The 144179-nt window shown below is 41.8% G+C and overlaps 3 protein-coding genes and 2 pseudogenes across 5 annotated transcripts; 3 read left to right on the forward strand and 2 right to left on the reverse strand.

The window, feature by feature from the left end:
- The first annotated feature begins 27109 nt into the window (after window positions 1-27109).
- Window positions 27110-38482, forward strand: LOC101529022 (immunoglobulin-binding protein 1-like). Of its 2 annotated transcripts, XR_009244943.1 has the most exons (2): window positions 27110-28459; window positions 38365-38482. XR_009244943.1 is itself a non-coding variant. In XM_012925575.2 (1 exon), the coding sequence occupies exon 1, from the start codon at window positions 27292-27294 to the stop codon at window positions 28336-28338; it is 1047 nt and encodes a 348-aa protein (XP_012781029.2). In that variant the 5' UTR covers window positions 27110-27291; the 3' UTR covers window positions 28339-28938. The 2 variants fall into 2 exon arrangements, 1 of the variants encoding a protein (XP_012781029.2); XM_012925575.2 differs by lacking the exon at window positions 38365-38482 and having other exon boundaries at window positions 27110-28938.
- FBXL4 (F-box and leucine rich repeat protein 4) lies at window positions 38359-90959 on the forward strand. 2 transcript variants are annotated; one of them, XM_004580363.3, is made up of 8 exons: window positions 38359-38482; window positions 39109-39693; window positions 47696-48041; window positions 54340-54584; window positions 65710-65923; window positions 80413-80484; window positions 85565-85877; window positions 90627-90959. In XM_004580363.3, the coding sequence occupies exons 2-8, from the start codon at window positions 39182-39184 to the stop codon at window positions 90788-90790; spliced, it is 1866 nt and encodes a 621-aa protein (XP_004580420.2). In that variant the 5' UTR covers window positions 38359-38482; window positions 39109-39181; the 3' UTR covers window positions 90791-90959. The 2 variants fall into 2 exon arrangements, with proteins under 2 accessions (XP_004580420.2, XP_058516578.1); XM_058660595.1 differs by having other exon boundaries at window positions 38368-38482; window positions 39094-39693.
- Window positions 90960-97921: 6962 nt separating this feature from the next.
- LOC101528621 (large ribosomal subunit protein eL34-like) lies at window positions 97922-103894 on the forward strand (annotated as a pseudogene).
- A 5073-nt stretch (window positions 103895-108967) lies between these two features.
- On the reverse strand, window positions 108968-112322 carry LOC101528856 (cleavage and polyadenylation specificity factor subunit 7-like; annotated as a pseudogene).
- Window positions 112323-139438: 27116 nt separating this feature from the next.
- Window positions 139439-141075, reverse strand: POU3F2 (POU class 3 homeobox 2). Its single transcript, XM_058671477.1, has one exon. The coding sequence runs from the start codon at window positions 140899-140901 to the stop codon at window positions 139573-139575; it is 1329 nt and encodes a 442-aa protein (XP_058527460.1). The 5' UTR covers window positions 140902-141075; the 3' UTR covers window positions 139439-139572.
- Window positions 141076-144179: the final 3104 nt, after the last annotated feature.

Here is a 144179-nt window from a genome sequence, read left to right on the forward strand (position 1 = left end):
TACATATATACTCATACACACATATGTACATCATTATTTCCAAAATGGATGGCTGATTATGAGTTTGCCATCAGTCTTTAGCAATGCCCCATTTTAACAAGGTTTGGCTCCAGTACAAGATTGCCTTTATATGCTAGTCTTCACCAAGCGGTATAGGATACAGTGGTACTTGAAGATGGAGACAGGGCTCTTGTAAGTTTTTGAAGAGGGTGGGGGACACACAAGTTTGGGAGACTCTCCTTACAAAGTGTCTGTGTTACCATACACTAAGATCAGATCTAAATGGATAACAGATCTAAACCTACATCCAGAAACCTTCAAACTTTTGGAAGAAAATGTTGGAAACACACTGCAACACTTAGGGGTAGGCCCTCACTTCCTAAAAAAGACTCCAAATGCAGTAGAAATCAAGACCAAAATAAACAATTGGGACCTCATCAAACTAAGAAGCTTCTGTACAGCTAGAGAAACAATCAACAAAGTAAAAAGGCAACCCACAGAATGGGAGAAGATCTTCGCACACGACATAGGTGATAGAGGGCTAATATCCAGAAGATACAAAGAGCTACAAAACAACCAAAATGTCAAAACAAACAACCCACTCAAGAAATGGGCACGGGAAATGGGCAAACACTTCACAAAGGAACAAACCCAAATGGCAAATAAACATATGAAAAAATGCTGAAGTTCCCTGGCAATAAGGGAAATCCAAATTAAAACATCAATGAGGTACCACCTAACGCCAGTAAGACTGGCCCACGTGAATAAAAGCACCAACAACACTTGTTGGCGAGGTTGTGGGGAAAAGGGAACCCTACTCCACTGCTGGTGGGGCTGCAGGCTGGTACAGCCTCTATGGAAATCAGTATGGAGAACATTCAAACAACTCAAAATCAACATACCGTATGATCCAGCAATAGCACTCCTAGGAATATATCCAGAACAATTGTTTTATGAGAAACCAACATGCACTCCTATGTTCATAGCAGCACAATCAGTAATTGCAAAAACATGGAAGCACCCAAAATGCCCATCAACAGAGGATTGGATAAGAAAGCTATGGTTCATCTACTCCATGGAATACTATTCAGCTATTAAAAAAACCCAAAATGCAGTTCTTTGTAGCCAAATGGGCCAAACTGGAAACCATAATGCTAAGGGAAATGAGCCAATCCCAAAAGGTTAAATACCACATGTTTGCCTTAATTTAAGATGATATGATGTTATGTATAACATGTCATGTTAGGTATGTTATATGTTGTGTATAAACTAAAATGGAAATGTCAGTGAGGTGGTCACAGAAGGTGGCTAGGAACTCGCATTTACTTTTAACATATTGGTTACTCATTCCTATGTCAATTAATTCCATAATGATGTAAATTTTTGCTGATGGTATGTTGGAGCTTTCAATTGACTGGGATGATACTCTGCTGGCTCTGTCTTCAGACCAGAGAGGGTATACCTAAGAAGCTGTTGAACTTGACTGGACAATAAGATGCTGGACTCTATGTTTGGTATACGCTTGCAATGGGGCAATCTCAACTGACCTTGAACTGTGGTTATGCAACAAGGTGGAGGAATCCACGATGGTGGGAGGGTTTTGGGAGGGGTGGGGAGAACCCAAGTACCTATGAAACTGTCACATAATACAATGTAATTAATGAATTAAAAATAATAAATAATTTTTAAAAAAGTGTCTGTGTTCCTGCCAGGCCTTTTGCAACAGGATGCATATGCACTCCTGCTGTGTTCTATAGGTTTTATGTAAGATGAACTTAACTGTACACAAATATTCAGCTTGACAGTGGATACCTAGTGTTGTTCCGGCTGTCCTGCCTAGTTCATGGCTCTTCTTATTTTGAATGAGACCATTGATTTTGTTCCTCGTATTCCACACTGTTCAGGTTCACAGTGGTCTGTGTTACATATTCACCTCTTTACACCAAAGCTGCTAATGTCAACTCCCAAAGCATGGGCAGCCTTTCCGTCAGCAATTACATCTTCATCAGATTTGTTCTCCCTGAGGACATGCTCAGCAAGATGCTGGCTGTAGCTGTCTCCCCCAGGACCAGGGCTCAGCACCTGTGCAATGCTCTCTGCTCCCCAGCTTGTTTCCGTTAGCTCTGTCTTTTCTTTCTCTGCTGTAGGATCATACCATGAGCAGTACTTAACATCTTAATCTTCATTTTTGAAAAAAAAATGGGTAGAATTAGATTGAAATATGCTTCTCCAGTGTATGGAATATATAGTTTATGATACTGTGCTATATGCCAGGTTTTTGTTATTTAACTTTTTTACACTAATTTCAAAAGCAGGTAATAGGGCCCGGTGCAGTAGCCTAGTGGTTAAAGTCCTCACCTTGCATGTGTCAGAATCCCATATAGACATCTGTTCATGTTCCTGCTACTCCACTTCCCATCCAGCTCCCCTCCTGTGGCCTGGGAAAGCAGTAGAGGATGGCTCAAGGCCTTGGGGCCCTGACCAGCGTGGAAGACCCGAAGGAGGCCCCTGGCTTCGGATCAGCTAAGCTCTGGCTATTGTACACACTTGGGGAGTGAACCAGAGGACAGAAGATCTTTTTCTCTGTCTCTCCTTCTCTCTGTAATCTCACTTTCCAATAAAAATAAGTAAATCTCTTTAAAATGCAGGTAATAGTTTTTGCTGAACACATAGTATATATTTATGTATTTTCAGTTCAAGTTTGTAAAAAAATTTTTTTTGCATTGTAACATAGTACTATAGTTTTCCTACTCTGATGTATTAATGAATTTGTTAATTGAATTATCCATAAATTTCTTAAATTAATTAATTGGGTCAATCTTCAACACTTAAAATATTTAAAGTAACTGAGCTTGCCTTCTATTTAGCTAGGAGTTCTGGGCTGGTTGTTTTCACAATGCTTCTTGGTTTGACGTTTTTTAGACGGATGCTGACTTCATAAAGGGAACTGAGACAGTCTCTCTAATTGTGCTCTGCATCAGATTATATGGCACAGAAACAATTTGTTCCTTGAAAGTTTGAAATAATTCATCTGCAAAGCCATCTGGGTCCTAAACATTTTTGAACAGTAGTTTATGACAAATTTATATTTTTCTGTGAAAATTGGTTTATTTAGGTTTTCTTCTACAAGGGCTAATTTTGGAACTTTTTATTTTCCAAGACTACTGTTCATTTTTGGGGGGGGGTTTTATTAATAGAGTTGCACAAAATATTTTCTTGGAGTTCTTTAAATATACTTACTGTTCCCATTTTAGTTCTTGTGTTGTGTATCAGGCGCTTCTGACAGCATAATTGGTTCTTGTATGATAGAAGTCAAGTCATGCTCAGGTAATCTTTTTCTTTCCTCTAGATACAAGATTATAAATTAAAATTATTTTCCTTTTTATTCCATCAAAATATTAATCACAGAAGTAAATGTAAGGAAAACAGAAAATATGCCTGTACACAGTAATTATAAATACAAAGAAATATGTGCAGAATACAATATAAATTACAAATACTCTTTTTGATGGATTTTTCTATATCGAATTCTACTAGTTAAATTTTCTCAAAAGGAATTCAGAAAGTTTAAAGGTTCTTTTCATTGAAAAATTTCTTGAAAAAGAGCCACTTTTCAATTATCCAGTGTATGTCTTCTATATTGATAAGTTCTATTGTCCAAAGTAATTGAAGCATAAATTCTAGGGTGTGGCGTTATTTTCAAAACAATTCCATGTGGTTGAACATATAATGCAAGGGCTGGAGGTGAATCTGCAATCAGGCAAAGAATAGAGCATAAGGTATCATGTATTCTCTATCAACTATAGAACTTTGGCCCAGATGGCATAAATGTTGGGAAGGTATTGAAGACTCCTTACCATTTTATTATTTTAAAATGATGATGATTTTGGGAATTTTTGTGTGTCTGTGTGTGTATTTACTCATCTGAAAGGCACATAGACAGAAAACTATCTTTCACTTGTCAGTTCACTTTCCAAATGATCACAACAACATGAGCTAGGCCAGGCCAAAGCCAAGAACTCAAAACTCAACATCTGAGTCTCACATGTGGGTGTCTACTTGGGCCATCACCTGTTGCCTCCTAGAGTTCCTATTGGATGTTGGTAGAAAGCTGGACCTGGAGGCAGGATTGGGATTCAAAAACCAACCCCTATTGAAATTTCAACAATTCATGTGGTGTGATCATATTTTGCTTTGTAGATACAATTCTGGAAGCAACGTAAGGCATGAAGGTAGAGATACTGTTGTATCTGGAGATCATCAACACTTCTGAAAAAAGAATATTGTAAAAATGTGAGTAGTGCTGTGTAGTTTCCAAAGTTAGGTCAGGGAAACACAATAGCCTACTTTTGTCTCTCTCCTTTAGGATGCTTGTGCTTTGAACTCTGCCACTATGTTGGAATGAGACCAAACTAGCTTTTTTTGAGGGGACGGTGGGGAGGAATTGAGAACTCCAACTAATAGCCAGTGTCCAGCTGCAAGACATGCAAGTGAATGAGCCTTCAGAAGATCATAGCCATCGGTTTACAAGTTTTCTAGGTGAGGCTTCAGACAGTTTAGGGCAGAGGCAAAATGACCCACCCTACACTGTGCTCTGTCTGAACTCTTGATCCCGAATGTGTAAGTTTAGTAAATGGTTTTACTCTGCTAAGGTTTGGAGTGATTTGTTATGTAACCGTGCAACATGACATTGGTATTGAGTTAATGGATCAGTAAGCAATATGTGTAGGGAGCATCTTCCCAGAATTTTGAGTTAGAAATGGCTAGTGAAGCCTTTCCCATTTAGGATAATTTGCTCAGTGTTTCTCACTCCCTTTCATATTTGGGCTTTGACTACAGCATGAAGAGATATCCGGGCTGAGACTTGCAGTCCCAGCTGACAAACCCCACTCTGGTGGCTTTTTATTCTTCCCCAGTCATCTTCTATATGTCCTAGAATTACTGGAAGATAATTTATGCCTTTAGGACACCTGTAAGCATTGTATGAACATGTGTGATGGCAGTGAATGAAATCCTTAATTGTCTTGGATAACTTGAAAAAGTAAAATTACAGTGTATGCCCTCCCTAGAAATGTTTAGAATTTCTTCAGCTATCAGTCTATACTCACAATAAGAATTTTCAAAGTATTGATGGGAGCAAGGTAGAGTTAGCACAAAAAGCTCTGAGTAGAAATGGGACAAGAAATATTAAGCTCTTCTCTAACATCTCTCTTTCATCACAACTCTGGCCCTTTTCTTCCTCTGTATATTTTTATGCACATTGTTGCTTTGCCCCCCAAATCCATGAAATTGTACTCTTGTTAGCTCAATTCAATGTACCAACTCCTGTAAGTACCTAGTTCTCGTGGTTGTCTTGTCCAACTTACTAATCCTACAGAATTTTATTCATATTTTAAACTCACTTCTTATAATTATTTATACATCATATGGATTATGTCTATATTTCCTATATAAAAAGTTTTAGAAATTTTAAACTCATGACAGACCTCAATTTGAGTCTAGGAGAGTATGTATTACGACTATATGCATATTTTCCATATAATAGGTATTTCACTTTCTTCAACATTTCTATAAGCAATTGTTCCTAATGTATGAATTTAACTTCATATATAAATTCAGAAAAAGTTCCAAGGGGCCTACCTTGGAGAACTAGGAATTTTAGTGTTGGTAAGTTATGATACATAGTTTGCATTTAATCTAGAGAGTCAGCAGACATTTACATTATTTATTTAGTTATGATTAAGAATGAGTAGACCATTACAATTGCTAAGTGTGAAAATTTGAACATCAAAAATGATAGAAAATATGATAAGAAAGAGCTAGAAATACATTTAAATATTTTAACATAACTTATGCCTTAGCTTTAAAAATGTATTAACATTTTGATCTTTCAAAGTATTTGCTTGTCTCTGGATAGGTATAATTTTCAGAGTGAGGGAAACTATGTAATATAATTGTTCAAATGAAGTACACATGAATGAGTAATATCTTTCTAACAATATGATATACATCATCCATTCAAGGATATTAATATCAATCCTGTTATTATGTGAGATTTTTTTCCAGCTACAGTGTTCTAATTAACATAAGCACCTATTTCCATATGAACAGGAATCTGTGCTGATTTTATACTAATTCCTAAGATGAATAATTGAGATGCTGGATGCAATACCTCCAAAAGCTGAATCTTGTTTGGTACTTGAAGTAACAAGTTCTGAGCCATGAGTTAATCAAGAAAACTATACATAGGTCCTCATTAACATTTGAAGAATCAGCCCACCATAACAAAATCACCACACAAGCACTTTTAATGGTGTAAAATTCAACACAGTTAATTCAGTCTGAAAATAACAGTATGTTAATAATTCCTTGTGTTGATACAGACCAGGACCTTTCCAATAGGGAGCAGACAAGCTTATTTATTTATTTCTTTATCACCTATTTTATTGTAATAGTTAACATTTAAGAATAGATGTCATTATCCATATTTGATAATCTATTAGAAACGGTGAAGGTCATAGTCTCAGAGAACTAAACCCTCTCTAAATGATTTGGCTGTAGTTAGCACTCCCCTGAATCCAGGAGTTTGCAGACAAAATGTATATCTGCTTGGACACTTCCATATTCTTGTAAGATGCTAAATGATATTGTCACCAAACTCTGCTTTCCCCTAAGTGTGATAAGTAAGGAACAAGGAATGATGGAAAGCAATGAAAGAGGACTCTGCTGATTTTAAGTCTACAATTCAGGAAAAAGAGATTGATGGAAAGATCAGCTCTGGTTTAACTATATTGTGAACTGTGATTTGGTCATAAATATTCTGTAGTAAGGTTCAGGAGTTGCTGGAACACGGTGGCCCATAACTGCCAGCTCAGTCATAAAGCACTCAGTGGTGATACGGGTCCATCTGGAAATGTCTAGAGGCAGGTATGCCATGGCTGCGGTTCTGGGAAGTCCCAGGTGCTGATTGACAGCAAAACAAGGATGTCAAAAGTTTGAAGGTAAAGTGAAATGGACAGGTTGGCCTACTCCCTTGGGACTTAATTAAAGTCACTCAATCTTCCTAAGACGTAAGTTAGTGCCAGATTGCTATTTGTATATAGGTCAAGGGTGCAAGGTAAAGAAGAGAAATGCATGGACCAGGAATTAAGGGTGATATTAGATCTAGATAGGAAACTAAGTGACCATCTTCCAGTGTTCATCTGACCTAGGGCCCTGGAAATGATCATTAGAAAGACTAGACTCGCTTCAGGATTTCTTCCCTTTGTATCACTATTTTGTCCCACTGACGTAAACAGCTTTTGAAAAATATAAAACAGTTAAATGTATCTCCCAAATCCTGTTTTTATTAATTTTTATTAATTTTCCCACTCAAATTTCCAGACATATAGTGTGATTTTTTTTAAAAGAGATAGCTTAAGCAAGTAAAGTACTGCAAGGTCATATCAACAATAGGTCGAAGAGTAAGATACCCTCCAAATATGTAAACCACCACCCTCACAGAGAACGTGAACCGACTGATACAACATGCTTCCAGAAGATGAAAATATATGGCTGAGAAAACTTCACCCATAAATCAGCAATTACTGGTGGTTAGTCAATACCACAAGTTTGATAAAGTGCCAGAACCCACTAATGGTATGAGAACATTAAGTCTTTGGTCACAAAGTCACAGCAAGTCCTTGTTCATGATTACTTTGGACCTGTCTGGACGTGGAGCTGTTGTTGTGAATAACAAATCTGGTGTCTTTTTTATGCCCTCATTTCCATGGCAATGTGCTGCACTCACACTTGCTGACAACAAAGGCAGGTCAGGAAGGAACAGCAGCTGGCTTAAGACTCTGACATACAGAAAGTTAAACTGGTCCAAGTCTCCCACTCATGGCACAGATCGAAAGTCTCTCTAGGTCTAGTCTTGGAAACTAGATTGCACGGTTACTCATGAGATAAAACAGCAGTGCTTTTCTGAGACTAAAAGGTGCCTATTATGCCATCATTTCATACATTTTTACTTTGCATTGCATTTACAGCAAAATAAAAAGTGAATATGCGTTACCTCTCCCCTTTTCCAAGAAAATCTAAAACTGAAAGACTTTTTAAAATGTTTGATGAGAGTCTATCCATTTGCCTTACTTAATCCTCCAGTTAAAGTTCAGGCATTGATTTGTAATTAATACAGGCTCATGTTGAGTCTTCATAGTTTAAAATGTTGTATTTTGCAAGTAAAACGATTTAAAGCTTTCTACTCATGGTGAAGTTCTGTATCCAGGCCACTTGAAGGCTTGTTATAAATTTAAAACAGTCAGACCTATAATCCTAACCTGCATCTTAACATGATTCCTCAACCAAAATTCATAAGCACATGAAAGCCTGAGAATTTTTTTTTTACAGAAAATGGCATTTGTCAGGCATTTCATATAAAATATGTTTGCTTAGGTCCTATTTAAAGAACCGGAAAAACTGGAATAAAATATATTACCGAATACAAAGTATGTGAAATCTTTCAGTGTAACTGAACATAAATTCTTATTGGTGAGAGAATAAAACAGTGATATTTTCATTGCCAAAATATTGTCCCTCTAATCATCAAAGTGTGACCTTCAGAGGAGTTAGTTCAAAAATCTGCTCCTGCATTTCAAATACTTGGGGCCATTCCCCAAAGAGATACTTATGAGCAATTGTATTAAGGTTGCCGTTTAACTGTACTCAAGGCTTTGGGGGGAAAAAATCATTATTAGGAAAATAGGACATACAAAATGAAATTAGCTCAAGACTCCCATCCTATAACATGGTCCAACACTACATGAATAGCAATCTATTTAGTAAATAATAAATAAAGTACTTGGTCCCGTAACAGATCGAGCTCACTGCCCATTGTGAAATCTTGTCTGGCTCATCTCCAGGCTGCTTGTGTTGTCCTGGCAGCGCAGGCATTCTCAGGGGCACAGGGCCCAGAGAAGCCAGGAGGCAGTCACTGCCAGCAGCCATCCTGGGCTCTCACCCCTTCCCTTAGTGGCTACTTGGTGAATTATTTGATTTGGAGGGAAAGACACCCTTCCCCCTCCCCACTGTCCTCTAATCAAATCTCTCACAATTAAAAGCTTAAATGATAACCAATAAAAATAGCAAGAGAGTAGCGTTTAATAGGGATCTTTACACTGTTATGCCCATTAAAGAGGCAAAGTCAGTTTCTCCTCAAAATTCTGGAAACCTTCTACCAATTAACAACCAGAAGATGAAGAAAGAAGCAGCTTATTTTTAAAAACAGCAATGACATACAGGAATTTTTCCTCACACATTGAAGAATCTAGCTGAGAAATGCCAAACAATGACAACATCATAAAAAATGGTATTTAAAAGATGTGCTTTTAGGATGCTCTTAGATTGCCTTTGCTCTGATTTACTAACTTCAGGAGACAGCCTGAATGAGGAGAATGGATTGTCAAAGAGTGTTGGGTTTGGGGAAAATTTATAGTAAAGTTTTGTCAATTAATTTAAAGTTTTTATTTTAGATTATACTACATTATTCTTTAGTCCTTTGTATCTGTTTTATATTTGCTTATATTACATACCGTATATGTGGAAATATTTATGACTCAAGAGCAACAACAAAATTCAGTTCTTTGCATTTCAATGGTAATAGATAACTTACTAAATGGTTATCTTCAAGGTTTTGTTTAAAGTGACAGATTGTGTTAAGCCGAGGAAGGGCTGTTAACACTTGTGCAAGGGCACAGATGAATGGATGATGACATCCTTGTTGGATAATGCCATCCCCTCAAACCTTACACTGAGGTGGACCTGTGAGTAACTGTGAGGACCTGAGATCTTAAAATACATGATGCATTCCTACTGAGACTCTTGGTAAAGCCACTTATCCCTTTTGCATTTACTCATGTGGACAGAAAAATTTTTGTCTTTCTACTGATTAATACAAGGACCAACCTGATGCAAGTATAGAAAATCTCTTACAAAATCATGTACATTTTTAAAAGGAAAAAGTAGCAAGGAGCGGGACTGTGGCCTTATTTAGGTGTGACTGAAGTTCTGATCCTGAGCTTCATTTTCCTGGTTGTGGGTTCCAGCCCTTGCAGAGCCTGAGGTGTGAAGTTACCTGAGGAAAAACTATTTTGTGCCATCTCCAGGTGGCATTCTCTGATATTATTCCTGACTACTGGCAATATTGACTGATACGCAGTTTTAAAGTAGGTCATCCAAGCAATAGGAAATAGAACACTACAAGTCAAAACAACACACACACGCTGAGACGCATTTTTATTTCAAAATAGCATTTCAAGATATCCTGTTGGCTTGTGTAAATTCATTTTAAAGTTGTATAAAATTATTTTACCCCATTTTTCTGACTTACATTCAGATTCTCTTATTAATGACAGGAGAAATTTTTCACTGGAAACTGCAATTTAGGAAACCTTCATTCAAGTCTTGGTTTTTGCAAGCAGCATGTCATAAATCTTTGGGTAAGTTGACCAGTCTTTCTAAGCTTTTGTCTCCTATAGTGACAAGTGAAAGAATTCAACTAGAATTAACTTGAAGGTCCTATTCTGACATTTTTTGCAGGAAAGGCTCAATTACCAATCTTTAACATATTTTAATACATCTTAATAATATTCATACATTTGCATACTACTTTACAGCTCACAAGATGTCTTCACATTTATAATTTCTTTTCAATTTCTCCAGTTCCATGAGTGAGACACATTTCATAAAAGTGAGTATAACCTCAGAGAAGTTGTAATTTCTCCAAGATCATAGAGCTACTAACATGGCAAAGGTAGACAGACAAGCCTTCCTACTTTCAAGTTCATGTCTTCTGTTCTCTGCATTCAGCTACTTCAAGGTAATAGTGGTTTGGGAGTATGATTAGGTAAGTTTCATTAAATTGAAAAGTCATGTATATCGTTAAAATACCTGATGGATTAAAAGTTGGGAAATTAGGTTTCATTGATTGCTCTGACACTGTGACTTGGAAAACTCTCTGAGCCTCAATTTCCTCATCTTTAGGAAAAGAATTTTGGACTTGTGCATTTGAAGCTTCCTTCTACTTTCAATTTCTGACTTTCTTTTTAATTACTGTGATTATTTCTAAATTAATATTGTGATAGGTTAACAGAAGAAATGTTTATGGATTGTAAGAGGTTAAAAAAGTTGACTAGTAGTCAACTTCTTTGGAAATTGACATATGCAAAACCACTAATATTACCAACTGAACTCCACTTTCCACAAAACCAGTTAAAATTATAGTGGTAAATTGTAGGAGGAAATTATTAGGGCTGAGTTATGTAGAAAATGCGTGGAGTGGCATTGACAACCTGCTTGGGAACCCAGGATAGAAAAAAGCAAATGGAGCTCTTTGTGAAGGAAGTTCTATCTGCAGTGTTTTGAATGATATCTCTACCTCACTGATACAGTGCCTCACTGTCATGCCTACTCATAATTCTAGAAGTTTATAATTGATAGACATCTCATGTCAGATAAAGAAAAATCCCTTCAAAATAGTGGAGCATAATGGTATTTCGAGAGATCAGAACAAAGAAGTTTTGAACCTGCTGCATTTTTTGCCAGCCTCCCCATTTGAGTGGAACACTGTTAACTTTTGAAGCTAACATAGATTGGATCATAACGAAGCTTGTTGAGCTGGTGACTTTATACACAATTAGGCCTTGTTGGGACTTTATTTGTAATAGTACTGTTACAGCGTGGGATGCTATTCAGCTCCAAACAACATTCCATTTAATAACCAGGCATTCGTTCATCCACTAAATGGGGGCCATCACTAACTGATAAGCATTGCCCTTTTCTTTGGTCTCAATTGGCTCTCTGGTCCAGCAAACAAAGCTTGGCAGCTGCTAAGCCCTTGAGAGGAGAGGGTTGGAGGATGGGTAGGCTGAGCCATCATGTGCCAAATTCTGTTAATCATAGAGGGAACTTTCCCTGAGGCGTTCCTTTCTTCAATGATGGATTTATATTCTTTTCAAGCAGTACTGTCAGTGCCACAAAAAAACCCCAAAACAAACAAATTAAACAAAATCAGCAATAGTATCAAATGCTTTATCTTCCAGTGAGGATAAGAAAACGTATGGAGGAGAATGCAAAAGTTAGGCACTAGGTTGGCTTTATGGCACAGTGCGTTAAGCCACGGCTTGTGATGCTGGTAGCTTATGTTGCAGCACCTGTTGGAATCCTGCCCATGCTGCCACTGATCTAGCTCCCTGAGAGTAGACCTGAATAAAGAAAGCAGCAGAAGATGGCTTAATTTTTGTTTGGGGTCTCCATATCTATATGGGAGACACAGATGGAGTTCCTGGCTCTCAGGGCTTTGGCCTAGTGCCACCTTGGCTGGTAATGGCCATTTTGTGAATAAACCAGTGAAAGAAAGATATCTTTCTGTCTCTCTCCACTTTTCCCTTCCATTCTTACTCTAGCTGTTGCTCTGTCTGTAATTCTTTCAAATAAGTAAAATGAATCTTAAAAAAAAATGTTATCCACTGTAATGATATTAGCAAAAAAGTGAATACCAGCATTGTTTGTAGTAATCAAAAATAAAAACAGTGGGCCCCATGTGGTAGTGTAGTGGTTTAAGTCCCTGCTTTGCACTCACCAGAATTCCATATGGGTGCTGGTTCATGTCCCAGCTGCTCTACTTAATATTTAGGTCCCTGCTTGTGACCTAGCAAAGCACTCAAAGATGGTTCAAAGCCTTAGGTCCCTGCACCCCTGTGGGAGACCCGGAAGAGGCTCCTGGCTCCTGGCTTTGGATCGGCTCTGTTCTGGCTGTTGCAGCCACTTGGGGAGTGAATTAGTGGACAGATAATCTTCCTCTCTGTATATTTGATTTTCCAATAAAAAATAAATTTTTAAAAACAAAAAGCCAGTTCAATATTCGTTTAGAATGAATGCATGCCACTGTGCTGTTTCAATTTAAACCACAGCCTGAATCACCAGCACCCCATAGGAGTACAGGTTTGAGTCCTCGCTGTTTCACTTCTGATCCAGCCTCCTGATAATATCTTGGGAAAAGCAGCAAAAGATGGACCAAGTCTTTGGCCCTTTGCCACCCAGTTTGGGGGACCTGGAAAATGCCCTTGGCTCTTTGCTTTGATCTGGCACAAACTCTGTTGCTGTCATCTGAGGAGTGAGACAGAGCATGGAAGATTTCTCTTTCTCTTTCTCTGTAACTCTGCATTTTAAATAAATAAATAAATAAGTCTTTTTAAAAACGATTAGAAAGATAAACCATAGTATAGTTATACAAGTAAAACTTACGTACTGAATTTCAATATTTTTTGCAGCAAAATAAAGTTATTTTCAAATCCATTTTCCAAGATTTTTTGAGCACTGTCATTTATTTACAAGTCTCTGTTTAATTTTCATCAAACTCTACACTCAAATTTTGTGTCCTTTTCTGAGTATATTTATTTACTTCAGTGAAAAGCTAATAATTCTAGAAATGATGTTGGGGTAGGAGTTTGACTGAGTGGCAAAGAGGCTGTTGGGGTATGGGTATGCCAACATAGGTCATGGTGCCTGAGTTCAACTGCAGGTCGTGCTCCTTATTGTAACCACTGCACACCCTGGAGGTCAGTGGGGGACGGGTCATGTGTTTGGGTTCCTGCCACTCACGGGGAAGTCTAGAAGTTCTGGGTTCCTTGCTGCAGCCTGCCTCAGCCCTGGTTGTTCTGTGTATTTGGGGTGTTTCAATCTTTATGTCTCTGTATCTTCCAAATGGATAATAATAAACACACAGAGATCACATGAGGGAGGAACTGCTGTAGTTCAGACTCCTGTTTGCGCACCTTGCATGCACCTGCTCAATGAAATCTCACCCATAGCCCCCAAAGGGTCAACTTTACTTGCTTAGGCATAAAAGTATTGCTTAAATCTACTTCATTTTGGAATAGATTCAGATTTATAGAATTTTAGATTTTTAGAAATGTTGCAATGACAGCATTCAGCCTCCCCATATTGTTAACATCTTAAATTTCAATAGTACATTTGTTACAACCAAGACATTAGTATTGGTTCATTAACTACCAACTAAAATATTCCAATTTCACTGTTTTTTCCACTCCTGTCCCCTTTCTGTTCCATAATCTCATTCACAATGCCATGTTGTGCTTAGTTATCTTGACTCCAGGCTCCCTCTGTTCTACCAACAGTTTGCCTCCCTTTCTTTCTTTCCTTCCTTTGACAGTTTTCAGCGGATGTGTTCAGTTTTCTTGGGCTTTCTTAAGATTAGCCTGAGGCTATGGGACTGAGGAAGAACACTGCAGAGATGGGAGTGTTCCTACTATCACCTCATATTAAGGTGCATGCTATGGACTTTCACTGATAGTGTCCCCTTCATCCAGCCAAGTAAAGTTGCTCCAAAATAATGTTATTCTTCTCTGCTCTCCAATTTCTATTCTTTAGAAACAAGTCAAGAAGCAGTAATCAGACTCATGATTGGGAGGGAGCAAGCGTGTAGCCAAAGCTTCAATTTCTTTAATAAATGTCCACTTTGTATTAAATGTATACAACAAACCATATGTTGGTTTAGCTCATTTTTAGAACTTATATATAAATATCCATAGTGTTTTGCTTCTTCAGTAATCTAACAGCAAATAATATGTTGTTCAACATCTCACTATTAAATGTTTTCCCACCTTCATGGAAATCTCCCAACAAGATACACAGATTACATATCAGAGAAATGTTGATACCACATTTATTTTAAAAATAAATCAAAATATGGCGCGCTGAGGAGGCCCAGATCCGCGTCTCAGAGTCCCGGGACAACCCTCCCACTCCTAAAAGAGGGCCATCAAACCAGGATTCCGGCAATCTGGAAACCGCGCGGGAGCTCCTCCCCAACTCCAGCCGCATGGCGTGCTGAGGAGGCCCAGATCTGCTTCTCAGAGCCCTGGGACAACCTCCCCCCCAATCCCAAAAGAGGGCCATCAAACCAGGATTCCTGCAAATCAGGAAGCCGCCCGCGAGCCGCTCACCCCATGTACGTACATACGTGGTGGTAAGCCTGGCTGTGCTAGGCAGGACCTGTGGCGGGGCACCCGAGCACCCCGGTGTGATGGGCAGAGCCAGGAAGAGCTGCAATACTCATCGGTTCCAATGGACGTCAGGGCTCAGAATAGAACCAACCCAGGGGTTACAACCACCAGCTGATCGGAATGATAGACTGTGGCGGGTACTGTGCTTACTAGTAGTGCATATAGGAGCCTGGACTGGGAACACCTCAAAGTTTCTTTGGGGATTCCCCTGAACAAAATGGAGGAATCAAAACATTAACCAAGAAAAGATAGAAGATGGAGTAGATCAATCAACCACCTCAGCTATATGCTTGCAGTGAAAAACTGGACAAGGGGAAACTCTAAGATGGACTATGTCAATCAGTGGACTCCGCACCAGTCTCATCATACCTGGATTGTTGCTGATGATATGTTGGAGCTTCTAATTGATCGAGGTGACTCTTTGCTGGCTCTGCCCTCAAACCTGAGAGGGCCTCCCTAAGAGGCGGTTGAACTTGACTGGACAAGTGGGATGCTGGACTCTGTATGGTGTGAGCTTCTAATTAGGGAATCCCAACGGAACTTGAGCTGTGGTTATGCATCAGGGTGAAGGAACTCACCATGGGGGAGGGGTTTGGGGTGAAGGGGGGAGAATCCCAGTACCTATGAAATTGTGTCATGTAATACACTGTAATTAATGAATAAATGAATAGAAAAAAAAATCAAAATAACTAAGGAAGACCATAGGCCATCCCGTTCCCAATACAGGGAAGGTGGGGACAGACGAGGTTGGTAAACCTGGCAAATTATTTCACTTCCTCTGTGAATCAGTTACTAGCTGTTCTGCCTACGCCCACCGAGCCCACTGACTGAACTGAAACCTCAGCTCCACTACACTTACAGAAGCCTGGCTACAGCACGGCAGGCACCATAATGGCAGAAGTAGTCAAACCACGGCCCACTGAACCCTTGACGGGTCACCCCCAGGCCAGGGAGCCGGCCGAAGCTCCTCCCGCGGCACTGGCAGCGGGCGTCCCTCACAGGGGGCGTCCCTCGCAGGGGGCGTCCCTCGCAGGGGGCGGCCCTCGCAGGGGGCGGGCCTGGCAGGGGGCGGCGGCCCTCGTAGAGGGCGGCGAGCCTGGCAGGGGGCGGCGGGCCTGGCAAGGGGCGGCGGCCCTCGTAGGGGGCGGCGGGCCTCGCAGCGTGCGGCCCTCACACGTGGCGGCCCTGGCAGGGGAAGGCCCGCACTGCCCAGACGCCTCGGGCCACAGCGGCGCCCGGAGCCGAGTGGGGCGCAGGCCCGGCCTCCCCTGGGCGCCGCCTCCCCGAGCCCCGCCTCCGCCCCGCCCCTCCTCGCCGCCGCCGCCGCTTCCTTCCGGGTCGCGCTGGGCCCCGCTCGCCGCTGTGGTGCCGCAGCTCCAGAGTCGGCGAGTCGCCCCCCGCGCCCGCGCCTCTCCCGGACCCTTCAGGGTACGGCCCTTCCTTTACTTCCCCCTCCTGCGGGTCTCCGTCTCCCTCCTTCGGCGCTGGGGCGGGGCCGGTGACGGCACGCCGGTCTTAGGGGAGCTTGGGCGCGGGGCTCAGGCCCTGACCGTCCCCCACCCGGTTCCCGGCTGACCGACCGTGCTTGGCAGAGCTTGCTGGGGACCCCGAATCTGCCTTAGGCGCCCTGGGGGCCGCTTCCCCGCTCTAGCGTAACTACCGGATGCGCGGGCGGGCGTGCTGCCCAGGGTTGTTTACTTTGCGGGGTCTGCGGCAGGCAGCGGCCTGGCCGCCGCCCATGGGCCACCTGCCTTCCTGGGCCTGCTGCCCTGGTAGCCCTGCGACCTCTAAGGGGTTGCTTCTCTGTGTGTATAGAAGCGCCTTTAGAAGGTATGGCGACCATCCGTTTGGTCTCCTTGTCAGGTCAGCGTGTTTGCAGTGGGGGTGGTTTGGAATTTCTTTGGTTTCCCAAATGCTCTTTGCCACAAAGCCTCTGGAGGTACTCAGTAACTGAAATCGGCAAATACTTGGGAAGCTGTGATGATGGAAACCTGTGTCGCATGGTTGTGTTGATGGAATGGCGCGTCTGACTGCCAGAGGACTCACTGCTACCCACTACAGCGATCTCTGCGTGTTCTGGTCTGTTTGAAGACACAAGTGGTCTTCCTGTGCTCACTTGGCCTTCTTAAACAAAGGATGTAGCTGCATTTTTTTTCCTCTCCACCTCACCTCAGGCTTCTCTTGTCCTGATGGCACATCGTGAACGTGCAGGCCGTATCATAGGCTTCATACCATCCACGGTCCTGGGTGGAAAGGAGCAGTGTTGCTACCCTTCCAGCAGTCGTGCACATCACTTTGTAGTGGGCACTGGCCAAGTGTTTACCAGATTCTTTCCATAATTGCTTTCTAAGCGCTACTTAAAGGCTGATTGTCGAGCATGCGTTTCATACACTTCCCGCTGTTGTGCACTTGAAAATCACAGCCCAGACAAGGGCGGTTGATTCCTTTTCCTCAAGCAGTGGTGCAGTCATGTTGTTACAGTAGGCTGCGTTTTATGTTTGTTAGCCTGTGATCCCATTGTCACTTGTTGAATTCTCTTTTCCTAAGTACTGTATACTCGTACTTCACAGGCATTAGGTCATGTACAGTCTTGAGAATCCTTTCTGAACTGCTATGCAGTGATCTCTGGCTTCCTTGTAATGTTGCCATGCTGCTCTTACTACTGTATTTTCATAATGTGTTCTAGTGCGTAACGGTTCCATCAATGGCTAACATAGTGTAGAAATCACTAAGTGTTTTTGGAATGAGCATGTTCAGTACAGCTGAGTTGATTCCCCCTCCTCCCATCCTTGAAGTTTCCTTCCTATTGCTAGTAATATTGGACTTAGTCTTGCCATGGTTAGTTGAGTCCTTGACGACTGTTAAATTGATTCCTTCTGTTCCTTATTCGGCACTTACCAAGTGGAATTCCTGTTGAGTTATATACAGAGAAGCAGCCCGATTTAAAATCTTTTTACTGCTTTTTGTCTTAGTGTAGTTGATTTCCACATCATTTGTGAATCAGAACATTCTGTACCTGATTTCAGCAGTCGTAAGAGACAGATGACTATAAAGGTGATCCCTCAGCTCTGTATTTTACGAATATCCCCAATATACCTTTCAGGTATTGCTATAATGAACATTTTAAAGCTCTACTAGGTCATGAAATCAATCTATACTTTAAAAAAAAATAAAAGACAACAAATAGCCAAAGGAGAAAAGTAAAGTGTTGTGTGCCCACCCACTCAGTATTCCTGTTCCACGAAAATCATCACTGCTTAATGATTTGTTTTCTCTCCTTCCAGATGATAAAGCATGTGAGTCTGCCCAGGATACCATTTGTCATTTTCTGTTGGTGCTACTTAGTACTCATTGATGAACATTGCTCTGTGCATGTAATATTAACTTTTCTTTTTTTAAGTATTTTTTTTCCTGGTATTTAATTTCAGAAATGACCCAGAATTTAACCAACTCTCACATTTATTTGGTACAAATAAAACTGAAGAAATCATCTTTGTATATGCCATGTTCTACTCCCTTTTCCCTGCACTTATCCATGGATTCACTTTCTTGAGTTACTTGGCAGCAACCTTGGGCTACTGATATTAAATAGAAAAGTTCGTAAGTAAACAATTGCTAAGTTTGAAGTTATACGGAATTCTAAGGACTGCCATGAAATCTCATTCTGTCCCTACAGAGGATGTGAATCCTCGCATTATCCAGTGTAACCAGCCTGGTGTTTGAATGTTATCTGCCCTCTGGTCGCCTAATGGCCTGCTTGGTTATCAGGCCCTGTTACAGGGTTGCACGGCTTGCATTCCTGTAACTGTTATTTTACTTAATAATGGTCCAAAGTGCAAGGATGCAAATTCTGACAACTCACATTTGCTGAAGGAAACTATGAAGTGCTTTCTTTTAAAAAGGTGATAGTTTATTATTGTTCTGTACAGAGAAAGCATGTGTATGTATAAATACATATATGTACATACATATTTGTGATTTTGTACTATCCAGAGTTCAGCTATCCAGTGGGGTCTTGGAGTGTATCTTCCATGTATAAAGCAGAATACTGTAAGAATGTGTATTTGCATATTTATTTCCTTAGTGTGAATACTATAGATGTGGAATTACTGGACTAAAATTTGTATTTATAAATGTATTTGTAGACAGATACATATATATATATATATATTTAAGTGAGGGCAACTTCTGATACATTCTTCAAAAAAGGTTGATTGTAACGGTTTATTTAATTGATAAGGATGTTGCTTTTGCCGTATTATATGATTGCTAAAATTTTCAAGGGTCTGAGATTATATTCTGCTTGCTGTTAACAGCTGCGTGGATTTTGCCAGAATATAGGAGACTCCTGGTCAGAGGCAGAATGTAGCAATAACTGTAGCTCGAGTACCCTCTTCTTGTATTCTCAGAGGCTCGGTTTTACAGTGAGGTGTGACAGGCACCACGAGATGCTAGGATATGCAGAAGGCTGTTGCTGGGGAGAAATCCTGGGCTTAAGCAACTTAAATCTTTGTAGTAGACCTCAAGCAAGTCGCCTTCATTTGCTTTAGAGGCAGATATTACGTTTATTTTTCTGTGTAGTAAGTGAAACTTCCTTTTCCTTCAAAGGGGGATCTGCTTTTGTCATTGCTATTTGCTATATGCTCAACACTAAAAAGATACTTTATAATGAAGACCATCAGTGCTTCTTCTTAAAGAGATGTGGAAATATGGTGTGTTTGTGGGTACTGTCTCAATTCAGTCACTGCTAATATGAAATGGTCACTTTTTAATTTTATTTTAGTTGAAAGTCAGAATTACAAAGAGAAAGGGAAAGATGCAAATCTCCCATCCACTGGTTCACTCTGCAAATGGCTGAATGTTCAGAACTTGGCCAGTCAGAAGCCTGGGGCAGTAACCAGGAGCCAGGAGCTTCTTCCAGGTGTCTCATGTAGGTAACAGGAGTCCAAGGCCCTGGGCCATCCTCTGCTGATTTCCCAGGCACATTATCAGGGATCTGGAAGGGAAGTGAAGCAGCCAGGACAAGAATCAACACCCACATGAGATGCTGACACTGCACAGAGAGGATTAGCTTGCTGTGCCGCTGTGCAGAACCTGTTACTGTCATTTTCATATTTAGTCATTTTATGGGTAAAAAATTCTGTGTTTCTACTTTAATACCACGTTTCTTTGCACACTGATGGAATTAATTGTATGTGTTTTGTGGTTATTTTTGTTATTTAAATTATCATATCCCTTGCTTATCTCCCTGTTATTTTCTTGATTTTTTAAAAGATTGATTTATTTGAAAGGGTGACAGAGAGAGAGAGAGAGAGAGAGAAAGAGAGAAAGAGGTGGAGAGAGCTTGCATCCACTGGTTCCCTGCCCTAATGGCCACAGTGACTGGAGCTGGGCCTGTCAGGGCCCAGGAATTCCCTCTGGCTTTCAACATGGGTGCAGCGATGGAAACATTTGAGCCATCTGCCATTGCTTTCTCAGGCCTTCAGCAGGGAGCTGGATCTGAAATGGAACAGGCAAGACCAGTAACAGCCGACCATGTGAGATGCAGTGTGGCAGCAGCGGCTCCCCTTCTGTATTTCTTACAGCTCTTTACTTGTCTTGGCTACTAATGACCTAGTTAGTCATTTACTGGAAGTTTATTATAGGCGGTATCTTTTGGTTTTTTGAAGAACTTTTGTTATAGAGGAATATTAAATATTTATGTTGCCATTTAATTATTCTTTTCCCTTATGGGCTTTTATTTTCCATGCCAAAATTATTAAAACACAGGATGTAAGCCAGAGTCGGGCAACAAGCTTTTGCATTTCCATTTGTATGCCTCCCTTTTGGTATATGTGTTGACATGTTACTGTGTACTTCATAAAGTATACAAACATTACATGTTAATCACAAATTACAAATAATGATTATTAAAAGAAGAAGTATAGGGGCTGATGTGGTAGCATAGCAAGCTAATCCATATTCAGATAACTTCCAGTCCAGCGCTCTGCTGATGGCCTGGAAAAGCAGCCGAGAATGTCTCAAGTTCTTGGGCTCCTTCACCCACGTGGGAGACCAGAAGAAGCTTCTGGCTTTGGACTGGTCCAGCTCACGCTGTGGCAGCCATTTGGGCAGTGAACCAGCAGAAGGAAGACTCTCTCCTCTTTGTAAATCTGTCTTTCTAATAAAAATAAATCAATCCAAAAAAAGAAATTAAGTAGAAGAATTATACAAAAATCTTTTAAAAATTCATCAAATAGTGTACATAAATTGGGGTACATCATTGGAATGCAAGTTATCCCAAAAGTTAGTTCAACAATATTAGATCATTTTAGTTAACTGTTCTCTGGCTATGAGGGTTAGTTGTGACAGACCTATGATATTGTACTGGTGTCTTTGTTAGGATAACTAAATCCATTCCGGTAGGCTCTGTGTTTCTGTATGTTCCACATGTCTTGATTAAATCAGCCACAGATCAGATGTATTCTGAAAAAAATTGCATCTGTGTTGAGCATTCACAGACTTTTTTTCTTGTAATTATTCCCTAAATAATACAATGCAATGTTTACAAAATATTTTGCATCATATTAAGTAGCATAAGTAGTCTACAGAAGATTTAAAGTAAACAAGAGGATGTGAATTATATGCAAATACTACTTCCAGATTGTGTAAGAGACTTGAACATGTTTGGATTTGGGTATCTACATGGGGTCCTGAAACTTGCACACATAACCAAGGGACAACTATTTATTTTTATCAAGTATAATGGTCCCTGTTTAAATCTATGGCTAGTGTTTGACTAAAGTAAATTCATGTGATTTAGTATAAATTTAATAGAGAACCAGATATCTTACATTTATGTGTGTGTATATATATATGTGTGTGTGTGTGTGTGTATTTTTTTCATTCTGCATTACTTAAGGCTTATGGTTTTTCTAACTTCACAATTAAATTCATAATTGAGAGGTTGTAACTGGAGAATAATTTACTGGGAAAGAGGTACATAAAGTCTTTGTATACTGTACCCAGTAGTCCTTTTACATTAAAAAAAAAAGTTAGTTTCTAAGTTTTGTAGTATAGTTGAAAGGTGCTAAGGTTTGAATGTGTTTTGAGTGTATCCCCTAAGGTTCAGTGCTGGAGGCTTGGTCCACAGTGCAGCAGCACTGGCGGGTGTTTGCTTTGTGTAAGGTTGGACATCCTGCCTTTGTGAGAAGCAAATGCTGAGTTTATGGAATGCATTAGATCTCGTGTGCATCCTGTTTCATGAAGTGAGCATTCTTGCACCTGCTTCACCATGTCATGCTGTCCAGCATGGGGCCTCACCAGAACTGAGGCACATGCTGATTCCATACTCTGGGACCAATCAAGTTGTGAATTCAGTAATACTTTATAAAATATTTAGCCCCAGCTAATTTGTTAGAGCAATGCAAAACAGTAAGACTGAATGCCGGAGACCAGCTCCAGCCGAGAGTTCAGAGCTCAAGAAGGGTGCGTGAGATAGGTGTAGAAAGAAGAAGAGAGAAAGAAAGGAGAGACGGACCACTAGGATTCTTTGGTCATTGTGGACATTGTGAGAAAGCTGTCCGCTTTATTTATACAGAAGCAGTACAAGGTTTTCTTTTAGGGGCATTTTGTCATAGCCTCAGGGGGGCACAATTTACAGCTTCCTGAGAGATGATTGAGGAAGGATTCCACATTCCTTGCTTATCTTGGTTTGCCAGTCTTCATCCGCTCTCCTCAGGTCTGGGCTCTAACCTTGGCGCCACCTGTGACAACCAGGCCCCTACCTTGAATTATGTATGGGTTAGTAAGTCCGGGGTCTTGGTCTATGGGGATTACGGGCCATTGGCACTAAAGGCCATTAGGTCAGCAAGCTCACACAGTTTGTTAACTGAACAGGTAAAGCAAGAGTTATAACGGCGGAAAGAATTGTAATTAGCAATGAGCCAAGTTTACTCCATTTAAGTTTCAATTCTACAATGGACAAGTGAGTGTTTCCAAAGATAATTCTACAAATTGTTTCACCTTAAGACAGGGCATTATCCATTCCAACACTGCAGCCAAGAATTTCTCAGTAGGCAACACATCTTATTCAGTAATACACTCTTGCTACAATTCTTATTCTACAACTTATCCATCACTTAATGGGAGAAATACATCAAAAGAGAAAAAACAAAGATCTAAGACAAAAGGTTCCAAACATTAAGTTCCTCTACAACTGCAGGTTCTACAACCTCATAAGTGATCAAACACTAATCAAAAGTATATCTTTGTGATGTTAGTGAAATCAGCCTATATTTCCTTTGGTTAGAAATTATGAAAGCAGCTAAAGCAACTACAGTTTCTATGTTCTAAAGAGTTGCAAGGACAGGCTAACCCTTAAGGTCACGGTAACTATTTTTTTTTTTTTTTGCCTTAGCAGGATAGCCTTTAGGGTCCCAGTAACAGGATAGCTTTTAGGGTCCAAGTAGATATATTTTTTGTCATGGCAGTTTTAACCCATACTCCCATCATTTCCATTAGTTTGTAAAATTCTTATCAAGCCATTTCCCAGAAAGCATGCTAAATGTCCGGGCCAGATTTTATGGCAATGGGTAGGTACACAATAAGGTGTCTGGAAACAGCATGGGCTTGATTGTACTCCTGTGTGCAGTTAAAGGCCCACTCACCAGGACATTATCAGTAACATTAACTCTTAAGCTCATGTTGGTTGTAAAAGCCATCTCACAGGGGCAGACAATGCCTCAATACAAAATTCTTAGTGGGGTGGTTGAGTGCCCATGCGAAAGGGAGAGAAAACTGCGTCAGGGTGGTCAGAGATGAATTCGCTAGGCCCTGCCAAGTAGCTGGAAGCTCCCTGGGCCCTGCCAGTCAGGGAGCTGTTCTCTTCACACCTTTGTGTTATTCACACCTCCTGCACGGACCCCGGCAACTGAACGAAGTTTTTATGATCCAGAAAAAAGGATGCTGGCTTGTTCTTCCATAGCATGTCTAGTATCAGACTAATATTAACCTTTTCCCTCTTGACTCTTACATTATTGTTTCTCTTGATCTGTCTCTATTAGCTCTTAGGTTGTCTTTCTCGATCTCAAAGAATAGATTAACAATAAGCTATAGAGTGATATATAAATACATATATTCAGTGTGTACTGATCAAGGCAGAGTACTTTTCCCCTTCATTGATATTAATTTTTCCTTAGAGGCTTAGAACTTTCTTCTTTGGTTGTGAGCTGTAGTCTCCCCTTGATGCTGTGGAACACTAGGAACTTACTGCTTGTGTTAAGTCGGATGTGGTACTCACTGTCCAAACTTCAGTTACCCCATCAGTCTCTAGCAGTCACCATTCTGGGTCATCTTTCCATAGAATAGCTTCCATAGTTGAGCAAGAATGTGTGATATTTTACATGATCTTTTGCAGTTCCATCCATTTTGATGAAAATGACAGAATTTGATTCATTTCATGGCTGATTGATATTCCATCATGTATTGTGTTACATTTTCCTTATCCATTCATCTGATAATAAATGCCTTAGTTGATTTCATATCTTGGCTGTTATGAACAGGACTGAAGTAAAAATGGTGGAGCAGTTGTCTGTTTGATGAGCTGAATTAATGCCTTTTGTGTATATTCCCAGTAATAGAAATTCTAGATCATATGGTAGGTATATTTCAAGTGTTTAAGGAAGCTTTTGAACTATTTTCATAGCAGCTGAACTAGTTTATGTTCCCACCAACAATATATAGAGTCCCCCTTTCTTAATATCTTTTGTCAGCGTTTTTTTGCTTTCTTTATAGTAGGCAATGTAACAGGATAAGGTGATATCTCATACTTGTTTTCATTTACATTTAATGTGTTTGTTGGCTATCTTTTATTCTTAGTTTGAGAATGATCTGTTCAGGCCCTTTGCCCATTTCCTAACCAAAATGGTTGGTGTTATTTTGTTGCATTTTTTGAGACACAAATGTATTCTTAATTTTATTATTTGCTGGATAAAAACTTGCAACTCTTTTCCCTTCTCTGTTGGGTGGTATCACTCTGGTGGTAGTTTCTTTGGGTTGTGGAAAAGCTTTTGATTGATAGAATACAATTTTCCCAGTTTTGTTTGGATTGTGCTTTCGGGGTCTTTTCCAGAAATAGTGATGGCACACACCAATGTCTTGAAATGTTTGTCTTGTGGCAGTTTCATAGTGTTAGGTTTACCTGTAGATCTTTGATCCATCTTTAGGTGATTTTTCTGTATAGTGAGAGGGATTTGATTTCATTCTTCTACCTATGTCTATCAAGTTTGCCAGCTTTTTTTAGTTAAAAAGTTATCTGTACTCTGCTGTATATTCTTGGCACCTTTGTAAAAAATCAGTTGGTTGTATATAAGTGAATTAATTTCTGATCTCTCTAATCTGTTTGTTGCTTTTTGTATAGATTTTTGTGCCAGAAACACTTTAGCAACTCTGTATAAATTTTAGAATAATTTTTTCTAATTCTATGGAGAATATCTGATATTTTGATTAAATTACATTGAAACTGTGTTGCTTTAGGAAGTATGTATATTTTAACAATATTCATTCTTCCAATCCATGGACAAGCAGTGTCTTCCCATTTTTATGTGTGTCTTTGATGATTTCTTTCATAAGTGTTTCATAATTTTCATTGTAAATCCTTCCCTTTGCTGGCTAAATTTATTCCTAAATATTTGAATTTTTGTAGCTGTTTTGAGTGGGATTTCTTGATTCCTCTTTCAGCAAGATCATTTTTGGTGTATAAAAAATGCTACATTTTTGTGTGTTGATCCTTACATCTTGCAACTTTGCTGAACTGGTTTATCAGTTTTGACAGCTTTTTTGAAGTGTGCACATGTTTTTCCATGAACAAAATCATATCATTTGGATACAGGCGTATTTTCACATCCTTTGTTCCAATTTTGATGCCCTTATTTTTTTTCTTCCCTAATCGCTCTTGCTAATACTTCCATATATATTGAATGAAAGTTGTGAAAATGGAATCTGTTTCTTATTACACAGCTGATATGACTCCATGTCATTTGATATGATTACCTGTGGATTTGTCATATGTAAACTTTATAATTTGTGATATATTTGCTGTATATCTAATTTGCGAGATTTTATGAAGAATATTGAATCTTGTAAAATGCTTTTTTTTAATCTGTTGAGATGAGTATAAGCTTTTTGTTCTTCATTGTGTTCATGTTAGTTCTTACTGATTTGCAGTTGTTGAAATACTGCATTCCTGAGACAAATCCTACTTGGTTGTCATGTATGATCTTTTTGCTGTAGTATTGGACTCTTTTTGCTGGCATTTTGTTGAAAATTTTTGCATTTGTGTTCATCGAGAATATTTGTAGTTTTCTTTTTGTAATGTGTATTTCTTTTTCTTTGGTAACAGTAATACTATCCTCATAGAAAGGTTGGCAGAGTTTCCTTCCTTCCAATACTTAGAAATACTTTGAAAATACTGAAGTGTTGCACAGTTCAGTTGTGAAGTCACTGAGTCCTTAAGTCCTGTGTTTTTTTTAATTGGGAAACTTTTCATTACTGCTTTAAATGGTTAATACTGGTCTATTTAGACTTTTCTATATCTAATTGCTTTGAACTTGGAAAGTTTTATATATGTAGGAATTTATTTCTTGGAGGTTTTCAGTTTGTTTGAATAGTTTATAGCAGTTTCTTACAGTTCTTTGTATTTCTCTGACTTCGATTATAATGTCTTCTTTTCCATTTCTAATTTTCTTTGAGCTTTTCTTTGGCTCAAGGTTTGTATATTTTGTTTATCTTTAAAAATAAACTGCTTTTTATTTTGTTGTTTTTTCTATTGTTTTGGTTTTAGTTTTATTTCCACACCTTATTATTTTCTTTTCTTTGATGCTAATTTGGTGTTTTTTTTAAGTCCTTGAGGTACATCATTAAATTGTTCACCTCAAACATTTTTTATGTTTTAGACACACTCAATTATTTTCCATATGCATCTATCTTAATGCCACTTTTGTTGTATCCAACTTATTTTGATAACGTTTTCATTTTCAGTTGTTTCAGGAACTTTTTGCTTTTTTATTTTAGTGATCCATTCGGCATTCAGGTGATGTTCAGTTTAATGTATTTGCCAATTTTCCTTTGTTCTTTTTGTTGATTTCTAGTTTTACTCATTTGCAGCTTGAGAAAAAAAATATGATTTAAGGTTTTTTAGATTTACAGAGAATTTATTTGTGGCCTAGTGTGTGATTCATCTTACAAAATGTTCCATCTCAAGGTCCCACCTTCCCCCAAGATGGCAGCATCAGAAGAGTTTCTGCCGCCGCGGCTACCTGAACTGTTTGAAACCAGCAGGCAGCTCCTGGACCAAGTAGAAGCAGCAACCGAACCCACCGGTTCCCAGACGGTCCAGGACAAAGTGTTCAAGGGATTAGATCTCCTTGGGAAAGCTGCTGAAATGTTAACACAGCTTGACTTATTTAGCCAAAATGAAGATTTGGAAGAGATTGCTTCCACCGATCTGAAGTACTTGATGGTGCCAGCGTTTCAAGGAGCCCTCACCATGAAACAAGTGAACCCCAGCAAGCGTCTAGATCATTTGCAACGGGCCCAGGAGCATTTTATAAACTACCTAACTCAATGCCAGTCCTATCATGTGGCAGAGTTTCAGCTGCCCGAAATCAGGAACAACTCAGGTGAAAATAACACTGCTAATTCCTCCATGGCCTGTTCTAACCTTGTTGCTATGGCATCTGAAAGACAGGCTAAAATAGAGAGATACAGGCAGAAGAAGGAGGTGGAAAATAGGTTGTCGGCACTGAAATCTGCTGTGGAAAGTGGTCAAGCAGATGATGATTGTGTTCGTGAATATTACCTCCTACACATTCGGAGGTGGATTGGTATCAGCTTAGAAGAGATGGAGAGCATTGACCAGGAGATGAGAATCCTGAGGAAAAAAGACTCTTCAGAAGAGGCATCAACATCTAACTCATCTCTTCAGGAAAGGCCTCCACTGAAACCCTTTATTCTCACTCGGAATGCAACGCAAGCCAAGGTGTTTGGAGCTGGTTACCCAAGTTTGGCAACCATGACTGTGAATGACTGGTACGAACAGCATCAGAAATATGGAGTATTACCAGATCAAGGAATAGCCAAGACCCCAGCTGACTTCCAAAGAGCAACTCAAGAAGATGACAAAGAGCAAGACGTGGAGGAGGAGGATGAGAACACACTTCACAGAGCAAGGCAGTGGGATGACTGGAAGGACACTCATCCCAGAGGGTATGGCAACCGACAGAACATGGGATAGGCCTCTCCAAATTGGATGGGACTGCACTACACACACACCTTTCCACCAGGGTAAAACCACACCATCCTTCCCCTCCCTGGGCTCCTGCTTCAGCCATATGTGTACAACAAAAGCAAAGATGGTAAATCTTGCTTTGCATTTAATAAAGTGTTGAATGATGATTAAGTGTGTAGTTGTACCCTAGATGATAAGCCAAAAATCTTGTTTTTAGCATTATAATCTTCATCATGCTGTTTTAAATTTCTTAGTGGAAGGAAAAGAGCATTGAGGAATGGCTGTGTATAATCACTGTCTGTGTGATTTCTCTGAAAAACAGCAACAGTGCAACTCCATTGTACTGTTAAAAAAATGTTCCATGCATATTTTGTAAATGTCTGTGAGATCTGCTTGCTATACAATATGACTTAACTCTGATGTATCTTTGTTGGTTTTCTATCTGAATAATATAGTTTGATGACTGTGGAATATTGAACACCAACTATCCTTGTATTGGAATCTGTGTCTCCCCTTAGGTCTAATGATACTTACTTTGTAAATTTATATGGTCTTATGTTGGTTACATATATATTCATGTTTATTAAATCTTTTTGCCAAAAATTATACTCTTAATGTGCATATTCTTCTTTATCTGCTTTTAGAGTTTAAAGTCTGTTTATATATTTATTTGAGTATAGGTACCCTAACCTTTTTTTTTTTTTTGGTGTGTGGAAGGGTTCCATTTGTATATCTCTTTTTCCAACCCTTCATTTTCAGTCTCTGTTCATCTTTCTTATGAGTGAGTTTCTTATAGCATATAGTTGTCTTTTTTTTTTTTTTCTTTGACCAGGTAGGGATGGGAAAGGATCCTTTTTTGAAATATATTCAACTGTTTTTTAGAATATGTATTTTCAAAATGTATGTTGACTGGGGAATGTAATCAGTTTATATCCAAGGTTGATATTGATAGATAAGAACTACTGTCATTTGGCTGATTGCTTACTGATCATTTTATGTTATCTATTTCTTTCATGCCTCTCTTTATTATTGAACTTTTTGTCTTGTTATCTTTTTTGTTGTGATAGGATTAGATTCTCTTTTGTATATCTGATCTACTATTGGAACTTTTTACTGTCTTCTGTGTTTGTCATGATTATAATCATCCATTTTCTACTAATGGATGACTTCCTTCGGGATTTTTTTCCAGAACTGGTCTGGGTGAATTCTCTTGTTTTTTTTGTTTGGGAAATACTTTAATTCTCTTTCACCTCTAAAGGTTATCTTTGATGTATATAATATTCTTGCTGTTTTTCTTTTTTTTTTTTTTTTTAAAGATTTATTATTATTGGAAAGCCGGATATACAGAGAGGAGGAGAGACAGAGAGGAAGATCTTCCATCCGATGACTCACTCCCCAAGTGAGCCGCAACGGGCCAGTGCGCGCCAATCCGAAGCCAGGAACCAGGAACCTCTTCCGGGTCTCCCACACGAGTGCAGGGTCCCAAAGCTTTGGGCTGTCCTCAACTGCTTTCCCAGGTCACAAGCAGGGAGCTGGATGGGAAGTGGAGCTGCTAGGATTAGAACCGGCGCCCATATGGGATCCCGGGGCGTTTGAGGCGAGGACTTTAGCCGCTAGGCCCTTCTTGCTGTTTTTCAAGACCTTGAGTACTCAAGTATATTTTCTCCCTGTCTTCTGGCATATAAGCTTTTTTTTTTTTTTCTGATAAGTCTGTTGTTATTCTCATTGGATTTCCTTTATATGAAATTTGATATTTTTCTTACTGTCTTAGGGGTTCCTCTTCTTCCTTTACTTTTTGCAGCTTGACAATGATGCACCTTAGAGAAAGTTTTTTTGGTTGATTCTGGTTGAGTTCTTTGCGCTTTGTATCTCAATATCTATTTCCATATCCTGTATCTGAATAACTTTGGTAAGTTCAACTGTCATTTAATTTAATAGGTATTTAATGAGTTTTCAATTTCCTTCTCTTTCAATGATCACTGTAATAAGAATATTTGTTTAATCTTGTAGGATTTTCTCATTCTCTTAAATTTTTTTTGTTTTTTGTTTGATAAGGTTCTTTCAAAAGTCTCATGCTGCAGATCAGAAATTCTTTTGTTTGTCAATATTGTTGAAGCTCTGGATAGTATTTTTATTTCATTACATGACATTTTCTGCTGATAGCTTTTTCTTTTTTAATGAGTTCTCTTTAATTTTTCACTCACATTATAACTATTACCCCAGTTTCTTGAATTGTTTATCTGTGTTCTTTTAATCAAATTCAGTCTTCTTAGGATCACTATTTTGAACTCTTTTTTCAGGAATTTATATATTTCCACAAATGAGAATTTATTTCTGGAGAACTAATGCACTCACGTTGGATTTCATTCTTCCTGCTTCTTCTTGATGCCTGTTACTTTACCTTGGCATGTAGGTTTCTGGTATAACAGTTCTGTCCTCTTTATATATTTTCTTGGAAAAGGCCTTTTTATTCTGGTGGAAAATAGGATGTCATTTGGGTAGCTTTTTGTCTTTGGTATTAGGTAATTCTAGAAGTGTAACTCTCATTGATTTCTAAAGTTGTAGTCAATGTTAGGCAGGACCTACCAGTGCCACAGTTGTCTAATCTGTAACAATTTGTGGAATCAAAATTGTCTGTGAAGTAGAGATATCACAGCAGAGTTTGTGATGGTAGTTTTGCACTGGCAGGTATGGTTCTATGGAACTAGAATGTAGACAGGAAGTTCCTTAAGTCTCACAGAGTTCGTTTCAGTGGCTCTGAAAAATAGAGTAGTAATAGAGTCCCAGAGCCTGTACAAGTGAAGATTATGCTGGGGATTTTGCACTTGCAATTGTGAACCTTAAGTAGTGCAATGGAATTAGAGACTTCTTCAGATCCTGCAGGCAAGTGTTGGGGAACTTTCAGAACCTACGGTTGCCATCCTGGAGCTGCAGGATGCAGCAGAAACCTTAGGTTTCTGATTTCCTGGGCAAGTTATGCTGGAGGTGATGCACTGGCAGGCACAAATCTTTAACAATGGAATATGGATAGACTCCTTTGGTTCCACCAATAAGGGCAAGTTATTCCAGGCATTATAGCATAAACAGCCACAGTTCCAGCGCTGCGGCATACTCAGTTCATAGGGCATTCAAGGTGTTGGGGCTTGTGCTCTGGCCACTCAGCACCCTGCTAAAAGCTGCGGAAGTGACTTATTGAGGCCTGATCATCTGGGTTTGTACCTACACGGGTGGGACTGCTAGAGATACTCAGTCCAAAGAAGCAGAGCGGGGCTTCCCTGAGTTGTGCAAAAAAAGAGTGAGTGTGGCTCACAGCTCAAAAAGATCCTGCAGCCGCAGAATGCGGAGGGTCCCACTTTTTGTCCTTTGAAACACCATGCACTGACTTTGGGGGCTCTGGTAGCCAAAATGCTGCTGTTTTCTCCGAAGACAGAATGGAGTTCAGTAGTGACTGCACAGCTCCTGCTTGTGTCTGGGCCTCTGGAGACAGAGGAGACAAAGGTTTTGCTCAGACAGTTGGTTTCCTAGACTGGATGTGGAGCCAGTGATGGCTGAAGAATAGTCCTGTAGTTAGTGTCCTGTCCTGTAGTGCTGCAGGGGGCTGTGGAACATTGTGCTTATGGTTGCCTAGCAAGATAGAGTGGCCCCTGGCCAGGGAGCCAGGACAGAGCTGGCTTTCTACACAGCTCTCTATTGGCTGTCAGTCACTGTGCTGGGTAGTTTCCTGGAAACACAGTCCTCTCTTGTTCTGGTTCTTCTCTGTGGTGGATGTTGGTTAAGGGTCTCCCTACTCAGCCATCTTGAATCTCCATTTATCCCCCCCTTTTTTTTGGTAAGAACTTTTTATCCATAGTTTCCTCAGGCCTCCATAATCAGCCTAAGGTTTTAGCATAGATTTGGAGTGTTAAAAAGGGGCATTATAGTTGAAAAATAGCTTTCTTTTACCTCTCCAATCATCTCTTTCATGAATCTTTGTTTAATTTCAATCAGAGTTTCTTTGTGGCCACAGTCAAATTTCTTTTATGTATTCAGGCGCTGCTTTTATACTAACACAAGTTACCACTTTTTTATATTCTCTTTGAAAAGTAAAATTTCAATATGTATAATACTCCTTCTTGGATAGCTTCAAAGAAGTTCATACTTTTGATTCTTACCTATTGTGTTTCACTTTTTAGTATCCATTTCCTCTTCTTTTTCTCTATATTAAGATATGGAATTTATTGCTTCATTTTGTTGTTTACATAATACTTATATTGAAGAACTACTGGTCTCATTTCTGTTCATTTTTCAACTTATTTTAATTCTCTCACACTATGTATTCTGCTGTTGTCCATGAAGCAAACATGTTTACTGAGCATGTATTGGCATGTGATAGACTCTATGGGTATAATTATAAAAAGACATATTCTTTGACCTTGAGGAATTCTTAGTCTGTTGGGGCAAAGAAATATCTCAATAGAAAAGAAAGCACAAATCATACATAACATCTAAAAGCAAAGACAACATTTGTGTGTAAAGTGAGAACTGAACCTTGAACATAAGAAGGTGCCACATGGAGGAAGAGAGGGTGTTCCCAAATCACCAAACTACAGTGGAAGACTTGAGCGGCTAAGATGTGAAAACACAAGTGCTAGGGAGGGCATGATGGATACTGTGGTGGATCTACAGCTAGGTGCTGGCTGTGTGGTAACGAAAGGATGGAGGAAAAAGTACAGAGGTAGGTGGAATGTTCTGTAACACAGGGTGTCCAAAAAAAATACCCTTCCTTTAATAAGGTACCTGGATTTATTTTTAGAAGAATGAGGGGAGGAACGAAGTTACCAGAGAGGCAGAGGAGATAAAACAGCAGGTGTTGGTGTGGAAGTCTAGAGGGCCATCCAGGAAGAAGACTAATGATGAGTGTTGGATATGCATCAAACTCAAAAATGATTCCCACTCTCTTCTTAGTTGCTCTTTCACTTCATTCCCATAATGTTTTGATGTGTAGATCTAATGAAGAGTCATCTCCTCAAAAAAGTATCTTGGTCAGTTTGGTCAGGGTTCACAAATGCTTAACATTTGTGGTTTGGGATTTTTCCTTGATTTTTTACCACATGATGCGTTCTGCTGCATTTTGGTACTGTGCCACAAAGCTGTCTCAGCCCTCTTTTTTTTTTTTTTCTCCCTTCCTATCACTTCATTGACATGTCCTTGTAGGATGTTTCACAACTAAGCAGTGTGCTATGACTTGCCTCAGTAATTTCCTATTCCTTCCTTGTCCTGTCTTTTTCTGTGTCTTCCCACACTGATGTAAGTTGAGAATCCTCTTTTGAGTTTCAAGCTTGTTTCAAGGTTCTTTCATCATACTGTAAACTTAGTCTTCGTGTTACTTTGGCTGTAGTTCATTCTAAGGCTTTTCTTTTGTTTGTTTCATGAAAAGCCCTTTTCCTTTTTTTTCCCCCTGTAGAAGCACAGGCTCTTCTCCGCAGTCCCTGCCATCCTGTTTCTCTCCGCCTCATCGACTCCCCATCTCACTTCAAATCTCAGTAGTAAACATATGTTCTCCCTTGTCTATACCTCTTAATTTCTCTTTTCCACTGTTACTGCTTTCCCTGTAATTGTATTATTTAACTTTGTTACGCATTTTCTACTATGGAAGATGTAGTTGAAAATAAAGTTGTATTATATTGAAACATGTTGTATAAAGCAGATTGTTTCCCAAGGAATCTGAAAGTCTCAAGATACAAGTTAAAGTGGCTGCTGTTTTATATTCTTGATTGTGCTAGTGTAAATGTTTGATGTGTAATAGAGAATTTTTTATTAAGTTTTTTATTGTAAAGTCAGATATACAGAGAGAAGGAGACACAGGGAAGAAGATCTTCCATTGGCTGATTCACTCCCCAGGTGGCCACAATGACTGGAGCTGAGCCAATCCAAAGCCAGAAACCAGGAGCCAGGAGCCAGGAGCTTCTTCCAGGTCTCTCACATGGGTGCAGGGACACAAGGCTTTGGGCCGTCCTCTACCGCTTTCCCAGGCCACAAGCAGGGAGCTGGACAGGAAGCGGGGCTGTGGGGATTATAGTCAGTGCCCATACAGGATCCTGGCACAAGCAAGATGAGGACTTCAGCCTCTAGACTACAATACCAGGCCCAGTTATAGAGAATATTTTTTACTGTACAACCATTGTTAAGTAATTCTACTAAACAGCAAATGAAACTGACCCTGTTTGTAATTCCTACTGCTGAACTTCTCGATAAATGTAAACGAATATTTTTGTGTATTTTGCGGGTTTTATAATTAACTTACTTTTTATATGAATTAGAAAAGAGAATGTGTCCCGGAAGGTATATTTTATAATCACTCTTTTGGACATAGTCATTGTTCCAGACTAATAGTTATTTATTTGCCCCAGGTGGGTAAAATCATTTTGTCTTTGAGTCTCATTCTCCTCGTAAAACACAGTTACTGCATCTTTGTACTTGGTTCATTGCCTATTGGGATATTCCTGGGTTATCACAAATTGCCTGTATTCCTTGGCAGAAGTCCAGACAGTACATGGGAAGTTTGAGCTACTGTGTTGATCGTTGCTACCCACGTGAGCCCTGAGACAATGACTTTCTTTCCCTCTTTAGCTTCTTTATTCCATATGTTGCTGTCTCCTATAACATTGTTGTATGCCATCGTAGTAGATTGACAAGGAATTCAGAATCAGTGAAAAATGTGAGCAATGGATTTGCAAAAATCAGTTTTTATTTCTTTGCCTTATTTATTTTCAAAAAGATTTTAGCTTCTGTAACATTTTCAAAATAGCATTGCTGGGAAAAGAATAAATATAATTATTTTTCTTTCAAACATTTCTTTGTCATTTTTAGCTTTGTTTCACAAAATTTTAAAGTCTGTTTTTATCCATAGTTGGAAACAAAGCATTCATTTTACGCTCTATACTAAAACGTTTGAACACATAGTACATATATTTTCAATTTATAACCAACTTGTTACATGTTATATCAGCACAGTTTTATTTAATACAGCTTAAAAATGATATTGTCCATATGACAAGCTTACTTGTTTTGATAAAATCATGATCTGCAGTGATACAGTTAGCTGGCAAACAGTTACAAAGTTTGTGGCTTGGTATGGCCAACAGAATTTGGCTTTATAGTATGTATCAATCTTTTTCCCAAGAATTATTGTTTGTGTGAATGGTGATATTGTACAGATATTTCTTTGGCTTTATGAAACTTTTATTTTCCGATGAAGTTTTGTAGGAAAAGTATAGAGAGCTTATTTGAAACAATTTGTAGACTGGAGTGAGAAATGATGTCCAAAGAAGTAGTGGGATATTTTTAAAAGTTCATGGCGGTTATTGATGCTGTGGCAAAGTGAGTAAAACTGCCACTTGTGACATATCTATCCCAGATGGGCACCCCTTCCAGTCCTGGCTGCTCCACTTCCATTTCCACTCCCTGCTCATGGCTTTGGAAACTCCTTGGAAGATGACCCAAGAATTTGGGCCCATGATACCCAAGTAGAAGACCTGGAAGAGAAGCTCCTGGCTTCAGCCTAACCCAAGCCTGGCCATTGTTGCCATGTGGACAGCAAATCAGCAGTTGGAGAAAATGTCTGTTTCTCCTTCTCTCTCAATAAATTTGACTTTCAAGATAAAGGAATAAATCTTTAAAAGCAAAACAAAGGGGTCAGCAAGGTGGAGTAGAATGCTGGGCCTTTGCCTGCAGTATCAGGATCCCATGTGGGCCCGTTTTGAGGCCTGGTTGCTCTACTTTTGAGCTCCCTGCTTATGGCCTGAGAAAGCAGTGGAGGCTGACTCAAGTCCTTGGGCCCCTACGAAGACCTGGAAGAAGCTCCTGGCTCCTAGTGTTGGATTGGCCCAACTCTGGCCATTGCAGCAGTTTGGGGAGTGAACCAGTTGATGAAAGATTTCTAGCTCTTCTGTTTATCCAAACCCAATGAAATCAGTAAACGAGAGAACGATTTGTACACCTTGCTTAATGCAGCTTAATTCACATTAGCTAAGATTTGGAATAAACCTAGATGTCTATCAACAACGAACTGTAAAAAAAAAAAAAGATTTATATATACACTATAGAAAAGTACTCAGCCGTAAGAAGGAATGAAGTCCTGTCTTTTGTAACAAAATTGATGGAACAAGGAACCATTGTGCCTAGTGAATAAACAAGTCCCAAAATTATAAATTCATGATTTCCTGGCCTGTGGAAGCTTAACACACAGGGTAAATGCAACGCAACCTATATGAAAGGTATCTTGAAATTTATTGTTTATAGCCTGTATATATTCCTGAGGAATAGTTGAGTTTTTTTTCTACTTGTTATTTCTTAAAATAGAGTGTTAAGCCTGTGGTTGTGAAATGAAATAAAAATATGCCATTGTATGGTGAGTGAGGAACTTGGGCAGGAGAGAGGACAGGGTAGAAAGTATCACTGTTCTCCTAAATCTGTATTGTGAAAGTCACACAATTTGTTCAATTTATATAAAAAGATTAAAAAATATTAAAGATATTGTTCATGAAAAATGGAGTGAAAATTTCATTTTGGTACAAAAAATTGAAGTAAATATCTTCAAAAATCCATAGAAAATATGAAAAAGTATGGATTTGACATTATTGTATTGAGAGTTTGATTTCTGTAGTTGTAATTTTTTCAACAGGTTTACACTTCTCTTGTGTGAAACTTTGAATAAAGAAGTAATATACCTAAGTTGTTATCCATCCCACCCCCAAAACACATATACACACTTACTATGTGGTTGTTATTTCAGCACCTGGTAGTCATTCACTTGTGATACATTCTGGAGATACTATAGAACAGAGGAGAGCCACAGCAGCTATATTTTTAAAAAAGATTTGTTTATGTTTGTGGAAAGGTAGATCAGAAGGAGAGACAAAAAGATCCTCTGTCTGATGTTTCGCTCCCCAAATGACCGCAACAGTGAGTGCTGAGCCAATCCGACTCGAAGCCAGGAGCCATGAGCTTCTTCCAGATCTCCTATGCAGGTGCAGGGTCCCAAGACTTTGGGCCATCCTCTACTGCTTTCCCAGGCTATAAGCAGGAAGCTGGAAGGGAAGTGGAGCAGCCAGGACACAAGCTGGTTCTGATACAGGATCCCAGCATTTGCAAGGTGAGGATTTAACCAATGAGCCAGAGCATCCAGGGCCCAACACAGAGCTGTTTTAATTAACACTTTGTTACCCTTCTCCAGACTAAGTTTGTTCCAGGAGTTCTTTTTCTTGGATTGCAGAGTTCTTCTTTTTGATTAATCTGCTGGCTGCTCTTCCTTGCAGATTATTTTTAGTTGTGGGTTGTGATTCTTCCTCCAGTTTATCATGATACATCTTTAGTGAGGATTTAGTTCTTTTCTGGTGGAAGTCACTCTGTGAAGAAGTTGTGAATTTGCACCCATTTGGGGCTGCAATTTCTTTTTGTCTTTTATAATGTAAGAATGGGGTAGTATTACAGACCATGGAGATAGGCCTATACTGCATGCATGGTGCGTTATTCCAGATTTTGGCCGAATTTCCCTCATTGCCTCAGTTGACACAGTATCTACTTGGGCTTCCTGGTCAGTGCACTGCTTTTCATGGTACTGCTCTTATAGATAGGGTGATCCCCTCCAGGTTTTGGCTTCTGAATGTGTAGACAAGAACTGCTCTTTGTATGATCAAATGCTTATCTACTCTAGAAGGTTATGGGGCCAGTCCTATATTATAAGTGATGGATCTCAGTAGGAGAAAGGTCACTATCTGGTTGTGTCTGGCCTCTTATTAGAAATAAAAACAAACACTGGTTAGCCCCAGTAAAATGGGTCTCTGCAAGAGTAGTTTGAAACAAAAGTCATGGGTTTTCAACGACTATAGATTCTGCTAGTTACTTTATTGTTACTGTACCATGTCTTTAATTTTTCAAGTTAGAAAAAAAATTAGAAAAATTTAGAAGAAATATAACCTGTTTGAAAGTTTTATGTCTAATATGTGGCTTGTTTACAATAAAAACAATTTTTCCCGAAACTCTGTGTTCTAGGTAAAAGAATGTTACATTTCAGCATTTCCACCTGAAATCAAGCTACAAATTTCAGGCCAAATGGATGATTGCCAACTTTTGCATTTCCCGAGTGCATTCTGTGACCATTCTATCTGGGGTGAGTGATTTCTATGAGTAACTGGCAACAAACCAGATGCCAGGCGTTTGTGGACTGCCCTAACAGATAATGCTATGAGTTATAAATTAAACACTGTCTGGTGATCTGTGATGTGTAAGGCAGTTAATTTACTTGGTCTAGATCAACTGTCAGCTTCTAAAAACCATATTCCCATAATGTGAAATCTGCAGTTCAGCATAGTTGGAAGAGTATCATAATTGACAATAAGAAATCATGTTAAAACCTGAAATTATAGCAGTGCCTAGGATTCTTTTGGATTTATGCATCACTGTATATTTGCAATGGTTTTAAGGGTTCAAGGACTTAGTATTTCTGGATTGTTGATTGTAATTATCAAAGAGGGTTTTCTTGGATCATGCATCTTTCATTGCCTTGGATCAGTTTCGGTTTTCATTAAGCATAAGGAAAGTTGTATACGTTTACAATAATCAGATTTCTTAAAATATTTTGGATACATTGTTTATACTAGAGATTCACATTTGTAGCTTGAAGTGTGTTTTTTCTTTCTGTAAAATTACCTTGGGGGTAAAGCTTGTTTGTTATCTTATCCATGCATGTTCTGCTTATTTAAATTATTTTACTTCACCAAGCCATTCATTTTTTAGAACATCCTTCAAAGAGTTCATGCATCTTACTGAGGACACCTGACGTTTTGAAGCTTCATAATTCACATCTTTGATGTCACCAGTATTTCCCATGTTAACAGTTTTGACTATGTTTTATTATCTATGCCTTCGGCGCCGAGCCAGGACAGCTGCAAGAGGGGAAGTGATGAACAGCCATAGAACTATAGCATCAAACAGCCGGACTTCCCCTCTCAATGCAGAGGTGGTCCAATATGCCAAAGAAGTAGTGGACTTCAGTTCCCATTATGGAAGTGAGAATAGTATGTCCTATACCATGTGGAATTTGGCAGGTGTTCCAAATGTATTCCCAAGTTCTGGTGACTTTACTCAAACGGCTGTGTTTCGAACATATGGAACGTGGTGGGACCAGTGTCCCAGTGCCTCCTTGCCCTTCAAGAGGACACCACCTAATTTTCAGAGCCAAGACTATGTGGAACTTACTTTTGAACAGCAGGTGTATCCTACGGCTGTTCATGTTCTGGAAACTTATCACCCTGGAGCAGTCATTCGAATTCTGGCTTGTTCTGCAAATCCCTATTCCCCAAATCCACCAGCTGATGTAAGGTAAGTCTCATTTTTTAATGGACTAAGTTAAATGGCCCTAAAGCTTTGGTTGTAATATTGGATTTTTTTTAATTGTAAGCATTCTCTTAGGTAAATAAGTTTGATTTCTAAAATATTCCTTCATTTTATATGAAGGTATAATGCATATTTTATACTCATAACATTTTATCCTATCAAATTATAGGTTATGATATTTGTTTACCACACAATTTACTATACGTGAAAAGCACAGTTTGACTTAAAGGCGTATGCTAATGTGGGAAATTAATAGGAAATAAACTTCTTTAATATATTTTTAAAGGTATATTTATCTTTATTGAAATGGAAAATTTTGTAGAGGGAAGGAGAAACGGAAAGATCTTCCATCTGCTAGCTCACTCTCCAACTGGCCATGATGCCTGGAGCTGAGCCTATCCGAAACCAAAACCTAGGAACTTCCTCCAGGTCTCCAACGTGGGTGCAGGTTCCAGGGCTTTGGGCCATTCTTCACTGCTTTTCCAGGCCACAAGCAGAGCTAGATGGAAAATGGAGCAGCTAGGACAGAAACTGGCATCTATATGGAATTCCAGCACTTGCAGGCTTGAAATTAGCCATCTGAGTCTTCATGCCAGCCCCTCTTTAAATATTTTCATACAGAAATTACGTTATTGCTTTTACTTACTTGGAACAACTCAAAATAGGCTTATATAGTAATACTTTAGAGGAACTCCTTAGGGATATAAAGTATGTTCATTGAAAAATAAATGTTGGGGCCCGGCACAGTAGCCTAGTGGCTAAAGTCCTTGCCTTGAATACTCCGGGATCCCATATGGGCACAAGTTCTAATCCCAGTGGCCCTGCTTCCCATCCAGCTCCCTGCTTGTGCCCTAGAAAGCAGTTGAGGATAGTCCAAAGCCTTGGGAACCTGTACCTGCATGGGAGACCTGGAAGAAGTTCCTGGCTCCTGGCTTTGGATTGGCTCAGTCTGGTGTTGCGGTCACTTGGGGAATAAATCATCAGATGGAAAATCTTCCTCTCTGTCTCTCCTCTTCTCTGCATATCTGCCTTTGCAATAAAAATAAATAAATCTTTTTTTAAAAATTAAAAAATAAAAAATGAATGTTGTCTTATGTTCATGAAGTCTCCCTACAAGGAAATTTACATATTTAATTTGCACTTCATATCCTCTCTCTTGTTTTTGTAGTCAGGCTCTTGACTTTTAAACCTATGATTATTTGCCTAGGTGATAATCACATGGGTCAGCCTAAAACATCATAATGCAGTCTGCCTATCCCCTAGTCTCTGTAGGCCTAGATTTCATCCTTTGTCTTTTTCTAAGCTTCCATTGTATATTTTCAGATTCTTTATGCAGGTGTAGATCAATACAAATTATTTTTTCACTTTCCTCATATTCAAAAAGCGAGAATGACTTTCACCTTGTTTTAGACTTTGCTGATTTATTTCACTTAGTAGTATATAATGATTCTTCTCATAAGTCTGAGGAGAGCTTCCTCATCTTTTAAAATTATTTTTAATATTTATTTTTGTTGGAAAGGCATATCAGATTTCTGTCAAGAAGGTGAGACAGATAAAGGTCTTTAATTTGTTGGTTCACTCCCTAGATGGCTGCAATGACCAGAGCTGACCAATCTGAAGCCAGCAGCCAGGAGCTTCTTCCAGGTTTCCCACCCTATGGGTATGGAATCCCAAGCATTTTGACCATTCTCCACTGCTCTCCCAAGTCACAAGAGGGAGTTGGATGGGAAGTCCAGTAGCCTGACCTGAACTGGTACCCATATGGGATGCTGGCACTTGCACCAACCTCCGAGAGCTTCCCATTTCCTACAGTTACAAGCTATACCTCCTTTATATGTATCACAACGTATTAATCAGTTCCTCATTAGTGACAACTCAGTAGTGACAAACTGATGAGTTGTTTCTAGTCTTTTGCTTTTATGAGACATTAATGCAGAGAGCATCCTTAAGTTACTTCAGTGTACATAATCTGTGGAATAAGATTTCAGGAAGTGATTTAACCAAGACCTGAGGGTTGGGTGAGTGGAAAGGAGAAGCTGGGTAAGGACAGTGCACGTGAAGATCTCGAGCTGAGACAATGGTTTCTGAAGGAGTGAAAAAGTCTACGAATGTGGAACACAAATTATTTGAGACCTGCAATCATGTCAGTAATATTAAGTTCTAAACTAATGTTTTTGATTTAGGGATTTCCTAAATGTCTATGATTTAGTTTCCCAAATTCATGTAAAGTTGTTTGTTATGGAAGTGCTCCAGTGGAAAGCAGTTAAGGGAGTGGGACAGTGTGGTAAGGACGGCAACGAAGGCAAAGATGAAATTTCACATGAGCTCCCAGTCTGTTAAAAGTCAGGTTGCCAGGGAGCGGGGCTGTTCTGATTTTGTCCCCATCTCTGGCTGTGGCTGGAAGGATGAGTAAGGGGAGAGAAGTATCTTCCAGGCACATGCCATGCTTTGGGTGAAAGGACCCCCAGAACCCAAGGTAGTTCTGTGAAGAAGGTTGCAGGTATAAGCCTGCAAGCAAGCCTGTCTGGAGGGTTGGTCTGCAAATCTAAGTGGTGCAGAAGGGAAGAGCCAGCTGTGTTAACTAGGGAACAAAATGGTGACCATAAAAACTGAGCAACTCCTACAGAGTTGTCAGTTTATTTATATTTTTAAATAAGCATACACTAAAAAAATGCAATACTAACATCATTTATCACCCTCTTTTCATAAAAGAACCTCAGTTTTTATCAGGAAATTAACAAAATCAGAATCTTAAATAAAGAACTGTGGGCAAGTTTGCAGGAACACATGTGCATGTGTGAATATGAACCAATGTACATTTCCTTTTCACATCTAATCACGGAAACACCTTGTTTACCTTTGGAACCACTGGGCTGTACAGCCTATTGTTTATGGTTACCTCAGGCGTTAAGAAGCCAGAGTATGGTGGAGTAGCTCAGAAAGTTTTCAGGAAACAGACTTCTTATAGTGCAGAAAACTAAACATTTAAAATCAGTTTTTCCTTGTTTCATTTACTCATATTTGTCTGTTCAGTGAATGAAGTAGAAAAGATATATGTAGTTCTACTAGATGTCAGTGTTTTGACTTGTTGCCTGGTGTCTTGAGAGAAATGGAAGAAAGATATTCTAGAGTGTCCTGGTCCTGAGGATAATTCTTAATGAATGCTTGTGTAAGAGTTAGAAAATATTATATTTTATTGATTTTTTTCAAAGAACTCTAATTCGTTGATCTGATCTATTGTTCTTTTGATCTCTGTTTGGTTTATTTCCGCCCTTATTTTGATCATTTGTTTTTTTCCTGCTAAATTGATTTTATGACACATACAATCTACAAAATAGAACCATGAGGCAACTGGTAATCTAAATAGACTTATAACAATGATGGAGATTGAATCAGTAATTAACCGCCTCCCACAAAGAAAAGCCTTGAACCAGATGGATTCACTGCTGAATTTTACCAAGAATTTCAAGAACTTACACTAATCTTCCACAAGCTTCTTCCAAACAATAGAAAGACAGGCAATCCTTCCAAACTCTTTTCTATGAAGCCCACATCAGCTTAATATCAAAGCCAGACAGACACACAACAGTGTGAGAGAGAGACCCCAACATCCGTGATGAACATAGGTGCAAAAATCCTCAAAAAAAAAATGCTAGCAAACAGGATCCAACAATATATCAAATGGATCATTCACCCGGACCAGATGGGATTTTTATACCTGACATGTAGGGATGGCTTAACATATGCAAATCAATAATAAGATTTACCACATCAACAAATTGAACAATAAAAACCATATGATTATCTCAATAGATGCAGAGAATACATTTGATAAAATCAAATACTGCTTCAATGCTAAGAGTTAGAAAATAGGCTAATTCAAGATTATAGTTTAGGAAAGAGAAGAAAAAATGACAAATTGAGATAATAATAAAGGAACTGATTGAAATAAATTTATTTGGTGCTGGAATTTTAGTATGGATTTTTTTTTTATTGTTGAAGGCATTTTAGCTGTATTGAACTTGAGTAGGCAGAAAGAAAGAAGCTTCCACAGCGAATTTGTTGTTACAAAAGGGGATTCCTAAAAGAGTGACTTTACAGATTTATCATTATCTAGTCCACTTGGCATTTTGTGTCACAAACCGTAACTTTGATGTTTGAAGTCAGAATTGAGCAGCTGCTTTAGTGATTAATTTTTAGAAGCACAATGCCAGTTTTTAGTTTTGAATTTCAGGTTGGCTGTGAGATAAGGAGGAGTAGGTCCACTTGTCAGCATACTTGTTTCTTTTATTTGTTTTTCTGTACCATTCCTTCATTTTCACCTGGTGAGACTGAGCAGAGTTGGGAGGGAAACTTTCTTTGTGCTGTCTACTAGATGTGATTACCAACCAGGAGAAATTTGGCTTACAGGAAAGCATTTTGCACCATGATACCTAGCTACAAACCTGAATACAAGTTAGAATATTTGCTTCCTCTGTGTCCATTAATGAAACATTTCTCTTCCTCTCTTGTGTTCCTGTTGCCTCCTGGTTGCCTTGGAGAAAATTTCTCAGTGGTGTAACAGCAAGTCAGAAGTCACAGAGAGAGGTAGATAGTGATTTGTTTATTATTTTCAAGCAGTGTACACATAGTAGCATTCCATACCATCAAATGAAAGATTACATGTGGCCATGTAGAGAGCACTGTAGGTTACCATCCCAGAATTGAGTGCTTCAGGTGCAGACTCAAACATAGTCTGAAAAGGATTCTGGGCACATGCAGTACTCTAGACTTCAGATGCTTCAATTGGTTTACCCACAAGTAAGTACCACACGTGAGAATGATGGCAAAAATATAAATGTACAGGACACGAAGGCCATTGCTTCAAGCAGTTTAGCCATAGCATCACTGCCCTGGGTCTAAATGAAGATGAAAAGAGTCAGGGCTCGCTTCAGAAGAGCATGGGGAAGTGTGTGTTTCTGAATGCGTGGTCATATACACATGTTTCCATTTACTTGCTTGTTTTTGCTGATCAGTTTTCAAGATTCTCACTTTAGTTTTACAGAGTAAAAGAAGCTGGTATATTTCCTTGTTGGTTGAAATAAGCACTTTTCTATCTTGGAAATATGCATTCTGATTTTATTAGGGAATTTTACAGAAAAATTTACTTTAAAATGGGTACCAGAGAATCAGTTTGGTCTCATAGCTAATGTTAAGCATGTACATGCCCATAAAATATTTTTTAACAATTTTTCTTATTACATATTTGGTTATCAGGAAAAATTTTGAAAATATGTGAATAGAATAATGATTTCCTTGGACATTTAAAATCTTTCTTAAAAGATTTTAAGATCTGCTTTAAGCATGCTATCACTTTTATAGCATCTGATGTATATATGACAAGATAAGAAATGTTCATTCTTTATAAATGTCTGAAGCCAACATGATGCTAAAACACCGTTAAACCTGATATGTTTAAGCATATGGAAACATTAAGGGAGTCAGTTTAGAGCATCAGCTTCACCTTGTCTCTTTTGCATATTCTGCAAGGGAAATGGAGAGGCTTCAGTCGACTGATACATTATTAAAACAGAATATTTATGCTCTAATCAGCGACTTTCTTTAAGCTTATATTTGTAATTTTATAATTTAATTTACATTATAATGTATTTCAGATTATACATGAGGAACATGTATTGTCTGAATATTTATGTATTGCAAAGCTTCTGATGGAGGTGATTTCAGGGTTTCTATTAAGTATCACATACTCTTCCTTGAAGCTAAACAATAAACTGGTTTATTCCACATGTGCTATGAACTGTATAGGGAATCATTTCACAAGATCCTGAGTAGTCCAAAATTCCTCCAGCATCATCTGGTGCTATAATTTTGCAATAGTAGTATGAATAGGAGTAAAAATAAAATTGTCAGTTTCCCTATATATTACAGAATGTGTCCCATGGCTATTGGAAGCTGCCTTAAAAATCAGTCATTCTGTTATTTGCCTACCAGTGTTTTTCCTGTATTTCAGATGGTTCTTGTTCTCTTTTACCCATGTGGCTATATCTCCATTTAACTATACATTTACATTGGAGTTTTCAGATCCATTCCATTGTTACGAGCCCTCGAGGTTTTTGCCTTGAATCTCTAGGACACTTGTTGGGTCTAGCTTGGCACACCAAGTTGTTTTTCTGCTGTATATGAATTTTCCTCTTTAAATTTGCACAGGCTTGTTCCTTGGCATTCTTCCCCGTCTCTGGAGATTGGTTATAGAGTGTGACCAATCTGTCCATTCCCACTTTCAGCTGCTAGTGAATACAAAAACTCAGACTCTCTACTTTCTCTACTTTTGGTGGATTTTGATCCTAACTTTCAGGAAAGAATAAGCAAAAAATATAAATTGGGGAACAAGAAGCTGCAAGAGTTCCTACCAATATAGTTTCTTATTCCGTGGTTCTGGATCTCACTGATGATATGTGGCTGAAATCTCTAGAATTTTGCCTTAATGCTTTTATTCCTAAAGGTAGAAATCATCATGCGTTGTTCGTTCTTCTGAAATTGGTGTTATTCACCTTCTTGGCCCCAAGACTGTTAGGATGTCTGTTTATTGATAGCCCTATAGTTTTGGCTCAGATTTTCCGCTTGCATTTCATACTCTTGCATATTTTAGTTTCCTATATATCTTGGCATAGTTAATCAATTTTTACTTAAATCTCCGTAGGTCATCGGGCCAAAGAAATGAAACAACAATTTATTGGCAGGGGAATCCTCATGATTAATGAACAAATGAAAATATCTCAAGTGTTATTAGTAGCCAATGAATTGTAAGTTATATCAAAAGGAGATGTGGCTGACTGTAAAATTAAGAGATAACTTGACAAATACATGTGCTTTCAGTGCTCATTTTTATAATCTGTGGACATAATTTTTTTTGAAAACAAGTTTTAGTATATATGGCAAGATTTAAAAATTACTACTCTCTGGAATAATAGTTACTTAAAAACCCTGATATCTGAAATAAATTATGAGAAATAGAGAAAATGTGTTTATTGTATAATTTTATCTAATTTTGAGTCTGCTAGGAAATAATAGAGAAATAGTAATTATGACCTACATGGGAGTAGTAAATATCTGAAAATACCATATGATGAAGAATTTTTAAATGATTTTGAGAAACATTTTTATGAGAATGCTTATTTTGAGATAGATTGTGATAGAGACTTGAAGAATTAGATGGGCAAGTCTTAGGTTTGGCTTTTCATTTGGGGAACACAACATGAACAAAGATTCAGAGTTGGAAATGGGCTTATGGTATGATTAATGATTACAGTAACGATTAACCTGGCTAGGGAGTAAGGGTTCATTTACAGTTGTGTTAGAGGTAATGTTCACCTATTACTAGACACACTACTGATGTAACGATGACTAAAAGATGACAAAAAGGGAAATTCAGACGAAGGTTGAATGTGAGACAGTTTCCTGAGGAATCTGATGAAATTTAATGACATGAGGAAAGAGAGAGAAATTCAGAGAATGTATGAATGTTTGAGTTTGTATGAAGCCAAACTCAGGCATAGAAAAACAGAAGAAGGAGACCTTGATGAGGCAAGATGATAGGTTTTGTTTCTTGATTTGGTTTAAGAGGAATATACGGGAGGACACAGTCCTGTTTTCCTTCTCTTTTTAAGGTTTACTTATACTGTAAAACTGGATGTTTTTCAGATTTCTCTAGCTGTTCTAGCTTTTGACATGGCTTTTGTGAAATCCACAAAAATAAACCAACAAAATAAACTTTTTGGAGACTTGTAAAAATAATTTCAGTAGTGAAGCCTGTATCATTTTTAATTGAAATCTTTTGTGCTCTAGAAACATTACATATATTTGAATTTTCCCCATTATTTGATACTTTTGTTTCACACTATATCATATTGGGAATGGGGTCGTAGCCTTAAGGGACCAATAGATCTCATTGTTAACTGTATTATAGGGAAGTTTCTTTCTTTGGCAGATGGGAGATTCTTTGGTCAGAGAAACCTACGAAAGTGAATGCTTCCCAGGCTCGTCAGTTTAAACCTTGTATTAAGCAGATAAATTTTCCCACAAACCTTATCCGACTGGAAGTCAATAGTTCTCTTCTGGATTATTACACTGAATTAGATGCAGTTGTGCTACATGGTCTGAAGGATAAGCCAGTGCTGGCTCTTAAGACTTCACTTATTGACATGAATGATCTGGAAGATGAAGACTATCAGGAAGAGTCTGGCTCTGGAATGGACAGTCTGAACAAAAAGTTTAGCAGTGTTTCCCTCAGGGAAGGGCCAAATAATGGGTATTTTGATAAACTGCCGTATGAGGTAAGCCAAAAATATTCAGTAGAAATATTGGATGTAACACTGTAAACTTTTTAGTATTTCAGTGTTTATGTTGTGAGATGTCAGAGGAATAAAGGCACTGATAAGGCTTACATAATCTGATATGTTGTATATTTTGATTTCGGGAAAAACTACAACAGTATGGTAAGTATTTTTATTGCTTTTGTTTTGTATTAACTTTAGTGATTCTGGATAAATAGTTGAACATATTGTATTGTATCACTGCTTAACAATAACTACATAAGCCAAAATTAATTATTCTCAACTTTAGTTTTAAGGGAAAATTAAGCTACATTTAAATATGTATAGTAATGTAATGTTTTCATTATTTATTTTTTTAACTTTAAAAAAATTTAATTAGCTTTTCACAGATTCATTATCATTTGTAGATACAGTTCTAAGAATACAATAATGTTCCCTTTCTCCTCCCTCCTTTCACCCTTTCACACACCTGTCTTTTCCCTTTATTTTCATAATTAAAAATTGTATTGTGAATGGATTGAATTTTGAGGGTAGATGAATCAGGTTATCTCTTAGCAATTGTTTAAAAATTCTGAACTGAATATTTTCATTTAAAAATTTTTGATTTAGAAAATTTTAAGGTCCTGCTATTGACAAGTTCAGATGATTCATATGAACTTAAAGATTTCAAAAGAAAATGCTATATCATTTGAATTTTCATAGAATAAAAATGTTTTCAAGTTCTTGTGAAATTAGTGTTATGCTGACAAAAATGACATACCAAAACCCTGGGCCAGTTTTACTCATTTAAACAATTTAACAAACTGGATGATTTTAAAAGGGTAATATAAAGAAATCATCCAGCATTTGTGAATTTAAGGATGTTGTCATGTGAGAAAATGCACATAATGCAGTGTACCTTAGTACTAGATCAGAAGGAAAAAATTTTCTGTGATCGTATCAGCAAATGTATAAAACAGGTTAACAAAGTAATGACTGTAGAGGTATAGAAATTTTATTCATTTCTTTAAAAAGTTAACATTTTATCAAGCTATCTATAATTGACTATCATCAAATATAATAAATATTTGGTTATCAAACACTAGAAATACATTCCCTGATATGATATCCATTAATCATATACATTGCTGATTAGGGTGCGGAGGGTCAAGATATGGAGGAAGGTGGATGGGACAGTTGTTTCCAGTTATTTTTACTAATGTATCTGCAGGGGTGAGGTAAAGGAAGGGGGCCATTGCTTGTAGTATCCAGCATCTGAAGATGGTGGAAGCCTTGATGTGGGGAGGAATGTACTGAGGATGTTATGTGAGTGGTTTTGATAGTTCTGAGATGTTATTGGCTTCACTACTCCAGGGTTGAGAAAATTCAAGATCTACTGGTTGACATGGTCCACCTTAGTACATCCACACACCCAGACACTTGTTGCAAAGCTTTCCCAGGAGAGTTGTCAAACCTGTTCGTCCTTCCATCCTCCGATGAGGCACTCCTTGATGTCCTCTGATGAGGGTCTTGAGGAGCTGGCTGTCCTGTGCCTCATGTGCATCTGAACATTCTGTTTACCTCACAGGCATCAGCAACTAAGGAGGCCCAGTCCCAGTACATGCACTTTAAAGTCAGACCACATCCTGTGATTTTCCCAATAACTGGGGTTTGAGTCTAATGGTTAGATTGGGGCAGATAGTCATGCAGATAGTCACGCAGGGTCTGGTTCAGTCTGTCATATGCATCAGCCTATCACATGCTGGTTAATGCAGTTGCCTGGTCAGTTCCAGCCCTAGCCCTTATGTCCCATGCAAACCAATGGGTGCTTCAGCCTAGCCCAGCCCAGCCCACTACAAGTCTAGCTCTTATGTGCACCAGTGGAAACTGCAGCCTAGTCGGATCAACCTCCATAACCCCCACAAGATCCACCTCCAGCCACAGTTCCTGTGTGTACTACCATGTGCTACATTTCTAGTCCATCCCATCCTGCAACCAATCTGGCTCTCACACACGTCCATGAGTGCTGCAGCTTGGCTCATCCTGACCCATTGCCAGACTCAGCCCACACATATGTGGACAGGTGCTGTTACCTTGTCTTGCCAGCCTGCCCTGAGACCTGGCTCTCAGGCTCACCGGCAGGAGCTGCAGACTAGTGGGGAGTTCCCCAAGTTGCCCCATCAGGCAAACTCCCAGACCCAGATCTCATACATGCTGACAGTTACTAGGCCTATGGCCAGCATAGTCCACCCCCAGTTCTGGCCTTTCCATGTGCTAGTGGGTGCTGTGTCTCTGCCTACCCCAGACCAGATATTCAGGTGCACCCATTGCTTCTTCTATAGCCTTGGCCAGCCTGGTCTGCTCCCAACCCCAGTTCCCATGAGTGTTGGTGAGTTCTATGGCTATGCTTATAGTTCTACTCACCACCAATCCCGGGTCTTGCACAAACCAGCGGGTTCCACAGACCCAGAGGTATGAACCCACATATCTCCTACAGAATCTGTCTGTAGACCTGGTTCTCTCACATGCAGGTATACCCAAGAAGAGGATTTCATTCACATTTATTTAGGAAATATAAGAAAACTTGAAAACAGTGCTTATCTCCTTGGAAAAGGATTGATATTCTTGAAAGTAGAGAGTGAAACACTTTTCATTTTTTACCTTTCTTCAGTGTTTAGGTTTTCTAAATTTTTACCTAATTTTGAAATTTTTTGTTGTATTTTTACATGTCAACAGATTTGTATGGATGATTGAATTTGATAAAATAGTTACTCTACTGAAATGGGTATGGGGCCCCTGCAAAGACTATGCAGTAGGACAGATTGTACTCCACTCTGACTACTATGTCTGTGGGAATTTGTAGCCAAGGAGCTCACTGAGGTTAAGTGGGTGGGAAAACATCAGGAAACATGAAGAAACATTAGTCAGATTCTGGCTAACTCAAACCAACAGGATTTCTACTAAAGTGATTGGACATCACATAGGTGGCCCACACCTGGAGGACTTGTAAAGGGTGAGCACTCCTGTTAAACTGATTTTACAAGGATGGTTCAAAATACACACCTGATACTAGTTTTAGAAAAATATTTTTTCATTTATTTGAAAGGCCAACTGAGAGACAGTAAAGAGGCAAGAAAGAAGTCTCCCATCTGCTGGTTCACGATGTCTTCAAATGGCTAAAACAGCCAGGTCGGGGTCATGTGGAAACCAGGAGCCAGGAATTCTCTTGAGGTCTCCTACATGTGTGATGGGGGCCCACGTACCTGGACCGTATTTTACTGCCTTCCAGATCCATTAACAGGGAGCTGGAACAGAAGTCGGCAGCTAGTGCTCAAATCGGCATTTTGATATGGGATGGCAGTGTCATAAGCAATGGCATAACATGCTGCAGCAGAATTAAGTGACTAGTTCAAACCTTATTATGTAAAGCACATTCATTGATCAGGCAATGCTTATATTTTATGAGCATTTCTTAATTTTTAAAAAATTGTATTGTTGCTGCTGTATGTAAATTGACACCAAAACAGCAAAATTCTGAACTGAGACACTGAGTGTACAACGCTACATAAATTGCAGAGGAGCACTTCAGTTAAAGGGCATGATTACAGGATGGGTGTTTAGCCTGGTGGCCAAGTCTGGTTGTAATTGTGTGCATTGCGTATCTGAGAATCTGGGCTCAAATCTCGGCTCTGCTCCCAGCTCTAGCTTCCTGTCAGTGCACACCTTGGGACGCAGCAGGTGTTGGCTCAAGTAGTTGGGTCCCTAGCACTCCTGTGTGCCAACTGGTTTGTATTCCTGGCTCCTGGCTTTGGCCTGACCCAATCCCAAGCCAATGTGGACATTTAAGAAGTGCTCTCCTTAGGTCTGGTCATCTTTTTCACCATCTCTCTGCATCTCTAAATTATTTAAAGGCCATAATTACAAAAAAAGGTAAATAAAAGACTCTGAACCTTCTTTTTTTCTGTCCTTTTTAACCTTTACAAAAAGATTTATTTATTCATTTTGAAAGGAAGAGTTACAGAGACAGAGATGGAAAGAGTGAACTCTTCATCTGTTGGTTCACTCCCCAAATGGCCACAACAACTAGGGCTGGAGCAGGAAAAAGCCAGACTCCAGGAGCTGCATTCCCACTTGAATGACAGGGCCCCAGACACTTGGGCCTGCTTCTACTGCCTCCTTTAGAATGTTAGCAGATAGGTGGATTGGGAGCCAAACTGCCAGGACTCGAACTGGCACCCATGTGAGATGCCAGTGGCATTGCAGGAGGTGGCTTTACTCACTTTGCCACAACACCAATACCAGCATTTTTAACATTTAGTCAGAGTTGGTCCTTCTTGCTTTAGAATTCTTGGTTCAAAATTAAACTATTTAAAAAGAACTTCTTTGAAAACTAGGTTAGACCTGAGCTGTTTACCATTCAGAAAAAATAATGGAGCACTTGGGAGTGTTTGGTGCCTCTTGGGTGTTTGGTGCCTGCTAGACACAGTGAGCTATACAAATTGGGGCTTTTGGAGGATTTTGTCTCTTGGGCCAAGTATGTCCTCTGTTTGGGGGTTGCAGGCTGCTGTACAAGGTGAGGGCCCTGCCAGGTCTTGGTGGCAGCTCTCTGGCATCCCCAAACTCTGAAGAATAGAGTCCTCCTTGCTAAGATTAACCTTGATCCTCAAAGTAAAGAATGGCTAAAAGCTTCAGGATAAGTGGAAAAGGAAGATGCATTCCGAAAAAGAACAAAGAATGTTCCAAAAGAGCTCAGCACGTTAAAGAATTCTCAAACTAGATGATAATGCTTTCATGAAGGATGTTAAAGAAATAACAACTGTACTAATGCCCGAACATTGCCAAGAGTTAATGGAATGTGAGCTGACAGATGAAAAAGATGCCATGGAGGAGAGACTGAAATTAAGAGAAACAGAAAGCCTTGTGGACTGGCTTGGGCAGTACCTGATGTGGATGTACCAAAGGTGGACAAAGGTTGGAGGCAAAGACAGAGGGATGAAAAGGAAAGAGCAAAGCAAAGGCACAAGGATCTGGCCTCGCAGACTCTTGTTAGGAACTTGAAAGGCTCCATGTGACAGATGTTTAGTGACAGTGTGTGCATTGGTTTCTGCCCTCAACAAGTGAAAACTGTCTCTTTGTATTTTAACTTGGCCTTTATTTGCTTCAATTCAAATCCAGTGTAACTCCTTAAGTTTGGGGAGAAAATTAAAGTATTTTCTGTGGTGAATGAAAGCTGTATTCATATTCTAATGGGATGCTGTCTAATATCCAGGTGTTAAAATGCTGTCAAATGTTAATGTGTTTAGATTGTTCTTAAGACTTGGTAATTATAGCCAGTAAATGGTAAACAAATGATATACCAATAAATAAATTCAGGTTCAAAAAAAAAGCTGTAAGCATATTTAAAAATAAAACACAGCTTTTAAAAGAAGAAAAAATAAGGAGTTGGTATTGTGGCATAGCAGGTAAAGATTCTCTCTCCTTCCCCCTCTTTCCCTCTCTCCCTCCCTTTCTCACTCTGCTTCCATCCCTCCCTCTGTAATTCTGACTTTCAGGTAAATAAATAAATATTTAAAAGGAAAAACTGTGGATTATGTCAGGGAGATAACTTTAGAGACAAACATCTTTTTGATACTACCTTCCTAATTTTTTGCATCTGTTTACTACTCTGTCATCAGTGCCTGCCACCTTACATAGCCCCTTCTCTTTCCTGGAACTCTGTATTACCCCTGTGTAATCTCCCACTTGCGCTCTTCAATATCACTACCTGCAGTGATCTTCCCAAAACACAAGTCCAGAGAGTGTCACCCAGTCGTCACCATTAGACTCTCCTCAGCTGCTTTGCCCCTCACGTTTTTAAAACCAAGTCTTCTCACACAAACACTTTTCACCTTTGAAGTTAGAATTGTGTGTTGTGTGGGCTCTAGCAGCATCCTGTGCCACTGTCGAGACTTGTAAGATGTATCACTGTGCTCACCATTTAATCCCTGCTGCACTGGGAGCACTCGGACGGGGAGCCATTTCTTTCCTGTCACTGTCGTCTGGCATGCAGTTGTTTAGTGTTTAGTCATTAACAGTTATCCAATTGCATCTTTGTATCTAAAGAAAGTGGATAGTCAAGATGAGCTGAGTATATTTTTTGAGTTTTGAAAAATAATTTCATATTAAGTATTTTTTAACACATTGGGATTTTATTTACTATGTGAAAATACTGTTATAAAATATATGGCTGTTGTTTTTTGTTAGACCACATTATACACATGCTTTATAAAGTAATTCTCTTTTTCACTCTTAATGATTTTGGTTTCTCTGTTTCGTGTAGCTCATTCAACTGATTCTGAATCATCTTACACTACCAGACCTGTGTAGATTAGCACAGACTTGCAAACTACTGCACCAGCATTGCTGTGATCCTCTGCAGTACATCCACCTCAATCTGCAACCATACTGGGCAAAAGTAAATGACAGCTCTTTAGAATTTCTACAGGCTCGATGCATTCTCGTCCAGTGGCTTAATTTATCTTGGACTGGCAACAGGGGCTTCATTTCTGTTGCAGGATTTAGCAGGTTAGTGCAAAGCCTTGGTGAGGTTTGGTTTTGTTTTGTTTTGTTTTCTGTTTTCTCACCAGCATGCTGTACTTGTTCTTCAGTATATAATTTCAAACATAAATACTCTATATCTCACAAAAATAAAAAGAGAAGCATTTTCTGTATCACGTCATGTTCAGAATACTGCTGTTTAGAAAAATGAGTAAGTTGTACTATTTAGCTGAAGTTCATAATAATAATAAAAAAAGGATGCTTAAAGCTTTGCTTCACATTTTTTAAATCTCAAGTGACTTTCAACAGAACTCCTTTTTTTTCTTTCTCATTTTCAGCACAGGTGATTAACGCATTTTAAAAACTATTTCCAAATCAAAATCTACCTCTCTAATGTGATTTGTCATAAATGGAAAACAATTTATTATAGAACATTTTAAATTTAATCTTAATTACATGTGCAATACATCACCCAAATTTAGAAGCTCATTTAAACTAATTATGTTGAAAATGCAATTGCATGCTAAATAGACGACCACACTTGGCAGACCTGCCCAGGTGTTTCTGCTCCTTTCTATTTAAGCATTTAGTTTTCTTACCATTAAATGTCACCTGTTAGACATTTGAAAGCTTACACAAGTGCATGTTCATTTAGTAATGCCACAGTAATTTTTCTTATGATGCAAACAGGTGTTTTTATTTAACTTTGGTGATGATCTCATTTTATGTTACATAAAATCTCATTCCTATGAAGCTAAATAACAAAGAAGCAAAAACTTTGGTGAAATAATCTGTTATTTTTCATTGACGTATTTATACTCTTTTATCCTGCTTTTGAAGACCAGGAATGAACTTTAGCTATAGTTATACATATCCCCAGTAGACTGATTCTTGAATAGTAGTGTATGAATTAGAAATTTATGTATGGAATCTTATTTCCTTTTGATTCAAGTTATTAAATGATGTAATTCTAGAAGTAAATATTTGATAATAAATTTGGGTGAAGTCATAATGTTTGTAATAGTGGTATGTTCAAGATACCAACATTGGTAGTTTGTGCATAAATATTAAAAACAAACCCAAACAGAATTAACCTAGAACACATGTTGAAACCCTAGATGCACTGAGTTTCTTTTCTGTCAGAAATTGAACTAGGGGATGGGATCCATTGCTAGACATTTGACAGTAGTTCAGTGGAACACAATGAGTAGCAGAAAGGGCATGATTCCTTTCTTCCTCATCAGAAAGGCCATCCATCTCTGACATCCCCATAACTGCAGACAGATTAATAAGAGAAAAGCCTAAGAAATGTATGTAATCATGTTTTCACATGATACAGCAGTTCTAAGAACAAAGGTTCATTGATGCAAGGGAAACCATCATGCTGAAGTTTGATGAAGTAACTGAAGTAACTGGGCCAAAAATGGTGTGGTGTATTCATAATAGACAAAGTGGGAAACCTTTCTTAAAAAAAAAGGAAGCCTAGCAAGGCCTCTCCATTGAGGCTTTCTTTGCCTCTTTATGGTGGCATTTCTGGATCTGGTTCAAGGTCTTTCTAGAAAGAAAGTCTGATGAAGATCTTATGACCTCCTCTTGGACAAAGCTAGGTCCACAAACCTCTTTATGACCAGCCTTTAGATAAGTAGGGGAAGCTTGTTGTAAATGCTCTTAGACCTTCTGACTTGTTCTAGTATCTGTGACCTGACTTGGAAAAGTGGAATTCTGCTGACTGTAACTTGTTTCAGAGAAGGATGGGGACCAAGAGCCAGGAGGGCAGAAGATAGTCAGAGAGATGTTGGCCCAGACTGCTTCTGAGGCTCTCCAGCACCTTGTGCAGCGGACTCAGCATGCCAGAGTACTGTAGTTGAGGTATTGATTTTGTTTTCATAGATTTTATTTATTTGGAAGGCAGAGTGGCAGAAAGGGTCAGCGAGAAGAGCAAAAGAGATCTTCGATTTGCTAGTTCGTTCCCCAAATGGGTGCAACTCTAAAACTAGGTAAGGCTGACAGCAAGGACTCCAGGGACTCCATCTGAGTCTCTGATGTGAGTGTAAGGACCCAAGTATCTGCTGCTGCTTTCCTAGGCACATTAGTAGGGAGCAGGATTGAAAGTGGAGCATCTGAGATGGGAATTCGTGCTCTGATGTGGGATGCTGTCATATTAACTGACAACTGTCTGCACACTGGATCAGTTTTTTTGAGGGTATTGTTTTCTGAGCCTCACCCACAACATAGTTCTTTCTAATTCTCCTTGATCCAGACATGCCAGTTTCACCTACAAATTTTCCTGTCTGCCAATGGGAGCAAGAATGAAAGCTAATGACAACTCTATTTAGAGTATATACAATCACATCAGAAACTAGCTAACTGAATTTGAGATCCAATTGAACAAGTGGTGTCAGTAAGTGATAGCTTACATTGCAAGGGCGAATAGGATGTTTTGATTGCCCTTATCAATGTCTCCCTCATGTTTTCCACTATTAGGAATACACTGTTTTCACACTTTGTATGTAAAACATAGTGAGTGTTATTGAGCAAAGAAATATATCAGATATATGATATAGTTCCTGCTTTCAGCCTTTAGGGAAGATAATAGTGTAACATTAGCTATCAACATATCCTTTATATAATTTTGTAAATAAAATCATAGGATGGTAATACTTTGGATACTAAAGAAAACATTGGAAATGAATGGCTGAAATCTGGCTTTGGCAAAGTGCTTCATATGATCATGACAATGATTAGTAAAGATAATATTAAATAAATATTTAAAATGTTTATCTGAAAATCAGAGTTACGGAGAAGAGGGGAGAGGGACAGAGAGGGAGAAAGAAAGAAGAGGAAACAGGGATCTTTTGTCCGTTGGTTCATTTCCCAACTGGCTTCAGTATGCACTGTTGGGTCAAGCCGAACCAGGAACCAAACGCTTCATCAGTTCACCTGAAGTTCCTGTGTGGATGGTAGGGGCCCAGACACTCAGACCATCTTGCGCTGTTTTTCCCAGTTAGCAGGGAGCTGAATCCAAGTGGAGCAGGCAGGACATGAACCACCAACCATGTGGAATGCTGGCATAGCAGGTGAAGGCTTTATTCTCTGAACTACAATGTCAGCCATTAAACTGGTTTTTAAAAGCTTTCTGTGAGACTAATTCTAGCATGTAAGCAGAAAACCTAGCAATAATAATCTTTGAATCTTAGGCTGGTTATGGATAAGAATTTTTCTTTGCAAAGCTTCCATCTACTATCTCATCAGCGATTTCTCTATTTTCAGTTTACCCAGGTTAGTTGCTGTGGGGATTTGAGTAATCACAGAAGTGCAGACATAATGTTCAGTTCTTACTTCCCAACATTTCAGGCAATGAAGCCATAAATCTTGATAGCATGCCTTTAAGTGTAGTCTCTGCCCCTGTTGAGAAAATAAAAAGTTTAACTCACAAGAGATTCTCTTTGAACAACACATGCTGGAGTTTTGCCTGCTGATTGCTATTGGCCCCCTTGACTTGACTGCTGAATTGATAGTCATTATGGCTCGTAGGCAGCATTCCCAGAATAAACAATAAATATTCATGGCTTGATTATTAATGAATAATCTATGAATAAGTAGGGTCTATTTATGTTCATTACTGTGAAGAAGACTTATTTATAATACTTTAAAGAAGAAAAGCACATTTTAAAACTAGACACCAATGATATGAGCTACTTCTTGAGCAAGTTTATGGAGGAAATGTTTGATGTAGTTTATTTTTCCCACCTAAAAACTATTCTTCCAAATAAGAGCTATTTAACTGAATTTTAAAAGAATTTTTAAGGAAATTTGTATCACTGAGAGTAGCAAAGGAACAGGTTAAATTAGAATAAAGAGAACTTAAAAATTTCTAAAGAGTTGTTAAAATCTCTGTAGCTACAGATTTGTGATTTGCAGCTTTGAGTACTGCCTATGCATAGCATTGTTCATTGATATCACATATACTACAATTCTGCTCTATAGCACAATTCTCTAAAGCCGTGGACATTCCTTGCCTTCTCTGCCTGCTTGTGCTTCAAAGCCTAATCATATCTGTCATTTCCCAGCCGAGCTGGGTTTATTTTTCTACTCCACTTTTCTTCTCAAACATTTGCTGAATCACCCTGATCTCTGCCTCATATATGGGCGAGTTTTTACCCCAATGACTCTGCTTGTTCTAGGAATGTATTTCTTCAGGAATGTGATTAGATAGTTTCTAGATTCAAAGGTTATATTAGATATTATCTCACACAGCTATACTTTCATGAAATAAAGAGCTTATTGCCCATTCATATACTTATCCAGTTGCCTAGGTACATGTTATTTGGCTGTCTCTTTAGATTGTCAACTCCCAGAGGCAGCTTTAAGACTCTCTTTCCTTCTTCCTACCATTGATGGATAGTACTAAGCATAGTTTACTGGGAAGTTATATTTCATGGTTTTATTTTGGTTTAGATGCTTTAAATGATGTTCCAGGTTATTTGGGTTTAAAAATATCTTAAATACATTTCTTTACAAAACTTGAGAATCAGCTAACAAAAGATGAATCATATGCCATTGATATTTACATGTAATTCTCCCCATACCTTTTTTTTTTAAAGATTTATTCACTTTATTACAGCCAGATATACACAGAGGAGGAGAGACAGAGAGGAAGATCTTCCATCCGATGACTCACTCCCCAAGTGAGCCGCAACGGGCCAATGCGCGCAGATCCGAAGCCGGGAACCTGGAACCTCCTCCGGGTCTCCCACGCGGGTGCACTGTCCCAATGCATTGGGCCGTCCTCGACTGCTTTCCCAGGCCACAAGCAGGGAGCTGGATGGGAAGTGGAGCTGCCGGGATTAGAACCGGCACCCATATGGGATCCCGGGGCGTTCAAGGCGAGGACTTTAGCTGCTAGGCCACGCCGCCGGGCCCCATACCTTTATACCTTGGGAAGAGTTAATGTCTTATTTTGTGAGAAATACACACAGATTAAATTGCCCATTCATGTAATTTTAATTATTTTATAGTACAAGTTACCACTTAGAAAATTACTTGTTCCATATTTATACTATTCTAGACAAATTAATTCACCTAATAATATGTAGAAAAAACTCCTATTCTTACAGCAGTGGAGCTGGTTCAGGATTGTTTGTCTGAAGTTACGGCTTCCTACAAATATATCACTATAAAGTAATACTTTATAAGAATTCACCCTATAGAAGGGTGGAGAGAATCCAAGTACCTATGAAACTGTGTCACATAATACAACGTAATTAATGAATTAAAAATAATAAATAAATTCAAAAAAAAAGAATTCACCCTATACCAAGAATAGACTACAGGAAACAAAGACGCTATCGTTCTTCTTTCAGGACACCATCATCACAATTAAGAGTAGTAAAAAGCTTATCAAAATAAAAGTGCACACGTAGTTATGTACTAAAATAAAAATTACTTGAGGAGAGGTAGGGAAAGAAAGTTGTATGTAGTTAATTGAGTCTGGTGTTCTGCCCCTTGGGAAGAAGGATATTATGGAAAGACAGATGGTACAGACCTTGTCAGTAGGCTATGGGAATATTGGTCAAGAAAATATGCAATATTGGAATCCTGACAGTAAGAAGGAAAATATATGAGTGATCATTCATTTCTATTTTGTTTTCCAATTGAGTCAACTGGAGAAGTTCTGCTGTTGTTTACCATTTGGCTTCCTGACTGCTTTGATAGCATTCTGTAATCCTTGGAAGGAAAGCTGAGTCATGAGACCACAGAGAACAGGGAAATCAAGGTACTCTGAGCTAGATATGAAAAATAAATGTAGAAGGGCTTCGTCAAATGGTCAGTGTTGGGAGATAAGATGCCTACGGCTTTTAATTCTGAGATTTAATATACCCACTTAACTTTTTCAGTCTGCAAACAATTTTAACATTATCCAATCAAAATAGGATATTCTGTACTTCTCTGAAATTCCATATATATTTCTACATTATTTATGAATAATGAAAAAAATCTCATAACTACTGTGTATATTCAAATGAAGATTAATTTAATTTCATTATATTTCTTGGGAATATTTTGACCCCATTAAGGGAAAAATGTCTTTAGTCACCATAAATTAGTTTGTTCCTGAATACCTGACACGTGCTAAGTGCTAGGTTCTTCGAGGAACTGTTGTAATTACCAAAGAATTTGATACAGGTTATGCAAGTCAGTATAAAAATTAGTGAGTAAGGAAATTGTGATTAACAGACATAATGATTGGGACATGATGATACCAGAGTTTGTTACATAGGAGATATCATAATTAATTTAGTATATGTTACCCACCTTTGGAATAGATGCAGAATCTGAGGATTTAAGCCACATCAAAGGTAACACCTGGAGCCCATACACCATCTTCACTTCCCTGGTATTGCAAGATGTCTGTATGTGTGTGTCTGGGGTGAGGACGGTGATCCCCCTGTTTTTGCTTCATTTCTCTTCAGTCTTCCCTCCACACAAAAATCAGGGAGGTTGTGGGAATTCCATCTCTTCAAAAGCCACCATCTGTGTCATAGCACTTGGTATGACCCGTTCCTCCTCCCTGGCTGCTCTCCTTGTTCCTGCCTTTGGGCCTCTTAAATCAGCTTTCAAAGTGTTCCCCACTCCCACTTATCCTGCACAAGAGCTGTTTTGCACATCCCCTTCGCTTTGCATGCAATGCTTTTCCTCCAATGTTTACTTTACTCCCCCTCTACCTTCCTGTAAGTCTTCCTCACCATCTCATTAGGACTTCTCTCACTACTCCCTCCATCCTTGACATATTCTATTCCCCTTCCTTGCTTCCACAAGTGTATGTTTACAAATCCATGGAAATGTAGAATTGGAAATAAGTTTCTTGCAAAAAAAATTGAAAGCCATGTCTAATTGCTCCCATAATTTCATTTTTGTTATCTTCTAAGACTTACATCTTTAAAAATTAATATTTTGCACCGAAGTAAATATACCTTGATTCCAATTCCGTTTTCCATGAGCTTTTTTAAAAAAAGATTTATTTATTTTCATTACAAAGTCAGATATAGAGAGAGGAGGAGAGACAGAAAGGAAGATCTTCCGTACGATGTTTCACTCCCCAAGTGAGCCGCAACGGCCAGTACTGCGCTGATCCAAAACTGGGAACCAGGAACTTCTTCCGGGTCTCCCACACAGGTGCAGGGTCCCAAAGCTTTGGGCCGTCCTCGACTGCTTTCCCAGGCCACAAGCAGGGAGCTGGATGGGAAGTGGAGCTGCCGGGATTAGAACCGGCGCCCATATGGGATCCTGGTGCTTTCAAGGCGAGGACTCTATTTGCTAGGCCATGCCGCCGGGCCCCATGAGCTTTTTTTTTTTTTTTTTAAGCTTTTGTCTTCTTGAAAGGCAGAGTGACAGAGAGGAGGGGTAGACAAAAAAAAAAAGTCTTCCATCTGCAGGTTCATTCCCCAAATGGCTTTAACAGCCTCGGCAGGGAGGCCAAAGCCAGGAGTCATAGCTTCATCTACAAGAGTGGTGGAAACTCAAATGCTTGAACCATCATCTGCTTCCTGTCAGATGCATTTTTGGGGAGCTGAAACATAAGTAGCGAAAACATGAACCAACATTTCAGTTTGGGATATGGATGTCTCAGGGGATAGGCTTAACTTACTGTGCTACAAAGTTCCCATCTGTGAATTGTCTGAAATCCCTTCATGTGTTTCCTCCTTGGCACTTTTCATTCTCTGATTTGTTGTTTGTTTTACTCCTTTATTCATAATCTGCTTTTATCCAAATGTAAATAAGCTTCATGAGACAGGGACTATGTTTTGTCCCCTGTAATTTCTCCAGCATGTACACTACAACTGGGTGATAGTAGGCAGTGAATAAATATTTGATGAATGAATGAATGAATTTTATATGTATTGCAAACTGCATTGCATTTGTATTCCTAACTTCAGCCTTGGCCCAGCACTGGCCATGAGGGCATTTTTGGAGTGAACCTGTGGATGTGAGATTCTCTTGCTCGCTCTTGCTCTCTCTCCCTATGTGTATGTCCGTGTATGTATGTTCTCTCTGTGTGTGGGTCTGTCTCTCAAATAAACAAACAAAACGTTAGCTAATATGGGGTAGGCATTTGGTGCAACAGTTAAGATACTGTCTGGGATGCCTACATCCCAATCAGAGTATCTTGTTCAATTCTTCTACTTCTGATCCAGCTTCCTAATATGTATCCTGCAAGGCAGTGGGAGACTTGGGCTGGATTTCCAACTCCTGACCTAAGCCTGACCCAGCCTGACTACTGAGTTTATTTGGGAGGTGAATTTGCACAAGAACGACCTCTGTTGATCTCTGTATCTCTCTGCTTTCAAATAAAATGAAAACTGAAATCAGCTAACAACAACTAGCAAAGGAAACAGTAATAAGATGGCTGGAAGAGATCCCAGAGATTCACATGAGGAGTGACTATTTTACAGTCACAAATAATTGAAATGATGGACTGAGAAAGAAGTCAATGAGTGCAGCCTTTAAAATAGTAGAATACAGTGAGCAGAACAGACTGCTGTGGATTAAGAACAAATGGGCATCCAGGTGTAAATAAGATGTGTGGGTTTCTGGATTATTTACAAGAAGGTACTTCAAGAACTGTGAAAAATGGAATTAAAAGATCAGTTTATTTGGATGTGAAAAAAAATTTTTTTTTTAAAGATTTATTATTATTGAAAAGCCGGATATACAGAGAGGAGGAGAGACAGAGAGGAAGATCTTCCATCTGATGTTTCACTCCCCAAGTGAGCCGCAACGGGCCAATGCGCGCAGATCCGAAGCCGGGAACCTGGAACCTCCTCCGGGTCTCCCACGCGGGTGCACTGTCCCAAAGCTTTGGGCCGTCCTCGACTGCTTTCCCAGGCCACAAACAGGGAACTGGATGGGAAGTGGAGCTGCCGGGATTAGAACTGGCGCCCATATGGGATCTCTGCGCGTTCAAGGCGAGGACTTTAGCCGCTAGGCCACGCCGCCGGGCCCAAAAAAAATTTTTATAATCCTCCATACATAGGTTTTTTTATAACATTTTCCTAAGCTTTGTGACACAAAATCACAATAAATAAGATGTATTTATTTTTATTTGAAAGGCAGATTTACAGGAAGAAGGAGAGAGAGGGAGAGAGAGAGATCTTCCGTTCTCTACCTCGCTTCCCAAATGGCTTCAACAGCTGAAGCTGCATTGATCCTAAGCCAGAAACCAAGAGCTTCTTGCAGGTCTCCCTCATGGGTGCAGGGACCCAAGAAATTGAGGCATCCTCTGCTGCTTTTCCATGTCATAAACAGAGAGCTGGATCAGAAATAGAGCCCATATAACTGGTGCCTATATGGGATACAGGTGCACCGGCTTCTGTGATGCCCCACTTTTGTGCATGGAGTTCAAAGAAATCTCACAATAAAATAAGCTTAACTTTTAATTCCATTTTCCACAAACTTTTTGAAGTATCTATTTAAAGTAAATTTATAGCAACTCAATGTTTTTTAAGTGTGAGTTGGCCAAGTTTTTACTTACATTTTAGTATTTGTGGGGGGTGCTTTGACTTTTACAAGCTGCCTTCACATATTTGATATCAAAAATGGCAAGACTATGTGGTAAGACCTGTTCTGCACTTCATGCTGCTCCAGCTGAGGAAATGCAGAGACTTGGGGAGAACGCCTCTTCCTAGGTCCCTGCCAGCGAGCAGCATGAGGGCAAAAATCCATCTTTGGGCTTGAAATCCGGTGCTACTTTCTTGATTTATACATGTAATTTGATTTAGTTCCATTTTGTTTTGTATGTTGATTTGTAAGCTTGTCAACTCATTTGGGAAAAAAATATGTGGCATAAATTAACCAGCTCTGTTACTGATGTGGCCCTGATGGGCAAAATTTTGTGAAGAGACCTGGACAGGGATATTGGATGCACTATTTAAAGGTTCAGTTTGGCTAGCTGTTAAGTTTCACAGAGTCAAATGCTTCTAGATTCACGTTTTCCTTTAGATTACTTTGTGACTAAGATAAACACTGTGATTCCTGCTCTCATAAAACATTCTGTATCTTTCACCTTAGATTATTTTTTATTATTATTATTTTTACTTCATTAATTACATTGTATTATGTGACACAGTTACATAGGTACTTGGGTTCTCCCCACCCCTCCCCAAACCCTCCCACCATGGTGGATTCCTCCACCTTGTTGCATAACCACAGCTCAAGTTCAGTTGAGATTCCCCCATTGCAAGCGTATACCAAACATAGAGTCCAGCATCTTATTGTCCAGTCAAGTTCAACGGCTTCTTAGGTATACCCTCTCTGGTCTGAAGACAGAGCCAGCAGAGTATTATCCCAGTCAATTGAAAGCTCCAACATACCATCAGCAAAAATTTACATCATTATGGAATTAATTGACATAGTAATGAGTAACCAATATGTTAAAAGTAAATGCGAGTTCCCAGCCACCTTCTGTGACCACCTCACCTATACTTCAATTTTAGTTTATACACAACATATAATGTTCATAACATAACATGTTATACATAACATCATATCATCTTAAATTAAGGCAACCATGTGGTATTTAACCTTTTGGGATTGGCTCATTTTTATGTGAAACTGTGATGAATATTTTATAATAATTTCAGTGTGAAGCAGCCAACCTGGTAACTAGTAACAGCTACAAGGAATATATCACAATTGTGTAGTTAAGCTAACTTAAATTTTGCTTAGGAGGAAGCTGGTCTGGTTTTTCAGGAGACTTACTGAAAGCTGTCCTTCTGTATAGAGTTTTCAAGATATGTCATCCAGCACTGAATGGCTGTGTGTGAGCAATAATCTTCTAAGTTTAGAGTTTCCTAATTTTTTTCTACATTACCAGTATTATGTGAATTACCATGTAAGAAGTAGAAAAATACACTCTGCTGTCTTAGTTTTCTGCTTAGGTTAATTGATATTTTACATGTTCTTAGGCTGATTTATTTTAGCCTTAATTCTGCTTTTTTCTGTATGCAGTGGATGAGAGCTTAGGCAAAACAAGTTATATATTTTTTCTAATTGAAGTATATTCGTCCCAGTGTATTTACTTAGAGGTGATACAATTCTGAAATTCTTACACAACATATCTTGCAGGTTTATAACATTCACATGGTTTTTACAGGTTTCTGAAGGTTTGTGGATCTGAATTAGTACGCCTTGAATTATCATGCAGCCACTTTCTTAATGAAACTTGCTTGGAGGTTATTTCTGAGATGTGTCCAAATCTGCAGGAATTAAATCTTTCATCCTGTGATAAATTGCCACCTCAAGCTTTCAACCACATTGCCAAATTATGCAGCCTTAAACGACTTGTTCTTTATCGAACAAAAGTGGAGGTAAGAGAAACTTATTTGCATTCTTGCTACTATAATAGCCAAAGGAATATTTAGGTGCCTATTAATTACTCATTATAATGCAGTTTTTTACTTCTAAACAAAATTTATGATGCTACCTGATTATGTGATGTATATGAGTCAGGTTGACATTTGAGACTTGATTAGTGTTTGTAGCCCTTGTGTATGCTCCTGAGGAATAGTGTTCTTTCTACTACTACTTGTTGACTTCTTTATTTAATGGAGGGTTGAACTTCTGATTATAAATTAAACTGTCACTGCAACGAGAAGGAAGGAAAAGAGGGAGAATAATTTTATTTTGAAAAAAGAAAGGCATTATGGTACATTAGGTTAAGTTGCAGTGTGAGACACACACAAGCTGTATCAGAGTACTGGTTCTAGTCCCAGATACTCCACTTCCCACAGAGCTTATTGCTAGTGCATCTGGGTGGCAACTAGTTCAAGTACTTGAGCTCCCACCCCCTCATAGGAGACATGCCACAAATAGTCAAAAACACATGGGGCTTTAGCCCCACTGTTTGTTTTGTCTGTCTGTCTGTCTCTCTCTCCATAAATAGAATTTTGCAAATATATAAACAGTTACTAAAACTGCTGCAATCATTTCAAGCTTACTTGGAGGCTACTATGTTTTGAAGTTACTGGGAAATATTATTCTTATCTGTGTTCTTAAAACTTGTGTGATGGTATGCAGTTCATGTACCCAGGCGAAGAAGCCTGGTGAACAGAAGGCAGGAGGGCATTGCTCGGGAGGCGGAGGGAGCAAAGTGATATTTATCCTGGGTTTGAATTTAGGGGTTAAAATTACTAATAGAATAATTAATGAATCTCATTAAAAATAATAAAACAAAAATTTTGAAAAAATGGAACCATGTCACATATGTTAGCATACTTTTTTTTTTCATCTATTGTCTCCAGGACTGAGTAGTGTAAGTCAGATTTCAAATGAAGAGCATGTAGTTTTCCCAGCTATGTTCCCTTTACAGATTGTCTAGCGGGAGTGTGTTTCTGCACATAGGTTGATGTGTGCATGCTGCTGTTGCTGTAGGGTAGAATCCTAAGAGTGGCACTGATGCAGGTGGGAGCACATGTGCCTGGCTCCTGGGGTAAGCACCCACCTTGTCTTGTACACTTGTCCCACCTCCCCGATCCTGTTGGCAGTGCTCTGTGCTTTCTCCTATTACATGAGCATTCTGACCTGGCTCTCGCCTGGAGGATTTACTCTTCTGCCTGTCTCAGACGTTTTCCAGGTCATTAAGTATTGTAATGTGTGTTTTTTTTTAGCTCATTAAATATATTTTCAGAAGTGACTACTTAGAAAAGTAGAGCCCCTTTCTGGTTTGTTTCTGTTATAGCACCTATTTTATTTCCTTTTTAGCATTCTTATCACTTTCTTAAAAGTTTTTTTTGTTTCCTTGCTTATATTCTGTCTCTTCATGTTAAGAAATGATGATAAAAATGTTTGTCATTTCCATTGCTAAGCTTCCAGAATCTAGAATATTGTTTGGTAAAGACTGAACAGTCAGTAGACACTTAAGAGCTGGAGTTGTGGCTTAGTGGGTAAAGCCGCTGCCTGCAATGCCAGCATCCCATTTGGGTGCCGGTTCACGTCCCACCAGTCTCAGACATACATACAGACTTGTTTAAGTCTTGTGAGATGACATAATTATACTGCTTATTAACATAAATTTTAGGCTCACAAATTGTTACACTATAAACCTGGCCACTTTGTAGTGAATCTACCATAACAGTTACATTTTTAAATAAAAAGGCAGCACTTAGTTCATTTCATTTTTCTTCTTCATATGTTCTTGAGACTGAACAATAGTTTTCATTTTTATTCTATTTTTTCATGTTTGGGGCTAGGGTTATGACAGTTTTGCAAAATGAAATGGGATAATCCCAGTCTTTTAATTTGATCTGTAATCATTTGAACAAATGAGAATAATTTAGGTAGAGTTTATTTGTTGACGGATCTGGCAGAGAGCCTTTTAGTGATAGGTCATAATAAGTACTTTTATTCTAGCACTTAGATATCTTTTTTTTTTTTTTCAGTACATGGAAGTCTGAAAATATGGGGGCTTGTACTTATTGACATATTTTCAGTTTTGGGCAGCATACCTAGTTAGAATTTGAAGGATGACCAGTCTGGAAGAGATTGAGATTCTCATCCCAGCACTACCTGTGAAGATTAGTGATAGGGGTTAAGACTAGCCTTAGATTTTCAGACTATCTAAAAAAAAAATTATTTTACTTCAAAGGCAAATTTATAGAGAGAGGTGGGAGGAAGACAGAGAGAGAGAGATCTCTTTCATCCGATGGTTCACTCCCCAGATGGCTGCCGCAGCAGGAGCTGGACAGGTCTGAAGCTGGGAGCCAGGAGCTTCTTCAGGTATCCCATGTGGGAACAGGGCCCAGTGCCTTTGTGCCATCCTTTGATCATTTCTCGGGCCAGAAACAGAGAGCTGGATTGGAAGTGGCTGGGACTCAAACCAACACCCAATATGGGATGCCAGTGCTGTAGGGAGACAATTAGCCAGCTAAACCATCATGCTGGCCCCAGATTTCTAGATTTTTAAGCCTCAAATGTCAATTGAAATGTGGTATTAGCTCATGTTTTCATCGATCTATGACAAAGTGACTCCCTATCGTGTGAGTGTAAAATTGTTAGCTGTCTTCACTTAGGTAGAAATGTTCATTCTGATGTTACATATATCTGGGCTTTAGTAGCACAATTACTATTGTATTGGCTTGTGGACTGTGGAGTCTGAGACTCCCAAGCAAGATAATGCCCCATTTTAAAATTTCATATTATTTGGGGAAAATATAGTAGACTTGATTATTAAACAAGCTTTGGAAGAGAACAATAGGATAAAAACTTAGCTTGATGGGGATCTTAGATGTAAAATGCTTTGTGAAACTGTGTTCTAAGAGATGCTTTGAAGTGTGCATGCCAGCATGGTCTAAGTTTCTAACTAGTGCAGTTTTCCTAAATTTGTCTCAAGAGAGTGGAAGAATACAAGTGACGTGTTCTGTGCCTTAGGGATATTGAGAAGATTTCAGATTTCAACAATAAAAGAAGTTTGCACGTGTGTATGAACCTGGGAAAGTAGCAGTGGTTTCAGAAGGACTTAGGTCTCTGCCACCTCGTTGAAGCTCACTTTGCTGAGTCAGCCTCTTAGCTTAGGCCTGGGAAGAGCCGGGGCTGCCAGTATTTGGGCAATGAACAAGTATATTGAATGTCTGTGTCTCTGTCTCTGCCCTTTCAAATAAAACGAAAATAAATGAAGAAAAATGAAATGAACTAAGTGCTGCCTTTTTATTTAAAAATGTAACTGTTATGGTAGATTCACTACAAAGTGGCCAGGTTTATAGTGTAACAATTTGTGAGCCTAAAATTTATGTTAATGAGCAGTATAATTATGCCATCTCATAAGACTTAAACAAGTCTGTATGTGTGTCTGATTCTAGAGGCTTTTGGAGACTTGACTTCTTCTAATTCTAAATATTAGGAAGACACAGGTTATATTATTGAATAGAGTATATTCTCTATTCTAGGTATTTTACATTATTATGGGGGAGTAGATGATATTCCCATCTTAGAAATGATGGCATTAGTATTTCCAAAGATTGATAAATTGTCCAGTGCCCAGATCAGTGATTAGAAGCAAGGATTTGAACTTAGATCTTGTGGCCTCAATGTTGTGGATAAAGTACAATGTAGCTGAGAGCATAGAATAATACTTACGTTGATAGCTTGGTTGCCTGTTTCTGAAATAGAGGGTTTCCTTTACTGCTTATTTGTTTCCAAATTTGCAATTGGTAATACAGCATTGTCACTCACATACACAGCATTGTAATCAAGTGTAAAATACCAACCAAAGTATCTTTCCAAAGCATCTTTTTAGTTTCAGAAATCATCAGAAAGATGGAATTGTTTTCTTTTATTTCTGTTATGGACAGTTTAAACTCTTCATTGTTTTTGCAATAATAAATCACAATTCTTGAATTGATATCCTTCCCCTCAGTACTTGGGAGTGTGACTTTGGAGGCAGAGTTTTGACAGAAGTTCAATAAAGTCATTAGGTTGGACTCTAATGCTGCCTGAGAAAGAAATTAGGGTTAGGGTGCAAACACATGTAAGGGAAGACCATGGAAAGATATCAGAACTTTGCTGTCTACCAACTAAGAACAAAGAATCCAACTCTACCGACAGCCTCATCTCAGGGTAAGAGCCCATAAATTGCGAGAAGATATGTTCATGTTAGGTAAGCCATCTTGACTGGCGCTTTTTGTATGGCAACCCTTAACAAATCAATACAGCTTGAAAGGATGATCCAAGAACACTTTTTTAACATAGTAGATAAAAAGGGGTCTTAAAGATGAGTCTTGGGCATCACTGAAGCAATCTCGGTTACTGTTAAAAGTTTGAGCTTGTTTACCTTTCCTTTGAAAAAAAAATCTGAAGGAGGGAGTAAGAGTGGGGCTTGATAGAGAGCTCAGTAAGAATGTTTTTCTGTTGCTTAGTAGCAGACAAGAAAACCAAGAGTTTTTTTTTTAAGTTGGAGCTATAAATGGAACACCTGCATCCAGTTTTGATTGCCTCACTTCAAGAATGATAGAGCATAAATTGAAAGAATCTGAAGAAGTGAAAAAACTGATTATAGGTATTGTGGGGAACTGGTATATAAGAGTAATACATAAGTATGGTTCAGCGACTGTTTACCTGGCCTACCTAGGTGTCGCAACAGTCTCAAGGACCCCCTTTTACCTTTATCTTCATGAACTAGAAGACAATAAAAGTAGTTGAACTTTGATTGGATATGAACACTTCTGTTTTCTTTTTTCTGTGTCTGTTTATGTATAAGTAAAAAATTTCCCCCATCGAAAGCAAGTGCCTGGCTTTACCACACACACACACACAAAATAAGTAAACTGTCTTTTGAAAAGAATATGATTTATTTCATACCATTGATTGGCTGTCTACCATGCAAGTATGGTGGTCCCCCTACCTGATTGTACATTGGTAAGGAGAAGCAGAGACGATTTCCCTTTTAGCAGAGCCAGTGCATCAACTCAGACCCTAAGACCACACAGTGTGGCAGGTGAAGCTCCTTGTTCGACGGAGCCTCTATTGATAACCAAGACCAAGAGGGGAAATTGAAATCAGAGGACTTTTTTTTGGTCACTGAGATTGACAGCACCAGTCATTCAGAACCCAACCTGTCAGTGCTGTGAGAGGGGAAGTAATCTCAGAGTTGGGCAGACTCCTCTTCCAAAGTGCACGGAATCGTAACAGTGATCAGTAAAGGAGTCTACCTGGAAAGGACACGATTCATTACAGATAGATGATTAGCCAGTTCTATTGATGTTAGTATGACCCAAGTGAAACCAGATTAGGATTATGGGTTGTTTTGAGCTTAGGAGAACTTTGAAAATTGGTGCTTAAAGGTACAGAACAGGTTGATACCTTGATCTTAACAAAAGCAAAAGAAAGTGCTTTAAGAAGATGGATGCACACTTTGGGCTAGATACGCCCCTAAGTGGCCATCATTGAGAAAATCAGTGACAAGTAATGTATCTCTCAGATTCCTGTTGCATGCTTTCATGAGGGTCCAAATGTTAGCACTTTGCTGAGGGCATTCTTTGGATGGAATATTCAACAAGGTTATTGCCAAGTCCAGCTCTGCAAATCTCTGTCATCCATTGTGGATTGTTATGTAACTTGTTCAGTTTAGTCATCTGTGAGGAAAGATTTATTTGACTATGATATTGTAAGGGGGATCCACCGTCATGGAAAGAGGCTCTGAAATGAGAATGCAGAGTGGAGCAGAGGAGTATGAATATTTAGCCCTAGATTTTGTTCCAGTCATACATATTTTATTGGGATTTGATAACTCATTTCACTCTTATACTGAATTCTATATTTTAGAGCTGAGAGTCTGTCTGCGGTCTAGGTTTGCTATGAAATATCTACAGTTGTGTTTAGGGAACTTTTTTCTTGAAATATTCTATAAGGTGCCTTATTAATTTATGCCACAATCTTTAGCATTTGTCTTTTTAAAGAAGAATCTGAATTATAACTTCTCTACCCCAATTTTGACCTTCGGGAAAAAATTATGTATTTATTTTAAAGAATGACAGAGGGGGAAAACAGAGAGATCTTCTATCTGCTGATGTACTCCCCAAAGTGCCACAGTGATGGAGTCTGCGCCAGTCTGAATCCAGGAGGCTGAAACTCCAGCCAGGTCTCCCACATGGATAATAGGGTTCCACGTTATCTGAGACTTTTGCTGTTGTTGTTGTTGCTTTCCCAGGCACAGTAGCAGGTAACTAGATCTGAAATGGAGCATCTCGTATAGAATGCTGGCTTAATAAGCTCTGATAAGATGTTGGCCTACATGGTGTTGATCTTTAACACGCAGAATAATATTTTTTCAAGTTGTGATTATGTATCAGTGAAAGAGTTACCAAATTGTGTATTTAAACTGTATAAAAGATAACACTTTGTAATAGGTTATTCACAGTAAATCTCCATAAGGTAATTGAGTTTAAATATTTTGGAATAATGTTTGTTTGTTTCTACATATGCTTGTTGTACTTGAATAGCTCTTGGAATCTTTCAGCTGTTGTTCCAAATTCCTCTTCTGAAAATTTATTGAGATTGAAATACTAGGAAAAAATTAAAACCTCAAAACAAATTAGAGAAAAAACATATATAATTTTTTTTTTTAATATTTTATTATTACTGGAAAGCCGGATATACAGAGAGGAGGAGAGACAGAGAGGAAGATCTTCCATCCAATGTTTCACTCCCCAAGTGAGCTGCAACGGGCCGGTGCGCGCCGATCCGATGCCGGGACCAGGAACCTCTTCCGGGTCTCCCACGCGGGTGCAGGGTCCCAAAGCTTTGGGCCGTCCTCTCCTGCTTTCCCAGGACACAAGCAGGGAGCTGGATGGGAAGTGGAGCTGCCGGGATTAGAACCGGCGCCCATATGGGATTCCGGGGCGTTCAAGGCGAGGACTTTAGCCGCTAGGCCACGCCGCCGGGCCCAAAAAAACATATATAATTTTTAATTCCAATAATATTTTGTACAAATTCTTTGAAGCTAAATGTTATGCAAATATATACATTTTCTTTTAGTGGCTTATAAGATCACATATTTTAGTGCTGTTTACATAGTTGTGTAGGATTTATGTCCATGTGGGCCACTGATTATAGTAGGGATGGTCAAAGCATGGAGGAAGAAGGGTGAGACAAAGGTTTCCATTTTTTTATCTTTTTCTGCTCTATCTGTAAGGGGGTGGGGAGAAGGGAAGGAAGCCACTCCTTCTGGACACAGTACATTAACACTCAGGGATGGCAGAGGGCATTTGATGTCATCTTAGAGACCTTGATGTGGGGAAGAATGGTGTTATGTGAGTGGCTTTGATAGTTCTGAGATATGTTGGTTTCACTGCTTCAGGGTTGAGAAAATCCAAGGTCTGTTGCTGACAGAGTCCACCTTAGTACATCTACTCACAGAGATACTTGCTGCAAAGCTTGCCCAGGAAAGTAGTCCAACCTATTCTATTTTGCATCCTCTGATGAGGCACTCCTTGATGTCCTCTTTTGGATTAGAAGAGCTGGCTGTCATGTGCCCCGTGTGCATCTGGGCATTCTGTCTCCCTCACAGACATCAGCAACTGAGGAGGCCCAGTACATGCACTCCCAAGATCGGACCAAGTATCCTGTGATTAGGGTTTGAATTCAGTGGTCTGGCTGGGGAGTCTCCCAAGAAACCTTGCCTGGAGTGCTCCTGACCTGATACTTGTATGAGCCAGGTAGTGCAGGTTCCAGTTCAGTCTGTCACCTGCATCAGCTTGCTCACATATTGGTGAATGCAATTGCCTGGTCAGTTCCATCACCAGCCCTATTTCCCATGCAAACCAACAGGTGCTATAAGATAGCCCAACTCAGCTTATCACAAATCCAGCCTTATACATACCAGCAGGAATTGAAGTCTAGTGTCAATCCTGACACTTGCCAGCAGACACTATGGCAAGGCCCACCTGGCCCGCATTTATTCTGGCTCTTTCATGTACCAGCAGATTCAGTGACCTAGCCTAGCCTGGTGTTCCCCAAACCTAGCTCACATGCAACCTGATGGATATTACAGCTCTTGCCTAGCCTGCTCCACCTCCAGTCCCAGCTCTCATGCTCACCATTGAGAGCAGTGACCTAACAGGAGAGTTCCTGAAGTTACTCTACGAGGTTTTGAATGTGCTGGTGGATACTCCAACCCAGTCTGGTATAGCCTTCTTGCCTTAGCATTTTCTGGTCAGTGCTACATCCTAGCCTTGTCCAGCCAACCCCCAGTTCCAGCCCTCATGTGAATCTGAGTGTTGGGCCCAATCTAGCCTGGCCTGCACTCCAACCTGGCTTCCACACCTGCCAGCTGGTGACCCATCCTCACCCATCCCCAGACTTGGCCTACATGTATGCTTGTGGGTGAGTACTGTAGCAGAGTCTGGCCTAGGCTGCCACCAGCTTCAGCTGTTACACTCACCAGCAGAAGGTACATCCTCACAGGGTAGTTCCCCTATCAGACCAGCTCCTAGCCTTGGATATATGTGAGCAAATGGGTGCTCAGCTTAGCCTGACTTGGCTCACGTTCAGTCCCAGAATTCACCGACAGGTACTGAAGTCCTGTCCAATCAGCCTGCACCCATTCCATTTCCCACCGGTGGGTGTTACAGCCCATCCCAGTCTGGCCAACTCCTGGACCTGGCTCTCATGTGGACCAGCAGGTGCATGTGGTAACGTAGCCCAGCCTGTCCCACACCCACTCAAGCTCTTGTAAGTTCCAGAGGGTGCTGAGGCCTAGACCAGTCTGGTCTGCTCCCAGAGTGAGCCCACACACATGATGATGGGTGCTACAAGTATGTCTGCCCCAGTCCGTGCTCTTGCACCAACTAGTGGGAACTGCAGCCTAGCAGGGGATTCCCCTACCAGGCTGGCCCCCAGCCAGTGGTGCTCTGACCCAATCCCACAGTACTGGCTTGCCCCCAGTATTGTCACTTGCTTACAGATGCAGATGCAGTAGCGTAACCTGACATGGCCTGCCAGAGGGTGCTGTAGCCTAGCACTGCCAAGTCTGCCCCCATCCTCAACTATTGTGTGAATCAGTAGGCATAAGTAGCCTAGCCTGATGCACTCCACACCCCATCCTGGCTTCTGTGCGTGCCAGTGGATGCTAAGTCTCAGTCCACTCCAACCTGGCTCGTCCCCTGAGCCAGCCCACGCACATGCTGATGACAGGTGTAGTCCAGCCTGCCCTGGCCCAGCCCACCACCAGTCCTGACTCTTCTCACCAGCAGGAGCTGAGGCCTAGTAGGGGAGTTCCTCAAGTTGCCCTACCAGGTCTGTTGCCAGATCTAGATCTCATCCATGCTTGTGGGTGCTAGACACTTGCCCAGCATAGTCTGCACACAGATTTAGCTTTTACATGTGCTGGTGGGTGCTGTGCTTTGCCTGTCCTAAGACTAGATTCTTGGGTATGCCCCAGGGAGCTGCAGCCTCAACCAGCCCAGCCTGCTCCTAACCCCAGTTGCTATGAGTGCTGGTGATTTCTGTGATTATGCTTAGTTTGGCACTTCACCACCTTCAGCTTTGCACAAACTGGTGGGTATTGCAGACCTGCAGGAGTGAGCCTACACATCCCCTACAGAATTTGACCCCAGACCACTTCTCCTGTGTGGTGGTTGGTGACCCAGCTTTGCATGGCCCATCCTCTGCCCTACCACTGGTGCATACTGTGGCTTATCCTGGCCAGGCAGGCCCCATCCCTGGCTTTCATATGTGCCATCAGGCAGCATGTGATGCCACCTAGCCCAACCCAGGTCTCCCACGTGGGCAACTCTACTTTCCTCACTAAACCATCTGGTCTCAACTCTCTTGTTTTACCTGTGAGTGCAGTAGCCCAGTTTTTATAAGCCCCCAGGTAATTTCACTTCTGTAGAGTACTCCCTCAGTGGCCCTACTGCCACACACCTCCAAACTCCTTTCCCCAGGCAGTCCAGAGCCTCCCCCTTCCCTGTGGCACAGGACCTGGGGGGCATCTTCCACTTACCTTTAAAAAAAATAGGCAACTGTGCTGGCACACTGATGCCAAATATCAAAGTTAACACAAATTTGACATTAATCAAGTCCAGAATGCCCACTAGCTATTATTGGCTGCTTTTCTCCCAGCAGTGTAACACTTGCCTAGATGGGTAAAGAAGATAGAGACTTCAATAAATTGACCTGAAACAAGGAAGGAAAATAAAATTATGATACAATCTGGGTATTTCAAGAAGGTTCATGGAACAAAGGAACTAAAAGCAAAGTTTACTTTGGTGCAAAAATGTTATAATTCAGGTATATTTTTTCATAATATGTACTTTCCATGAATTTTCTAAGATTTATTTATTTGCCTATATTTATGTATCTATCTATTTATTGATTGATGTAATGGAAACTCAGACTTACAGAGAGAAGGAGAGACAGAGAGAAAAGAACTTACCTCTGCTGGCTCATTCCCCAAGTAACAGCAACTGCTGGAACTGAGCTGATCCGAAACCCGGAATCAGGAGCTTCTTTTTGGTCTCCCACATCGGTACAGGATCCCAAGGCTTTGGGCCATCCTCAACTGCTTTCCCAGGCCGCAGGCAGGGAGCTGGATGGGAAGTGGGACAACTGGGACACAAACCAGTGCCATATGGGATCCCAGTATGTGTAAGGCAAGGATTTAGCCACTAGGTTATCATGCTGGGCTTCCATGAGCCTTTTAAACGTATCTCATATACATAGATTTTAATTTTTTCTTGCAGCAGAATAAACTTAGCTTTTCAAAAAGTTTTTTTTAAGGTTTGTGAAAATTTACTTGAAAGGCAGAGTTACAGAAAGAGACAAGGAGAGAGAGTGTTTTACTCCTCAAAAGGTTGCAATGGCCCAGACCAGGCCAGCATGAAGTCAGGAGCCTAGAGCTTCATCTGGATCTCCCACATGGGAGCAGGGTCCCAAGCACTTTGGCCATCTTCCTTTGTTTTCTTTTCCAGCCACATTAGCTGAGAACTTGATAGGAAGTAGAGCAGACAGGGCTCAAACCAGTGCTAAAATGGGATGCTGGCATTACAGGCAGAGGCTTAAACCCTAAACTTAACTTTTAAATTCCATTTTTCCATGAATGTTTTGAAGTACCCCATGTAAAAATTCTAGTTGTGTTAAAAACCTAACTATGTGACTAGCACTGTGACATAATGTGTTAAGCTGCCACTTGTAACACTTGCTTCCTATATGGGCAACAGTTCACACCCCAGTTGCTCCTCTTCCAATCCAGCTCATGTGCTTAGGAAAGCAGCAAAAGATGGTCCAAATGCTTGGGCTCTGCACCCACCGGGGAGACCTGGAAGAAACTCCTAGTTCTTCGCCTCAGCCTGCCTGGCTCAGCTGTTGCCAGTGTGGCCATTTGAAGAGTACACCAGAGGATGGAAGACTCTCCTTTTCTTTCTATCTGCCCTTCAAATCAATAAAATAAATCCTTAACAATACCACAACCAAACCTAACCATAGACCTTAAAGCAACTATTAGAAAGAATATTCTTTTTTGGCTAAAAAGGGACTTTTATTAATGATGACTCTTTTTTTAGTTCACATTTCAGAAGACCCTATAGACAAAATAAAAAGACAAATCTCAGATTTAAAGAAGATGTTTGTAATGAATATAACTGACAAAATGTGATGTGCAACATAAAGTATCGCCTGCAGTTCCTGAAAGTAGAAACATAACTGCATTAAAAATCAACAAAAGCTTATGTTTGAACTCTTTACAAAACACAAAATACAAACATGGAAAGTTCTTAACCTATTAATTGTAACACAGATTATACCATCACATACTCATTAGACACGCAGGCATTAAATGGATGAAACGACTATGAGGGATATTTTTATATATATACATCTTTAGATTTATTTGTTTATTTGAAAAGAGTTAATGGAGAGAGAAAGAAAAACCAGAAAGGTCTTCCATCCATTGGTTCACTCACCGAATGGCCACAATGACCAGGTGTGGGCCAGGTCTGGAACAGGCCAAAGCCTGTTTGTAGGTGCAGGGATCCAAGCACTTCAGCCATTTTTCTCTGCTTTTCTCAGATGTATTAGCAGGGAACTGGATCAGAAAAGTCTTGAACCAATGCCCAAATGGGTGCTGGAATTGCACATAGTAGCTTTACTCACTATGCCACAATGCCAGCCCCAAAGTGACTATTTTAACAAAGATGTTAGAATCTTTGTTACACTCTCTTATACTGGCTAGTGGGAGAATAAATTAATCCAGACACTCAGGGGAGCTGTTTTCCAAAATCTAACAAAGGTAAAGCGTACCCAAACACCTGGAAATTTTTCCTGTAGTAGGTACTTGAGAGAAATACCCTCCTATAAATGCACAAGGAAGCAAGCAAATAAATATTCATCTGTAATAATAGAATTTTAACCACTATCCATCTATTATGAGTTTATTTATATATTTGCATAATATGATATTATATAATGGTTAAAATCAGTGAATTAGGCCTATATGTACAATATAAATGGATCCCTCACCAATATTGATGAGGAAGATGCTAAAAGGTATGCCTGTTATAATACCATATATACATATATAACATTGAACAATAGTATATACTATTTGTATATATCTAATGTATAGGAAAATTATGCAAGCTTAAGCAGGTTCCTAAATGCCAGTCATGACAAAGGTTACTTCTAAGGAAGTATGTGAAAGATGTGGGATACAAATACAGATAAAGAAGAGAATGTTAAGAACTGATAAGTCTGAGTGATGGCAACATGGTCTATTTTGGATCTAATACTTTTTTATATACTTAAAGTTGTTCATAGTAAATAAAAATAAATCATGAAGTGGGTTTCATAATTATATGTGTACTTTTTAAATTTAACATTTTTTAATCATGAGGATATGTGAGAACCTCTCTAAAAATTATCTTTAATGTGTTCTGAATCTTTTTCGTGAAAGAGTTTATAAAAACAGTCTTGTTACAAGGAGCTGGTACATTAATAAAAAACCAAATCTAATGGCACATTCCTCTCTGCTAGTAAATTAACATGACTAAGTACTGTGAAGAACCATAAAATTAAAACACACTCTTTCAAATGTTGACATTCTCAGGGCTACATTTACATGTCTCATAAATGTTGAAACTCAAATGTAAGATCAGTAGGAACTTTCTTTGGCTTGAGTTTGAAGAAATGTCTAACAGTGAAAGAGTTACTTCTAACATCATTCTAGAATCTATTATAACTATTTAATTTAATTTTTTTTTGCTTTCAGTAGCTTTACTTTCTGTGAACTACTTTCTTTCTTCATTTCCTCTATGAGATTCTTGCCTGAAATTTGAGCAAGCATTTTGTATTATCATTGACACATTCTTCAGAAGTTGTATTATATCTTTCTTTTTTATTAAATTTATTCATTAATTACATTGTGTTGTAATTACATAGAATCTGGGATTCTGCCCCCGCCCTCCCCCCATGGTGGGTTCCTCCACCTTGTTGCATAAGGTTTAGTTCAAGTATTTAGAAAGAAACTTAGCCACAGAAAGGTGAATAGATTTTTTTTCTTAATTTATAGAAGAAAAAGATGGAAATCTGAATATTTTGCATTGTTTCATTGTTTGCAGTTTTTCACAGCATACGTGACATGAAGTGAAATGACGACTTTTGAAGGAGATTTTAGGTGCTGCTGTTATGTAGCAGTCTAGCGTGCGTTTGGGTTTCTTTAGTGGTGAGACCGTTTTCATTGCATAGGATGGATGAGCTTAAATGGCAGGAACATGAGCAGAAAGTGCACTTTATACATATTTCAGTCAGCATGTTGCTGCTGACAGGTGCTCAATGGTTGTTGATCTCCTTGTCAGCAAAGAGAATCCTTTGACATTAAAGTCACCAGCTCAGTCTGATTTGGGTGACTCTATTGGCAGTTCCATCAGGCTGCAGCTGATCAGTGAATGTCACAGCTGCTGCTACTGTCACCATCCCTGTTTTTTTTTTCTTTCTTTCTTTCTGGTTTTTTTTTTTTTTTTAAGAAGGGGTGGTTTAGCTTGTCTTGTTCATTCCTAACTGGACTTTCAAATTGCTTACCTCTGGGAAATGAACTGAGAGTTCATAAGGAATCTAAGTGTCTTTAGGCCATACAAAGCCATATACAAGTGATGACTTACGTGGGGACTAGTAATGATTACCTTGACTCCAAGTCAATCAATGGAGGAGCACCTGGGGACTCATTAAATGGCGTTTGTGGTATCTGTAACTGGAGTTTTGAGCTGTATTTCAGAAAGAGCTATGACAGCCTTTAATGTCTATTTGACCTCTTCTCTTTGTTTCACTTTTGTTCACTTTCCATATTTGCCTCTTACGCGGTCCCGGATGGCAGCAAACTGCACTGCTCAGCATTTTGAACTTCTGTTCAGAGCTTCAGCACCTCAGTTTGGGCAGCTGTGTAATGGTAAGTATTTGAAAATTCTTTTTGCTCAGTTGCTTGCTCCCTTTTCCTTTCCATGGGTGAAATTATTCTGCGTCATCCCACCTCATGCTCATCTACAGTTTCTTGCATTTTTATGAACTGCCTTATGCCCCAATTTCAAATATTTTTCTTAAATTGGAGTATGTCAGTCAAACACTGACATTTACCTATGCAAGAAAAGCAAGTTAGTATGATAGAAAGGGTTCAGTCTTGCCCCAGCCAAATGTTGTCTCAAGATGAGCTATTTACTTCTCTGGCGTTCTTTGCAAAATATTTGCAGATTTTCCACATAGCTAATTTTAGTCCTAAAACTATAAGATTATTTGTTTGAAATGTTGCTAATGGCAAATAGGCAATTTTGTTTTACTCTCCTTGTTGGGAAAAATTAAACAATGAACACCCTATGCTGGAATTCAGTTTTCTCTGAAATTTGGCTGACTTTTTTTTTTTTAGATGTATTTATTTTTACTAGAAAGTCAGATATACAGAAGGGAAGATAGAGAGGAAGATCTTCCGTCCACTGATTCACTCTGCAAGCAGGTGCAATGGCTGCAGCTGAGCCAATCCAAAGCCAGGAGCCTGGAGCTCTTTCTGGGTCTGCCACACGGGTGCAGGGTCACAAGGCTTGGGGCTTCCCCTACTGCTTTCCCAGGCCACAAGCAGGGAGCTGGATGGGAAGTGGGCTGCCAGGATTAGAACCAGCGCCCATATTGGATCCCGGCATGTGCAAAGCGGACACTTTAGCCACTAAACTACCGTGCCAGGCCCTGAAATTTTACTGACTTCTAAAATCCAAAATCCTAGCAACTATTGGACTAGATAATCACTAGCATCCTTCCAGATTTAAAATTATGATATTTACATCCCTCAGAAACAGCTTGAGTGAATAGATGGATCTTTTTAATGTATGCCATTCTAAAGCTTATGTATAATACTGAGACTGAAGCGACAATTGATGTGGGAGAGGTGTGTGTGCATTCACTCATACAAGCTCATTGGAAGTGAGTTTTCTGGGGTCTGGGCTGTGGGCACCAGAGGTAGGACCTCTTTTCACATCTCAAACGGGCACCAGTTTGAGTTCCTGCTGCTCTGCTTCCTATCCAGCTTCTTGCAAGTTCTTCTGGGAAGGCAGTGAAGGAGACCCAAATCCTTAGGACCTGTACCCACATGGGAGACCTGGAGGAGGCTCCTGTCTCCTGATTTCAGCCTGGCCTACCACAGGAAACTTTGGGAGTGGACTAGCAGATGAAGTTCTCTCTGTCTTTCTCTCCTTCTCCCACTTCCTTCCCCCTCCCTTTCTCTCTCCTTCCTTTTCTTCTTCTCTGTAACTCTTTCACAAAAAAAAAAAAAAAAGCAGCAGAAGATGATTTCATAGTGAGTCTTCCTGCTTTTGGAGTGGTCCTTTCCTCTTCACTTCTTTCCTTCCCCCTACCCTGACACTGCCACAGCAGATTTAGGAACTCCCTTAATCATTTCCAGTTTTGCATCCACTTAGTAATAAGACTTGAAGAAGCTGCAATATTCTGTGAAAGTTCTGGTATCAAAGTTTGGAATCAACAAGCAATTTTCCATGACCCAAGAGATCTCATCGAAGGGTATTTTTAGTGCTCAGCAGTGGCTTCATAGATTTCCCGAGATTTGGTTACATAGACTATCTGGAACTCATAGAATGATTTTTGTCTCACTGTCTCCCTGGTCTTTAATTCTAGTGGTTAGGGCTCATTAAAACCCGAAGCATGCTCTGAGAGCAATTCTGATATCTGGACTCAGACCTTCTCATTTTCCAGAAATAATCTGAGGCATCCACTAAATTCTTACTTTTAGTCAAATTGTTACTTTAATAAGCCATTTCATAGGCTTCTGAGTGCTCACCCTAGTGGCTCTTCTAGATGAGCCTGGTGGCATGTGATTGAAGTAATCTAAAGTTGAACAAATTAAAATTGTAAGACTTAGGTAACATTTTCTTTGATTTCCATCTATATGTATGATACTGGTCAAGTCACCTAACTTCTTGATGATCTTTCATTTGTGACATTTGTCAAATTTTTCAAAATTAGATAATAAGTAGTGAGAATATAGATAGTTGATCTTTTAGAAATGAAAGTTCTATATGATTTCTGTAATTCAGACAGGGTTATAATTATCAAACAAAGAACAGGTTGCCTCCAATTTAAAAAGAGATTTTGATTCTTGTTTTTTCAGCTGAATTTCTTTGTGATTGGTGTACTTAATAATGTTGTGAAAATTTCGCCTATAACCTAAAATAAACTCTTGATAGCCTAGTCACTAAAGTCCTCACCTTGCATGCTACAGCATCCCATATGGATGACAGTTGATGTCCCAGCTGCTCCACTTCCCATCCAGCTCCCTCCTTGTGGCCTGGGAAATTAGTCAAGCACGGCCCAAAGCCTTGGGACCCTGCACCTGCATGGGAGACCCGGAAGAAGTTCCTAGTTCCTGACTTTGGATTAGCTCAGTTCTGGCCATTGTGGCCACTTGGAGAGTGGACCAATGGACAAAAGTTCTTTCTCTCTGTCTCTCCTATCTGTAAATCTGCTTTTCCAAAAGTTAAAAAAAACTTTAAAAATAATAATAATAATTTCTTCAATAATAAAAGTTATTGAAGGAATTTCACAGTGCATAGTCTGTCAATGGAAAATTCGGTCCATATACCATGGAGATTGCCCTGGTACAAGTTCAGGGACGTCAAAATCATGAGATTCAAAGTTTTTCATTTTCTTGTCTCAAAATATGCTGATAAGCTGCACTGATTTGCAAAGTTCTAGGTTTTTTTTTAAGATTTATTTTATTTTTATTGCAAAGTCAGATATACAGAGAGGAGGAGAGAGAGGAAGATCTTCCGTCCACTGATTCACTCCCCAAGTGACCGCATCGGCCGGTGCTGCACTGATCCAGAGCCAGGAGCCAGGAACTTCTTCCAGGTCTCCCACGCGGGTGCAGGGTCCCAAGGCTTTGGGCCGTCCTCAACTGCTTTCCCAGGCACAGGCAAGACGCCGGATGGGAAGTGGAGCTGCTGGGATTAGAACCGGTGCCCATATAGGATCCTGGTGCATGCAAGGCCAGGACTTTACAGCTAGGCCACTGTGCCGGGCCCAAAGTTCTAGTTTTATTATGGTCATGTACAATCAGGGGAAAAAATAGATTTTATGAAGCCTGTCGCTGATGGACTTTGACATGATTCTACAGATACACATGCCTTAGAAATCATCACCAGTACATCTTAACTGTCAGCCTTTGGCTGCTGCTTGAGGGTATAGCCTGCATCTTCCCAGCTTCTCTAATACCACTGTCACTACATTTAAATTTGAGTCCTCATTGTCTCTCCATGAGGGTGCTACAGGCCTCTTCCCTGGGCCTCCATAAATTATACTGGGCCCTTCTTTTGTTTAAAACCTTTTACTTACTTCCTTAGACTTTAAAATACAATGGCCCAGTCCCTCTAGCTCTGCCCCAAAACCCTGCCCACTCCCTCCTCTCTCATGGGCCACACCCATCTCATCTCACACTGCTTCTCCTCCACTCCTGTTAACCACTCTCACACTGCTTTGTGTTGTTGTTTTTATACCTTTCATCTCTCTCTGAATTTATTTTGCCGATTTCTTTAACTGGTATGTCTTTCTGTTAAATGGGTACAAAGTCTTTGCTTTCTGGTTTAGTGCTTTTCCTGCCAACTGGAGTGGTACTGACCCATACTACTAGTGGCATAAATATATGCTAGAAATGGGAATAGGAAAATGAACAAAAACATATGATCATTGTAATTTACTATTTTATTTCCTTTTGGCTTCTGGTGATGATTTTGATATGTGTTATAAAACAAATGAGTCCCTTGAAAGAAGTATTCTAAGACACATTTTAAAAACCTGTAAAGCCCAAGAAGTAAAATGTTAACCCTCGATTATTAAAGACTTATCCTGTAATCATGAGATAAGAATTGCACACCTCAAATAACTGACAGTGGTTAGGATCTAATCATCAAAATTTTCATATTGTGTCAGTCCCAAATGCCTTATGTTCACCCCAATCTAGTGTCTTCGTTAGTACTGTCAGTATTTCTGCACATTTTAGAGACTGGCAAATGCACCTCTATGTCAGGCAGATCACTGTTAGCTAGCAAAGTCTACTAATCGTGTATTAAGTGCAATAGACTGGGACTGGTCTTGTGGTACTGCAGAATAAGTCACTACTTGCAACCTCAGTATCCTCATATTAGAGTGCAGGTTCCAGGCTAGATATTTCACTTTTCATCCAGCTTCCTGCTAGTGTACCTGGATAAGCAGTCAGTGATGGGCCAAGTACTTGCATGCCTTGTCATTCTCTTGTGAAAGACCCAGATGGAATTCCTGGCTCTGCATATTGCCCTGTCTCCTCTCATACCTGGCTGTTGCAGGTGTTTAGGGAATGAACAGCAGGTGGAATATGTCTCTCTCTCTCCCACTCGCTCGCTCGCTCTCTCACACACACACACATACACACACACACACTGTTTCACTTTATCTCACACTTTTTTTTCTTCTATTTTATTTTAATTCTGTGGCTCTGGGATTTACCCCAAATTCCCTCCTCCCAACTGATTTCCCCCATATTATTATAATTAGTATAGCCTTCATAACAATCATAAGTCCATTCACACTTTTTCTTTGTCACTATGGCTTTCAAATGAATAGGTAAAATAAATTCTTAGAAGACAACAGAAGGTATCAAACCTTGTCAGCAAGTAGCAGCAGTGAGGTAAAGATGGTGGTTGTAAAGGGATAACACATTATCCTCAAATTCTTCATCAGAGTCTGAGGACCTCAAATTGCCTTGGGACTTAATTCTTTAATGTCTGACTGGAATTCTGTTAAATGAATTTGTGAGTAAGTGATTCCCTTTGTTGTCTTAGGAAGCATAGAGGCCTGTGAGATGAGTAAGCATGTCTGTATGACAAGAACGTAGGTGTGTTTATGTGGAGGAAATGCTTTGGACTGTTTTAGCTTGCTCTAAGGAGTCTGCATTTCTGAGTGCTACACGTATAAGATTGGAATTGTTTGGTTTCCAGATTGAAGACTACGATGTGGTAGCTAGTATGATTGGAGCTAAGTGCAAGAAGCTCCGGACCCTGGATCTCTGGAGATGCAAAAACATCACTGAGAATGGAATAGCAGAACTAGCTTCTGGGTGTCAGCTGCTGGAGGAACTCGACCTGGGCTGGTGCCCCACTCTGCAGAGTGGCACCGGCTGCTTCGCCAGACTCGCACGTCAGCTCCCGAACTTGCAAAAACTCTTTCTTACAGCCAATCGGTCTGTGTGTGACACAGACATTGAAGAACTGGCATGTAATTGTACCAGATTACGGCAACTGGACATACTAGGTAAGGATATAATACTCACGGATACATTTGTTTTAAAGTCCCATTCCTTGACACAAAGACCAATCTTTGACATTTGCATAGCATTATTGGATACAATTAAATAGGACTAGTTGGTTTAATGGGAAGTATAAAATTAGTTTGTCTCAACTGGTATAATGTAAAATAGGAGGGTAATGACATATTTTTGTATTGAAACATCTCAATAATCACAAATTACTCATCTAGTTAAAAGAGTAAGGATTTACATGAACCCTAATCTCTATTTTTTTTCCAGGCTAGCAAGGAAGAAATGAGTTCATTGGTGTAATGAATTCATGTTAGATTTTGTTGTTATTGTTTTTGAAAACCTTCTTAATGTTAACCTCTCGATCTAGGAATACTGTGAAGTCCCATCCCTGGTCTTTCTAGTTTTTAAGAATAGGAAAACCTATTGAAACGCCTTTCCAGGTCTGGGATTCTGTGGGTCATTACTGTATTCGTCAGCAGCGAACCTATGAGATTTTGTTATGTGCCTCTTTTATGAGACAGATGCTAGCGGTACCATTTCATTCTAATTTTCCACAGTAGCACTTGAATTAAGTTTCCTAATAATCTACTTTATGTTTTGTGTTTTGTGTTTGTATTTGTTCCTTCCAAATTGTTTAATATTTAAAATAAAAACAAACCTGAAGCTTTTCAACACGTATATTTATGATTTCAGCTAAAATCTCTCACAGCCCGGGTTTGTAGTACATTTTTACGAAATGCTTATATAGTCAGATATTAACTTATTCAGGTTGCTTTTACACAAAGATTCTGACCCAAAAACGTCTGCAGAAACTCTTGCCTTTACATGCATGCTTAGGGCAAAACACTTACATCTGTGCACTGTACTTGGTCTTCACAGGTTAGAGAGCTGTTTATTGTCTTTTTCAGAGTTGGGGGAACCATGCTCCTCTGTATCTCCTGTCAGAGTACCTGTTTGAGTTCTAGTGGTCCCACTTCTGATCTAGCTTCCCACTAATGCACCTAGGAAGGCAGAGGATGGCAGCCAAGTACTTCGGCACAGGCACCCATGTATGAGACTTGGATAGAGTTCCAGGCTCTTGACTTCGTGGGCTAGACCCAGTCTGTCTGTCTCTCTCCCCCTCTCTCTCTTAAATCCTTCAAATAAGTACATCTTTAAAGTGTGTAAAAATAAAATAAATATGAACTTTACTTCACAAGTTAGCGCTATTATTAGCATTAACATCTGTTTTACAACTGTCACTGCCCCCTACGCTGCCCTGGAAGATGATGTACTAAGCGCACTAAGTAGGAGTTGTAGCTAATATCTGGGAGAGATGCTGCATGACACAAAGTCAGGAGCACTGACTCTAAATAAGTGCATAGCTGTGAGGGCAATGAGATGGTTGGTTGTCAGCAGGAGCAACTTGGGCTTGTTAAATGTATGGATTATTGGGGCTCGGCAGCATGGCCTAGTGGCTAAGGTCCTCGCCTTGATCCCATATGGCCGCTGGTTCTAATCCCGGCAGCTCCACTTCCTCTCTATCTCTCCTCCTCTCAGTATATCTGACTTTGTAATAAAAATAAAATAAATCTTAAAAAGTGTATGGATTATTCACAGGTACATTAAAAGTAGGTATGAAATATAATGACTTCTTTTTTTAAAAAAATTAACTTTCATGATGAAAAGATCTGGGAAGTAGCATTATTTATTATACCATAACTAATTACTGGAGGAAAATAGTTATCGTGTGTGTGTGTGTGTGTGTGTGTGTGTGTAAAATTCATTGTCTTATTTCAAATACAAGGAACCCAGTAATCAATAGAAAAAAAATAATAATAGCACTTTTCTGCATGCTATGTAGTCACAAGCTTATAAGGTAGCTATTAGCAACCATATATAAGAAAATAGACACAAGCAAATGAACAGATTCACTCAAGATCTCACAGAAACGATGCCAATCCAGATTCAAACCAGGGGTTATGACCCTAGCCACTATACTGTATTTTCTTTACTTTTGTTGTTGCTTTTTGATTTTTACTTCATCTGTAATTATGTAAGCTGGATGCTTAGGTGAAGCTGATAGTAATTATTTTGTCTGTTGTGACCATAGCATGTTAGTGTTAATGGAATGCCTTTGTCAGACTGCAAACACTGGTCCCCAGTACAAAACTGGTGGAGAAGTGTGCTTCCTACATTCACATATTTCATAACCTAGCAAAAAGAAGACAAATACATAAATAAATGCTGTGCAAGCTAGTGGTGAGTCCATTTGACAGAACTCAGAAAAACAGCATGTACTTTTGGAAGAAATAGAGAAAAGCTTTATTAAAAATTTTCAAGAATATCATCAAATACCGACTAGGAAACAAGGCATGCTAGGCAGAGTGAGTCGCGTGAAACAAAGATGTCAAGAATTTCTTACTCATGATGGCTTAAGAGTTTTTACAATGATGCAGAAGTTATAACACATTCAGTAAAAACTGACTGTACTTTGAGTTTTTCTCTTGCTGGCCAGCGATGCATGGTAATGATCCTCCCTTGCAGTGCTGGACAGTGCCAGCAGCCATTCCTGTAGCTCTGTCATCCAGGCAATCAGGAGGAGAAACAGCCAGTACTGTGCCCTGTACTAAGTCACTAAGCCGTGGTGTACAGTAGGTAGGCATGTGAAATAGATTTTCAGCTTGCAGTATTTTAAATTTTCTATGGGCTTATTGGGATGTGACACTGGTACACTGAGAAGCACCCTTGTAGGAGCAAGAAATATGGAATGCCTTCAGAGCACACTGTACCTTGAGCGGCAGTGCAATGGAAGGTCTCCTGGAGAGTTCTGAACACTGTGATGAAGAATCTGCACAAAATTAAATAACTCAGAGCTGTAGGACTTTAGTTAGAGGGAGGGATGATAAGGCCAGCACTGCGCTTTAGGAATATTAATTTGGAATCGTGTAGCAGGTAGATTGAAGAAGGAAGAGATCAGATTTAGAGATTTGCTGCACTAATGCATTTAATGTGAGTCCAGGGTATTGGACTCTTCCAGGGTATTGGAAACTTAACCACCATCCCTTCATTTTTTTCATTCATTCCATATTTATTGAGCAGGTATTATGTCAGACATTGTTTTAAACACTGGAGATATGACAGTGAACAAGATAAATAGGGCTTCTGCCCTGAGAGAGCAAGGTGAGACATAACCGTGTTCTAAGTATATAAAACAATAATAGAAGTATGTCAAAGTCCTTTGAAATCATAGAACAGAGGTTCCTTACCTGGTGAAGTCTGACTTCCTTCCTAGGCATTTAGGAACCTCCTAGTTCAGATTCTAATTGGGCAATACTGGCAAATAGAATAACAGTCGTAACCCTAGAGAAAATACCGCTTAGGTGGGTATGTCCGTGGTGAAGTTCTGTGATATAACATTAATTCCACTTAGTAAGATAAGTTACAGGTATAGAAGATTCCAGGGGTAGGAACTATGGATGGATCTCAAAAGACGTAGAAATCATGTCCTCTTCCTTCCTATTCCTGTTTGCTTGCTTAAACACCTGCCCTTGCTCATGCTTCTCTTGTTGTATATACCAAGACTTTCTGTTTGCTTTTCTTTTTGGTTTTGCATCATTTTTTTTCTCATTTTATTAGCTATTTTTTGCTTCTCTGTGTATACATGGCCAGATATAACAGTCCCAGCCCAGCTTTACATGTCTTAGTTCAAGGGACCTGTAGACATTGAAGCTTTCCCCAATTGAAATTGCTGGGAGAATACACACTAATTCATCTTGGAGCTAATCCAAGTGTGGTAGTACACTTAAAATTTCTGAAGCCCATGACAGCAAGAGGAATAGAAAGGAGATCTCAGAGACTATGGATAGGTTAACATTTCAGAAAATTTAAAACTCTTCCTGTGGGATATTTGTATGTGCTGTGATTGTGATTGTTGCTCCTCAAAATGCTACATTAAAGCCAAATATGTTTAACAAGAGATAGCGTCTTATCCTCATTAAGTATCTGCCATGTAAAAGTGTTTTCTACAATTTAGCATACAATGAAGTATCTGTAACCAGACATGGGATACATAGAACTCATCATCCATCATCTTCTTCTGGTAGAATCATTTCTTATTCATTGCTGACTGTAAAACCTACCAAGTGTACATGGAGTTAGAGGTTGAATTATAGGTGCTGTTGCCTGATTTTGCCTTAATGCTAAGGAAAATGAGATGTGGAAACCACTTGTAACTGGGTGAAAAAACTAAGAATGTCTGGAGGAGCTGATTTGAAAAGACAGAAGGTAGGAATAGAAAGTGATGAATACAGGATCGACCACCTTTAGAACCTACGTGCCAGATTTCTGGAGAATTTTAATGCTTTGTGTTTTAACAGGATTGATTCAGTATGAAGTATTTTCCTTAAAATAAAAACTCTTCTTTGTTAGGTCCTTTTGCTTACTTTACATAATGTGCTATGTAATTTAAAAGACTTAGAAAATAGAATTTTGTATGCTTTCATTATAAACAAAAGTTAAATGCTTACAAAGATGAATATGTTGTACCCTGATTGTTTATTACACCATATATACCTCTAATGAAATGTTACATTAATACTTTTTATATCTTAAGTTTTTAATCAAAAATAAAATATTATACATAATAAAATACTTTAACGTGGTCATTTACTATAATTTTACTGCCAACAAGAATAAGGAAACTGATTAGGAAACCTTATGAATGTTGTATTTAACATGTTTTGTTTTGTTTGTTCAAACAGGAACAAGAATGGTAAGTCCAGCATCCTTAAGAAAACTCCTGGAATCCTGTAAAGATCTTTCGCTACTCGATGTGTCCTTCTGTTCGCAGATTGATAGCAGAGTTGTGCTAGAATTGAATGCCAGCTTTCCCAAAGTGTTCATAAAACAGAGCTTTACTCAGTGACTTAGCTGTGTTCTGTGATAAAATTAACGTGCTTTTTGTAGGGTTTTGTTTGTGGGACTAGTTTTATTTATAATGGTGAAAATTGAGATGTTTGTGCATTTTAAAGAAAAATATCAAGTTGCTCATTAAGTAAAAAATATAAACAAATGTTCAAATATTTTCACAAAATATGTAAATGGCTGATATTGTTTTTGCCTGTGTTCATCAGTGATAGTAGCTTAGTGACTGTGTGGTTAATAAATAAATTATCTGGAAAAATTTTAACTTATTTTTAAAGGAAGTACTTTGAAGAGTAAAGTGTCATGATATTATACATAAATAAAGTTAATTTTTCACACCTTCATGTGAAGATGCCTTATTAAGCCTTATGACCTGGCAAGTGTTTTATTTGATATGTACAAAATTGTCAGAGCTAATTGGAGGAAGCGAGGGTGTTTTTCATCTGTGAGGATTTATTTTAAGCTGGTACATTACCTGTTCAAGTGGAAAATTTGTAGTCTTTCCACTTTTATTCTAATATGTTTATCCATTTCACTTCTGGATAATTCCAACATAAAAATGGATATCATCAAGAATAAGAACATTCTACTAAATGAAATCACTTTCTTTTAAGTAGATGCCTTAAAATTTTGCCAGAGGGGAATATTTAAGGCTTATGAATTCTTTATGGATTTTGTGTATATAAAATATTATTGATTTAATTTACATACACACATGTAATTTTTCCCAGTGTTTCAGCACTTGATATAGTTAGAATTCAGGTAGGAAGAACAGTACAAGGGACAAGAAATAAAAATGAAGCTTTGTTTTGTTAATAATAAATTGAATTAATTCTTACAAAGGAAATAGCTGAAAATATTTTGTGCTGTGAGAAGGCAGGGTTGTTCTGAATACAAAACTAATATTAACTATGTATTGTAACAAAATTTGCTTTCCCATTCAAGGTAAAATGTTGTATTCCAAAGTTCACATGTCAAAGGCTGATCCTTTCTGACTGTGCTATTAACAAGAGCCACCAGCCGTGTGTGGCTGTTTGATTTTGGTTAACTTAAATTCAATTAAAAATTCATTTTCTCAGTTGTATGAGTCATGCTTCCAGTTTTCGGTACTCACAAGAATCTAGTAGTTATGTTGGATAACACAAATGGAAAACATTGCTGTTATCATGGAAACTTTTATTAGATAGCAGTACTCTACAATCTCTCATGTTATAAGATTTATTCTCTTACAAAAAGCGCATTTAGTTCTGAAATTACCATCATTTATATGTGTGTATGATTGAATACAAAGTTGAGTGTGTTCTGAGTAGTATGTATATGATAAGCACTATTCCACCCATTTGTACATATGGCAAACAGTAGACATTCAGTAAATATTTGTTGAATGAATAGGAATATACTCATATTCAGTCATATGTCAATTTTTTAAATGTAAGTGTTACGCATTACTAATTTTACTATGTTTATTCTTTTGTAAAATGTAGAAAATGTGACTGTTACATTTAGAATAATTATAGTCTCCACGTTAAAATAAAATAAAGCGTGGATTAGAGACTTTATCTTGATCATACTCATAGTGTCTTCCCATCCAAGATTCTCTTTAATGAGAGAAGAAAGTGGCAGTTGGAAGGGGGCTTAGTTACCCCCGTTGTTACCCTCACATGCTGGGTTTCCTTTCATCTGCAATTGTGTGCAGTGGAGAGGACTTGTAGGATATGATTACCAGCCACATGGAATAGTGTTTTCCTCTTACACTAGCAGCTGAGAGATGAACACTTAGAGACTTTGTGCCAGGCACTGTTTCTGATATTTTGCATTTACTGACTTAATCCTCACAACGGTTTTATGATGGAATCCATTGCTTAGCCCCATTTGTAGATGAGAAAACTGAGGCCCAGCCAGGTTGAGGAATGTACTGCTGATCCTGCCTGCCAATGGCAGAGCCGGTGTGGGAGCTCAGGCCAGCCAGTTTTTGAAGCAGTGTATTCAGCCTGGTCTCAAGTTCCAGAGTGCAGGTCCAGAAATGTCTTCTGTGAAATACCACTGGTCAGGAAGTTGAGTTTATTATCCAAATACTCAAATAGCCACAAGGAAAACGAATTCCCACAAAGTTTTACTGACAAAATTCCAAATGTAGTAACAGTTGAGAATAATGTTTCTGGCAGTGTGCTTGTGCTGCCAAGGAACATTAAGTACTTTTGCAGAAGAAACTCTTTCATGTAGTTGAGGTTCAAAGTCAGTTTCCTGCCATCAAAACTGGTCATAAGTATTCATTTATTAATGCTGATCTGTAGTGAAATTTTATATCTTATCTTAAAGGTTTTGCCAGATACTTGTATTTACCCAAAAGAAGATATTTTTGTTGTGTATAGTCATCATTTGGAAGGTTTTGAGAAAACATAGTTGGGTTATTTCTTGGTATTTTCCTTTTAGCATGCTATTACATTGCTAATTGATCACTTTCATTTGAAGTTTAGGTGGAAATGCCTAAATTCCACAGATAGATGCATATTTCGTAGAGTTGGAATTTCCTTTTCACTTTCATTAAGGTCCTTAACACCACCACTGGCAGGACTGGTGTTGTGGAACTGCAAGTTAAGCCGATGCCTGTGATACTGGCATCTCATAGGCATCTCAGCTGCTGCACTTCCATCCAGATCCTTAATACACCTAGGAAAGCAGCAGAAGGACTCAGATGGAATTCTGAACTCCTGATTTCAGCCTGACCAAACCCCAAGGACATTGTGGCCTCTGGGGAGTGAACCAGTGGATGGAAAATCAGTCTCTCTCCCCTCTTCCTCTCTCCGATTTTCAGACACGTAGGTCTTTTTCCAAAATACTGCTACAATTGTGTGTGAGAATGGAGACCTTGCTTATCTTACTATTTACCAGCACCGAAGTATGTAAAATGACTTGATGCTAGTGATACAGTGTTGTCATGAAAATGACTTAAATATTTTTCCTGTATAAACACCTGCCTTACCTTGTAAGTTTGGATTGAAATCTTTATTTTGTGTCTGCCACAGAGGCCAAGTTCCAAAGCTTTTCATGGTGAGGCGGAATCTCGCATGCATTCTTTTTAAAAAAAAAAAAAAAAAAAAGATTTATTTTTATTACAAAGTCAGATATACAGAGAGGAGGAGAGACAGAGAGGAAGATCTTCCATCCGATGTTTCACTCCCCAAGTGAGCTGCAACGGGCCGGTGCGTGCCGATCCGATGCCGGGAACCAGAAACCTCTTCCGGGTCTCCCACACAGGTGCAGGGTCCCAATGCATTGGGCCGTCCTCAACTGCTTTCCCAGGCCACAAGCAGAGCTGGATGGGAAGTGGAGCTGCCGGGATTAGAACCGGCGCCCATATGGGATCCTGGGGCATGTTCAAGGTGAGGACTTTAGCCACTAGGCCACTGCGCCGGGCCCTCACATGCATTCTTTAATGAATGAAGGCATTTCTTCTTTTTCACTAACAAATTTGAGTTCAGAAAACTCATGATAAAAGTACTAATACTTGAGCCTGTGAACTTCTGTGTGAAAAGGAAAAATCAGGCACTTCAACTTGTACATCTGACAAAAGATAGAAGAACTATTAATGGTTAAATCAATGAGAACAAATTAAGTTCACCATTAACATTAGTAGAGCAATAAAATAAGACTGAGTCAGATATATTCTGCATAGGATCAGTGTTGAATTAAGTAATAAATAATCATAGGTTTTGAACTTCTTTCAATTTTATAGTTTTTGTAAAGTTAACCAACTAAGTTTGCTCCACACCTATTTTATACCAATTATAAATCATCTTTTAAATTTTTTTTTAATTGTTAGCATTATTTACATAGTTGAGAGGCATGGACACCAATGCAGGTCTTAGAGTGGGGAGGATGGAGGTGTAGAGAAAGATGGCTAGGACAAATATTTCAATTTTTTTCCTCATGTTTATATAGGGAGGGAAAGTGAGGGGGCCACTGCTTGCTGTCAAACTACATCAGCACCTGAAGATGAGGGGAGAGTGGTTTGATGATACCTTAGGGACCCCAGTGTGGGGAAGAGTGTTCCAAGGGTGTTACTTGAATAGTTTTGATAGTACTATGACATTGTTGGCTTCATTGAGAATATCTTTCCAAGGGTTGAGAAAATCTTTCCAAACCCACCACAGTGTGCCTTTATGGACACAGGAACATGTTGTAAAGCTTGGGCTGGGTAGTCATCCAACCTGTTTTACTTTCCATCATCTGACAAGGCACTCTACATCCTCTGCTGAAATAAATGGACTAGCCTGCCATACTGTGTGCACCTAGGAATGTTATCCACTGCACAGGCATCAGAAACTGAGGAGGCCTAGTTACGATACATGCACTCCAACGTTGAACTGTGTATGTTGTTATTTTCCCTGAGACCGAGCTCCAAGTTTAGCCATCTGTAGTTGGGGACTGGAACTCCCCAAGAAACCTCACTTGGGGTGACCTCAGACTTGACTCCTGTGTGCGCCAGCTAGTGTAGGGTCAGGTTTGGTCTATCACCTGCACTAGCTACCACATACCAGAATTATGTATCTGCCTGATCAGTTCCACTCCCCAGCCCATCCATAAGTACTGTGACCTAGCTCAGCCTAGCCTGCCATAGGCCTGGCCTTCAAGCACATAAGCAGGTGCTGCAGCCTAATTAGGGTAACCCCTTAATAACACCAACAAGCACATCCCCAGCCCTGGTTTTTGTATGTTCCAGCATTTGCTGCAGCCCAACTCTATCTGTCCCACATCCCATCTTGCTCTCATACACACCTTTGGGTGTTGCAGCTTAGCTCAGCCCAGCCCGACCCCAAAGCCAAACCACATGCTTACTGATGGGTACTGCTGCCTTGCCCCGCCTGGTCTATCACCAGTCCTGGCTCTTGTGCTCATTAGTGGGAGCTGCAGCCTAGTAGAGTAGTGCTCAGTTTCCCTACCAGGCCCTCTCCTAGCCCCAATCCCAGAACTTGCAAGCTGGTGCTGTGGCCTAACTTGGCTGGCCTGCACCCATTCTGGCTCTTGTGTATGCCAGTGGGTGCCAAAACCTAGCCCAGCCTGGCCTGTCCCCAGAATGGCCCACCTCTAGTCCCAGCTCTCATTTTCACCCGTGGGAACAGCAGCCCAGCAAGGGAGTTCACTAAGTTCCCAAACTAGCCTTGCTCCCAGCCCTGGTTCTTCTGTGTGCCAGCAGGTGCTGCAGCCCTGTCTGAGATACCCCACCCCAGTCCCAGCTCTCTCAGGTGGGTGCAGCAGCCTAACCCAGCCTGGCCCACCACCCCCAACCTAGTTCTCATGTGAAGTGGCAGATGCCACAGCCTAGCACAGCCTGTCCCACACCCACTTATGGCTCTCATGAGTGTTAGCAGGTACTAAGGGCTGGCATGGCCTGCGCCCAGTCCCAGTTACTGTGCTCCCCAGTGGGAGCTGATGCTAGCGGGGGGAGTTCCCCTAACAGGCCCAGGATCTCAGGTTGCCAGCCCCAGCTTGGCATAGTCTGCCCTTAGTCCTGGCATTTGCATGTGCTGGCAGGCACTGCAGCCTTTCCCAGCCCGGCCTCTTTCCAGCACCAGCTGCTGTGAATTTCGGGTGGATTCTGATTAGGTGGGTTCCAAGGTCCAGCCTGGCTTGGCCCATCACTACTCCCCACCTCTCCAGTCAAACCAGCAGATTCTGCAGTAGTTCCACAGAGGGTAGCCCACAAGTCCCCCACAGAATCTGCCTCCAGATCCAGTCCTCTTGCCTCCTTGTGGGTATTGCAGCACAGCCTGATGTGGCCCATTCCCTGCCCTGACACATGTGGGCTGTGCGTGTGGTGGGGAAGGGGGCGGTGCGGGGCAGCATTGTGGTGGGCGTTGCTACTTAGCCCAGCCCAGATCTTCCATATGGGTAGATGCCTTGGCCTGACCCAGACATTCATCAAATTTCTCTCCTCTAAACCACCCTGTCTCAGCTCCCTCAGCTATCTGTGATTGCAGTGGCTCGGTCCATGAAAGCTCCCGAAGTCATTCCTCCATTGTCAAATATGCCCTCAGCCTCTGTCACTCCAACACATCCCCAGACGACATTTCCCAGGGCAATCTGCAGTTCCCCCTCCTGGGGGTTGGAGTGATGTGTACTGGCCCAGCATTCCCTGCCTTCCCCACATAGCTTTGAAAAAGAAAAATAGGATATAATAGGCAACTGTGCTGGCACACTGGTATCGTTACTATTAATTTGGCATTAACCAGGCCAAGAATACCCACCAACCTTGGCTGCTTTTCTCCCAGCAATGTAACACTTGCCTAGGTACGCGGCAACTTAGGCAGTTGCCTACAGCTGGGGAATTGTAAGTTATCTTAGCAGATTCTGTTTCAGGTTGTATAAAATTTTTGCTTTCTTTTTAGAAAATATTCCTGTCTGTAATTGTTCCATACAGACAATTCATAGAGACAAACACTTCAGTCACTTCAGCCTTGATATTTTCTCATTAAAGAAACAGTAGCTAGGCAGTATCAAAACATCTATTGAATAAGAATAAAGAAAACTTAGGGATCGTTTGCCTTTATTATTATTTCTTTCTATGAATGTTGTTCCAAAGGTACTCGATGCTTTGAGAAACTTTTAAGACAAATGTTAAGAATCTTTACTCCTGGGACTGACTTGTTGGTGGAGTAGGTTAGATCACTGCTGTGATGCCAATATTTGGTGACTGTTGGTTCGAGTCCTGGCTGCTGTACTTTTGGCTCAGCTCCCTGCAAATGCAGTAGAGAAAAGCAGCTGAAGATGACCCAAGTACCTGGGTCCCTGTCACTCACATGGACCTGGATGGAGTCCCAAGCTCCTGACTTTGGCCTGTTCCAGTCCTGACTGTTGCAGACATTTGGGGAATCAATTAGGAAATGAAAGATTCTCTCTGTATGTAACTATGCCTTTGAAACAAACAAATGTATTCGTAAAAGAAGAAACGATTAGTCACTTTTTTCCCTACCAGTTAATTAGTTCATCATTAACAAAATGTTTTCCTTGCTTTGTTATAAATCAGGTTGTTTGACTACAACTTAAATTCTCTTTTAGTTTTATTCATTGGAGCCATTTAGAAAAAAACAGAGACAACCCTATCTTCCAGTTCAGTTTTCAAATGGTCGTAATGACTGAGCTGGCCCAGATCATAGTGAGGCCATGGCAAGAGCCAGAGCCAAGAATGCAACCCGGATCTCCTGTGTAACTGGCACGAACCCAATTACTTGGGCTATTACCATTACATTATTTTTACAAATTAATTTTGCTGGAGCTGGCATTGTGGTGTAGCAGGTAAAGCTGCCAGTGATATTGGCATCCCCTATGGACACTGGTTTGAGTCCTAGCTGCTCCACTTCTGACTCAGCTCTCTGCTAAAGCCCTGGATAAGCAGCAGAGGAGGACCCCAAGTGCTTGGTCTCCTGCAACCACATGGGAGACCCGGATTGAGGTTCCTGAATCCCAGTCTTGACCTGGCCCAGCCTTGACTGTTGAAGCCAGTTGGGGAATGACCGAGCAGATAGAAGATTGATCTCTCTCTCTCTCTGTAACTCTGCCTTTGAAATAAATAAATCATTAAAAATTAATCAGGGCCCGGTGGCGTGGCCTAGCGGCTAAAGTCCTCGCCTTGAAAGCCCCGGGATCCCATATGGGCGCCGGTTCTAATCCCGGCAGCTCCACTTCCCATCCAGCTCCCTGCTTGTGGCCTGGGAAAGCAGTTGAGGATGGCCCAAAGCTTTGGGACGCTGCATCCGCGTGGGAGACCTGGAAGAAGTTCCTGGTCCCGGCATCGGATTGGCGCGTACCGGCCCGTTGCAGCTCACTTGGGGAGTGAAACATCGGATGGAAGATCTTCCTCTCTGTCTCTCCTCCTCTCTGTATATCCGGCTTTCCAATAATAATAAAATCTTTCAAAAAAAAATTAATCAGTTAATTCTGCTGTGGTAAAATATTGTGTTTTAAATATTCAGTGGGGCCAGCATTGCTGTGTAGTTGATTAATCTACGTCCTGAAATGCCATCCTCCCACACTAGATTGCTGATTTGAGTCCCAGTGGCTCTACTTCTGAACTAACTTCCTGTTAACGTGCCTTGGAAGGTACCAGATGATGGCCCAAACATGTTGAACCCTGTCACATCTGTGGGAGTCCAGCAGTGAGTTCCTTGGCTCCTGGCTTCAACCTGGGTCAGACCTTGCTAGTGGTGGCAATTTGGAGAGTGAACCAGTAGATGGAAGTCTTCTGTGTGTGTATGTGTGTTGCTCTGCCTTCATAGAAGTAAATATATAAATAAATCTTAATAAATAAATTTTCTTATTTTCCTATGATTTACCCTTCTGAATTTTGAGTATTATGAGAGCCAACACTGAAGCATAACAGATAAAACCAGTGCCTATGGTGCTGGTACTCCATAAACATGCCAGTTAGAGTCCCAGCTTCTCCAATCCAGCTCCCTGCTAATGTGCCTGAGTAATCAATGTAAGATGACTCAAGTGTGTGAAACCTTGCTCCCATGAGCAGAAGATGCTCCTGGCTCCAGCTCGACATTGTGGCCATTTGGGGGAGTGAACCAGAGGATGAAAAATCTTTAACTCTGTTTTTCAAGTTGGCCTCAAGTCTCCATTCACCCAGATTTTTGCTGTCATTGTTTGGAGTAGTTGTTCAACTTTTTCGGTTCTCCTTCTTCTGCTATGGTACCCAATGAGTCATATTCTACATGTTCATCAGAGTCTGCATCCACTGTTCTGCCTTTTTCACTTGTAAGCTGGTCCAAGGACCCAAATTAAGCAAACTGAGCCTCACTGGATCCTATGCCCCTGGGGCTCATGAACCCGGCACCCACCGTGCAGGCACACCCAAGGACCTGGGTCAGATAACATGAACCCCCACTGGATCCCCCGCCCCTGGGGCTCACAATCTCAGCACCCACAGACCCCAGGTTGACATGGGGTCACCTCACCTCAGCATCCACTATTGTGTTGCGCAGCCTGGCTCAGTCCAGCCTGCCCCAGTTCCAGCTCCTGCTGGTTGGTGCTACAGCCTAGTCCAGTCCAGCCAGATCCCTGTCCCAGCCCTAATGTGAACTGGCTGATGTTGCAGGCCAACCTGGCCCCTCTGCACCCTGTCCTGGTTCACAATTCTGTGAGTGGATATTATGAACTGGCCCAGCCTGGTTCATCTCTAGACCTGATCCACATGTATACTGGTGGGTACTGTAACCTGGCATGGTCCAGGCTGGTCCTTGTCTTGGTTCTTGCACTCACCTACAGGACTACGTCCCATCGAAGGAGTTTCTCAGACTTCTCTATTGGGTTTCCTCTCAGTAGCCGATCTCACATACAACAGTGGGTCTTTGGGCCAGGTTGACTTTGTCTACCTCTTGTCCAAGCAGGAACAGTGACCTTGCTCCACACCCATTCTGGTTCTTACTGTTGGGTGTTGCAGCCCAGACACACCTGGTCCATGGCTAGGCATAGCTGTTCCATGGTTCAGCAGGAGTCAAGACCTAATCCAGTCTGTTCTATACCCACCCTGCCTCCCACGAGTACCGGTGGGTGCTGGAGTATAGCCCTATCTGTCACTCCCCAGATCCAGTCCTTACCTATACCCAGGGAGACTGTAACCATGTCCAGCCCAAACTCAGCTGGGCCTTCCCCTTAGCTCCCAAGCCAGGTCTGTCCCCATCCACCGATCTTGGGCATGCCGACTGAGCTTGCAGTTCCATGGAGTGAGTCCACATATCTCCCATAGATTCCGCTACCAGACCCGTTTCTCTCACATGCTAGTTATTGACATAGCCCATTCTAACATCATCCATCTCCTGTTCCAATTATCACTGGGGGGGTACTGTGATTTTGCCCTGCCAGGTAGGCCCCAGTCTTAGCTTTATGTGTGCTAATGAGTGGTGCTTGGTGATGGTTGATATTAACTACCCCAGCCCAGGTCTCCCATGTGCACTCATATTTCAGGCTGACCATTAAAGGCCCTCCTGTTCCCCCTTCAAAACTGGTCTCAGCCCCTCACTTACTTACATGTGTCGTGGCCTTATCCATGGAAGTCCCTCAGAAGTAATTCCACATGTGGGCATGAACCCTCAGGTCATCGCTACTCCACCTGTGTGATCCCCCAGTCCCCTGCAAATCCACACCCCTAAATCCCCAGAGTAAACTTCCAGGTGGCCCAGGGGCTTCGTCTGGCTTTTACCTGGGCGCATAAGTGAATCTTAAAAAAATAATAATGCTATTGTGATGAGCACTAAATCTTTCAATCCCAACACATAATATTGTTTTAAAGAAGCTATAGTTAAGTGTCTGTGTATTAAATGGCATATCTTACAATCTACCATCTAGTTTGATAGCAGAATAATCCGGATTCTGTTGTGCCCTGAAATACATGGTTTGAAGTCCACATTTCCCTTTATTTTTTATCTTGCACTGACCAGATTTTTTTCACTAGTGAAAAATAAAGAAGTAGTGTGGTATGACAATATACATGGCACGAATGTACGCATGATTATAATTGCGTGACTGCAGCTTGTAGGATGGCCTGCACAAGAGGAAATGAGGAGAGCACCAAAGAAGTCTCAGTTGCCAACACGCAGCTCTGCCGTTGTGTCATAACATTAATCACAGACACATGGGAATGGCTGAACAAGCTGGTTTCCAATAAAGATTTATTTATGGACACTCAATTTCACAATTTTTTCACGTGCTACTATTCATCCTTTCATTTTTTCCTGGCCATTAGAATCACAGAAGCCATTCTTCAGGAGCAGGCTGGATTTTGCTATTGCAGGGCACTCTCATGTCTGTTGGTAAATCCAGGCTTGCCTATTCCTAATGTTGTAAACTGCCTTGGAATCTGGTCTCAGCAGTTACTGTTCTCATTTTGCAATTTAGGTTTAAGAATGAGGAGCGGTATTTTCTTGTCCTAGAGAAACCCACAGTGTTTATTGTAACAGGAAAGAATTTATGTGGATTCTCTGTTTAGGTATGAATGAAGCCAAACGACTTACTGGCAGCTTTGACAACTAAAATTTTTGTAAAATCACTCAACATTTTACTTAAGTATATAATTTTCCCAGAGGTTTGTAATAGTTCCTTGACCCTATTTGAAAGCATAATTAAAGGATCTTTTTAGTACACATTGCTCTGAAATAAATTCTTACTAATATGTAGCTCACTTTAGTGTTCCACAATATTCTCCAACAATATTCAGCTACAATGTTCACCTTTTCCAATGAAATAGTTAGCTTTAGCCAACCTATAGCAGGGGAACACTGATTTCCTCAGAAATATGTTTATTTATCTTTTTTGTTGTTGTTGTTGTTTTCCAGCCACTGAAGACTTATATTTTGTAAATGCTGAGAATTACCAAAGAAAATCAGTAAAAAATTACATTTTGCTACCATGGATACAAATAATGAATGCTTGACATTTCACTTTTCACTTTATGGTTTTCACTCTAAGATGTTAAAGGATGCCTGTTAGTGACGGTAATCATCATTTTCAAAGCTATTTATCAGCCTTGCATCTAGTTTCCTCACCTTGTAGCAGAAAGTTAAAAGGAACTTTTCCTTTTAATCACCCCAAAAATCTTGTCAATGATCCTTAACTGCCACTCTTCACTTCCTCCGTTCCTGACAGAATGCCGCTAGAAACCTCAGCTGCAACTACTGAACCGTAGCTATTAGAATTCCTCTGTAGTAATAACCAATAATCGATCACGAATCATTGAATCAGACAAGGATTTCTCTCATTTTCCTATAAATATTGAGGCTAAGAGTGTTCCTTTGGTCCAACGGAAAGCATGCTTAAGATCTTTGCCTGTTAGCTTATTCTTTTTTCTCTTCTTTAATGTAAGAATAGATTTTCTCCTATTTAATGTAAGAATAGATTTCATGTATTTCCTAGATGCAGGCCTAGGAAGATAACCATACTTCCCTTTGTCACCTCCTCCCACCTTCAATTCACCCTATTATGGGCTTAATATGCAAATTATATATATATGTGTGTGTGTGTGTGTGTGTGTGTAGATAGATGATAGATATATAGATACATAAAAAGAAAGAAAGAAATTATAGAAAGAAAGAAAGAAAGTATAGAAAGAAAGAAAGAAATTATCATTGGTCACATTTGCCATGCTAATGTGCCTGGGCAGGCAGTGGGAGATGGCCCAAGTTCTTAGCACCCTACCATCCCATGGAAAACCTAGATAGAATTCCCGCCTCCTGGCTTTAACCTGATTCAGTCTTGACTGCTGAGGCCATTTGAGGCGTGAACCCACAAGCTGAAGTTCCCTCTCTCCTCTCTCAGTCTGCCTTTCAAATAAATGCTCTTTAAAAAGTCATAATAAAAATAAAAATTAAAATTCTGTTAATGTTAACATTTTCACAGTGAGTTTTCTCTTACAAATTTAACTTTCTGTCTGTATGAAGAGTTTTTTTGCATTTCGTGTGTACAGTTTAAGAAGATAGTCACACTTTGCTTACTCCCCTGCTTTGCCCACCCCGATACGCCTCTCTCCCTCCTTCTCTTCAGCAGTATTTGCAGAGTTATATTTTTAAGATACTTTATACTAATAGACTTGATTTTCCATTAATCATACTATTCAACAATTAGAAAGTATAGTTTTTTGACCTTTGAACACATGATCGCTCATATCCTCCGCTTCCTGGATGATGCTTAGAGACGGTTGGATGGTCCAGATTTGACCTACCACTGTAGGCTTTCGTACAAGACAGCCTCAAACAAAAGCAGACCGTCCCAAACTCCTGGAAACAGAACTGTCTACCTTTATATCAAGAAGGTTAGGAAGGTCCCCAGATTTGAATATGGCATATGCCTACACTGCCTGTGAGGGGTTTGTGCCGTGAGCCCTAAAGTCTTGATGAGATTGTGTAAGACAAAACAAAACAAAACAAAACAAAACAAAACAAGCAAACAAAAGAACACGTGAGCAGGGCCTCTGCTGGCTCCAGGTGTGCTAAATGTGTTCAGGACAGGATCAAGCCAGCGGGTTTTCCTTACCGTGCAGCGGAAACTTATTGTGCAAGTGCTGGAGGCACAGGCACAGACTCAACTAAATAAAAGCATGAAATTTTGAGTAATTAAAAATTCAAAAATAAATAAATAAAAACAAATTAAAATATCCACAAGACCTATTTCCACTGGAGTATAAACATAGGCTAAAAATGGCAATTCCTCTCTAAAATGACCATTTCATTCTGGTATTTGTGTATGTGTGTGTGTGTGTGTGTGTGTTCTGGGTTAGTTGCCACTTATTCAAGAAGTATATTTGTTTATTTCATACAGGCTTATTTCACCAAGCATAATGGTTTCCAGTTGTATCCATTTTATTGTAAAAGCCAAAATTTCATTCTTTTCTATGGCTGAGTAGTATCCCAAAGTATGTATGTATGTATGCATGTGTGTGTGTATATATATATATATTATTCATGCAGTCACATACTCAAATATACATGTCTATACACACACACATACATATACCATTATCTATATATTTGGCAAAGTAATATAAATTAACCATGTCTTCATCACAGAATTTTAAAAGGGAAACTTTAAAGAAAAGCAGTCATATAAAGAAGCATATTAAGTAGAATATACCAAATGACGTTAACTAGGGTATACATTAAATCTAAAATATAAGTCCCCAATTAAATATGTCATAAGCTGAATTCACACTGTTAGTTCTTTCTACAGTTTCATCCATTTTCCCAAATCCAAATGTATTTACTGAGGGCCAGCATAGGTTCATAGTAGGCCAGTCCTCTGCTTGTGGTGACGGCATCTCGTGTGCATATAGGTGTTTTGGACCACCGTGGATTGAGATTATCCACAATCCCAGGATCAAATATGAGTATCAGTTTGACTCTCAGCTATTCCACTTAGGATTCAACTCCCTGCTAATGCGCCTGGAAAAGTAACAAAAGTGCTTGTGCCCTACCTCCACCTGAGAGACTTGGGTGCAGGTCAGGCTCCTGGCTTAGATCCGGTCCAGCCACTGCTGTTGCAGCTGTTTGGGGGTGAATCAGTAGATGATTCACAGTAACTCTCTAACACTTCCCTTCATAGAAATACTCTTCAAGAAATAATAAAAATATTTTTATTTAAGATTTAGAAGCTAACTAATATTTTGGCAATAGGATTAAAAATATTCTGAATATATTCATATCAAAATTATAAAACAGATATACTAAAAATACTTTCAGTATCATTAATTCTTATTTTGACACATTTCTAAATTCAATTTTTAATCATTTATTAAATTTTTAGGATGTGTGTTTATGCTTGACTTACTAAAATTTTGTGACATGTGAATCCTAGTTTAGTAACTCTGAATGCCTGAAGGAACTGTTGTACCATCTGATAATTTTAAACATTTGTATGTGGAATTTCACTGCCCTGTAATTGGTATGCTGTGCTAGGTCAATAAGTTATCTTACTCTTTAAGTATATTAAAATAGAAAATTAAATGCTGATCAGTGATTACAGATGTATGCAGCATGTTTTTAAGAGTGTAGTAATAACAGTTTACTATGGCTAACATCTGCTTGGCTAACCTCAGAGAATGAAGGAAAGGGTAATTAAGAAAAATATTTGTTCCCCAATAGACACTTTTATGAGAATCCTATTATTCATGCAGTCATATACTCAAATATACATGTCTACTTATTTCAACCTGTCCAGTAAACAAGTGTTTATCTGGTTAAACTTTTTTAGTGAGACATTATACTCCTGCCGTGCTTTCCATAAATATCATTCCATTGCTGCCTAAGATTACGACATAGGTTAAAAAGGCTTCACACTAATGCAGCTTATTGCAAACTGTTGAACTGACTTGAGCTGTTTATCCCAAAGGAAGAATTGATGTTTTTTGAAATTCTGAAAACTTTGCTTAAAAGTCAAATTCATCTACTAAAACCAAAACTAAATGTTCTTAAGTTATTATCATAGGGAATATTTTATAAAGTTCAAATACCTTGAAATGTGTGTGTCTGGCATGTTATTTTTCACTTTTAGCAGTATGTGTCTGACCATGGGAGAAACAGTATACAGGTGCTAGAGAATTTAAAAAAATTTTTTTTTATTTTTATAATCTTTACATAGTTGATTAGGGCTCAAAGGGCCAAGGGCTACAGCAAAGTGGGTAAGACCATTGTTTCCACATCCTCTTTTTTCCTTCCTGTATCTGGGGGAAGAAAAGAGACAAAGGGAGAAGCCGCAATCACCCTCCCACCCATCCCAGGGTCCCTGATATGGGGCATGCTCCAAGGGCACTGCTCAAGTGGTTTCGATAGTTCAACTATTCTGAATTACTGCCAATCTTGATATTCCAAGCATGATAAAATCTCTTCAGAATCCACTGGCTGACATAGTCCACCTTAGGGTCTCCACTTGCACAGATTTTCACTGCCAACACTTGGCTGGGGTCGTTGATCAATTTGTTCTGTCCTCTGTTGTGGTACCAGGTGTCCTATGCAGGCTCCAATGTATTACCAATGTTCTCCATGCACACCTGGATATGCTGCTGTCCACTGCTCCATCTGAGCCCCTGAGGAGGCTCAGCTTTGACACATGCACTCTATGGTCAGACCATGGAACTTGCACTTCTCTTCATAGTTGGGGTTCTGATTCTGGCAGTTCATAACAGAAAAATTTCTAAATCAGTGATATGTAACAATGGTACTAATAAAGGGAGAACTTGGGTTGCAACTTTATGGGTAAACTAAGGAAGACCTTCAAGCTTTATAAAGTCATTCTGACTACAGAGCTCTGATGCTAATGCTACGTTATTGTCATCTAATCAGCAATGCACATCCTTCTCTTACTTTTATTGCAAAACAATGGAATTTAATTTTTTATTCTTATTTCACCTTATTAAAAACATATTTTCAGATGAAGTAATAGAATATGATCCTTCTTAATTTTAATTGAGCAGTCAAGCTGACTAGGTTTTGAAACACTGAGATCACTAGAATATTCTTCTGTTACTTTGATATTTACTTATTGAGGCTGGGGAGACTTCTTTCTGCCAAGGGCTATTTGGATATTTATAAAATCATTCACAGGCCATACAAAATGATCAACTTAAAAATCAGCCTGCTATGGATTTATTGGATTTCAAGTTCTGCCCATGTTTGCCTAGGCAAGGCCAAGTCAAATGATGTTACAGGCCTCCTTTGGCCTCTCATCTGGACGCTCCCCACTCCTCCTATGTGACTATGTGTAGGAAATAGCTGAAAGAGTGTTTAATATTTAAGTTTTTTGTCTCCAAATCCCTGTAGAATCTGATACTAGGTAGACCCTAGAAAAGTAACCCCAGGAAGGCCAAGTAGTCTAAACAATGTAAACCCTATAAATTATTATGGTGACAATATTTTTTAAAGCTTATATACTCGAATGCTACATATTTAGCATAATAATTTAAAATCAGTTGCTAATACTATGCATTCTGGAGCTGAGATTATGGCATAATAAGTAAAGCTGCCACCAGCAACATAGGCAGCTCTAGGCATACCAGTTCAAGTTGCAGCCACTATATTTCCAATACAGCTCCCTATTTATGGCTTAGGAAAAGCAATGGAAAATGAACCAAGTGTTTGGATCCCTGCCACCCATGCTGGGAATGTTGGTTAAACTCCTGACTTTGGCCTGGCCCAGTGTGAGCCATTACAGTCATCTGGACACTGAACCAGCATATGGAAGATCTCTGTCTCTCAGTCTTCTCTCTATATAACTCTGCCTTTCAAAATATACTTAAAAAAAAAAGTCTGTGTTTCCCAGTCCTCCTCTGATTTTGTGTCTGTATTTTGCTCTCATGTATTTATTTTGTCACCACATTTAGTGGTAGGACCTCTGTCACTGATTGTATTAGGTTCATACATACACTAAAATGTTCTAATGAGAATACTCTTCCTCACATACCAGGATCCTCACCTACTCCAGTTCTCACTTTGTACATGTCTGCTCAAATGATGGCCCCTAAGAGAGGCCTTCATCAACCATACAAAATAAACTAACGTGTTTCACTCTACCAATAATTCACTAGGCCCCATTAGCTGCTATATTTTCATGTGTTTCATTTATGACTATTTGAGGTATGTTCATTCCTATATACCTCTCTATGAAGTTCAGCAAAAAAATTTTTATTTTGTTCTCTGTTGTATTACCAGGATTTAGAATAGTACCTAGTAAATAGAACATATTCAAGCAATATTTGTTGAACAAGTACTAGAGTGTATTTGGTCTCTGTTGTAAGATAAAACTATTACGATCCATGTTTTATAATGTAGAGGATATGGTCTTTTTCTGGCCTTCCCCTCCCCTTCCCTCCCCTCCATTCTCCTCCCCTCCCCTCCATTCTCCTCCCCTCCCCTCTCCTCTTCTCCCCTCCCCTCTCCTCTTCTCCCCTCCATTCTCCTCTCCTCTCCTCTCCTCTCCTCTCCTCTCCTCTCCTCTCCTCTCCTCTCCTCTCCTCTCCTCTCCTCTCCTCTCCTCTCCTCTCCTCTCCTCTCCTCTCCTCTCTTCTCTGTCTCTGTCTCTCCTTTGTTTTTTCAGAGGTAGAGAAACAGAAGGCTCCCATCTATTAGTTGCAGGACAACTAGGAACTCAAGCAAATCTCTCAAGTGGGTGGCAGGAATTCAACCTCCTCAGCTATCACCATTGCTCCCAAGTCATCTTGACTTTTTTCTTTCAAATTAGCATCCATTTTACAAAATTCTCCCTTAACAAGTCTGTTTTTCAATTATGTTTGCTACGTCATTTGAAATTATGGCAATTTAAAGCTGATATTTTATTTCATGTTTTAATTACTTACTGAAAACAGGAAATTTCTACTGTGAATCCAATGATAGTGAAAGGCGCCAGATTCTCTCTCTCTCTCTCTCTCTGTCTCTCACACACACACACACACACACACACACACACACACACACACACAAACACACACAGAGGCATATGAATGGATTCTGATTTCTCTGAGAGTCGGAAATATTTGGGATTAAAAAACAAGCTAGGGGCAGCTGTTTGACCTAGTGTCTGAGCCTCTGGTAAGGATGCCTGAGTTAGATTCCTGCTCTAGCACCTGACTCGAACTTCCTGCTGTGATGATGCCTTCAGTAACTGTGTTCCTGCTACCCAAAAGGCAGATCTTTTCTGGTTTCTATATTTTATTCCCCTTAAACTGTCATCGTGGTTTTCTCTACACTTACAAAGACACCCGGAGCTGCTCTTGAGGACAAGCAAGTCACTTAACATTTGGCTGATTGGGCGGGGTGCCTTGTTCTGAAGTGGAGGTAGGGACGGGGTTGGGGGACAGGGAGAAAAAAGCTACAACCAGTAGCCTCTGTCCCAGGGAATGTGCCTCTCCAGCCCTGGGCATTCCCTCAGCGCCCGAGGGCTGTGTCAGAAATCATGCTGGGAACAGAGGAAGGGTTTAGTCCAATTCAGTTTCTTCCCCTCTGAACCAGAGGATCTCCAGCAACCCTACGTCTCCCATGCCAAGTCTCATCCCACATGCCATGTCTCTTCACATTAGATGTCATTTGCCAAGCAGAAGAATCGCTCCATGGGTATTGCAGGACCCTGTCGCCACCTCCTCCTTCAGCAGTAACCACATCACAATTTGGATGTTACAGGAAAAGGAAATTCCAGTTGCCTGAGTAGAAATAGCCCCCAGAGTGCTGGTCCTTAGAACCCGGAGCTGACTTCAGTCCTCAGGCTCCATTTCATCCTCAGCAGAAGCAGGAAGTAGCTCCAGGCAGAGTGAGAGGAGTTAAGTCACTAGTCAAAAGGTGGAAAGACGCCAGATTGCGACTACCTGCCTACCAGTGCCAGGTCATCTCACACTAAATATGTACCTGGGGGATGCAAGGCCAAGCTTACATCCAACCTGAAAAAAGAAAAGCCTATGGAAGTAGATTGCATCCTGCCCAACCTGCCTCTCTCCCCGCTCTTCTTGGTAATTTTACAGTCTTCACTGCTGAGGTCCCGATTATCCCCATCTCCCAATGGCAGTGCCTTCCTCTAAAACAAAGAAGTAGCCTTCATGGGGGAAGGAAGGGCTCCATGTGTTAAATGGAAAAGCCCTTGGGAAAGGGAACACCTAATAGAGCTGGTTATTACAACAGGCAACCAAGCACTAAGCAGCAAAAGGTGGTAATTGGCTCTGCCAGTCTTCCCAGCAGAAAGCAACCTCAGGGGCCTTCTTTGCTTAGGAGGGACAAGTCCACGGAAGCGGCTGGGCAGGGGGAGTGGAAAGGGTTCAGTTCTCTGAGAGCTCAGGGAAGGAAACCATCAGTATGTGTGAGGGACAGCCAGAACAGACGTACCTTGCCTAAGGTCACTTCTGTTCTTATGGTCCCTCCTCAGAGGGCTGGGAAGGTAAAGGAGTTAAACAAACAAGTGGTATGTTAGCAAGGGGTGTGGACCCTCTTGGCTCCATCACAGCGAGTGCCGAGGGCAGACCTGAGCATGTTTAGCATGCCCAGTCACTCTCTCAGACCCCACATAAAGGATCCATTTTTCCTGGGAAAGAAGTCTTCCATCAACCTCACCACTAAGCTGCTCCTGGAGAATCAAACTCGATTTGTTTCCTTGGACAAAGCACCATTCTCTATGGAGACCAGGGGCCTGGACAAGTTGTTTTCTTCCTGTCTGCCACTCCTTCCAACCACACAAGTCTTCAGAGTCCTCCCCACTGGAAAAACAGGAGGTGTGGGGTTGGGAGGGCTGCCAAGCAATCTTCAATTCTGTAGGGCAGAGGGTATTCCCTGGGTGTTTCAAGAGAGTTAGGGATTTGGAGGAAAGGAAAAGAGTGAGCGGCCTCCGTCCTTAGTCCTGATTAAGGTGAGGAGATGCAGCAAGTCCATTAAAAAATTTTGCTTCCAACCAAACTCCTTTCTCAGTGGTGCCGGTCCCGCTCTCTATCCCAGTGTCTCTCATGTTCACGGTTCCTTTCTTGGAAGTAGTCATCATGCCGATCTTCATTATGAACCAGATCCCGGTTCCTCCTGCTGCTCTCACGGACCGGCTAGGTGACCGCTCCCTGGACCGATGTCTTCTCCTGGAGGAGCTCCCGCTGGCACCCATGTTGTAGGACTTGGCCTCAATGCCATGAAGACAGTCCTTAAGAGAGGAGATGAGGGCAAGGCAACGCTCATCATTGGCGACCCGGGACTGTTTGATTACGGCAATGGCTGTGAGCAGCGTCTCAATCGCATCACCGTAATCCCCTGCACTGGCTCCAGCTACCACTTTGGAAATGGCACTGCTGGAAATTGCTCGGTTTCGCTTCATGATCTCTTCAAATTCAGCTTCACTTCACTGCAGAGGATGGAGGGCCCACGTCTCGGCTGCCATGGTGGTTATAGGGTGTAGAGGCCTTCATGTAGGTATCTGGTGGAGGCCCCACTGCAGCATTTGGTGATGGGAAGAAGGCTGGGTTGAGGTGCAGCGCAGGAGGGATGGCCCCAGGGGAAGGAACAGCCAGATGAGGAGGTAATCGAGGAGGAGGGGGCATGAGATGCTGATAGTGGATGCCAAGAGGAGGAACACCAAAGCTTGAAGAGAGAGGTGGTGGGGGTGGAATTGGGGGTGGGGGTAGACCCATCAGGGGAAGGGCTGAGGGAGGGCGATTGAAGTAGGGCAGTGCACTGGGGGGCTTATCCACGCGAGCAGATGAGGGTACAAGGTTCTCAGAGGGTGTGGCCCGGCCGTCTGCGGAATCACTAGACTCTCGGGAATGGGCCCGTGGAGGTTATTCCCCCTCTTGGGACTCGGACGCACTCACGTTTCCGAGCCTGTGCCTCAAACTGTGATAGATTCTGCCGGGTGGCCGGCCTTACATCCACTTTTTCTCCATTAAGAACTTTTCCTGGCAGAAGTTGCAACAATTTGTGGACAGAATTTTCAGAGGCTACCACCACCTCAGCATACCCTTTGGACTGGCCATTTGCTCAATTCTCTGCAAATTTCAACTCCACCACATCATAGACTCCTATAGAGCGAATAACCTGGATCAGCTGCTGGTCTGTGGTCCATTAATCATTGCTTTCTTCGGCACCAGAACGTCCTCAGGATAGTTCTCTTTCAGAGATCAATCCAACCCAGGAGAAACTGCCCACACAGACTGCAGCTCTTCTGTTACGCAGGCCACTGTACTTATACAGAATTGCAGGAGTCTTGTTATTGGGCTTGGGCGACGGCTCCTGGCGAACAGGAGGTGGTGGCTCAGTGCTGCTACTTCTATCATCGGAGGGCTGGGAGGTGGCTGTCAGCACATCATCATACAGGTCAATCTGATCTGTGTTGTTGAACTCTGGGTCCTGGTTGAACTCTTCATCAGCGTATATTTCAATCAGGTCCACTCCTTCTGACATGGCTCCAGAAGGAAGATCTCAAGTCCGGAGAAGTGACAAAGCAAAGAAGGAAGCCACCCCTCCCCGCCTCAGCGGCGGCCCAGGCCCTTCTTCCGGCCCTGTCGGCCCACGGCCGCGCACCCCCGTTACCGGGAATATCAAAGGCAGATCTTGATTCTGTTCCAGCTGGCAGCTTTTGTTGTGGTCTAGTCCTAGATCTTGGTGGGCATTTGGGGAGCAAACCAGTGGATGGAAATTGTGTGTGTGTGTGTGTGTGTGTGTGTGTGTGTTTATCTCTGTCTTTTTAGTAAGTAAATAAATCAAATCTTCAAATGAGGAGGATACATGCTCTTTAAAACTAACATGTGCTGGCACAGGTTTTAATGTCATAAAAATTTTACCTGCCTGAAATGGAACTGAGGTTATTTAGACAGTAAATCCAAAGTACTTTGAAAATGGAAGACAAAAATATAAAAGTTAAAGCACATATAACATATATAGTTTTTAAAGATTTATTTTATTTTTATTGGAAAGGTAGATTTACAGGGAAAAGAAGATACAGAGAGAAAAAAAAAATCTTCTGTCCATTAATTCAGCCCCCAAGTGGCCACAACAGCCAGAGCTAAGCCGATCCGAAGCCTGGAGTCAGGAGCTTCTTCCATGTCTCCCTCATGAGTGCAGGGTCTCAAGGCTTTGGGCTGTCCTCCACTGCTTTTCCAGGCCATAGGCAGGGAGCTGGATGGAAAATGAAGCAGCCAGGACCTGAATAGGCACCCATATTGGATCCTGGCACATGCAAAGCAAGGGTTTAGTCACTGAGCCATCGTATAGGGCCCTGCATAAAATATTTTTAATACAATAAAACTGGGTCACAGTAAAACAGTTCACTTGTTTGAACATCCCCCTCCCAAGCCTAGACTCCCATGCTTATTACTTCCAGCCTGCTCCACTATCTGATAGGGCCCTATGTGTCGGTAACTGACAACCTATAGATCTGCCTGGGCTTATGCTCAGGGAACACCTATTCTGAGAAGTTAAACTAAGCACCAAACACTTGAGTAATGGGCTCAGAAGTTTGATGTGTAACTTTTAGGCATAATGAGGCCAAAAATGGAATCTCCTGTATTTCAAAAATAGAAAGACAATTACTCCAAAATCTATTGGTTCTTTTAGCATTCTATTGCCAGTAGACATGTCCTAAATTATCATGGAAGAATCTGCTGGCAAGTTGATTATATCCGACTGCGGAAGAGGCAGCATTTTGCTCTTTCTAGGAACAGACATTCACTGTGGACATGGATCTGCCTTCTCTGCATGGAATTTATCTGCTAAAACCATCACCTGTGGACTTACAAAAAGTCTTCCTTATCCACTCTCTTAGTATTCTAGTTGGTATTGCTTCTGATTAAGCAACTCACTTCAAACCAAATGACACCAGGTTCATGAAAGTCCTTGCTCATAACGTGTTCTCTGTTGCCAGAAAAACTTAATAGGTTTTTATCCTCAGCTTAGTATAGAAATGAAAAGCCAGGGCCCGGAATGGTGGCCTAACTGCTAGAGTTCTCGCCTTGAACGTGCAGGATCCCATATGGGCTCTGGTTCATGTCCCGGCAACCCTGCTTCCCATCCAGCTCCCTAATTGTAACCTGGGAATGCAATCGAGGATGGTCCAAAACCTGGGGCCCTGCACTCATGTGGGAGACTTGGAAGAGCTCCTGGCTCTGGATCGGCTTAGCTCCAGCTATTGCGGTCACTTGAGGAGTGAATTGAATCATTCAATGGATGATCTTCCTCTCTGTTTCTCCGCCTGTCTCTCTCTATATGATTTTGCAATAAAAAATAAAATAAATCTTTTAAATAAAAAGAAATGAAAAGCTGAGAATCAGTTGCAGACAGAGAAGTTTTTTTGTAAAGTGAGCAGGTGAATTCAGAAAGTAGAGGGAAGGGGAAAGCACTCCTGAGAGAAAGCTGGAAGGCAGGGTGCTTCTTGAAAGGAGAGAGAGAGACACCGAAGGTTTGATGAAGGGTCTTGGGATTTTAAGCATTTCCTGACACCTCCTTGTTGGGCTGGAACCTATAGGTAAAATGTTTCCCATTGGTGGTCTCTTAACCAGTTAGGAACTAAGTGACAATTTTTTACCACCCACTTGTAGGTGTGGCTAAGACATCAGCAGGCTTGGATGGTCTCTTTCTCCACCATCCTGAAGCAGTTGCCTTGATAGAATGGTGACATAGCCTTCTGAAGATTCAGTTACAATGCCAGTTGGGTGGCAACACATTGAAGGGCTGGGGTAAGGCTCTCAGAGAAAATACATACTCTGAATCCTTATCCATTCTAAATGAGAATGACATCTTGTAACCCTTTGGCAACATTTTTGCTTCTATTCCTGTACCTTTGTATTATCACACTTGTAATTAAGTCATGGAAAGCTACAATTCAGTGATTGAAGTTCTGCTAGCAGCCAGACCTTTCAATTTGGACCACCCATTCAGGGGAGGAACTGTGACCATGTGAGGGGCTTGCTAAAGACAACACGGATACAGACTGGGAGAAGGCAGTCATGAAGACCAGATCTGACCTGACTACATGACAACTATAGAAATGAAGACTGTGATTGTAATCACTATTTAATTCTAATTTTGTGAATGTGTGTATATATATGAGTGTACAGTGGATATCTTTGCTTCTTCTTTCCATCTCTCATCCCCTTATCATGTGACATAAGATGTTGTTAGTTTTACACCATAGTATTTCAATATTGTTACACCATAGTACTTACTATCGGATATCAAGGAAAGAATACTGCACAAGGATTTGGCATTTGAGGAAAAAGAGTGTTTTCAGTTGCACACAGGATAGTTGTATCACGTTATATGGAAGCATCACCTTGTTATTTTCTCCATATGGCAATGAAGTATGGTTTTTAAGGGGCCAGCACTGTGGTATGGTAGGCTAAGCTGCTGATTGTGATGCCAGCATCCCATATGAGCTTCAGTTCGACTCAGCTTTTCCACTTCCAAACAAACATCTAGCTAATGTGCCTGGGAAAGCAGCAGATGATGGCTCAACTGTGTGGGCTTCTGCCACCCATGTGGGAGACCTGGATGAAGATCCAGGAACCTGGGTTCTGCCTGGCCTAGCCCCAGTCAAAACAGCTATTTGCTATTTGCGGAGTAAAACAGTTAACTTGCAGTTGGAAGATCCCTCTCTTTCACTCTCTCTCTCTCTTTTTCTCTCTTGCTCTTTCTCTGTCTCCCCATTCCCCTGTAACTCTGCCTTCCTAATAAAAATAACATTTTTAAAGAAGTATAATCTTTTTTAAGGACTTATTTTTCATTGGAAAGTCAATTATACACAAAGGAGGAGAGACAGAGAGGAAGATCTTCCATCCACTGATTCACTGCCCAAGCAGCTGCAATGGCTGGAGCTGCTGATCTGATCTGATCTGAAGCTAGGAGCAAGGAGCCTCTTCTGGGTGCAAGGCCCTCACCACTTGGTAGCCAATAGGCTACCAAGAAGTATAATCTAAAGACATACAATTGGATCTGAGCTTAACAAAAATGTACTTGTGATGGTGAATTTCATTCATCACATTGGCTGGACCACAGGATGCCCTGGTATTTGGTTAAACATCATTCTAGCAGCCTGTGCCTTGATATGTTAAGCCTCTGCTTGCAGTGCTAACATCCCTTATGAACCCCAGTTTGAGTCCTAGCTGCTGCACTTACATCTAGTTCTCTGCTAATGAACTGAGAAAGCAATTGAAGATTACTCAAGTGCTTGGCTACTACACCCATGTGGGAGACCCAGAAGAAGCATGCAGCTCCTGTGTTTGGACTGGCCCATCTCTGCCATTATAGTCTTGTGGTTTGAACCAGGGGATGGAAGATGGATCTCTCCTCTTTTTCTTTCTCTCTCTCTCTCTGTCTCTCTCTTCTCTCTCCTCTCTGTCATAACACTTCCTTTGAACTTACAATATGTGAAAAAAATACCACATTATTCTGGATGCTTTTTATCAGGGACGATGATGAGACTAATGTGTAAATCAGAGAACTTTGAGTAAAGTCAATTGCACTCTCTATTGTTAGTGAGCTTTGTGCACTCGTTTCTGGGCCTCTCCAGGCAGTAAATATACTGACCTCACTGAGTGAGGCATGGTTTCTCCAGCAGGCAGCCTTGGATTTCATCTCAGTGTGTCCTCAGGTTAAGTGATGGCCATGGGACTCAGAACTCCAGATCTACAGCCTGAACCACTTGGCCAGCTCTCTTGGATTTCCAGACTGTTCACCCTACCCTATGGCACTCTGATTATGAGCCACTTTCTCATAATAAAACTCTCCCTTTGTATATGCACATCCTATTGTTTCTGTTTCTCCAGAAAACCTACCTAATAATACACTTTGGGACAGCTTGGGACATGCAAATACACTGGATAATAAAGGCATTGTAGTACTTGGACTCATAAAATATTTTACATATAGTCACTCAAAGCTAAAAGATGTTTGAATTAAATATATATCTTACCTGAGAGATCTAATCACTACTTGAGCCGTAGATGTGTAGATTTTTCTATCATCCTGCTCTCTACCATCTTTCTTGCTTTATTCTTCAGTAGGTATAATTTTTGTGGGACTTTTTCTTAATGTGAGGCCCAGAATATTTCAACTAAATACTTTATAATTGCAGATTTTTAAAACTTGTGTAAGCTGCCAATCTCGCCATTCCAAGCACAATGAAATCTCTTCAAAATCCATGGGCAGAGAGTCCACCTTAACGTCTCCACTTGCCCAGATTTTCACTGCCAACACATGCCTGGGGTAGTTGATCAATTTGTTCTGTCCTTTGTTCTGGTACCAGGTGTCCTGCAGGTGCTTGAAATGGTGACATTGGCAGCAATTCAGAATAGTTGAACTATCGAAACCACTTGAGCAGTGCCCTCGGAGCATGCCCCACATCAGGGACCCTGGGATGGTTGGGAAGGTGATTGCGGCTTCTCCCTTTGTCTCTTCTCTTCCCCCAGATACAGGAAGGAAAAAAGAGGATGTAGAAACCATGGTCTTACCTACTTTGCTGTAGCCCTTGACTCTTTGAGCCCTAATCAACTAATCATCAAAGTTTTTTCTAAAAAACATTCCAACAAATATTAAGCAGAAAACTACTGTTTTTCAAGAGTATAAAAAAGCACAATAAGGGCCCGGTGGCGTGGCCTAGCGGCTAAAGTCCTCGCCTTGAAAGCCCCGGGATCCCATATGGGCGCCGGTTCTAATCCTGGCAGCTCCACTTCCCATCCAGCTCCCTGCTTGTGGCCTGGGAAAGCAGTCGAGGACGGCCCAATGCATTGGGACCCTGCACCCGCGTGGGAGACCCGGAAGAGGTTCCTGGTCCCGGCTTCGGATCGGCGCGCACCGGCCCGTTGCTGCTCACTTGGGGAGTGAATCATCGGATGGAAGATCTTCCTCTCTGTCTCTCCTCCCCTGTGTATATCTGGCTGTAATAAAATGAATAAATCTTTAAAAAAAAGCACAATAAACAATAATTAAATCTCAAAATATTAAAAATCAATAAATAAACACAAGAAAAAAATGTTTAAGCTAACAAAACATTGATGCCCGGTGAAACTTATGTTTAATTTTTATGTATTTTCAATAATGGTAACTTAATTTCTTTAAGAAAATGTATCTGTTGCTTATGGTATTACATAACATCTGTGGACTGAATATATATAGGAAGAAAAATAGAAGTCAGTTTAAATGTCTTGACTACCACATTCTTTAAATCAATCGCAGATGAAACTGGGCCACAAGGAAAAATACAAAATTACAAGATATATTTTTAGAATCATTTACAGAGCATTGGTGAGACATTGAGGCTCTGTGGAACACTTTACAAAACAAAATCATAAGAAATTATAGTATAGTGTTTGTAGGCTATCTATAAGAAAAAGTTTTTCAAGTTCCTTCAGGGACAAAAGATAATGTTTTTATAGTTTGTATCTGGACTAACGCTATTATTAGCATCATTAGTGGTAATGTATTTCAGAAGCCATTTAATATAATTTTGTAGATAATTTTTTTTTCATCAAGAATGTTGTGGAGGTCCCGGCGGCGTGGCCTAGCGGCTAAAAGTCCTCGCCTTGAACGCCCCAGGATCCCATATGGGCACCGGTTCTAATCCCGGCAGCTCCACTTCCCATCCAGCTACCTGCTTGTGGCCTGGGAAAGCAGTCGAGGACGGCCCAATGCATTGGGACCCTGCACCTGTGTGGGAGACCCGGAAGAGGTTCCTGGTTCCTGGCTTCAGATCGGCGCACACCGGCCCGTTGTGGCTCACTTGGGGAGTGAATCATCAGACGGAAGATCTTCCTCTCTGTCTCTCCTCCTCTCTGTATATCTGACTTTGTAATAAAATAAATAAATCTTTAAAAAAAAATAAGAATGTTGTGGAATTTCAAATAAGTGCATTTTTAAGATTGGCTATTTTGGGGCCCGGCGGCGTGGCCTAGCAGCTAAAGTCCTCGCCTTGAAAGCCCCGGGATCCCATATGGGCGCCGGTTCTAATCCTGGCAGCTCCACTTCCCATCCAGTTCCCTGCTTGTGGCCTGGGAAAGCAGTTGAGGATGGACCAATGCATTGGGACACTGCACCCGCGTGGGGGACCCGGAAGAGGTTCCTGGTTCCCAGCTCCGGATCGGCGCGCACCGGCCCGTTGCGGCTCACTTGGGGAGTCATCGGATGGAAGATCTTCCTCTCTGTCTCTCCTCCTCTGTGTATATCTGGCTGTAATAATAAAAAAAAAGATTGGATATTTTAATTGTTTATAAGAGTAGCTTCCTAGAAAGGTCTATTACCTCTACAGTAAAAATATTGACTTGTAGCTTTGTAACTCAATTACATATTGGTGCCACCGATCTTAAGTTGCTAGGTCAAGACAGAAAAGAACTCTCCAAATTCCCTTACTTTTAAATCTTAGCCTAGAGATGTTTAAATGATAAACACTACCAAAATGAAAGTATAATAATTATAGCTGCTATTACTTTCTTCCTGTTTTATGCCCTAATTAGCCACCTTTAAACTCTCCTTGAACCACTCTAGTTTTCTCTGAGAAAACACGCCCCTCAGATCCTCGGGACATGTGCTATGTTGAATACTGATGCCTTAGTTCAGAGTTCAACAGTGAACTGACTGATCCAAGCATTAGCATGAGCTCCTCCTCCTTCCCACACACACGATGGTTATTTTTTAGAGAAGATTTGTTTTATTTATGTATATTTGAAAGGCAGAATTATAGAGAAGGAGAGACAGAGACCTTCTGGTTCACTTTCCAAATGGCCACAATAGCTGGAGCTGAGTTGATCTGAAACCCGGACCCAGGAGCTTCTTCCAGGTGTCCTATGTGGGCGTAGGGGCTTAAAGACTTGGGCCATCCTCCATTGCTTCCCCAGACCCTAAGCAGGGAGCTGGATCAGAAATGGAGCAGCTGGGGCTAGAGCTCTCATATGGGATGCCTGTGTTAGAGGCAGAAGCGTAGCCTACTACATCATGGTGCTGACCCCTCATTGATTATTTACACACACACACACACACACACACACACACACACAGAGATCATGCTGGACCTCAACTGGAACTCTTCAATGTGGGGTTTCTGGTATGATAGCAAAAACCATTGTGATAGGAAAAAAAATCTACACATTCACAGCTCAAATCAGAGTATATCATTAAGATTAGGAATAGATAATGTGAGCCTCTGTTGGCTTTAATGACTGTATGTCATGGACATTAATTAGCACATGTGAAAATGCTTTGAGTCCATTTAATAAATTTATTCTGTGTGTGTGTGTGTGTGTGTGTGTGTGTGTGTATTGAACCTGCTTGATTTGGTTTCAGTTATTTGTAACTAATGAGTCATTGATTACTATTTTGATGAAAATATCCTTTAAGAACCTTTGCTCCCTCCATCTTTTTATAAAACTAAGTTCCCTCTGTAATTCCCACAGTTCCCACCCAAAGTGCCATTCCACTTTTTCCTGCCAGATCACATCCTCTCATTCTATTAAACACAACTAAATCACTTTCTTATATTATTCCTAGTTTTGAATTTCCCTCCTACTAGAAATTGTAACTGAGTCAGTTTGCACATAATGTTCATATCCTTTATTCTTGAAATTGGGGTTTCTGTGTTTGTGGAGTATTAAATCCTGGTAGTGATGACTAATGCTATTAATAACAGAGTAATTCAGATTTTCCCTCACACTGAGCACTAAGTGTCAAACAATGTCATCTGGACCAGGTGTTTGAAATTTTTCAATCAATGCAAAAGCATCCATTTTAATTCTTTTAAAAAAGGATTTAGTTATTTATTTAAAAGGTAGAATGACAGAGGGAAAGAGATAGAGAAAACTCATCTGCTGGTTCACTCTCCCAGTGGTTGCAGCATTTGGGACTGGACCAAGCCAAAGTCAGGAGCCAGGAGCAAAGAACCCCATCTGGGACCCCATGTTGGTGTGGCAGAGGACCAAGCACCTGTGCCATCTTCTGCTGCCCTCTTGGGTACATCGTTAGGAAGATGAGTCAAAGGCAGGGAGCCAAGACTTGAGCCTACATTTGGGTACGGAATGCCGGTGACACAGCAGGGACTTAACTCAGTACTTGTAACATACCTCAGAGGACAATGATTTGGGGAGTGGCACTGTAAGAATCTCTAAATGTTGAGTTTGCCACAATGCAGAACAGATAAGATATTTTTGGGAAACTTTTATCACTTATCACTCAGTGATTAATGATACAAATAAACCAAGCTTATAGAATAAGTCCACTCACACTTTTTTCTGTTCATTTACTGCTGTATCATAACCACCTCAAAATATGGAACTTGGAGAAACAATAATTTATTGTCTTTCGTGATTCTGTGGATTTGTTGGGTAGTTCTCTTCTTGCCAGTGCTTACTCACGGCTGCATTAGTACAAGCTCTGGATTCAGCTGGGCTGTTGGTGGAGCACCTGTTTGTCTCCTTTGAGTGCTTCTGAGTTCAAAGATGTCTTAGGGGCTAGTGTCACAGCACATATGGATAGGCTTTTGACTGCAGTGCTGGCATCACAAAGGTGTGCCAGTTAAAGTCCTGGCTGCTCCACTTCCGATCTGGCTCCTTGCTGATGATGCTCTTCAGAAAGCAGCAGAAGACAATCAAAGTGCTTGACCTCTGTATCCCCATAGGAGATCTGGGTATTAAAAAATTTTTTAGGAAGTGTGGGTTATTCAAAAGTTTTACATAACTTTTAAAATGTGAAAACCTCTTTTTAATTAACATGTATGTCTTTATGTACATATTTATATATGTACATATTCATGCATGTGTATTTTCTGAAGCCTGAGTAACAGGACTAGACAGTGATCTTTCACCTGCTGATTCACTCCCAATAGTTGCAATACCCGAGGTTGGGTCAGGCCTAAAACCAGAAGCCAGCAATCCACACAAGTGTGGCAGGAAGTCAAGTATTTGGGCTATCACAGGCTACCTCCAAGGTGCATTAGTAGGGAACAAGATGGTAACAGCTAGCATTTGCACAAGGCACTCCAGTGTGTGATGAAGGCATCACATACAAAAGCTTAACCCATTGATACACAGTGCTCCCTCTGTGAAATACAATATGAATAGAAGGTCAGGTGTTGTGGGGCAGTAGATTAACACAACTATAGACATTCCCAACTCCAACAGCAAAGTGTCATTTTGAGTACTAGCTGGGCAACTGTTTTTCCAGTTGAACTCCCTGCTAATACAACTGGAAAGAAGCAGGTGGTGCTCCAAATATATAGCCCCTGCTACCCCAGGAGATTTAAATGAAGTTCGTGGCTCCTGGCCTCATCCTGATCCAGCTCCAATTGTTGTGGTCATTTAGGGAGTGAACCAACAGATGAAAGAACTCTCTCTCCCTCTCCTTCTCTCTCTCTTCATTTCAAATAAATAGATGAATCTTTCTTAAAAATGCACATATGTTTGAAGTGGACATTGTTGTGCAGCCAGTTAAGCCATTAGAGGTGACATGTGCATCTCATGTTGGAGTTTCAGCTTGAGTCCCAGGTCTTTTGTTTTCACTCCAGCTTCCTGTTAATGTACCTGGAAAGGGAGCAAACACTAGAGTCCTGACCACCTACATGAGAGACCTGTAGGGAGTTCCTTGCTACTGACTTTGGCACGGTTGAGCTTCTGTTGTTGAAAGTTTTTTAGTTAAAAAAAAAATAATAAGTATTCGAGGTCACCAGCAGAGGGAAGTTCTCTGTCTAAGCATCTATCTGTGTCACTCTACCTTTCAAATAAATAAGTCAAAATTTTTATTTTGCTTTATTTTTAAATGTATTTGAAAGTCAGAATTACAGATAAAGAGATGGCCACTACAGCTGGGGCTGGGCCTGGCCAAAGCCAGCATCCAAGTCTCCATCTGTGTCTGGCACATGGCTGCAGAGGCCCAAATGCTTGGAGCATGTTCTGCTGCTTTTCTCAGACCATTAGCAAGAAGCTGAATCCAAAGTGGAGCAGCTGGGATGTGAACCTAGGCCCACAGGATACCGGAACTGCAGCAGCAACTTTACCCTCTTTGCCACAACACTGGCCCCAACACATAAAATGTTTTAAATAAGAACACAAACATGTGTGTAAAAAAAACAAAGCAATTCATGAAAACGGTAGATACCAAATTCAGGATGGTGGCTGCTGTGATGGGAGCAAGAGCAAGACAGTGGTCAGGGAGCCAAGCAAGGGGAACTTCCCTGTAGGCAACATTTCACTTCCTGAACTGTGTGGAAAGGACATAGGCAACAGTTTAATTTGCCCCTCTCTGTGAAAAGTGTCAAAATTATAAACAAAATCTCTTGTTTTATATTCCCCATCTCATTAAGATACCAATCACATTTATGATACTTGAATCTCTTTCAGAAACAAAGTTATTTACTGATTTCTAAAATGTTGCCTCACCACACAGGTAATTCTGATAGTTCAGCCCTATGCAGAGCTGCTCACAGTATCTCTCTCTCTCTCTCTCTCTCTTTTTCTTTCAAATCACGAGATTCTACTAACAGTTACAATCTAAGTTACAATATCTTAGCAAATTTTAAGTACATAATATGTGCTGAAAAACAGCTTTCCAGAACGTATTCATCTTGCCTTGCTGAAGTTCTGCACCCTTTCCCATCACTTCGCAGTCCAATGAGCTGCTACTGGCCCTAGAAGCCACAAGTTACTCTGTGAGTTCAGCGTTCACAGGTTCTGCATGTAACTGAGATCATGTGCTTTTTGGCTTGTAGGGTCTGGATATTTCACTCAGCATAAATGTCTCTGGGTTTATCCATGTCGTCACAAATGACTAGATCTCCTTCTTTTTAAAGACTGCATCGTATTCCATCATGTGCATCACATATTTTTGACCCAATTATGTGTTGATTGACACTGGAGTATATATCCTGGCTATGGTGGACAATGCTAAAGCAAACACACGCAATGAGCTTTTTTTGACCTTCTGATTTCATTTTCTTTGCATAAATACCCAAATTGCACTGGTAGATGAGACAACATTCCCCTCATGACTAATGATGGTGAGCACTTTTTCTTTAGCTATTTACTGTTTGCATCTGTTCTTTTTCAGAAATGTTTGCTCAGGTCCTTTTCCTATTTTTTAACTGGACCTTTTTTTCTTGCTATTGAGTTCATTGTGCTTCTTACACATTTTGGATGTTAATCCCTTATCATATATATGGATTTTTTTTTTGCAAATATGAGAGTACCTTAAAAAGATCATGGAAAAAGTACTAAAAAATTTTAATTTTGGTATGAAAAATTTTAAAGCTATACAAACTATGCATACTACGTATTTTCACATACTTTTTGAAGTCCTTTTCTGTTTTCTCCTACTCTATCCTCTTTTCCACAATCTTTTTTAAAAACTAAATTTATTTGTTTTATTATTTTATGATAGAGTGCCATAGGCTCTGGGATTTCTCCTCCTCCTTTCCAAAGCCCCACCCCCATTAATTTATCCATATTATTACAGTAGTATAATCCTACATGAAGAGTCATAAGTCCACCATTATGCTATTTAAGTGTATCCTGATATTACAGGTATGGACAACGGCATGGAGTCCAGAATCCTATTGTCAAGATATATTTAACAGTTTCATTGGGAGTCCATCTTTGATTTGTAAGTAGAGATGCATATTGTATTGTATCTTCACATCTGGATAGGATAGCCTCTATTACACAGTCACCATACATCGTTTTTGTTCACTCTGAGAATTGTTTCTTTCTAGGGAACTTTCCTAACTTGGGCAACCCCATATGTCTACTGTTGCTTTTTGTTACTTGTGCTTGAAACCGTGGTTCAGACCAAAGTCAGTAGAATTTTCTGGTATCTTCAGTCATAACTCTGCAGTTTCAGGCCTTACATGCAAATGTTGAAACCAGTTTCACTTGATTTTGTAGAGTGTGAGATGAGGACCCAGCCTCGTTCTTCTGCATGTGGAGATTCAATTTTTGTAACACCATTTCAGATATTGTTTGTATGCCTGCTTCATTGAAATCCATAAACTGTTAATGAATGAATTTATTTCTTGGCTTTCTATTCTTTTCCATGATCTGTAACCTTGTTGTTGTTTTCTTTATTTGGTTTTGATTGCACGCCTCTGTTTTGAATAGGTCTGTGATATATTTGGGGCTCAGGTAGTGAGATGTCTTAGTTTTGGTCTTTTTGGTAAAGAATGTTTCGGTCATTCAGAGTTCTTTTGTGTTCCATGTGAATTCTAGGATTTTAAAAACTATGCTCTGAAAAATTTCATTGGGATTTTGATAGGATATACATTGAATCTGTAGGTGGTTTTAGGATACATAAGTATTTTAACAATACCATTTCCTTTAGTTCAGGAACATGGAGTATCTTTTCATTTATTTATGTCCTCAATTTCCTTCATTGATATTTTGTAGTTTTTACTGTAGAAATAATTTACATCATGAATAAATTATTTTATTATTTTTTCTTTTGTTTATTTTTAGATGCTATTTTTTTCTTGATATCTTTTTCAGTTTGTTGCTAGTGAATAAAAATGCTACAGATGTTGCATGTTGATTTTATTTCCTGTAACTTTCCTAAATTCATTCATTAATTCTAGCAGGTTTTTTTTTTTTTTTAGAATCCTTAGGGTTTTCTGAACTTAAGACTATGTCATCTGTAAACAGGGACAATTTAACTTCTCATTTTCAAATTTGAGTGCTTTTATTGTTTTTTCTACCCAATTGTTCTGGCAAGGACTTTTAGTACTAGATTCAATGGAAGTAGTAGAAGTAGGTATCTTTGTCTTATTCCTGCTCTTGTAGGAAACATTTTCATTTTTCTTTCAAAGTCTGTATTTTAAAGTAGGCAGTCTCATTTACTCTGTATTCAAGGGAACACTAATATGCTTATATTCTGTTGGTCTCATTTAAGCTGCCTTCTTTTTTTCCTGACTCATAGTAATCTAGTAGTTCATTTTTATCTATTAAAAGCTGGAAAATCTGGGCCCAGCACTGTGGCCTAGTGGCTAAAGTTCTCGCCTTAAATGCTCCGGGATCCCATATGGGCACTGGTTTTCACCCCGGCAGCTCCACTTCCCATCCAGCTACCTGCTTGTGGCCTGGGAAAGCAGTCAAGGATGGCTCAAAGCCTTGGGATCCTGCACCCGCATGGGAGACCCAGAAAGAGGATCTGGGCTCCTGACTTCAGATTGGTCCGGCACCAGCTGTTGTGGCCACTTGGGGAGTGAATCATCGGATGGAAGATATTTCTCTGTGTCTCTCCTCCTCTCTGTATATCTGACTTTGCAATAAAAATAAATAAATCTTTTTTAAAAAAGCTGGAACATCGGGCCCAGCGGCGTGGCCTAGCAGCTAAAGTCCTCACCTTGAACGCCCCAGGATCCCATATGGGTGCCGGTTCTAATCCTGGCAGCTCCACTTCCCATTCAGCTCCCTGCTTGTGGCCTGGGAAAGCAGTTGAGGATGGACCAATGCATTGGGACCCTGCATCCGCGTGGGAGACCTGGAAGAGTTTCCTGATTCCCGGCTTCGGATCGGCGCGCACCGGCCCGTTGCGGCTCACTTGGGGAGTGAATCATTGGACAGAAGATCTTCCTCTCTGTCTCTCCTCCTCTCTGTATACCTGACTTTGTAATAAAATAAATAAATCTTTAAAAAAAAAAAAAAAAGCTGGGACATCTCAGGGAGTGGTTTGGTGTTTCTATTGGAAAGTAGTATTAAATATAAGCAAGCATACCCTTCCCAAACCTAACTGCGCATGCTTTCAGCTGACAGGACATGTTAAACAGAGAATTCAGTGCGTGTCTAAGAGTCTTTACAATAGACTCCTTTCTCAAAGTGTCTGGGAAACAACTGACTGGGATGAAAACGTGGCAGAAGATACATGAAGAAAGGATATGATGTGACTCCAGTAGGTCTCTTGGGAAGTTAGCGAAAGCCTGGCTGTGGTCCCTCTGTGCAGGCTTCCCCACAGCCAGGGTGGTGCCTGCTAGGGACCAAGACTGTCCTCTCTCCTTCACATTCTCTTCATCACAGACCCCTCGGAACAGAGCCCAGCCACCATAGGTCCTTCGTAAGAGTTTCCTGAATTGAAATAGTTTCACCTGGGTCAGCCCTAGAGGTGTAGGATCAACAGATAAATGCTGCTAGAAAACCCGCTGGACTGAAGAGAGTATGTGTGTGTGTGTGTGTGTGTGTGTGTGTGTGTGAGAGAGAGAGAGAGAGAGAGAGAGAGAGAGAGAGAGAAATGAAAGTGGCACATCTAAAACTTGTGTACCCAATTTCTCTACAGTTCTCTTTATTTTCTTCACTATTGTTCATTTGATCCCCAAAATATCATCACGGTTGCAATGTTCCTCTCTCCAGCTTAGCCCTGGTGGCCTTCAGGGTCTGTCACTTGCGTGTGTTGTTCACATTTCCCTGCCCAGCCACTTGGGAGTCAAGTCCGCGCCGACGGCCTCTTCTGGTGAGCCTTGCTCTCTCATCCTTACACAGGTCAGCCTGTTCCATGCACTGTGCCACCTGCCTTCCTCTCCAGAGAGCCTTTTTTCCTGATAGGATCTTCTGTCCACAGTAGCTCCTAATGGCCTTTTAGCTCTAAGGAAAACTTACCCCCCCAACCCCAACAGCCTCCCTTCCTTAGGGGCCTTCTTCAGCCCCGGGGGGGAGAGCAAGGCTCCTGCTCTCTCGCCCAGGGGACCCGTTCTGCTCAGCTCCTTACCTATTGCCACGTTCCTGTCTAGTATTGTGCCAATTGCCTCCTACCTCATTTTTCTCTACCAATGCAATCTTTCCTCCTTTCAATTTTAAGATTGCAAAATGACTTTTCTCTCTTAGCTTTGCTTACTCCAGCTAAGAACCTCACTACATAGACTTTAGGCCAGTCCCTTCGAGAGATGTGGCCTGTGTTTCCGTACCTGCATCATCACGCCTCCATTCAGGGTAGTGTCCACACATCTTGGTTCGGCGGCTCTGTGTGCTCCATGGGAAGATCGTTCCTCCTGGGGACGAGCTGTTTGGCCTTGCCCTAACACAGTGAAAGTGCTGCTGGTGCTAAGTATATGTTGTGCCTACATGCGACTGACTGTCGGACCCGAGAGCCACAGCCGCCCCTCTCCACCCTATGCGATGGGAAACCTCGGAGTCTATGTGGGAGACAGAGATCACAGGCCGCAGGCCACCTCCCTACTTCCCACGTCCAGATCTTCTGTGTGCTTTGCTGGGGTTGCCCATGAGGGAGGACCCCAGGGACCGACGGCTGTGGCTGCTCCAACCCGAGGCGGCTGTGACCTCTCCACAAGAGCTGCTCAGGGAGATAGAGCCTGTCCTTGATTAGGGGGAACCCAGCACAGCCCAACACCCGCGAGTTGTGTGCCATTCCAGAGTAGAGTAAGGCGGGGGCCCAGCCCTGGAGCGGCCTGGGGTCAAGCCATACCTCTTTCGTCCCGCGCTGCGGTGACTTGCACCTGGTGGCTCGCACCTGGGCTACCGCACAGACACTGCCTGGAAAGCTGGACACGCACCGGAGAATGCCTTGTGCGCTCGGGCAGCGAAACGCCGGAGAACTTCCTGCCGGTGGGGCCCTCCAAGCGCAGGGAAAGGGGACAGTCCTCCCCGACTTCCACCTCCCCACCACACACACCTGCACACCACCGGGGAGGTGCAACGGGAGCCTGAAGTAGCCCAGGGCGGGAGTGTCGCAGGCGGGGACCAAGGCGTCTTTATTTGCAAGCCCTCCAGGGTTCCCTAGTGTGGCTCCCTGTAAGCTGCGCAGATGGCTGGTGTTGCTGCTGCACCTCCTGCTGCTGCAGCTCCGCACAAGGGGCCTGGTCCTAAGTGCACAACCTCAGCGCTCTCTTCTAGACTAACACAGGCTGCTATAAACCACACTGAGAGGAATGTGGTAAAAGTCAAAAGGTGGCTTGCAAGAGGGATCAGCCCTGGTTACGCACCAGGGCTTAAGATGTTTCAAAGGCTGGTGTGGGGCGCTTAGTTGCCTGAATAGCTGGTTGAGCTACAAGCCAGGACCTCAGCACCCTAAATAGGGGGAAAAAAAGTTTGGGAATGGCAGGTCCAATTTCAAGCTCATCAGAATCGGCAGTGCCTGCTTGGATAATGCAAGTGCGACAGCAATCCCTGAGCCTCTCAGGCCCCAGGTAGGTAGTCCTAAGGCTGTACGGAGCAGCGTTTGTTGGAACGGCACAGCAGACGCCTCCCTGGAGTCGGCAATAGTAGCCTTTTACGTTGGACCTGCACTTTCTACACTCTCATGCTCACCATTTCGCTTAAGCCTTGCTTCAATCCCGTCGGGACGGTTGCAAAGTTGTGTCATCCTGTTCCTCACCTGCAGAGGCTGAGCCTGGCAGATGTCAGCCACCTGTGTCCTGGCTTCTAGCTTGTCACTGTAGAGGTGACACACAAACGCACCTGTTCCCCCTGCAAACCCATTGCCCGCTCGTGTGAGACACTGCTTATAGCCCCCGTTGCTCTTTCTTCCCCTTCTCCTCAGATAACTTGGGATAAAGGCAGAAGGAAGAGACCCGTGCTGGAAAATCGGACCACCGCGTGGGAGCAGACCAACGCCCTGCGTTCTTCCGAATGCCAAAGGGTCATCTTCGCAGACCACAGTGACCCTGGGGTGAGAGCTGGGTGGTAGTGTTGAGGGGCGAAAATTCTTTTTAGCATGTCCACGTTCAAGAGATTCACTTGGAACGTCATTCACTTTTGAACATTAAAACTACCAATATGATTTTAATGCCAGAGAAAAGCTGGGGCTTCTCCGAGAGGCTGCACACCTGCCCACTACAGTTCCAACCCAAAGGTCTGGGGAATGATGTGACCTGCTTACATCTCCGGGGAAACTATTCTGAGTGAATGCATTTCTGCCCTGGGGAAACTTTCCAAATTCATATCCAGGAAGAACCCAGGATGGATGCTCAGAAGCCTTTGTATTGGTTATAGGCACATAACCAGCTTCATAAGTATTTGGATAGAAAGGGAACACCTGGAAGAGTGAGGAGAAGGAACGATCCCAAACACATTTGAACGGATCAGGTTGTAGGATCAAGAGTAGTTCCCAGCCAGTGCCACTGTGAGGCGCCCACGTTCTACTCGGCCGAGGCCTGCTGGGGTGCGCGGACCAAAGTCCTGCCGACCAAACGCACCGGGGAGGAGAGCCCTGAGCTGGGAGGAGGGGGTGGAGCTAGGGTGTCCTTTATTCTTCCGTCCAACTCGCCCGGTGGAGACTTTGTTACGTAACAAGTCTGTGCACCGGGCGGTGGGTGGGAGGGAGACTTTGTTGGAGGCCAAGAAGGAGGGTGTGAGTTTGGGGGAGGGGGTGCCGGAGAGCTCTCAGAAAAGCAGAAGAATCCCGCTAGCCCTGACCTGTGTGCACCAACGGTCCTCTAGGGCGTCTCCTGAAACCCGGGCCACGACCTCTTAGAAAAGAGAGATGGGGACAGGGTGCTCTCCCTCTCTCGCCCCCTCTCCCCCGTGCGCACACAGCAGCCACTCGGCCCTCCCCACGCTCCACCGCCTCCCCTGCCCCCAGGCTGCTGCCTCCTCCGGGAAGCCCGGCTCTTTCTCCTCCCGGGCGCTGTGGAGTTGTCCGGCTGCACCTGCACGCTCCCCCCCTAGGACTCCCCGACCGGGATCAAGGGCGGCCACCCCACGCCCAGCCCTTCCCGCCGGGGGCGCCGGGTTCCCCGCGCGCGGCCGTGGCTGCGGACCGCCAGGGGCAGGAGAGGTTGAGACCCTCGGGGCGGGGCGGGACGGGGGGCGTGGGCGGCGGCGGGAGACTGGGGGCGCGCCCGGGGGAGCCAAAGCGCCCCGGCCCCCGGCCCCCGGCAGGATTTATTACAAGGCAGCCACTGGCAAAGGTTAGGAACGCGCATCCAGAGACAGAGTAATCCGAGTTTAAATATTAAAAGTAAAGGCAGACCCGGTCGAATATTTACCTAGAGACTGAGCTGAGCTCCCCGTGACCCGGGAGAGGCCGACCCGCTGAGGCCCGGCTCAGAGGCGCGCCGCCCCGCGCTGCGCTGCCCCGGTGGCTCGGCCGGGACCCACCTCCGAAGCTTCCCCGGAGAGGGGGCCGGGTAGGGGGCTTGGGAGAGCACCTAGGGCCCCTTCTCATTCCCGAGTCGTTCGTAGCCCGTGGGGGCCCTGTCCAGGTCTTCCGCTTTGTCGCATTCTCCTTTTTAAGGGCCTCCTGGTCCCAACACAAAAGGTGGCGAAAAGTACGTGGGATCAATAGCAAAGATCGTTATTTAGATAACGAATTAATCTCCCGGTTATAATACTTTTTATAGTGAACTTTGTACCCCTTCCATAAAAAAAAGGAATTTAAAGGGAAAAAAGTCTCAAACAGGATTAAGGTTTTAATTACAATTCCCTATCGAAATAGTATGTTTGATGAGCTGATCTTATCAATTAATAGTAACATTAAAGCTCGAGAAACAGATTCACGGGAAATATGCTTAAAGGAGCCTTCTTAAAAAGTAACCGCGCGCGGGAACTGGCGGGGCGGCGCCGCGGTCCAGGCGCAGGTTCCGACAAGGCCAGAGCGGGCCGCGCATCTGGGGCGCGGGACCCGGGGGGGGGGGCGGGCCAGGCTCAGCAAAGCAAATAATAAACTGCAGACGCCTCTTCCAAGCCGAGGCCCACATCAAAGTTGGGGCCCCAAGAGGGCCGCGCAGTTCACTGCGTTTGGGTCAGCGGTATATTCCGGGGGGCAAATAAAGTAATTTGAACATGCACCAACAGTTTTCCATAAAATACGAGTTAAAAGAAGTAATAGAACTAATCACTGTCTCCTCAAATCAAGTAGAAAACATTTCAATGCACTAATTAGAGTAATTAGAATAATAAGCCTCTGCCTATATGTGGTAAGACAATGTGTACAAACAACTTTATTTAATGTATACTGGTAATCAGCGATGCGTGCCTGCTTGAATGCTTAGTGCAATAAAACTACCCTCCGTCCGCCCAAACAATCAAATACAAATTAGTTTAATGATTGTGCCTGCTGAATGTCTTAGAAATCCACAGCAGAGGCGAGTAAATAGAAGCATCCTTGTTTGCGCGCGACCCCGCCCGGCTTGGCGGCTGGGCCCGGTGAGTGGCCGCGGGCGGGCGCGGCGGGAGCGGGCGGGAGGCCCCAGCGAGCCGGGCCGAGGCCGGGCAGCCGCCGCCGGCTCCGAGCCGCGCGCCCCGCGGGAGTCCGCTGCTTCTGTCCCCCTGGTCGCCTGCGCGCCTCTCCCCAGCCAGCGACCCTCTGCTAATGGGCCTGCTGTGCCACCCCAGACCTCAAGACCCCAGTGCCCCCACTTACCCCACCCCCAAAAAAACCCCGTCCTCACCCCTTCCAAGAAGGAAAAGGTCATCTCAGAACTCACAGCGCCCTTCCAAGAGGCGCTTAGGAGCTGCGGGGTTTTCGCCCCGGCGGCCTTGCAGGTTTCAGTTGGGAGTGTCCCCCGGGGCCCAGCGAAGGCCCAGAGCGTGGAGAGGGGCGCTGGGCCTCCAGTTCGGGACGGCTCGGCCTCTCGCCGCCCCAGGTCCACCGCTCCGGGGAGGAAGGGTCACGGAGTACCCACAGGACCTCCCAAGTGTCCTTTGCCCTTCCTCCAGGAACCGACTTCTGACCCAGCAGGGAGTGACCGGTTTCTGTAGGTTCTTTTTCATCCAGGATTGGAGCTTGGGAAGCAGGTGCCTTGCTCCTGGAGTCAGGTAGCTGACGCAGGATAGTGTCAGAAGTTTGACGGATGAGAGCTGAAGAGAAGGAACTTCAGAACTTCCGCAGCCGGGCTCCCGGCCTACCGCCCCTGCGATCCGCGCCTCCTCCCCATTCCAGAAAATGACCAAACCGCCCTCTAGCCCCGGGCACCGATCCCTTGCCCTCCCCAGATTTTCTGCCTTTGCCTTCTCTACCCTCTTCTCTTGGGACTCGATTTCCCAGCGGCCTGGGTCCGACTTTGCCAAGTTGAGAGAAAACACTGGGCAGACCGAAAGCTGGCAGATTTCACTTTTCTCTGAACCCGCAACTCTGCGCCGCCGAGACCCTCAGCCCCACCGCCACCACTGCCACCACCGCCCCTGTGGCGCGCGACTGGAGAGGCCCTGCCACCCTGGCGCTTGGGTCCCAGCAAGGAGCGCATCCCAAGGAATCAGCACTCCAGACCCTTCTCCAGCCTCCACTTCCCTTCGGCCTTCCACCTCCCTTTCTCTCTCTCTCTCTCTCTCTCTCTCTCTCTCTCTCTCTCTCTCTCTCTCTCTCTCTCTCTCTCTCACACACACACACACACACACACACACACACCTCCTTTGGAAGGGACAAAGCTGGAGTAGCCCGGGATGTCCATCCTAGGTGTGGAGCCATCCCAGGAGCCCGGGGCAGCAGCAGAGAATCCTGAGTCCCAGGCAAGCAAGCACTCAAGGGGGTCCCGGAGTGGCGAGCAAGCCAAGCACTCAAGGAGGGGAGATGGGGCGGCAAGTACCGACCAGTGCTTGCCTCCTGCCAGTCTGTCCCCTTTCCTGCGCAGGGAGCAGGGCTGTCTGCACCTGCTGGTCAGCGGCCAGCTGCGACGGCTTGAGGTCTGGGGAGGCGGGAGGCTCCACTAGGATTGTGGGGCTCGGCCTGCCAGGGTTGCTCTGAGCACTCAGCGGGAGCCGGCCAGCAGCACACTCGCCAACCTTGGCTGGGTTCTGACCAACTTGTTAGGCGAACAACATCAACGGAAAGTTGCTAATGTGCAGTATTTCTCTCCAGAATGATGTGCTGTGGAATCTAAGAGGACATGTAGAATATTCTGACGGAATGAGATTTCTTACGGGGAGGAGGAGGAAGCGGAAAATGCTCCCAACAGGCGCGCACGGATGTGCCTGGACCTTAAAACTCAGTGATGTACAATGGTTATTTTGTGTTGCAAACCTACTAGAAACTTTTCTTCCCCCATCTCCTCTGCTCTGCTGCCAAACTCTGTGCCCCCCTCTTCTTTTTTAATTACTAGAAGCCCAGAGGAAACCTCGGTGGGAGGAAAGGTAAATTTAAAAGGACTCAGATTCAAATTCACTCCACTGCTAGGTCTGCTGTTGGCATTGTTGTGTTCAGTACATGGGGAGTTAATGGAATACAATCTATAACAATCAAAATCCTCTCTGCAGGCCTGGTCCCCTCTGCTCCCCTGTCCTTCTAAACCCGGTGGCAACTATGTTGCCGAGGCATTTGTTCTCTTGTGTTTTCTGACAGTTGGCCATTCTGAGAGCCAGTTGCCGCCAACTGAGCAGTACTTGGAAGCCCAGGGCTCTCCAGGCACAAATACGGATGGAAGTGCCCCCCACTCCCAAGTCCTAGACAAAGAACTGTAAAAACTCAGAAAGATGTGGAAGGAATCAACTTTCAGATACAGATACTCTTTTTACTGGTGCACTAAGTAACATTGCAGACATTTTTATGTTAAAAAGGGACATACATGTGAACATTTCCAAGCACCAGAATTCTGGGAACAATAAGAGTCCAGGTCTGTGCTGCAGGATAATGACACTGTTTCTAAGACCCCTAGGAGCTCACCCAAGTGGAGGTGTCATTGTTAAGGTCAAGAAAAGCTCCTACAAAGTTCATTCACTTTTTTTTTAAAAAGAACTATAAAATGGAGAAACAAATTTCCTAGCTTCTTTCCAAAGGACTGGGCAATAGGAAAGAACTCAGGCTGTTTCTTTATCTCCACAACCAAGCAAAACCTTCAAAAATAGTTAAAAAGAAAGCAACACAAAACCATTCTCTGGCACTCTGGCATCCAGCTCTAGATCTCTAGTGAAGGGGAAGCTGACAAAATGTGGTCCCATATTCTGTCACTGAGGGTGGGTAAAGTTCATGATCGTGCTAGTTTTACATTGTTTCCCATCTTGAATGAAGTGGTGGGAACAGGCTTCTGAAGCTCTGGTTCTTGCTATCCACCGCCCCCCCGCCCAGTTCATTGAAAATACAAACTTTTAAATAGAGAATGTTTATGTAAAACTTAGCTATACGTTACACTTAACCAAACTGTCACGATCCATAGTACTTTTCAAAATGCATATTTGTCTTTGATTTTAAATAAGCACCACCCCTTGGCCTCACTTGCTGAAATATGCCAGTAGACCCAGGAAAAACTGTTAACTTCTACTCTCAATTCACCATCCTTCCTTCTCTTTCTGCCCAAGCTGGCTTTTTCCTTTTTTAAAACCTCATTTTCAACTCAGTAGAAATTCACTAGAGCATAGATCTAAGTTCTGTGGACTGATTTTAAAAGTCAACAAAGATGAATCACAGAGATGGGTGATAAAAAGATCATTTTACGCCACTCCCCAATAGTGTCCAACCTTCTTCTATATTAAGAAAAATTAAATGCAAATGATTGTAGCACAGAGACCTACATGTACAGGTACCAAGGCACTCAAATGCCACTCTCCCTCCTGGTTGTTGTTGGTGCATTCTCTTCATTAGTTGACTTTGGAGAAACAAGAAGATGGAAAGATAAATGCCTTAGCAAACCATGGCACCAGAAAATGTTGCCAATCACTGTGTGACCTCCACTAGTAGGAAAAGGAAGGGAAAGGAAGTGGGGAGTGTTTTTGTTGATGCCTTCTGAGATGCAAAGGCTACTTTGTGGGAACCGAGCATGTTTAGAAATGAAAAAGCATCCTGTCAGTTGTGGCCATTCCCTCCATCCGACCTTCACACAACTACCACCTGATGGGTTCTCCCCATGTTGCATCATAAATTCCAGAAGCAACACATTCTGACAAAACACAAGAGCTCTATCAGGATAATGATATTTTGCATTGTTGTCTCCAGAAGAGAAAAAGGGTTTATCATTGTGGCTTGCCAACATCTAATGTTGGCAATTTCTCACAGTGTTAGTGATGGAGCTTTCCATGTTAGTGTGTAATATATTCCCCCCCCCCAAAGGAGTGTAAAAAGAGTCATTTAAGGATCTTGAATGGCAAGCACGAATCAAAACTATGGTGTGTCCATGTAACATGTGAAGGCTCCCATCCAGTGGCGCCTGTGGTTAAGAACAAAACTGCCTTCAGAAGGCCCAGGCAAGTGTCCTGCAGAGGGCAGAGGCTGCTTGTTTTCTGCCTCCAGTGAAGCACTATTGACCCAGAACTCAAATCCATACCCAGCTAAAGCATTTTACTCATCAGCAGGTCTGTGGTCACAAAACACTTCTTCTTTCTGTCACTTCTTGTTCAGACTATTGATAAGATCATTTGGCTGAATCTGTTTGGGACCCTTGCAATATTGACTAGGAGTTAGAAAAGATGATCAGATGTAATAAGCCCAGAATTACCTTTCAAAATGGACATTTGAACTTAAACCACTGTTCCAAGAGGGAGTTTCAATACATCAGTAAACTAGTAAACTATCTCAAGGCTGCTTGAAATTCTCATTCACTTTCCAACTGCTTTGGGCAAGTGTTAAGTTCCTGAGATCCTGTGGAACAATCTGAAAGCAGCACCAGGACTTGAGTCTTTCCCATAGGTTCCTATTTGTTCACCTTTCTTGTTTAAGAGCCTGTTTGCTTGTAAAAAAAAATCATGATAAAATCTATCTTTTTGTATAAGCCTAACAGTAATACTTGTATAAGCCACCAGTATTTCTAATGGTTTGGTAAAAACAAAGAAAACATATGATCAGAATTATTCTTTGGTGAACGATATTAGCTGTTAACAAGCAAAAGCTCCTTTATGAAAGCACTACTTTTCTATAGGTCCCAAAATACGTGAAGATTGGGGACGCTGATTAAAGTTCACCTAATCCCCCTGATTCTCTCCAACACCGCACAGTTGCCTAGGTTCAGCTAACCTGGCTAGGAGTTGCAGAGATGGGGGAACATCAGTTGGGGGAATACAGTTGAAGGGGGAACAAATGTCTCTTTCTGGGGCCATGTAAAGGAAAACACATTCAAAGCCAGAGCCAGGAACTATTTTGATTTAATGCTGCAGGCATGGTGACTGAAAGATCTGAGGAGCATAGTTTTGGCAAAGAGAGGTGAATCAGAAGAGGGATCTCCATTAAGAAGAAAAAAGCCTCTGAAAGTTATAAACATGAAACCTGGCAGTATATGCATAAAATTTATTCCAAAACTTTATGAAGTATAAAGGAAGGGAAGTGTTTTACACACAACTCAACTCAGTCAGTATAAGGTCTAGGGTCTCCCCCCCTTGGCACTATCTTTAAAAATAAAATAAGGATATTTCAATAATTAGAACAAACTATGAAGGTATTGTGCATTTCTGTTTTATGTAGATAATAAAATATTACTTTAACATAAATATATAAGGATCTCTGCGTTTTTATTTTCCCCACAAGCACAACCAAATATACCAAAACAAAGTATTTTTAAAGACTGAACAAAAAAATTACATCCCATATAGCTTTTGCTCACCTACTCATTTAAAGCTACAGTAAAACAGTTTCCAGAACCTTTTTGCTTCAAAAGAAATAAATATACATTGAGGCAGGCCACTTAAAAATGATATGAAAATATTTCCCTGGGTAGCATTAAAAAAAAGAAAAATAGACAAAGAAACATTTAAACTATTTCTGCATTTCAAAAGACAGATATTAAACATATATACATAGTGGTAAGGTTCAGTGGTAACTTTCATCTTAGTAAACCTTTGAGAGTTACAGAGGAACTATGGACATATCCCCTCAACTTGGCTCTGACCTTACCTACTGGTAATAAGTATCTGAAAATTCATTTCCTCCCTTTACCATTGGCTATTTGCCTTGCTATGGATTGCTTCACGGCAGGCCAGTCCCCACACTCAGGATCAAGCTGTGTGAAACACCCCAAAGCAGCTCAGTGCCCGTCTCCTTGTGACATTCCTGATGGGAAATGAAATACAGGCAAATAAATATGCCCCTTCTAAGTCACCATTTATCTTGCAACAACATTGGAAATGAAACAATCACAGGTGTTTGAAAAGACAAATCTGTATAAAGCATAGTTCCTAAAACCTTAACTACTGAGTGCAATGCTAATCTGGTGCTGGACAATAATTTTATGGTAGTGAGAATTTAATTTGTAAAATAAAATTTTATTAACACCTAAGCGGGAGGGAGGAGTCCCAAACTTTTAAGGTTAATAAAAAACGTTTTCCCTTTTAGCGCCTTTTTGTGCTGATTATTTTTAATATTAACTGATCACAGTTTAATGGTATTTATATTCAATACACTTACAAGTTTCTTTCACCTACACTTCTCAGTGGAGCCTTTTGTTTTGGGAGTTAACCATTTCCCATCGAGGGAAGGTCAAAAATGCACTTAAAACTATTAACAAAGGGAAGAGAAAGGGAGGTTTGAAAATGGCATTCTTTTTTTTTTTTTTCACTTCATTTGGCTTCCTTAGTGAAAGAAAGGAGGAAAAGGTTCTGTTCCAGTTCAACTGGTATTTTCTGTAATAAAGTACAGAGCAGAGGGTGTGGGGCTCTAATCACTCGAAAAACAGATGAGCTGGTGAAGACAGAACCAGCCTACTGAGTGGAGATAGTCCATGTATGCATGTGAATATTTGTATGCATACATCATTAAGTTCCTGGGTTATTTCTTTTGTTACAAAAAAACTATTAGAGGAACAAAGTTTAACTGTTGCTGTCAGCATAAATAATTGCTCATAATTAAGTTACTACAACTGAAAGCAGAGAACTTTACAGGGATATCTAAAGATACATATATATTCCCCTAGTTCTCTTCAAAGTGCCACTTTCTTTCTATTGGACAACTCTGGAAATATATTTAATCTCCACATTTCCTCTGAGCTCTTTCACAATGGGCCCGCCCGATAAAATGAAGCAATCAGTCACTCACTATCGATTTTTGTTTTTTCTCCCTTCCATAACCTACCCCAGAAACACTGCCTGACAATGAAGTTTACTTTGTGGCTGGTAACAAAAACCGATACTTGATTCTTGTTTTTATATTCCAAAGTGGATTGTTGCCTGAATAAAGCGGGCAAACCGTGTACATTTTCTGAAAGCAGATAATTGCTTGTGTTGCCTGTAGCCAATCGTTTTGCTTTGGTAAAAGGAACAAATAATGTGTTACACAAACATAAGGGTGGGGGGTGCTGAAGATACCCGAAGTTCACAAACAGTAAGAACAAGGGGCAGCAACAGAACCTTGGAAATGGAGAGCGGCCAGGAGCTGGCTTCAACTTTGCGCTGAATGGAGCAAAGCAAAACAAAACCCCTAACAGTAGCTCTCTAAATGAATGGCAGGGAGAAAGAAATACCTTTCCTGAATTTGTTCCCGTAAACTTCAATTTTCTTGCAGTGCAAATTTGTGTGGTTCTATAGTGCCTGTTTTAAAGGGCATGTGTATTTTTTCCCTCTTTCCTGATGGGCATCCACATCAAATAAACACAGCAGCCTCTGCCAACTCAGAGCAACGGAAAACCGCATTTTGTGTTTATCGTGGTTTGGTGGATTTTCTTTCTTTTTGGTAAATGATCTAGGTTTGCCAGGTATTTGTGTCAGTGCTTGCCACCCCATTTTCTCGCCCACGCTCGCTCACTCTATCACACACTCTCTCTTCACTCTCTCTAAGAGACACTCCACTCCATTGCCTGCGAAGGTCAAAAGACATCATTACACCTGCTACCGTTCACAGGATAGTCCAGTGTTTTAGTTGCTTTCCATTTCGCCTTATTATTTTTCTCTTTGAGGAAGGGGGGGGAATAATAATTAAAAATAAAAGAACAATCAGAAGTTAAGAGAGGGTGAACAAGGGAGGCCGGGCTAGAGCCACAGGCCAAAGGGGAGGGGGGAGCCCCGCGCTCTGCCCCTCCCCCAGCTCGAGTTCACTGGACGGGCGTCTGCACCCCGTGGTGTGGTGGCGTGTCCCTACTCCCCCCGAACACATCCTCGGCGCCCGGCAGAGTCCCTCCGGGAGGGGTCATCCTTTTCTCTTTCTGTCTCCTGTTACAAAACCAAACTCTCACCACCTCCTTCTCCAGCTGTAAGCTGTCCGCGAGGGAGGTGATCTCCTGGGCCGAGGGCTTGGGGCATTTGAGGAAATGGCTCTCCAGAGCCCCCTTGACGCTCACCTCGATGGAGGTCCGCTTTTTCCGCTTGCGCCCCTGCGCTGCGATCTTGTCTATGCTCGTGGGACTGCCCGAGGATGAGTCTGCCTCCTCCAACCACTTGTTCAACAAAGGCTTCAGCTTGCACATGTTCTTGAAGCTCAGCTGCAGGGCCTCAAACCTGCAGATGGTGGTCTGCGAGAACACGTTGCCGTACAGGGTGCCCAGCGCCAGCCCCACGTCCGCTTGGGTAAATCCTAGTTTGATCCGCCGCTGCTTGAATTGCTTGGCGAACTGCTCCAGGTCGTCCGAGGTCGGCGTGTCCTCGTCTGAGTGCGGGTCGTGGTGCGCACCCGGGTGGCCCGGCGGGCCCTGCGGGGGCGGTGGCGGCGGCGGCTGCTGGTGCGGGTGAGAGTGCGGGTGAGGGTGGTGGTCGGCGTGGTGCGGCTCGTCGTGCGCGTCCCGCAGGCCGTGGTGGTGCAGCCCGGCCGGCTGCCCGCCGGCGCCCAGCATGCCGTTGACCGTGAAGCTGGGCTGCGAGTAGAGCAAGCCGCCGTTGGACGCGCCCATGGAGGGCGGGAGGTGAGCTGCGGCCGCTGCGCTCCGCCATGCCCCGGGCCCCGGGTGGTGGTTGGCGGCGTGGTGCACCAGATGCGGCGGCCGTGGCTGCTGCTGCTGCTGTTGCTGCTGTTGCTGCTGCTGCTGTTGCTGCTGCTGCTGCTGCTGTGGGTGCTGCTGCAGGGCGCCCGGCCCGTGCAGCTCGTCGCCGCGGCCGCCCTGCTGCACCACCACCGAGGGCTTGATGTCCGGCTGGCCCAGGGGGCTGGTGGACCAAGGGGAGCCGTCGCCACCGCCCCCGCCGCCGCCCCCGCCCCCGCCGCCGCCGCCTGCGCCGCCGCCGCCTCCGTGGGACAGCGCGGTGATCCACTGGTGAGCGTGGCTGAGCGGATGCCCGTTGCTCTGCAGCGCGCCGTAGTCGCCCTGCACCAGGCTCTGCGCCTCGCGGTAGCCCCCCGCGCCCTGCTGCATGCCGCCGGGCGGCTCGGCGTGCACGATGGAGGCGCTGGAGGTGAGCAGGCTGTAGTGGTTAGACGCTGCGGTCGCCATGACTCTCGGAGCCGGACTGAGCGCTCCGGTTAAAGGAGCCGCGCATTTGACAGTTACTTTTTCGCCTCGGGCTCCCTCTCCTCACTCGCTCTCTTTCTCTCTCTCTTTCTCTCTCTCTCTCACTCTTCTCCCTCTCTCTCCCCCCTTTTTCTCTCCCCCAGCGGGCAGCTCCGACGCCCGCTCCGACGCCTTCTGTTGCTGCTCCTGCTATCACTGCCGCCGCCTCCCGCCCGCCCGCCCTCGCTCTTTCTCCTCCTCTCCCTCCTTCTCCTCTCGCTCACTCTCCGACTCGCTCGGCGCTCCCCCCTCTCCTCGCTCTCTCCCGCTCTCTCCCGCTCTCTTGGCAGCCGCGGCTCGCAGTGGCACGCGCCCGGGCCCCGCCCCCTCAGCCCCCTCCCATTGGCTCCGCGCCCTTTGATTTACGTGGATACCGCTAGCAACCTCCCAGGCCGGCGACACTGATTGGCGCACGGCTGCCCCCTCCTACCCGGGCGCAGAGTCCTCTTGGCCCTCCTCCTGGTACCCTCTCGCCTCGCGATTCCGATCCACTCAGTTCTCAGCCTCCCTCCGCCCTCTTCGCCGCCCCAGGCCTCCCCCGCCCCCATAGGATGGGCCCCGCCCTCCATCTGTCTCCAAAGCTGAGAAGCGGGACTGGGGGGCGGTCCCAGCGCCGGTACCAACAGCAGCCTCTTGGAATACTTGGGCGGGGGGGGGGGGGGGACTGGGCGCTGGGGTGGGGGTGGGGGACGTTCCACTTTCTTTCTCCAATAGGGCTGGGGTGGTGGTGGCAGTGGGGTATGGAACGGAAAGGGTGGGTCACACCGAGACTGCAGGAGTCCTGTCTTTATTCACCTAGGGACACACACACGCGCACAGCAGACTTATCACCCTTGTTGTTAAAGTCTCCTTAACCTGCCCCAGGGTTAGAATTTCAGTGCACAGGTGCCTCTTGCTTTAGGACGTGCGGATGCTTTTGACCCAAACCAGAAGGGCGCTCTCCTCCGCCTCTATCCTGTCGCTAGATCAGCCTCTTGCTCTTGGGTTTCAGGCCCAATCGTCTTCCAGTGCCTCTGCGAGAAACTGGGCACAGCCGGTGCAGCGGCGAACCACTTCTGCCCAGGCGCGCAGAAGTCTGCACTGAAAGCACCTCAAAACTCCAGAAGTCTCTCCGCCAGATGCACGCTCGGGCGCGCGCACGGTTTCGGAGCCTGCTAGGGCACAGCTTTGCCAGGCGGGAGGCTGCGGGAGAGGGGTGCGCAGGAGTCGGGAAGGGCGGTTCCCGGAAGCTGCACGGAGGTGGCTGAGGGAGTGTGCAGTGTGCTTGCACCCCGCTTCCCCATCCCCCGTCCAGCTCCAGGCCCCGGTCCGATCAACTTTTCCGTTAGTAGCTTTAAAGGGGGGAGACGTCTGTGCGCACTCGTTGGCGTTGGGGAAAAGGAAAGCTGCTAGGTTTAGAACTTCTGCTGGCACGAAACAGTGGATTAGTCTAACCGGGTTGTCAGGCGCTCGCCTGCCAAGTTCCACGATCAACCTTCAGCGGTGAACTGGGGATCCTGACCAGGGACTGGGCTCCCGCAGCGCCGCTAGGCGACTCCTCACTCGGTTTCGCTCTGGAGCCGCCAGAGCAGGTGTCTGCGACCAGTTCCGGAGCCTGAGAGCCCGGAGGCACTCAACCGCGGTGTGCACCCGGGTCAGGGGCAGTAGCGGAACTGGTCGCCTGGAAGGGTCGGGCATACGCGGCGTGGGTGTCAGAAAAGCTAATCAAAAGTTACTCCGGGGAGGGAAAGAAAGACCCCAGCAAACGCGAATCTTTCCCCACTTGCTCCGGCCCCGCACTTCGGGGCACTAGCGTTGGCTCTGCCGGCGGTCGCGGGTTTGTGAAGGGAGTCAAATCAAATCAACACTCTGAGGGAGCGTTTTGGGGCCGCAGAGAGTCTTAATCGAGACGGTACAGTGAAGCGGGCCAGAAAATTCATCATGACTAATGAGAAGCGGTGCTCTTCAGGGAGTGGCTGAGCTGTTTATAAATCACCACATTGAGCACCCGCCTGGGCAAGGCGCTGTGGCTGAGGATTTCCACGTGTCCTGTGTTTATGAGCGCGCGCGCGCGCGTGTCTGTGAGAGAGAGAGAGAGATTGGGGGGAGGGGCCAGCCCACAGGCCGCCAGCGGGATGGACTTGCACCCCCCCCTTCCACGCGCGCGCGCGCGCGCTGGCACCGCGCTCCAAGACAAGGACACCCTTGGCGTATCCTTCGGTCCCAGCGCAAGCGCGTCGGCGCTCTGGCCGTGCGCCTGGGGGCCGCTAGGACCCCTCCAACTTTGCTTTATGAAGGCCGAGCGCCTGAGCGCGCAGACTAAGCAGCTGGTGCCCACCGCGCCTGGACCGTGAGAGAAGAGGCTGGGTGGCTGAAGGGACAGTCTCCTCCCATCTAGAGCTTGGCGTCCGCAGCGGCTCTGGGCGCGCGGCTCCTCACCTCCCAGCCCAAGCTCTGGGGAGAGCTCAGGCCACTCACAAACGGTGTCCCCTCGTGGGCCGCGGCGAATTTTTTCCACGCCTCCCAGGAACTCTGAGCTCCCCGTTGAGGAAGAATTCTGTAGTCTGAAGCCGCTGCGCCTGGGTGCAGAGCACCTCGTCCCTTACCCTCCTTCACCTTTCCATGTCTACTTTTGTCTGGATTTAGTTACTCGCGTCCGCGAGGGACAAGGCCCTTTGCAGCCTGTGTAGATGACAAAATGAACTAGCCAGACTTATCTCCAAGGGAGCTGAAGGTGGTCCAACTCGGAGTTCCTTTAAAACGTCTCTTTCCGTGTCCTTCTGCGCCCCCAACCTCCACCCAGGGACACAGCGCTAGTGTGGAAGGACCAGAAATGGGCTGTGCGTGTACGTCAAAACTTCCCGTCTGCGATGGGACTTCGCTGCTGATTAATGCTAGGAGATCCTTCCCTCTTTGACGTCCCAGCTCTCACGCCACCCCTACCTCCCCCCCGGGCCTTATTTTGCTGGCTGACACTGGGGCCAAAGTGCTTCCAACAGCTTGAACAGTGTATGTGGGGTGTTCTAAAGTCTAAAATAGCCAATAACACCCCCCTCCCCCGTAGCATACAAAGCCCTACCCACCTCCCACCCCGCCTGCGGGCTTCAGCCTCTGCATCTCACTCCCCACTCCCTATTTCCCCGAGCGGGGTCCATAGCGGAGCCGACTTAGCTGGGCGCGCACCGCGGCTCCGAGTACCACCTCCCCCGCAGCCGCCAGCACCTCCTCGCCTGGCGCCTGGG

Source organism: Ochotona princeps, chromosome 1 (assembly GCF_030435755.1).
Source record: "Ochotona princeps isolate mOchPri1 chromosome 1, mOchPri1.hap1, whole genome shotgun sequence".
Classification (NCBI taxonomy): domain Eukaryota; kingdom Metazoa; phylum Chordata; class Mammalia; order Lagomorpha; family Ochotonidae; genus Ochotona; species Ochotona princeps.

What these genes read in the sequence shown, in the direction of transcription:
- POU3F2 (XM_058671477.1), bottom strand. Translation starts at nt 140,901, where the DNA reads ATGGCGACCGCAGCGTCTAACCACTACAGCCTGCTCACCTCCAGCGCC.
- FBXL4 (XM_004580363.3), top strand. Translation starts at nt 39,182, where the DNA reads ATGTCACCAGTATTTCCCATGTTAACAGTTTTGACTATGTTTTATTAT. An exon ending in TCTGTTGCAGGATTTAGCAG is followed by an intron (nt 54,585 to 65,709) that starts GTTAGTGCAAAG and finishes TGGTTTTTACAG; the next exon opens with GTTTCTGAAGGTTTGTGGAT. An exon ending in TTTATCGAACAAAAGTGGAG is followed by an intron (nt 65,924 to 80,412) that starts GTAAGAGAAACT and finishes CCCGGATGGCAG; the next exon opens with CAAACTGCACTGCTCAGCAT.
- LOC101529022 (XM_012925575.2), top strand. Translation starts at nt 27,292, where the DNA reads ATGTTCCATCTCAAGGTCCCACCTTCCCCCAAGATGGCAGCATCAGAA.